General features: G+C 35.6%; 6 protein-coding genes and 1 pseudogene across 8 annotated transcripts; 2 read left to right on the top strand and 5 right to left on the bottom strand.

Moving 5' to 3' along the window:
- The first annotated feature begins 17,912 nt into the window (after positions 1-17,912).
- On the top strand, positions 17,913-20,047 carry LOC145568321 (uncharacterized). Its single transcript, XM_081627751.1, has 3 exons — positions 17,913-18,549; positions 19,066-19,956; positions 20,043-20,047. The coding sequence occupies exons 1-3, from the start codon at positions 17,913-17,915 to the stop codon at positions 20,045-20,047; spliced, it is 1,533 nt and encodes a 510-aa protein (XP_081483877.1).
- A 22,549-nt stretch (positions 20,048-42,596) lies between these two features.
- Positions 42,597-44,726, top strand: LOC145582918 (IRK-interacting protein-like). Its single transcript, XM_081639976.1, has 2 exons — positions 42,597-42,732; positions 42,910-44,726. The coding sequence occupies exons 1-2, from the start codon at positions 42,667-42,669 to the stop codon at positions 44,371-44,373; spliced, it is 1,530 nt and encodes a 509-aa protein (XP_081496102.1). The 5' UTR covers positions 42,597-42,666; the 3' UTR covers positions 44,374-44,726.
- Positions 44,727-51,160: 6,434 nt separating this feature from the next.
- Positions 51,161-51,730, bottom strand: LOC145568299 (uncharacterized). The gene has a single exon (XM_081627735.1). It carries the CDS (start codon positions 51,728-51,730, stop codon positions 51,161-51,163), a length of 570 nt encoding a protein of 189 aa, XP_081483861.1.
- Positions 51,731-55,327: 3,597 nt separating this feature from the next.
- Positions 55,328-59,760, bottom strand: LOC145582910 (deoxyribodipyrimidine photo-lyase-like). Its single transcript, XM_081639965.1, has 9 exons — positions 59,330-59,760; positions 58,398-58,738; positions 57,779-58,019; positions 57,439-57,596; positions 57,329-57,365; positions 57,110-57,168; positions 56,276-56,357; positions 56,118-56,189; positions 55,328-55,996 (listed from the first exon to the last, which is right to left on the bottom strand). Exons 1-9 carry the CDS (start codon positions 59,636-59,638, stop codon positions 55,820-55,822), a joined length of 1,476 nt encoding a protein of 491 aa, XP_081496091.1. The 5' UTR covers positions 59,639-59,760; the 3' UTR covers positions 55,328-55,819.
- Positions 59,761-69,808: 10,048 nt separating this feature from the next.
- LOC145568280 (uncharacterized) lies at positions 69,809-71,863 on the bottom strand. Its single transcript, XM_081627716.1, has 3 exons — positions 71,408-71,863; positions 70,319-71,140; positions 69,809-70,051 (listed from the first exon to the last, which is right to left on the bottom strand). Exons 1-3 carry the CDS (start codon positions 71,861-71,863, stop codon positions 69,809-69,811), a joined length of 1,521 nt encoding a protein of 506 aa, XP_081483842.1.
- Positions 71,864-74,257: 2,394 nt separating this feature from the next.
- LOC145582901 (uncharacterized protein At4g22758-like) lies at positions 74,258-77,049 on the bottom strand. The gene is made up of 3 exons (XM_081639953.1): positions 76,540-77,049; positions 75,248-75,452; positions 74,258-74,921 (listed from the first exon to the last, which is right to left on the bottom strand). The coding sequence occupies exons 1-3, from the start codon at positions 76,882-76,884 to the stop codon at positions 74,638-74,640; spliced, it is 834 nt and encodes a 277-aa protein (XP_081496079.1). The 5' UTR covers positions 76,885-77,049; the 3' UTR covers positions 74,258-74,637.
- A 4,015-nt stretch (positions 77,050-81,064) lies between these two features.
- Positions 81,065-84,097, bottom strand: LOC145582891 (pentatricopeptide repeat-containing protein At4g22760 pseudogene; annotated as a pseudogene). Of its 2 annotated transcripts, none has more exons than XR_014099990.1 (2): positions 83,946-84,097; positions 81,065-83,186 (listed from the first exon to the last, which is right to left on the bottom strand). The product of XR_014099990.1 is annotated as a pentatricopeptide repeat-containing protein At4g22760 pseudogene, transcript variant X1 (transcript). The 2 variants fall into 2 exon arrangements; XR_014099991.1 differs by having other exon boundaries at positions 81,065-83,178.
- Between the last annotated feature and the right edge of the window lie 32,309 nt (positions 84,098-116,406).

Raw genomic sequence — 116,406 nt, 5'->3', positions numbered from 1 at the left:
TATCAGGTTGATCACTTTACGTAATCAAGCCGATTACCTAATCATGTCAAATTGCTTAGAGGGGCTAACTGGCGTACCAAGGAACCCAAAATATGTTGCAGAAAGCTAGCACAACCCCATCAGGTGGCTGGCTGCTTTGGCGTCGTTGAAAAACAATCAGCGCCAGCCTTATGGCATTAGCGCCATGCACTGAAATTGGCGTCTGGCGCCAAGCACGGATTCTTCTTTAAAATCAGTTTTCCGTTTTATTTCTTGCTCTGTTCGTCGCGAAACAGCCCGAGAGAAGTCCGAAAACTTCAATTGATCGTTGCTCATTCGTTTCTCAACCAAATTCGTTCAAATTTGTTGCAAATCAAAGCTCTTCTCATCCATATTCCCGATCTATATAAGTTTTCCTCCAACTCACACCGGTTTTTATGAATTATTGGCATGTTCATTCACGAATTTCATGAAAATTCGAAACTTATAATGCTCAATTTGCTTTGTTTATCAAGTTTTATGCCATGAAATTGCTTGTTTATGTTTGTATATTTCCTTGGGAGTAATTTGAGACTTGTTTGACTCAATTTGGTGAAGAAATGAGCAATCCACCATTGTTGAACCTCCTAAGGTCGTGAAGAACAATACGGCTCGTTCTTGATGTTTTTGCTAGCAATTCTTGTTCAATTTGTCACAATAATCACTATAGTATTGCAAGAAATTGTTTGATTGCTTGAAAAAATGTTGTCATGCTCAATTTGAATTCGTGCTCTGTTTTAGTATTACGTACTCTGTTTTTTTTTTTTTGCGAACATAGTATCATGCGGCTAGGCAAACCTTTAAATACTATAGAACCTTAATTTATGACGATTCTGCACAATGTAGCATGGCTAGACAACGAGGCTCGGGTTCACGATCCCGAAACACTAGATGGGAGCATGAGCCCGTGGAGGACAACACTACACCGTCCACTTCGCTTGGTCGGTTCCCAGAGTGGGATGAGCAGACCTTGTTCTTTGCCCATGTCCACCACATTTCTGAGAGGGTGAGACGGGGAAGCGAGCCTGGGAGGACACGGCATCACGGCTCTGGCTGTGATGGTCTAGGCGATTTGTATAGGATGCATATCGCCAGAGATCGAGAGACGAGACTCCTATGGGAGTCTTGCGGACTGGTTGCCTTGTTTAAGACCTCCGAGGCTATGGTTGCCTCCAGCGGGGGTCACCACGTAGTACGCGCTCTGGTGGAGTTCTTCTGGGACACCACCAACACTTTTCATTTTCCATGGGGTGAGATGATGGTCACTCCTACAGACTTCAACCTCATCACAGGACTGGAGTTCACTTCTGTGCCGCTGCCGTTCGATGGCAGTATCGACGTCTTTTCTCTAGAGGTCGAGGAACTGTTGGGGCCGATTGCTGTTCGGGCCCGAGCCGAGGTCGAGACGACTCAGTTCAGCGCTAGAGGAATTCGCCGCTCGACGCTGGCAGCGGCTCTTGATGACGATGCGACCACCCGAGAGCAACGGGTGCGCATCTTTGTGCTGATGTTGTTGTCAGGGACACTTTCCCCTGACAGGGGTAGTAGGGCATTGCTTTACTACCTCCCTGCTGTTCGCGATCTCCAGCGGATCGAGACTTATGACTGGGCCAGCTTGGCCTACACTGACTTCGTTCGCGCGCTGAGGGACTCGTGTCGCCACCGGTCCTTTAGGACGAACGTTGCTCTGTCTGCTTTCTGGAAAGTCGTAGAGGTAAACATTATTCCCTATAAAGTTTAGCCCTACATGTTAGCTAGCATTTATTCATGCTTTGGCTCTTTTTTTTGTAGATCTGGTTCTATGAGTACTTTCCTTCCATTGCGCCGGCGAGACCATCGCCGAGGGGGTATCCGGTGAGCGCCTCTTGGGGCGGCCACCATGTGGACCTGTCTACTGCACGTGTTCGGATTTGGATCATCTCGGTACGACTTTTAGTGTTTATCTTGCTCTTCTGTGATGTTTTAGACATGTTCTTACCCAATTAGTATTTCTATAGGGACCTGAGGTAGTATACCGACCATGGGGTGGTTGGACAGTCCCTGGATTAGCCGCACAGTACTCTGCTGAGCGCCGCTACTTCCTGGGGACCTATGGAGCGGTTGTGTACTTAGGAGAGAGAGTTGCTAGACAACACTCTTCCGATATTTTTGTTGTTCCTGCTCCTCCACCACGTCACATGTTCGACAAGAGAGAGTTGTTGAGCATGGCTGAGGAGTCTGGTTCCCTCTGGCGGTCCCATGTGATCCTTGGGCGGAGTTATGCTGAGGAGCTACTTCCTTTGTTGGCTCCAGCCCCTGTACCGGCCGAGGATGTGAGGGTAAGATCTTTAACTTTGTTTTTCGCTGAGTAGCCCCCCAAGTAATACCTTGCTGATTTCTTTCTGTTTTATCAGGATGGTCCCACTGAGTTTGTGCCACCCCGTATGTCCATCCACTACCAGGGGATGTACGGGCTGATCGAAGAGATGATTTCTCCGGCTCCTGAGGGCGAGCGCTTCGTGGAGCGGTCGATTCCTCGTCACCAGACCAGGGTAAGTCTAGTTCTAATTCAGAATCTTGTATTCAGTTATCATGCATTTTTACTAACTTAACTTCCCTTGACAGTTCTCACGCGAGGTGGTTTCGGCTATGGCACGATGCATAGATGCCTTCCGGAGCCAACTCGTTCGGATGAGGAATGCGGCTACCTGTCGTCGAGACGATACTGTCCGAGAGGTAACTTTTCTTTACTCATTATTTCTGCACTATGCTTCAGTTTTACCTTGTTTCTGATTTAATTCCTTTTTGCAGGGTCAGCCGATCGCTTCTCACACCCGCACGAGGCCTGAGGGGCGGAGAGAGCCGGCGAGGTCTAGCTCGAGACGTCGTCGCACTTCGTCCGGAGGTAGAGGTGGTCGTTCTGAGGCTGCTCGAGCCGATGTTGCTGAGGGCTCAGGGTCTTCTTCTGAGGGTGCTCCTGCTGCACCGGTAGGAGAGGCTACCTCGGCTTTCAGAGGTGGTGGGATGTACGAGGTTGGCTCGTCATCGCAGCAACCTCCGCGGTCTCAGCCTCAGGTTGACCTTGGCTGGAGCGGTCCTGTTTTGAGTTTCCCTCCTCCTACGGAGGCTGGAGCTGGTGCTGAGGCCGGAGCTGGTGGAGAGGTGACTCCTGGGACGGCGCAGTTTTATGGCATGATGGGCCTACGTCCTCCGGCGCCGTAGTTCATTTCTGTACATGCATTTTATTTTGACTTTTTATAGAACTTTGCCTTTGACTTGTTATTTAGACACTTTGTACTTTATGTTATGTTATTTATCTATTATAATGTTAGTATATGTTAGTGTGTGCAAATGTGGTAACAATTTTGCGCAAAAAAATTCCGTCATTTTTATTATTGATGGAGGGTATTATGCGACTCTCTCCCCCAAAAAGAAAAATAAAAAGGAAAAATAAAGGCTGATATTTGAATTTTAATATAAAATTCAAAAGAAAATAAAAATTAACTAAAAATAATTGCTATATTTAATTAATTAATAAAAGGATAGAAAAATATTTAGAAGAAATTAAAACGGGGCCATAAAGTCATTAACCGACTCCAATTTAATATCAAAACGCAAACTGAGCACACGCGGCTGTCCTGCTGACTTGGCGCCAGCTGGCGCCAGCCTGTGGCGCGTGGCGCCAGGCGCTGTTTCTAGCGTGTGGCGCCAATAGCTGATGGGTGATGCCAATTCCCAGTGTGTGACGCCAATTGACGCTGACTCCGTATTTCATTCAGATTGAAATTCCTCGTAATTTGTGCATAAATAGCCCCCTGCTCAGCCGATTCTTCACAAAAATCGCTTTAGAATATTGGAACATTGATACACATTGTTTTAGAGTAGGGTATGATGAAATTAGCCCTTTGCCAGAGGAATTTGGTGCTATTTTAGGCTTCCCTGCAATAGATCTGGTAGTAATCCCTAGAGTAGATGCATATTACTATAAGGATTTTGAGCGCTTCTTTAACTTGAAGGAAAGGGATTTATCAAAAATAGTAGATGGCAATGTAGTGAACTTAAAAGAATTCGCACGCTATTATTTTGATAAACCGCTTTCTGAATCTTTTCACATATATAGAAGAAGGGCGTTCTTATTCTGCATGCTTAATCAATATTGTCTTAGTAGTGGTAAAATTAACGAGGGTCAATCAATTATAACCACTGTGCTAGAACAAATTGAATCAGGGAGAAATCCAATGCCATTGATAGTTGGAGAGACTATGATTAGTCTAGATGAGTTGAAAGGGGACCCAAAAGCACCTTTTCGCGGTTCTCCAATTTTATTACATGTAGAAAAATAATATTTTTAATTACAGAAATCAAAAAGTATATTTTTGTATTGTAATATTAATTTATTTGCATTGGAATTTTTTTTTTTTACAGATGTGGCTAATGGAGAGGCTAGGATTAATTAGCTCTCCGGACGACATTGAAAATTATACGCCCACTTGCTTTGTGAGGAGAAAGAAGCGCATCCCTAAAATTGGGCGCCATGGGTGGAAGAAAGTCTTTGAATCACGTGATTTTGCTATCAAGTGGGTCGTCCCATGGTGGAAAATAAAAAGGATGGTTGGTGTTAACAAGCAACCTTTCTGTCGTCTTCCAAGCTTGTCTCGCGTGACATATTATTATCCCTGCAGAGTAAAGAGACAATATGACTTGCTTCAAAATATTCCTTCCGGGGATCTTCGTCCTCCCTATGAGTATCCCATATCTCAAGAAGTAGATAAATTTGACACTTACTGGAGCGCTAGACCTTTATGGGAAGTGATTACCCAAAAGGTTCCCCCTTCTTTACCTAATGATGTAAAGAAGTGGTTGCTGAAGAAGTCTTCAATTGATCAAGGTAGAACCGATGTGAAGAATCGTCTAGGTGACAGAGTGACGCCGGCCAAGGAACGCTTAGGTGCAAGAATTGAGTTCAAGACATTTAAAATGCCTAAGAAGAAGAATACTACTAAAGACAAGGGGAAAAGGAAAGCTACAGACAAGAAGGCTTGGGTGGAAAAGAAGCATGGAGTGCTAGTTGAAGGAGAAACAATCTATTCTAAGATTGAATGTAGGTCCTCTAAAGGATGCCTACTAGCTAAAGTAATGGATGAAGAGGAGGAAACGGAAAAGAATTGGAAAAGGGCAAAGAAGGAGAAGAAAGACTATAACATTGCTTAGCTTTAGATTTATTAGATTCTTAATTTTTTATTTAAAGTTAATTTATTTCAGCCTTATTTAAATTCCATTAACAATGTAATTTTATTTCATTAATGAAATTTCAGCTTTCAATTAAATTGTTACTTTAAATTTATTTTATTAAAGCAATGAAAAACCGAAAAAATTAATATTCCAAAAATTCTTCGAGTACGGAAGTCGAAAATTTTCCGAAAAACACCGAAATTTTCCCAGATTTTATTTCCGATCTGGCGCCGGAAATTGCAGATTGGCGCCAGCTAATGAGGTCTAGCGTCAGGCGCTAATACCATCGTCTGGCGCTAACGTCCTATTTCTGGCGCCAGGCTCTGTTCTGCGACGCCAGTAGCTTTTCCGACTTTTGTTGACTTCTAGTTGATTCTGGAATGCAGAGGTGTCGAAAAATAAAGTGGCCGCACCCGTAATGGGTTGCCTACGTATCCTTTCATAAGGAATCAGGCCGAACGTAGCTCTCTTGAGTGTCCTACTCAAGTAATTATGGGTAGTATTTTTTAAGTTGGTCAAGATTGGTCATGTTTGAGAATTCATTGCCATCCATGTCAGTTAATTTTGCTGCACCACCTGACAGGATTGTTTTGACAATGTAGGGGCCAGACCAATTAGGTCTAAACTTTCCCCTTGGATCTAAAACATTTTTCCTTAGCGCTTTTAATACTAGATCTCCTACTCTGATATTTCTTGTCTTGACCTTCTTATTAAAATGTCTAGCCATACGAGTTTGATAGCACTGAGTGTGATGTAGAGCTTCTAGTCGTTTTTCGTCGAGTAGGATCAATTCTTCATATCGTGCCCTAGTCCATTCGACTTCATCGAGTTTACTCTCTAGCGCAATACGTAGAGATGGTATTTCTAGTTCGACAGGTTGTACGACATCCATTCCATACACCAAAGAAAATGGTGTATTTCCTGTTGACGTACGGATTGACGTGCGATAACCCCACAATGCAAAGTGAATCTTGTCAGGCCAATCCTTATAATTTTCCGTCATTTTCTCGATGATAGTCTTTAAATTCTTATTAGCTGCCTCAACTGCTCCGTTTGCTTGAGGTCTATAAGGGGACGAATGATGATGTTGGATACCATATTTATGTAGCAAATCTTCACATTCGGCTTGAAAGTGAGTTCCATTGTCACTTATCATTTCATGTGGGACTCCATATCGACAAATGATATTCCTCTCGATAAAGAGTGCTACATGTTTTGCAGTGAGTTTAGCATATGATTGCGCTTCAACCCACTTCGTAAAGTAATCAATTGCTACTAGAATAAATTCATGGCCTCCTGTCCCTGGAGGAGCGATCTTGCCAATTATGTCAATTCCCCATGTAGAGAATGGCCATGGTGATGTGTAGGTGTAGAGCAAAGATGGAGGAACGTGTTGTAAATTGGCATAAATTTGACACTTAGGGCATCTTTTCACATATTGATGGCAGTCCCTATTCATGGTAGTCCAATAATACCCTTCTCGCATTATTTTCTGGACTAACATTTTTCCATTTACATGAGTTCCACAGATTCCTTCGTGGACCATTCTCATTATTCTTTGTGCGTCCACCTTCCCTACACATAGGAGAGCTCGACCTTTAGGTACCCTTTTATGCAGCTCGTTGTCTATGAGTACATATTGAGAAGCCAAAAGTCTCAAGGCTCGTTTTGTTCTTTTGTCAGCATGAGGGGGGTATTCTCCATTGGTGACATAGTTGAGGATGTCAGTGTACCATGGTTCTTCTTCTTGTACTTCATCTTCGTCTTGGACTGGGTCGTCGTCTTCTATAGCCTGTATATATGCCGGTTTGTGTCTTTTTTCGATAGTTAGAGGCATTTGCTCGATATCCGTGGGAATCCTAACCATTGAGGCTAATCTTGCCAAGGCATCAGCAAATTGATTTTCTTCTCTAGGTAGATATGTGTATTCCACCTTCTCTAACTGATCGGTAAGAGTTTCCAGATAGGTTTGGTAAGGGGCTAGGCTTTCGCTCCTTACTTTCCACCTTTTAGATATTTGATTGATGATTAGAGAGGAATCTCCGAATATCCTTAACTTCTTTAATCCCAATGCCAGAGCTGTTTCAAGGCCTACCACACATGCTTCATATTCAGCAGCATTGTTGGTAACGTCGAAATCGAGTTTTATTGAGATTGGGACATGTTCTTCCTTAGGTGATACTAGTAGCACTCCGACACCACATCCCTTTTGGTTTGAGGCTCCGTCGAAATACAAGGTCCAAGTGTCATCTTCGGTGACCATCAAATCTTCATCTGGAAATTCATTGTCCTGTATTGGTGTCGAGTCTTCTATTGGAAAGTCTGCCAGAAAATCTGACACCACAGATCCTTTAATAGCTTTTTGTGGCATAAACCGCACGTCGAACTGGGCTAAGTTGACTATCCATCTTGAAATACGTCCATTGAGTGTTGATTTCTCAAACAAGTATTTGAGTGGGTCTAATCGAGATACCACGAAAACGGTATGCACCAACATGTAATGTCTCAACTTAGTTGTGGCCCACACCAAAGCGAGGCACAATTTCTCGAGTGGTGTATAGCGTGTTTCGTATTCGAGCATCTTCTTACTTAAGTAATAGATTGCATTCTCTTTGTTTTCTACCTCTTGTGCTAGCATGGCTCCCATTGTCTCCTTGGTAACCGTCAAATATAACCTAAGAGGTATTCCGGGAAGTGCTGGCGCTAATACGGGAGGATTTGCGAGATAGGCTTTGATCCGGTCAAAGGCTTTTTGACACTCGTCATCCCATATTACTGGTACATTCTTCTTGAGCTTTTTGAAGATTAGTTCGCATATCGTCGTTAGTTTTGATATGAACCTACTTATGTATTGCAACCGGCCAATGAATCCTCAAATCTGTTTCTCGGTCTTGGGCGGTGGCATTGACATGATTGCTTTAATCTTGGTTGGGTCTATCTCTATTCCTCTAGAGCTTATGACGTACCCCAAGAGCTTGCCTGAGGTGACTCCAAAAGCACATTTTGATGGATTCAACCTCATATTGTATTTTCTTAGCCTTTCAAAAAATTTCCTTAAGGCTACTTGATGGCCTAGACGGTCCTTTGATTTCACAATCATGTCGTCGACATATACTTCAAATTCTTTGTGCATCATGTCATGGAGCAAGGCAGTTGCTGCACGTTGGTAAGTAGCACCTGCGTTTTTCAACCCAAATGGCATTACCGTGTAACAGTAAGTGACCCATGGTGTGATAAAAGTCGTCTTCTCCATGTCTTCTTCCACCATGAGAATCTGATTGTACCCTGCGTATCCGTCCATGAATGAGAGAAGCGCGTGATTTGCTGTGTTGTCTACCAGAATATCGATGTGTGGCAAAGGGAAGTCGTCCTTTGGACTTGCCTTATTTAGATCTCGATAGTCGACACACATCCTTACCCTTCCGTCTTTCTTTGGAACTGGGACGACGTTGGCGACCCATTCGGGGTATTTGGATACCTTGATGAAACCTGCAGTTATTTGTTTTTGAACTTCTTCTTTTATTTTAAGTGCTACGTCGGGTTTCATTCGACGCAACTTTTGTTTTACAGGTTTCATTCCTGGTATTAATGGTATAGTGTGTTGAGCTATTTCTCTGTTAATGCCTGGCATATCTTCATATGACCAAGCAAATACATCGATAAATTCTTTAAGCAAGTTAATTAAATCGGTTCTTTCTTGTTTATTCAATGTTAGTCCGATTTTAACTTCTCTTTTATGAGTTGAATCATTTGAGATGTCAACTGTTTCAGTCTCTTCAATTACTGGTGTTTTCTTTTCAAGCGTTTCCATTGCTTTAATAAATTCTTTATCTTTTTCATCGTTAGCTAAGCAATGTTCATCATCTTGGGTTAGGGAAGAATACGAGAAGTAAGGAGAATGAGCGATATTATTATACTCTGAGATCATTACATCAAAGAGTGATATGTCTTCAGGGACTGGATCACTAACTATCCTAGGAGAAGAAATAGGAAGGGGAGGCGTTATAGCTAAAGACTTAGAAGATTCTACAGGGAAAGACTCTGACTCTGACTCTGACGATTCTTCAAACATCGGCCCTTGTCCTGTCGTGATTGATATCTTCCTTCCACTCGGAGTGGTCACCTTGATAGTCTTGCGCCACCCTTGCAATAATCCTTCGGCTGGAGTAATTAGCTTTGAAGGGTCGAAATTTTCGCTTTGTAGGACCGTTTGAATGAGTGAGGAGTTATCTTCTTCATAAACTGGCTCATTCTTTTCTCGCCCAAACAGTAATCCCATGACGTTAAAGTCAAAGCATGGGGGTGCTTTTTCTTTATGGACGGGAGTTGGGATTTCGTCAATGAAGTAGCAATCTAAGAAAATCTCGAATCCTGGTCGTCGTATGCCATTTACAACAAATGGTTCGGGAAATTCATGGCATGGATAGTCCTCTCCTTCTTTTATAAACTGTCCATTAAGCGTAAGAGGGTACTGATCCATTGGAATTGCTTTCTTTTGAATGCGAGCGTCCCTACGTGCTTTCAATTTGTCCTGGGCTCGCTTGAGATCTTTCCGAGTCGGTTCGAAACCAAGTCCGAAAGTATCTAGCTTAGGGAAGCCAGGTGACTCTATCGATTTTGCTATCCCCTTCTTCTTTCCTAAGGTCATCCCAGGGAAGTGTCCTTGTTTCTTTAGCATAGTGTTGATAATCATGTTGGAATGGGGGTCGTGGCAAAGAGATGTCCTTTCATCCTCTTGGATTAAGGAGACTTCTTCGTTAAAGCCCCATAGGTCTTCATCATCTTTGTCGTGCTCCACATTGATGATTGGATTCTCTATTGATTTTATTCTCATTGGCGAAGCATCAATGGTGATGGGGATTCCTCCAACTATGGCTTTCACTTGTTGGTGGAGAGATGAAGGGACGGCCTTTAGGTCATGGAGCCAAGGGCGTCCTAACAACAAATTGAATGAGGCTTTGATGTCTACTACTTGAAAAGTAGTAGCATGTTCTATTGCTCCTGCCGTCACATTTAGGGTTATTTTGCCGAGAGCTTGACGTCGAGTATTATCGTAAGCTCTTATTCCTTGTGTGGATGGGGTTAAATCCTCATCCTTTATGCCGAGCATCCTCGCAGTCCTAAGTGGACAGACATTAATAACCGATCCATTGTCTACAAGAGTTATGGGAACATTCATCCTTTTGCAGACTACCGTGAGGTTTAATGCCTTGTAGTGTTTGTCACCTTCCGGGGGTAAATATTTATCAGAGAAGGTGATTAGATTAATCGGACTAGGGAGGTCACTCGTGAGGAAGTTAGCTAGTCCCTCAGGAGTGGTGTCAGAATCTATCCCGATTTTATCCAAAGCATTCATCACAGCTAACCTGTGTTCTCGAGATGTTGCCAGAAGCTTCCATACATTCATCTCAACTTTTTTCTTCTTGAATTGTTTAACGATGTCATTGTCTTTGATGATAGGTATAGGAATTTGTTGTACAGTAGGCATAGGTTGTGTTGAAACGGGAGGTTGTATTCCCCCGGATCTTGTGAGGACGTCTATTGATGAATCTTCTTCAGCCCAAATGTCGTCCATGGTGTATGATACAGAAGGTGAAGGTCCCACTATGTCTTTTAGATAGACATCTTCTTCATCACTGTCCCATACTCCATTAACATTTATGTCCTCTTCTTGTTGAACTTGGACTAATTCTTTTCTATCAATCATTTTCTGCACCAAATCCTTGAACTTGAAGCAGTTTTCTAGGGTGTGTCCTCCTAACTGATGGTATTGACAGTAATATCTATCTGTCCTTTTTAATGATTCAAATGGTCTCGGTTCGAGAGGTTTGACCTTGCCATTCTCGGAGAGCATTTCAAACATTTGTGTATACGGGATCCCAATTGGAGTATAAACTTTATTGCTCTTCTTGGGTCTTTCGGTGACTTGTAAGGGAAAGTGTTTTGCCTCATAAGTCGTTTTTACTGGTGTGAATTCTCTCTTAGATTTTTCATCATATTCCTTGTGAAGTTCATTCAAAATTTTGAGATTTTCATGTAACAGTTGCGATGTCTCCCTCAGATACAGTGTGAGTATTCGTATCTCTACCTCATTTGCTGGTTCTGGAAGATTATCTTCGACATCGAAAAAGGTCTCTTCTTCTTCCTCTTCAACGTTGGTTACTTTGACAGGCTTAATGAGAGATGAGGGGTCAACTTCGCTTTCTTCATCGGAGATAGCCAATGTGTGAGCTAGAGGTGCATTGTCAATACTCGGTTTTTTATTGGCAGGGGGCAACGGCAGCTTGTTACTGTCAATTAAGTCTTGAATAGCTTCCTTAAGCTTCCAACAGCTTTCAGTAGAATGGCCCCTACCTTGGTGATATTTGCAATGTGCATTGGGGTTCCAATTAGGCGACCTCTTCTCGACTGGTGGATCTCCAAATGGTCCAATGGGAGTTATAAAACCTTTTGCATTTAGTCGATCAAATGCGGTGTCATAACTCATGCCAATAGGAGTGAAGTTTCTCCTAAAGGGTTTCTTTTGTCCTTGACTATTCATGGCGAGGACTTCTCCTAGATTAAAGGTGCTAACATTATTTGAGTGGGCGGTTTTGGAAGAAGAAGGATTGTCGTTCTTCTTTCCTTTCCAGCCACTGTTGGAGTTATTGTTGGCAGCTTTAGATTTAGCTAAGTCATCTTCAATATTAATCCCAATATCATAAACAACCTTAAAGGTATGAAGATTATTTTGATATTTGAGATGTTTTGAATATTTTTCTTGGAGGTTTTTAATGAACAGTCTCACGAACTCTTTTTCACTTGGTACCTCAATCATTTTAGCCGAGGTTTCTCTCCACTTGTTAAAGAAAGATGTGAAGCCCTCATTCTCCTTCTGTTTGAGGATTTCGAGTTCTATATGGTCGGTTTCGACTTGAACGTTGCACTTGTACCTATCAACGAAAGCGTTTGCTATGGATTCCCAGGTAGAGGTATTTTCTTTTTCAAGAGAAAAGAACCATTGTTGGCAAACGGTCTCGAGAGATAGCGAGAACAGAGAAGGGAAGACTTTCTTATCGATACCCTTGATACTCATTATTGTTTCAAATGCCCTTAGATGGAAGTAGGGGTTGTCGATTGCCCTAAACTTTGGGATGTCGTTGGCGCTGAACTTCTGCGGAAGAAGATCCTTATCCACCGAGACCCCTTGGGATGTGAGTTCTTAAAACTTGTAGTCGCTGGACAACTTGCTTAGGCTTTCTTGCATGAGGTCCATTTGTTGTTGCTTCGCGGGATCTTCGATCTTAAGTGCGAGAAGTTTCAGTGTCTCAGTTACAGTAGCCAATTGGTTCTTGAGATCGTTAACTTCTTCCTGAGTTGCCATTATAACTCTTGCTTTCCTCTTGCGAGCTATAGGTTTGTCGAAAAGTTGGACTTGTACGAAGAGGTTATCTTTGATTAATCGTCCTTCCTTTCTTGACCACGCGCTGTAAATTAAGCCAATTTGCGTTTTAATTACTTGACTCGAATCAATTTGACTTTATGGCTTTTATAAAAAAAAAAGGTATGCATATTTTTAGGGAGCAATAATGTACATGTGTTTAGGGAACTTAAGTATTATTATTTATTGGAGGATTAATATCCGACTTACCCCCCTAAAAAAAATGACGAAAAATGACGCGCGCACACAAGACTCCCTTAATCATGGTCAAGACATGTGTTTTGGTGTGTGTATTAAGTGTAAGTGACATGCTTGGACTCTTGTGTAAGACCATGGGACTTAGTGCCTAAACTCGAATATTAATTCAATTAAGTATTATTGCCAGAAAAAATTAACCGAATTAAACAGGAAACTGATTAATTAGACATTAGGTGATGACTCGACAAATAATCCGAACTGTCGGCCAAGCGACAGGACTGGCGTCACAATATGGTGCTTGGCGCCAGACTTTTTAGTAAATGTCTGGCGCTACACACCATACAGTGGCGCTACAGCCCAAATTTTGGCACCAATATTGGAGCCTCGGTCTGGGACTGTTTTCAGTATTATTAGTCAACTGGGGTATGCCTAAAGTCGTACTAGGTCAATTCCGATTAAAAGAAGAAAAAACTTTATTGACTCGAATTAATTAATTTAGGCAAAGTTTTTTAAGTCATTAATTATAATCTCAACACAAATCAACAAACGGTTAGGAGGAGCATAGAATATATATGCACAACAAATAATGCACAATTAGTCAAGTAGGCACAACATGATGCAATGAGTTCGCAACCTAACCATGGCTCTAGTTTTCTAAATTTCGGGATATGGTTTAGTCAAATAGGGTCCATGGTTAATTGTCCAGATGCACCGCGTAGAAGCCTAACTGTGAAGGGTTAACGCGTGTGGATAGAACACCGCGAGTTTTTAGAAAAAACTCACTTCCATGGTTTGGTGAATTCAACCTCTCAGATGTACCCTTTGTTGCCAGGAGCGTTCCATCGGGTAGATAGAGCATGAATTCCCATAGGGTTATGTCCATATGTAGAACACATATGGGTTTCAGAAAAGTGAGAAAAAATTCAATAAGGAAGCAGGATCGAGCAAACAATACGAAAAACCGGTCGAAATTAGAACGCATATTTCTGGCTCGGTATTGGGGGAAATTGGCGCCAGCAAACAGAGACTGGCGCCAACTTTTAACTGTAGCGCCTAGCGCCAATACTGGCGTCTGGCGCTACGGCTAAAAGTTTGGCGCCAAGCTCTGGCCCCTGACGCTACTTCTCACATGCCTCAGCAGCTTTCTGTGCTCAATAAAATCATCCAGTTTCGCGCGGTGTTATTTCAGTCCTAGTTGTGAAAGACATTTCTCAAATTTCCTACGTGTAAAATCCTATGTTTTTGACTCATTACGGATGGTCTTTCCAATGAGAACCTTTTTATGCATATGCCACAAGGTTAATCAAAATTACGCACATGAAATACTTAGAACTTTTCGAGTCTCATCCACTCATTCTAAATCATTGCCGAAACAAATTCAGGAATTAAAATAGAAATCCTCCCCAGTGGAGTCGCCAAAAACTGTGGGGAATAGTTTCAAACCTTTAAAATCCCACTAGCTTGAACCCCACTGTGATCATACACTAAAGTACGGTGGCGTCCAAAAGGGAAGAAGATAGAGCAAAAGAGTCGCCAACAAGTTTTTAAGGAACTTGTAAACCGTTCACGAGGTGAAGGTTACACCCCTTAACGATCCAAGAGATAGTCTACTCCATAAGGTCATGAACCAAATAAGGGTTCGGGGATGATGGTACAAATCCAACCTAAAAGAGATTGAACCTGCCCTAATAATAGGCCTCTACTTTATTCTGATCGTATTCATGTGCGCTTTCTGATTAACATACAATCAATAGGATTAACCCTAAACCTGTTTAATCTATGTTGGTTGAATTTAATGCACAAATAAAATTATTATTGGCGATCACTTGAAATTATAATCACAATTAACCTAACAAGATTATTAATTATCTTATTAAGCGTGATTACAAGTATCGAATTCCCTTTAAACATGCAATAAAGGTGATCAAGCAATAAATAAATAAATCATCAAGCAACACAAATAAATAATCAACATCATTAATAACAATAATATCCATCATAATCATAATCATAATCATGTTAAAGCATAGCAAGATCCTAGGCATGATACTAACAAGATTAATAACAAACCCTAGCATGTCACTAAGCATTAAAAATCAAATCTTTAACCCTAGCATGATACTAACATGAATAAATATTAGGAAGAGAATAAAAAGCACCATAGCAATCATATTTAATATTAAAAATACCCTAGACATGATACTAGGAATATCCTAATAACAATATAAACATGATATCTACATCATAATATCAATAAAACCATTAAAGTACTTACTTGGATGCCTCGTACCTCTTTCTAATAACAAAATACACACGTTAGTAACTTCAAGGAAAAATAATAATCCAAGCAATTAAATTAAATAATTGAAAGAGAGATTTGGGACCAAACCCTCAGAAATTAAAACCTTTCACGTCTAGGGCGAAGGCAACTTCGAATATGGCTAGGTGTTTCTAGATCTTGTGAATGCGGAATTTTGTATTAAAAAAAAGCAAAGTTAGAAAAGAAAGATGAAAGTATGCTAAAGAATTAATGAAAGCTTGAGAATGAAAAGAATTGGTGAACGATCGGTGTAGATGATCCATGAAAACGGAGTTTTTGATACGATATTTATAGAGAAAATCATCCAAAAAAGAAAATTTATCAAAACAGAGTCTGAAGACCACAAAAACACATTGGCGCCAGCTCTGGCTCATTGGCGCCAGGACCAGCGGCTAGCGCCAGGCACCAATGCTGGCGTCTGGCGCCAATCCTGGTTCCAGGCGCCAAGGCCTGGGGTTGGACGCCAATTCGGAATTCAACGCGTTTTCGAAAATCTGATAAATTTCCCATACTGGAAGATAAAATAATATAATTTCAGTCGAAAATGCTATTTGATCCAATTAAAACTCTGAAGAATCCTAATTGAATTAAGAATGATAAGAACCTTCTAGAATGTTCTAGAAGACTAAAACCATTCCTAATTTCATTAGAAATGATAAATCATATTAGGCCCTCCCCTAGATCATTGGGCCGTACATAAAGCTCAAACCGGGCCCAGTTTAGTAAATTACCCATAACTTCCTCAATATTCATCGGAATTGGGCTTATAATATATCGTTAGAAAGGTTTTTGCAAGCCCCATCCAAATACACCACTATCGGACCCATATCATGGACCAACCAAACTGGATTGGCTGTTTTCTTAAAATAAAGTTTTCAAAAACAGAGAGAAGAGAAAAGAAATAAAACTTTCCGCAACACTAGACCTTTCCACACTTTCGTTTCATTCGATTATGATTCGACGTGAAAGGCACTCATCAATGGGTTTGGTTTTGGGGAGACACAAATGGGTGTCTACAGGCGCTAAAAGATCCCAAGCCATCAGTGAATTGATTTATTTGCGGAAAAAAAATAAATCCTGACATTTTATTTGTAATTGAAACATTGGTCTCACCTTCTACTAGCAATCGATTGTCTAAAACTTTAGGCTATGAAAACGTCAAATTTGTAGATCCTATTGGCCATTGCGGTGGTATGTGGATATGTTGGAATCAATCTCACATTGATGTTCAAATTGTATCTCTTCAACACAGGATTGCACATTTATTTGTGACAGATATAAAGACTAATACATGCTTTTCTCTTTTTGGTCTTTATGCCCCTGCTCAAGAAGGGGAAAAATTGGAATTTTGGAACAATTTTAGCTCACTAATTCGTAATTATTGTTCTTTCCCTTGGTGTATTATCGGAGATTTTAATGAGTTATTATGTATGGCTGATAAAAGAGGAGGTACTTTTCCTACCTTAAATCGATGTTTGAAATTACAACGTTTTGCTCACTTACATAATGCAATAGATATTCCTCCTAGAGGAACAACCTTCTCATGGAAAAAACAAATAAATAATCATATTATCTATGAACGTTTAGATAGATGTTTAGTAAGTACTTCGTGGTTACAAAATTACCCGTATGCAACTTTATCTTACGAATATTTCTCTTACTCAGATCATAGCCCTATTTGCCTATATGTGGACAATTCTAGTACACATCAGCTATCTTCTTTTCGTTTCCAAAATGCTTGGACGTTGGACCCTGAGGCTAAGAATTTGACTATAAAGAATTGGAAACGAAAATATTCAGGCTCTCGCTTTTACTGCATTATGCAGAAATTATCACGGCTAAAAATTGATTTAAAACATTGGAATTTCCATAAGTATGGGAACATTCAAAATAAATTGACTATTAACCAAGAAAAATTACAAAATGTGGAACTACAACTTCAACAATTTCCCGGAAATCATCATATTGAACAACATCTAAATCGTCTAATTAAACAACGTGAAAAATTACTCCTTTTTGGCCAAAAATACTGGGGTAAATATGCCAGAAAAAATTGGTTAACACAAGGGGATCGAAATACAAGATTTTTTCACGAAACAATGAAAATAAGAAAAGAAAAACTCAAATTTTCAGGCTATGTAATGAACTTGATCAATGGGTTGAGAACCCAACAGATATTACTCGTTTATTTTTTAAGGAATTTTCAAATAGATTCAACTCAGATCATACATGCTCTCGTAATATTTCCATTCCTTGGATACACCCATGTATTACTAGTGAAGACAATCTAACCTTGACACAACCTTTTTTAGATGAAGAAATCAAACAAGTCTTCTTCGATATGTCTCCGTATAAAGCTCCAGGTTCGGATGGTTTTGGGCCTAAATTTTTCCAATATTATTGGCCTATCATTGGAATTGATATTTGTAAAGCAATAAAAGGTTTTTTCATAATGGTAAATTAAGACAACTTAATCATACGATTATTACACTAATTCCAAAAACCGGCAATCCAAATAAGGCACATCAATTTCGCCCTATTAGTCTTTGTACTACACTTTATAAAGCAATAGCTAAACTTCTAGTAAATAGAATTAAACCATTCTTAAAGAAAGTTATAGGACCATATCAAAATGCTTTTGCCCCGGAAAGAGCAATCCAAGATAACGTTTTGTTAGTCCAAGAAATCTTAAATATGTTTAATAAGTCCAAAAATAAGTCAGGATGGTTAGCCTTGAAATTAGATATGGAAAAAGCCTATGATCGGGTTGAATGGGATTTCCTATGGGCTACTTTAAAAGATTTTGGTTTTAATGAAACTTTGATTACATGGATTAAGTCCTGTGTCACTACGGTTTCTTACTCGATTTCTGTAAATAAAAACTCTACAGAATTAATCACTCCTACTCGAGGTCTACGTCAGGGGGATCCTTTATCCCCAGTTCTCTTTGTTATTTGTATGGAAGTTATTGCTCGAAAATTACTTCATCAATCATTAGATAAATCTTCTGGCATTGGTCTCAAAGTTACCCCATCTGCTCCAATCATCCCTTGTTTACTGTTTGCAGACGATAGTTTATTATTTTGTCAGGCCAAATCTAGAGCATGTGCTAATCTTAGGGATATCCTTAATGAATTTTCTTTAATGTCCGGGCAATTGATCAATTTCCATAAGTCCTCTATCGTCTTTTCAAAGCTAGTAAATAACTCTAGAAAAGTTAATTTAGCAAGTTATTTCAATATGACTCCTAAATCGTTCCTTGGCCGTTATTTAGGGGTCCTTTTTAATTCCTCGTCTTTTACTAAACAGAATTTTCATCACCTTTTAGCAAAAGCAGAAAACAAATTGAATAACTGGTCTGTCAGCTCAGTTTCTAAGGCAGGTAAAACTGTTTTAATTCAAAGTCATTTGGAAGCTCTTCCTTCTTATGCTATGACTACTGCGTGTCTTCCTAAAACAATCACTAACTCTTTGGATCAAATTAACCGTAATTTTTTTTGGAAACAATCTCCGGATAAGAATGGCCTCCCCATGATTTCTTGGGACAAAATTTGTCAACCCAAAAGCCAAGGAGGTTTAGGTTTAAGGAAAACGGAAGCAATCAACTCTGCTCTCCTTGCTAAATTAGGTTGGAAATTAATCTCGGATCATAATAATTTATGGGTTCGTACTATTCGGGCTAAATATGTAAAACATAGCTCTTTTTTTTAATGTAAACCCCACGCTAAGGACTCCTGGATTTGGAGAAAACTTTTACAAGTTCGCCCTCTTCTTCTTAAGGGGCTGAGATGGAAAGTTGGATCGGGCTCTAATATTCTTTTTTGGCTAGATAATTGGTGTTCTTCCACGAATTTGATTACTTTATTAGATTTAAATATTTCTGATATTCAAAATCTAGACCTTACGGTTGATCAATTTATTACTGAAGATCATTCTTGGGATATTGCAGCTCTTTTTTTAGTGGTACCTCCTCACATATTTCAAACCATTAAAGGTATTCCTTTTCCAGTTAATGATACTTTTGATGAACCCTGTTGGGGTTTTTCTGGTAATGGAGAGTTTACGGTAAAGTCAGCAACCTGGTTAGCTCATAACTTTAATTCTCCTGCAAAATGGGAATTATTTTGGATTTGGAAACTTGATATTGCTCCAAAACTAAAGATATTTATTTGGCAACTGCTACTTAATGGTCTTCCAACTAGAAATAATTTGATTTACCGTAATTTTAATGTCCCTCATATTTGCCCCTTTTGTAATTCACATGCTGAAACACATGATCATCTGTTTCTAAATTGTCCATTTATTAGACAGTATTGGGATGCAGATATCGTTAGTCATTGGATGGGAACTCATGTTAATACTCCAAATCTCCTTACTCTTTTTCGGGACATTCGTCACAATGTTAACCTTCCTGTAAAAATGATTATTGTTTCTTTATGGAGTATATGGAAAGGTCGTAATGCTCTTATTTTTAATCGTATCCCCTCTACTATTATGAGTATTTATTCTAGAGCTTTCAAAATATTTACAGAATGGAATATTCGTTCTCATCTAGATTATTTTATTGACATTGTTCCCAAGACCCATTCTCCTCTTTACCATAAAACCATCCAAGTAGCTTGGTCCCCTCCTGCCCCTGGTGTTTTCAAAATTAATTTTGATGGTTCTGTTTGTAATAACTTTGGGTCTGCCGGAGTTGTTATTAGAGATTATACAATAAATAATGTTGTTAGTCGTGCTTATAATCTTGGTACCTCGACTCCTATTATTGCAGAAGCTACAGATCTCCGTAACAGTCTTCTCTTAGCTATTGAACATAATATACAAAAACTTTTTATTGAAGGTGATAACCTTTTAGCTATAAATATTTTGCAGGATAAAGCACGTTGTCCTTGTGTAGACACCCATTTGTGTCTCCCCAAAACCAAACCCAGTGATGAGTACCTTTCACGTCGAATCATAATCGAATGAAGTGAAAGTGTGGAAAGGTCTAGCGTTGCGGAAAGTTTTAATTTCTTTTCTCTTCTCTCTGTTTTTGAAAACTTTATTTTAAGAAAACAGCCAATCCAGTTTGATTGGTCCATGATATGGGTCCAATAGTAGTGTAGTTGGATGGGGATTGCAAAGACCTTTCCAACGATATATTATAAGCCCAATTCCGATGAATATTGAGGAAATTATGGCCAAATTACCAAACTGGGCCCAGTTTGAGCTTTATGTACGGCCTAATGATCTTGGGGAGGGCCTAATATGATTTATCATTCTCAATGCAATTAGGAATGGTTTTAGTCTTCTAGAATCTTCTAGAAGGTTCTTTTCATTCCTAATTCAATTAGCATTGATAAGTTGACTTTGTTGTCTTTTCAGAGTTTTAATCAAAATCAAATAGCATTTTCGAAGGAATTATATTATTTTATCCTCCAGTACGGTAAACTTATCGGATTTTCGAAAACGCGTTAAAATCAAGCTTGGCGTCCAACCCCAGGCCTTGGCGCCTGGAACCAGACTTGGCGCCTGGCGCCAGCTAGCCAGGGTTGGCGCCAGCTCTGTTTCCTGAGCATCAGACTCTGTTTTGTTAATTTATCTTTTTTTGGCTGATTTTCTCTATAAATATCGTATTAAAAACTCCGTTTTCATTCATCATCTACATCGATCATCTACATCTATCATTCACCATTCATTCACGAATTCTCCTCATTCACATGTTTTCCTCAACAATTAGTTTTAATTAGCATTCTTTCATTCATCTCCCTCATTCATCTTTCCTCTAAACTTTGGTTTTCTTATACAAAATTCCGCATTCGCAAGATCTAGAAACACCTAGCCATATTCGAAGTTGCCTTCGCCCTAGACGTGAAAGGTTTTAATTTCTGAGGGTTTGGTCCCAAATCTCTCTTTCAATTATTTAATTTAATTGTTTTTATTATTGTTTTCCTTGAAGTTACTAACGTGTGTATTTTGTTATTAGAAAGAGATACGAGGCATCAAAGTAAGTACTTTAATTGGTTTTTATTGATATTATGATGTAGAAATCATGTTTACATTGTTATTATGATATTCCTAGTATCATGTCTAGGGTATTTTTAATATTAAATATGATTCCTGCGATGCTTCCTATGTTCTTCCTAATATTTATTCATGCTAGTATCATGTTAGGGCTAAAGACTTGATTTTTATTGCTTAGTGACATGCTAGGGTTTGTTATTAATCTTGTTAGTATCATGCCTAGGATCTTGCTATTATGCTTTAATATTGATATGAACATGATTATTATTATAATTGTTATAATTGTTAATGATTATGAATATTATTATTATTTTGATGATGATTATTTTATTTATGATGATTATTAATTATTACTCATGATATTGATTATTTATTATGTTGCTTGACATTATTTATTGCTTGATCACCTTTTATGCATGTTAAAGGGAATTGGTACTTGTAATCACGCTTAATAAGATAATTAATAATCTTGTTAGGGTTAATTGTGGTTATAATTCAAGTGATCGCCAATAATAGTTTATTTGTGCATTAATATTCAACCAACATAGATTAAACAGGTTTAGGGTTAATCCTATTGATTGCATGTTAATTAAAAAGCGCACATGAATACGATCAGAATAAAGTAGAGGCCTATTATTGGGGCAGGTTCAATCTCTTTTAGGTTGGATTTGTACCTTCATCCCCGAACCCTTATTTGGTTCATGACCTTATGGAGTTGACGATCTCTTGGATCGTTAAGGGGTGTAACCTTCACCTCGTGAACGGTTTACAAGTTCCTTAAAAACTTGTTGGCGACTCTTTTGCTTTATCTTCTTCCCTTTTGGACGCCATCGTACTTTAGTGTATGATCACAGTGGGGTTCAAGCTAGTGGGATTTAAAGGCTTGAAATTATTCCCTACAGTTTTTGGCGACTCCACTGGGGACGATTTCTATTTTAATTCCTGAATTTGTTTCGGCAATGATTTAAAATGAGTGGATGAGACTCGAAAAGTTCTAAGTATTTCATGTGCGTAATTTTGATTAACATTATTGTCATATGCATAAAAAGGATCTCATTGGAAAGACCATCCGTAATGAGTCAAAAACATAGGATTTTAAACGTAGGAAATTTGAGGAATGTATTTTACAACTAGGACTGAAATAACACCGCGCGAAACTGGAAGATTTTATCGAGCATAGAAAGCTGCTGAGGCATGTGGGAAGTAGCGTCAGGGGCCAGAGCTTGGCGCCACACTTTTAGCCGTAGCGCCAGACGTCAGTATTGGCGCCAGGCGCTACAGTTAAAAGTTGGCGCCAGTCTCTGATTGCTGGCGCCAATTTCCCCTAATACCGAGCCAGAAATATGCGTTCTAATTTCGACTGGTTTTTCGTATTGTTTGCTCGATCCTACTTCCTGATTGAATTTTTTCTCACTTTTCTGAAACCCATATGTGTTCTACATATGGACATCACCCTCTGGGAATTCATGCTCCATCTACCCGATTGAACGCTCCGTGCAACAAAGGGTACATCCGAGATGTTGAATTCACCAAACCATGGAAGCGAGTTTTTTCTAAAGCTCGCGGTGTCCCATCCACTCGCGCCAACCCTTCACGGTTAGGCTTCGGCGCGGTGCATCCGGACAATTAACCATGGACCCTCTTTGACTAAACCTTATCCCGAACTTTAAAGAACTAGAGCCATGGTTAGGTTGCGAACGCATTGCATCATATTGTGCCTACTTGACTAATTGTGCATTATTTGTTATGCATATATATTCTATGTTTCTCTTAACCGTTTGTTGACTTGTGTTGAGATTAAATAAATTAATGACTTAAAGAACTTTGCCTAATTAATTAATTAATCAATTAATTAATTTGAGTCAATAAAGTCTAATTTTTTAATCGGAATTGACCTAGTACGACTTTAGGCATACCCCAGTTGACTAATAACACCGAAAACAGTCCTAGACCGAAGCTCCACTATTGGCGCCAAGGTCTGAGCTGTAGCGCCACACTATGAAGTTTAGCGCCTGGCGACAGCTCTGTTGTCTGGCGCCAAGCTCCATGGTGTGACGCCAGTCCTGTCGCTTGGCCGACAGTTTGGATTATTGGTCGAGTCATCACCTAATGTCTAATTAACCAGTTTGCTAATTAATTCGGTTAATTTTCGCTGTCAATGACACCTTGTTGAGTCATTAATCGAGTCTTGGTCACATAGTCTAGCCACATGGTCATGACACGAGTCTTAACGCACCATCTACACTCACTAGTCTTAGCACACACTTTGAGTACATCACCATGACCATGTCTTAGGTCCATGCATGAGTCGGTCTTTCCGTCATTTGAGTTGGGGGTACCTTCTATTCCTAATCCTTCATATCCCTCCATCTAAATCTTCTTCACATTCTATTCCAATCTTTCTTCACTTCCTCCATCCATTGCATGTTGAATAAAGTTTGAGTCAAATAATTAACAATAAGTATCCCCAAACTCCTTTTCCACAGTACTTGGTCGAGGAGAGAAGGGCGATTAATCAAGGACAACCTCTTTATTCAAGTCTCACTTTTTGATAAACCGATTCGTCAAAAGAGGAAGGCTAAGAAGACAATGGCAACTCAAGAAGAAGTCAATGATCTTAAGAACCAACTGGCTACTGTGACTGAGACACTGAAACTTCTCGCACTTAGGATCGATGATCCCGTGAAGCAACAACAAATGGACCTTATGCAAGAGAGCCTAAGCAAGTTGTCCAGCGATTACAAGTTTCAAGAGCTTACATCACAAGGGGTCTCGGTGGACAAAGATCTTCTTCCGCAGAAGTTCAACGCCAACGACATCCCAAAATTCAGAGCAATTGACAACCCTTACTTTCATTTAAGAGCATTTGAAACAATCATGAGTATCAAGGGTATCGATAAGAAGGTCTTCCCTTCTCTGTTCCCACTATCTCTCGAAACCGTTTGCCAACAATGGTTCTTCTCCCTTGACAAGGAGAAAACCTCCACCTGGGAATCAATAGTAAACGCTTTCGTTGATAGATACAAGTGCAACATTCAAGTTGAAACCGAACATAGACAACTTGAGATGCTAAGACAAAAAGAGAATGAAGGCTTTACTTCTTTATTTAATAAATGGAGGGAAACTTCTGCCAAGATGATTGAGGTCCCCACCGAAAAGGAGTCTGTGAGGATGTTTATCAAGAATCTCCAAGAAAAGTATTCAAAGCACTTAAAATATCAACACAACTTGAATACTTTCAAGGCCGTTTATGACATCGGAATTGAAATCGAAGACGACCTCGCAAAGCAAAAAGCTACTAACAATAGTAACCATGGTGGCTGGAAAGGAAAGAAGAACGACAATCCTTCTTCTTCCGAAAACGCCCACTCTAGTAATAATGTTAGTACCTTTGACAATAATGATGTCTTAGCCATGGACAATCAAGGATCTAAAAGGAAACCCAGGCGAGAGTTTACACCCATTGGAATGACCTACGATGCTGCTTTTGATCGTCTCTATGATCGAGGATTAATCAAACCTATTGGCCCTACCGAGGATCCAACACCAGAAAATTGATCTTCAAGATGGAATCCAAATTCCTATTGCAAGTACCATCGAGGAAACGGTCATACTACTGATGAATGCTACAGGTTTCAAAATCTCATTCAAGACCTCATAGAAGCAAACAAGGTCCCATTTCCTCTAGCAACCGAGAAGACTGGGTGATGATGAAGCGAATGACACAAGACAAGAGGCGAGCTGCAACGACAAGATTTCATGGCCTCTTTTTCTATTTCTTTTTCATTTTTTTCCTTTCCTCAATAAGTCTAGCATAGGCACCTTTTCCTTTCCTTAGATTAATTTCATAGATTCTTTATTTTCTTTTAATAAAATGGGCATTTATTTCCTTGCATATGATCATCGCATTGCATTGCATTAAAAAAAAAAAACAAAAACAAAAAAAAAAAATCCATGTCGAATCAAGCACAAGGTATACCAATGATTTGAGGCACCCCTTGTAGCCACATCATATCTCCTTTCACCTTTCGAATATGCAATCCTCTCTTCATAAACCACTTTGAGCCTCGTCTAACGATAAACCTTTCTTTTTTCAACCTACATCTACCTAACCTTGGGATGGGATGGTGTGCAACTTATGCAATTTTTCAAAGAATAAAAGCTTGAGTACTTCAAAAAATTGAAATAGCAAAAATAAGCAAAAATAAGTAAATAAAAGTGTACAAAAGGGCAAGTGTTCCAATGTCTTTGATATGAAAATTTCTTCGATATGAACACGTCTCAGATTGCGTCTGTTATCGAGTGCTCGGTACCGTGCCTGAGAAACATGAATGCCAAGTGAGTGATAGACCGCATGATCGGGATTGCCCACACTTATAAAAATAAAATAGATGCTAAAGCAAAAGATAAAAAAAAAAAGAGCTAAAAAAGAGTAGAAACTCAAGCATAAAAATATAAAGATTCAAAAGCGAGGTTGCACACCTTGGGGGCTTATCTAGGGTCTTGAGCCTTTTTTATCCCCTTCTTCTTCACCTTTAGCCTAACCACGTTACAAGCCTTAAAAAGACCTTTTTGAGGTATACACACACTTGTGCGAGGTTCGGCTAGAGCTACGTTCGGCCTGATTCCTAACGGATACGTAGGCAACCTTACATCGAGGTGCGGCCGTAATAAAAATGCATTCATATTCACATTCACACACTTACACCATGATCACATCAAGGGATCCCCTGTGCTCATCCCTATTCACTTAGAGCTAGACTTGGGGGCTTGATCCCTATATCATTAGCTTACCTAGCCTAAGAGTCACCACCATTTGACTCTTTTAAAATATTTTCTCCACACACTTAGCTCTTGCGGCCTAACTTTAGTGTCACTTTCACACACTGCACAGATACATGACCAAATATACTTCCCTTAGGAACCCTTTGTCATGGAATCTTAACACAACGCTGAAGCATGCCTTATCATATCAACATCGCTCATCAGTCATAATTGTCGTTACATAGAAGTATGAAGTGCTTAGCCTCCGTGCCTAAGTTACCCAAATACTTTCATCATTGAGTCAACCATTGAGATAGCCTAGGATGAATTAATCCTTGCACCTTGAGAGATAGTGTCAAACAACATTTGACTAAGCTCATTCAACATGCACCTTCACACTTCGATTCTTTTTTCGCGTCTTTCTTTTTCGGGAGAAAGTCGGTACCCTCCACAAAAATGACGGAAAATTTTTGTTTTTTTGCATTTTCGAGTCGCACAATCACAATACAATGCACACACAAGTCATGTACACATTGAGTCATGTCATGTCACATCACCTTGATTTGAGTCTAACACATGTGTCAAACAGTTTGAGTCGAGTCAACCTCGAGTCAGTCAATCAGCGAGTCAAGTTTATACCTTGAGTCGTGTCAAGTCGATAAGTCAAGCAATGATAAGCCTTAGGTCAACCCTAAGATGATTAAAGAATTTGGCAAAGTTCTATAGTCTAAAATAAATACAGGTGCAGCAGAATAGGGAAGACCCTACTCCAATTCTTGGCGCCAGAGATATCTCAGCAACGACAGAGCTCGAAGCCTCTCAGAAAGGTGATTTCGACCTCATACAACAATTTCGGGTTCCTTGGTACGCCATTTAGCCCCTATAAGCAATTTGACATGATTAAGTAGTCAGTTTGATTACAATCGCAATAAGTGATTGACCTGATGAAAGATCGTCTCACTTAGCTTAAGCGCCTAAGTATTGGCTCATTACAAGCACCAATGCATTGGTTCAAAAGCAAGCACTTAAACGACAATGTTTCCAAATATGGATTGTCGCGCATTCTTATTAAACGACAAAGTTTTCCGAAAATTGGATTGTCATCTCTGGCAAAGTTTCCAAGCGTGGATTGTCGTGCTCCTCCTTTGTTTGGCAAGTTTTTTCCAAGTTCAGATTGTCATACATTCGTCAGCTCGTTGGCAAGTTTTCCGAGATTGGATTGTCATACACCCAGTTCCCTATGGCAAAATTTCCCAAAGGATTGTCGTAGGTCTCTACTCATCATAAATTTCGGCAAAAGTTCCTCAACGTGGATTGTCATTCGTTTCAACAAGTGGCAAATTTTCCCGAAGTGGATTGTCGGTCAACTCTTTTTGCAAATGTTCCAAGACGCGGATTGTCAATAGTGGCAATATTTTCCCAAAAGGATTGTCGCATAGCGTTGGCAAATTTCCAAGGTGGATTGCTTTCAAGAGTTATATTCCAAGACATGGATTGTCGATCGTAGCAAAGTTCTTATGAAAGATTGTTACGAAGCATTGGCAACTTTTCCAAAAATTGGATTTTGGCAAAATTTCTGAGGTACGGATTGTCGCTTCATCGTGGCAACATTTCCAAGGATGGATTGTTACGAAGCATTGACAACTATCCCTAAATCGGATTGTCATACATCATACAAGAGTTATGTTGGCAACTATTCCCAAAGAAAAGAGGATTGTCATCACAGCAAAAGCACCGACATACTGGTTCACAAGCAGCAAAGCGCCGACGTACTGGCATAGCAAACATTAAGAAGCAGTGATCTTTTCGAAGACTATCACAGCGGAAAGAGAAGATATCTTCGACGGCATTCCCTAGCTTGCGGAGAGTTGTCACAAACAACTGGAGATAATTTCGGGCGAAGTTATCTTCGATGGTATTCCCTAGGATGTGGAATATTATCAATGCGGATGGAGATTGTTTCAAGAGAAGCAATCTTCGATGGTATTCCCTTGGATATGGAATATTATCAATGCGGAGGAGGATCATTTCAGGCGAAGCAATCTTCCAATTTGGAAGCAGTTACAGGCGTAGCGGTTTTCAAGCGGGATGGCATTCTCTAGCTTGTAGGAGGTCATCAAAACAACAGAAGCGGCAACAATCGGTTACTTTCAGAGACGTGTGCTCGACGGTGCAAGATACGCGTTTCTTAACTCTTTTATCTGTTTAACTAACGCTAGTTTTGCAGGTATCGGCGTTACAAGAGTGATTTAGGATCGCAGAACGTTCTGAATCATTCTCCGTCCCTATCGCTACTTTGACTTTTGTTTTCGAAACTTGCGTTTCTCCAAACTCAGTCAAAGTGGGGGCTTCTGTAGACACCCATTTGTGTCTCCCCAAAACCAAACCCAGTGATGAGTACCTTTCACGTCGAATCATAATCGAATGAAGTGAAAGTGTGGAAAGGTCTAGCGTTGCGGAAAGTTTTAATTTCTTTTCTCTTCTCTCTGTTTTTGAAAACTTTATTTTAAGAAAACAGCCAATCCAGTTTGATTGTTCCATGATATGGGTCCAATAGTAGTGTAGTTGGATGGGGCTTGCAAATACCTTTCCAACGATATATTATAAGCCCAATTCCGATGAATATTGAGGAAATTATGGCCAAATTACCAAACTGGGCCCGGTTTGAGCTTTATGTACGGCCCAATGATCTTGGGGAGGGCCTAATATGATTTATCATTCCTAATGCAATTAGGAATGGTTTTAGTCTTCTAGAATCTTCTAGAAGGTTCTTTTCATTCCTAATTCAATTAGCATTGATAAGTTGACTTTGTTGACTTTTCAGAGTTTTAATCAAAATCAAATAGCATTTTCGAAGGAATTATATTATTTTATCCTCCAGTACGGTAAACTTATCGGATTTTCGAAAACGCGTTAAAATCAAGCTTGGCGTCCAACCCCAGGCCTTGGCGCTTGGAACCAGGCTTGGCGCCTGGCGCTAGTGCTGGTGCCTGGCGCCAGCTAGCCAGGGTTGGCGCCAGCTCTGTTTCCTGAGCGTCAGACTCTGTTTTGTTAATTTATCTTTTTTTGGCTGATTTTCTCTATAAATATCGTATTAAAAACTCCGTTTTCATTCATCATCTACATCGATCATCTACATCTATCATTCACCATTCATTCACGAATTCTCCTCATTCACATGTTTTCCTCAACAATTAGTTTTAATTAGCATTCTTTCATTCATCTCCCTCATTCATCTTTCCTCTAAACTTTGGTTTTCTTATACAAAATTCCGCATTTGCAAGATCTAGAAACACCTAGCCATATTCGAAGTTGCCTTCTCCCTAGACGTGAAAGGTTTTAATTTCTGAGGGTTTGGTCTCAAATCTCTCTTTCAATTATTTAATTTAATTGTTTTGATTATTGTTTTCCTTGAAGTTACTAACGTGTGTATTTTGTTATTAGAAAGAGATACGAGGCATCAAAGTAAGTACTTTAATTGGTTTTTATTGATATTATGATGTAGAAATCATGTTTACATTGTTATTATGATATTCCTAGTATCATGTCTAGGGTATTTTTAATATTAAATATGATTCCTGCGATGCTTCCTATGTTCTTCCTAATATTTATTCATGCTAGTATCATGTTATGGCTAAAGACTTGATTTTTATTGTTTAGTGACATGCTAGGGTTTGTTATTAATCTTGTTAGTATCATGCCTAGGATCTTGCTATTATGCTTTAATATTGATATGAACATGATTATTATTATAATTGTTATAATTGTTAATGATTATTATAATTGTTATAATTCTTAATGATTATTATAATTGTTATAATTGTTAATGATTATGAATATTATTATTATTTTGATGATGATTATTTTATTTATGATGATTATTAATTATTATTCATGATATTGATTGTTTATTATGTTGCTTGACATTATTTATTGCTTGATCACCTTTTATGCATGTTAAAGGGAATTGGTACTTGTAATCACGCTTAATAAGATAATTAATAATCTTGTTAGGGTTAATTGTGGTTATAATTCAAGTGATCGCCAATAATAGTTTATTTGTGCATTAATATTCAACCAACATAGATTAAACAGGTTTAGGGTTAATCCTATTGATTGCATGTTAATTAAAAAGCGCACATGAATACGATCAGAATAAAGTAGAGGCCTATTATTAGGGCAGGTTCAATCTCTTTTAGGTTGGATTTGTACCTTCATCCCCGAACCCTTATTTGGTTCATGACCTTATGGAGTTGACGATCTCTTGGATCGTTAAGGGGTGTAACCTTCACCTCGTGAACGGTTTACAAGTTCCTTAAAAACTTGTTGGCGACTCTTTTGCTCTATCTTCTTCCCTTTTGGACGCCACCGTACTTTAGTGTATGATCACAGTGGGGTTTAAGCTAGTGGGATTTAAAGGCTTGAAATTATTCCCTACACCTTGGAAAATTCATTTGCTAATGAATGACATCAAGAAGTTGTTGGCTCACTTTGAGGTTGTTTCTTCTTGCCATGTGTATCGAGAAGCTAATCGTGCAGCAGATTATGTTGCAACTATAGGCCATCAAATTTTAGGATATGTAAACATTGACCCTAATGTAGATGCTAATTTTTCTTATTTTATTTCTTTAGATAAATTAGGATACAATCTTGAGAGAAGACTTTCCTAACTTTGTATTTTTCTTATCCAAAAAGAATTTGAATATAAAGGTTATTTTTTTCTTTGACAAGAGAACAAGAAAGTAAAAAACAAGAAAAACACGGACATTAAAAACTAAACCAAGCACGTTGCCTAGCTTCCGTAGCCAAGACATGAACCTGAGCCACCTTCTCCCAGGAACCTTCTGAATGTGACAAACCACCAAAGAGGCAATAAGCTCCATAATCTCCTAATAAGTCTAAAGAATAGCAAAATCAACCAAAGTAAGAGGAAGGAGATGATCCAACAAAGGACTGCAGTCAGTGAACAACCTAATTCAAGCATAACCTCGCTGCTTTCGATGACATAATAAAGAGAACAAACAAGCCAACAACTCTGAATGAAAAGCAAAAGTAGACACACACACACACACTTGAGCTCCCCCTCTTACCAGAAGACCAGAATCAGCCTCCAAGAAGACCCAACCCCTACCAGCCGAATGGTCCTTAGAATCCCAAGCATCATCAAATGCAAGGCACACATCCCAACCATCAGTAGCCATACCTCAAAGAACAATTGGAAGCAAAGAGCACGAGAACCCAGGAGTAGTAGGAAGATCAACCTAAATGAAGTCTCGGGCTACAGAACACCGGGCCATCCAACTAGAAGCCAAATCCCAAGCAGTCTGCAGGGAATAAACCGCCGATTAAAGTCGTAGATTGTTCCGAGTAAGCCAAATAGCCCACATCAAACTAAAAAAGACAATCCAACTTCAACTAGGCCTTTACCCTAATAAACCGGGAAATTATCTCAGGGTACCAATCCTCAAAAGATTGAGACCAAGAGATGTCGATCAACAGACCAATTTGAAGGCAGTTTCTCCCATAAACCCCGAGAAAAGGCACAGTCTCGAGTGTGAAGAAGTCTCCAAATCCAAATGACAAAAAGCACAACGAAGATCCATAGGAATACCTTGCAAGCGTAACAACAAAGCTGTAGGTGATGCATTATGAAGTATTTTCCATGTAAACATCTTCTATTTCGGCATTAATTGTGAACCCCAAAGATGCTTCCACCAACTCGGAGGGAGATCCATAGATTGTGAAACCTCATTCAACGTCTAATGAATTAACCAAGCATATGCTGTCTTATTTGAATATGAAGTTAGTTTATATTATTGTACACTTCTTGTAGTTAACTAATTTAACCATGTTATTAGGATTATTCTAATTCACTAATGATACCGCATTTTACCTATTTTCCCAAATGATCTTTTATTATTATTATTATTATTATTATTTTTATTATTTTTACAATGGTTCAAAAGGAGACTAGCTCCCAGCGACTCGACACTACAATGACTCTCTTAACCATACTAATACAAGAACTAAAACGAGAATTGGCAAATATAGTTATTTATTATTAGAGCTGTCAGTTTCTGACCCGAACCGTTAAACCCGACTGTTTCGAACCGATCCGAAAAGGAACTGAACTGTTTAAAACCCGTTTTTTGGAAACCGAAAACTGACCCGACCCAATTTTTTCCAAACCGAAACTGAACTAAATCGAATTTGTGCAAACCGTTACTAACCCGACCCGTTATCAAGCCAAACCGTTACAACCCGAAACTGAAAGCAACCCAAACCGATTACGTTTAAACCCGATAGTAACCCGACCCGTTTTAAATCGAAAACCGTTAAAACCCGATAAAAATTCGATAAACCTATATCGTTCCAACCCGTAACCCGTTGTGACCGAACCGTTTACGACCCGTAGCCCGTTATGACCAAACCGTTTAAAATCCGTAACCCGTTATGACTGAGTCATTTACAACCTGTTACCCAATATGTTTATGATCTAATCTGTTTCAACCCACTACTCGATAAACCCAACTTATTTATGACTTGACTTGATTATAACATGACTCGTTCCTACCCATTTTATGACTAATTCGACTCGATAATCATCCGACTCAATTTTAACCCGATATGATTTGATTAGAAACTCGTTTCAAATTGGGTAAACTCGTTTTCAAACCAACCAAGTTCAATCTAAACCGATTATAACCGAAACGATAATGGTTGGACCCGATTTCACCCGATCTATTTTGAATCGAAACCCATTTTCGAACCGACCTAGTTAAACCCAAACTGATTATGACCCGAACCAATTACGACCCGTCCTGATTAAGACCCGAACTGTTTTTAACCGAAACCCACATTAAATGGGCTAAACCCGTTTTCAAACCGACCCAGTTCAACCCAAATTGATTATGACCCGAACCGACTAGAACCCGACCCGATAAGGACCCGATCCGAGTAGAAACTGCAATTAAAAAAACCAAACCGAACTGACCCAATAATTTTCAAAACCGACCCAAACCGACCCGTTTATTATTTCAATCCGTTATAAACCGACCCGTTATAACCCGAAACTGATAAACCCAACCCAAACCCGAACTGTTTAACCGAATTGACACCCCTATTGATTTTGTTGGAGAGAGTGTTGAAGGGATGCGTGAGTAAGGGAAAAACTTGGGTAAAGTAAGAGGAACGATTTCTTACAATATTGTAGGAACAAAAATATATCCCTCTTGTGCATCAATTTTAAAAATGATTCCCAAAATACTGATTGATGCACAAGAGAGATATATTTTTATTATTGCACCATAGGGGTTAGGTACAAATATATTTGGTAGTGGAAAAAAGTAAGAGAGAGAAGGGTAAAAAATACAAAATTGTCCATGTGACATATTGATAAATTAAAAAGTAAGTGTGTAAAAGCAAGGGTATGTTGGGTATTTGTAGTGTGAACACAAATAATTTTTTCCTAAAGAGAAAATGGTGCAATATTTGTGAAACTTCCTAAAAAGGCAGGTGGTGCAATAATAAAATAACGGAGGAAGTATATATTTCGGTCCGACTGTCCAAATTTTTATTATTATTATTATTATTATTATTATTATTATTATTATTATTATTATTATTATTATTATTATTATTATTATTATTATTATTATTATTTTTATTATTATTATTATTATTATTATTATTATTATTATTATTATTATTTATCTTATAAAGTTGTTTAATAGTTTTAAGAAAATAATACAATATCACGTGTTCCATATAATATATTCATGAGGTAATTAATCGGTTTTAACTTGTTTAAAACGGATAACCCTCAAAGTTTGTATTATTCAAAAATAATTAAAAATTTGACTTATTTTTTGCGGATTGTTCAAAGTTTGTATTATTTTTGATAATTTTTTCAATGAATAATTATTGTGTAGTTTGGTAGTTGCTCACTCGGTGGATCTAATCGTTTATCCTTGAAACGAGGCAAATTTTGGTGTGGAAATGACGCTTGTCCAGCATTACACAATTGCATTACCGTCCACACCTCAATTTGTAGCCCACGTTATAAGACTTCAATGTTAAAAAGCCTTATTTTTTGGTTTGGGCCACTTTTCTTATGTCTTGGTCTTCTCATGAAACTCATGACTTTGTTATTGTTGATGACGATTTTATTTTCCCTTATTTTGGGCTTTTTTTTATTTTTTTTGCTTGACTGCTCATGTAGGTCAAGTCAGTGCATGCAACATGTTTCATTCCTTTTTTTTTTTTTTTTTGTAACTCAAAGGTGAATGATACAGTATTACCGTTCTATAATTAGGGATATCAAACAGCCAAGTCGAGCTGAGTATTAACATGTCTTAGCAATTGATTTAACTGAATGGTGAATGATACAGTATTACCATTCTATAATTAGGGTTATACTTGTGCATAGTACAATTGATTGTACTACATAAATAATCAATAATGATGAATTTATATGCAAGTTAAATTAAATGATCCAAATAAAATTCATTTTAAAGTTTGTGATTTATAAACAAAGTATGTTTAACACAATCTTTAATTGGGCGCCAATGTTACTTTCTAAGGAGTAATTAAGTAATTAACAAGTGTTCGTGATCATACTTGTATGCTTGTTAGAAAATCTCTTTTCAAAATGTCACCAATTATTTTTTTGCTCTTTATCTATATAAAGAATTGCAAAATACTCGTATATACAAACAAAGAAAGAAAATACGAGTAGAAGTAGAAGGGTCATTGACTTATTTCCTGAAAAAAAGAAGGGTGATTGACTTGAACCGAAAAAAAAGTCAACTCTTCAAGTTGTCTAAGAATGATATCACAAATTTGAGCTAGTGAAGTTAAAGACAAAATAGAAAGACTTTAGTTTTGTCCATAAATGTCTTGATAACAAAGAATTGTCGAGAAATACAGATTACAGAGCCAAATTATTCTGTATTCGGTTTCACAAGATGTTAAAATAAGTGTATGGTCTTCTTCTAACTTTCCTATTCTACACAACTCTGCACTCCTGCATTAATAAATGCATTTGAAAATAATTTTATAAATTTTACTCCGTATAATTTTTCATGATTGTAAGAGCAAAATTAAGTTTGTTTAAAAATTAACAAGTCCAATTCAAATAAGAGATCATATACATATAGAGTAAAAGTTAAACTACGGAGTAATAAATAAATTTATATGGATATTAAGTGTAATCCGTCACTTATGAATGAGACAGTTTTTTTAAAAAAAATGATTTGTATATGTATTAAATAATGAATTGAGGTTTTGAAAACGACTTGCCATCAAATTTGTTATTTTTTCGGCAATGATCAAATTTGTCACAATTATGGTTTTTGTTATATTCAGCTAATAAGAATTAGCACTAAATAGCGAAACTAAATTTCATTGAGAACGAAGAAAAAATCAGAGATGGTACGAACAATCAAAATCAATTTTGATTAGTAAATGTCTTTTCTTAATTTCTAATCAATGATATTTCGTTGAAGGGAACAAAACTTCTAAAATATTCCACAACTTATTAACTCGTAGGACTACTTCTAAACAACAAATCGCTTCAAGTATTCTCCCAAATAACCACATGATTTTAAATAATCAGTTGAAGAATAATAACCATAGTTATATACTTCCTCCGTCCCTTTATTATATGCATATTTCTTTCATTTATAATTACTCGCATAATATAATAGAGATAAATAGATGTATAACTAAAGGACAAAGGAAGTACTTATTAGTACAAAAACAATAACCACTTGATTTTCAAATAATTAGTTAAAGAAAACAAAACCTAAAAATCACGAGTTTCTAGCAATAAATCTTATTTTAACACAAGTTGGAATCACATGAATCATTTTCACACGATTATAAGTGTACAAAAGAATAGCTCTTATAAATACACATACATATGCATACTCGTGTAAGGTATAACTTCATTGAAGTTATTATATCAATTTTATGTAGTTAGCTAATTGACCAAACGAGAGAAGTTTCAAGTTTAAAGTATTGAACTATTAATACACCATATTATTATATCATTGCGTGGGGAGATTTAAAAGTGACACCTAAACAGTGAAGATGATTTATCAAAAAAAGATGGAAAGTGATATATGCAATTTAATTTCAAGTGCTGCATGCATATAAGAAATTTAAATAGGCAATACTCGTATTAAGTTAGAGTTCCACAACTAATTAAGCATTGATAACGCCAATCCACACGTAATTTTTTTTTTAAAAAAATCTTAAATTATACCAGATTGGATTGTATGGGAACGCGATTCGATCACGAGTAGAGGGTTACTTGACTCATGCTCGTTGAGTATTGAGTCAATCCGAGTCGATTACACATGAGCTGCTTGTTTAAAGGTTTAGGACTTTAAATCTTTAGAGTATTGATTTAAATTAATTAAGTGTCAAGGTATAAATTTTTGTTTTCAAAGATAGAAGAATAGAAAAATATTTAAGTTCTTGTACACTTATCGAGTTTCGAGCTAATTCGAGCAAGCATGAGCCAACTCAAGTCGAGTTTTGTCCTAGTCGAGTTTGAGCTACTTTGTTCAATTAGCACCCTTGATTGGATTGGAGTACCATTATTTTAGAAGTACATTATTCAAATCAATACTTGTACACGGGTGTAGCACTAAGGGCTAGTTTATGTTCACCTAATTTTCACTTATTTCAGCCTTTCAGGTATAATAAATTCAGATATGTTTACTTAAGTTAAGAAAAGTTCATCCTTCAGATAACTTCAGTTCAAGAAAAATAAGTTCAATTCAGGAAAAATAAGTCCTAATTAATAAATGTTATCCAAGTTCAGTTAAGTTCAAATAACTGAAAATCAGTGAATATATAAAACACGCCTAAGGGTAAGGGATGTCCAGAGTTTTTTTTTTTTCTTTCTTGAAAGGAAGGGATGTATATATAATCGAAAAAACGATAGGTGTAGATGATGGCAATAAATGAGAACCCAACCTAGATGGCTTTCATATATCATTTTCTCATTAATTGTATTCACATGTTTCTTTCATATACTATACTTATCAGACTCTCTCTCCTCCTACTCTTGGGCATGTATAATATGTATGGTAGTTTTGAATGGTTTGGTATGGATGATAGGATTATTAAATATGAGGTAGTTGCGAATTTCAGAATAAGTTAATGAGGATAATATATATACTACACCATTAATGTTTATGACCTATTACTGCGTGCTATATGACCCCCCTTTCCCCATTTTTGTGAGAGTACTCATTTAATGCCTTTGATTGTGGTTCCAATTTTCACACTTCTTTTTTACTCTTATTTATTACATGTACTGAATTACTGAGTTTACTACTTGAAAGCACCACATTCCTCATAACATTGTCTTACGTATGTTAGCTTGCTAGTGGTGAAGTATGTTGTTGCAGTGACTCAGTTCTGCCTTTATCCGGATTCAGTTGTCACGTATGTAGTATGTACTCATATTTATTTTGGGTGGAGGGATTAATTAGGACATGTTGTTCGCAATTGTTAATTATTGATTAACAATAATTCATTTTCCTTAATTATATTGTTTTTATGATTGTACGGAGTACAATTTAACTTAACAATGTACATACTGATAGATATAAAACATATTTCTGGAGGCCCTCAACCATCAGCTTAAGCTTTCGGTTGAGTTGGTCCTTTAACATGGTATCAGAGCTAGCGTGACACAAAGGTCACGGGTTCAAATCTTGGCCTTTCATGTGAGGGGGAGTGATAGAGTATAAAGCATATTCTTGGAACTCAACCATTAGCTTAACCTATGTACTGTTTATACTCCATAATGAAATTTATGGAGCCACAACTATATTATGTAGGTTTTTTTTTTTTTTTTTTTTTTTTTTTTTTTTTTTTTTTTGACTTTAAGGTGCTACAAACTATATTTTATTTTTGGAGCAATTACATGCTAATATATATGCATTTAAAAAAAAAAAAATGTGTTTAGCTTTCAGCAGGTTACCGGTTATTGGGACTACTCTAGGCAAACATACCCAATACTTAGGATTATTAATTACTAAATCTTAGTTGGTATTATTAAAAGTAAATCGCCAATAGATGTGATTATTAAAGTGTATTTTTCCACTTATTTATTGAGCAAGGATTAATTCACTTGGTAAAGTTTTTACCTCAAATTAGACTTTCTAATATTTACTCTGTTAGGTGCTTAGGTCCCGTTCACTTCACCTTATTTTTGCTGAACTAAAATTATTTATACTGAATTGAAATTACTTTTGTTGAACTTAAATTATTTTTACTGAACTGAAATTATTTCTGTTGAACTAAAATTATTTTTACTGGATCTCTATTATATTTCTTCTTTACATTTGCTGAACTGAATTTTTTTTTTTTTTTTTTTTTTTTTTGCTGAACTGAAAACTGAACTTATTTTTACTGAATTGAAATTAATTTTACTGAACTGAAATTAATTTTATTGGATATTATTTTTTTAAGGTGAAGTGAACATGGCCTTATACACAATTATACTCTAATTTAAATACTATTTCAATAAGAGAAAAAAAATATATTTCAATACAATTTTTTTTAATGCATGATCTGTTCACCAGGGTGCACCACCGCGCAGGTAAAGGCTACACATACAATTGTTGTATGTGGTCCCCACATACAACCTAACTTTGTCATGTTTTTATTGGATACAATAATGGGCCCATGTTCCATTAGAATTCAATTTATATTTGATTCCTAATTTTCTCCCCTTTTTTAATGATGTGTCAAATTTCTAGTGATGTTGTATGTAGGGACAACATACAATGATTGTATGTGTATCAACTCTCCCATGCGCATGGTGCACCCGGTTAAATAAAAAAAATGGAAAAACATTCATTTGTTTGAAAAAGAACATTCAGGTGTTTGAAGAAGAACATGTTTTATGTTTGACAAAAAACATGCAATACTAAAGAATATGAAGACATTACAAAAAAAACGTGATAAAAAATTTATTAAAATTTCAATGAAAAATTACACAAAAAATCTTTACCAAAGATAATATAATATTAATTACGATAATAAAAAATAAAGTTAAATATGATAATACATTAGTATGTTCTTTGTCAAACACGATATGTTCTCTGTCAAATATTAGTATGTTCTTTCTGCCTTTCAGATGTACCCCGATGTACTATCCTATTAACAGGTTTAATGAGTGTAAAGATCTCCAAGCAAACACATTTGCAAAAGGTAAGAAAAATGTTCTTTTTTAGGATAAAACCAAAAAAAAGGCTTAGAATTGAAATGATACAATTAATAAATACGAGTAGAATAGTTATGCAATTTTCTTTTTTCTCGGCATCATCTAATATCTTATTCTTACTACCAAAATTCTTTGAAGAGTTTGAACTATTATCACCAACGTTTGAATTATTATTAAAAAAAATAATGGTATAATGAAGTACTAGTACTTTCTAAACGATTTAATAGTAAGAGTCCTTCATAGAAGTATTTGTGTTGTATAATAATTGCAAAAGATACTTCTCGATAAAAAATGGCAGAAATCAGAAATGTACTCTTTGTCAACATTTGAATTGTCAATTTGTGTTTAGGTACAAATAAAACTATAATACTCGGTAATATTTCATTACACTCCCAAAGCTTTATACTCAATAAAGTACTCCAGCAAAATAGATTCATTGGATATTTGTACGGAATTAATAGAACCTACAAATCTACAATTGTTAGCAATTCTATAAACGGAGTACAAATTAGGCAGTAATTAAAAAAGAACATCAAAAACGAAGATAGTGAATCCAAGTCACGGAGTAATAAATTCATACTTTTATTCTAAAATAATGGAGCCATGCATGTATGCATGCATGCCTTTCGCATAGAAATAAAGCCAATGACAAAATTTCTCTCTCATTAGTCAATACTTTACTTAAAGTCCATTTCTCTAGATTTTTCACTTGCCTTTCTAGGAAAGATTCGCCTAATGTATATGCAAAAAGTGTTTGATTAATGTTGGATTATTCAAGATATTATCGAGCAACAGCCAAAACTTGATCTAGTGGAAAAAGTTTTCACTTATTTAGCTTTGCGCCTTTGCATCTTGCAAGTTACAACTATGATGAGTAAGTATATAGAATCAAATTCCTTTAATTCTTTAATTCTTTAAAGATATTTTAAGATGGGGACTATCTTATATATCCTCTTCTCTCACTCCCAAAAGGATTAGCACGTCCGACTAGCTAGGTTGATCAGTGAAGTTTTCGACTCAATAGAGCCTTAGCTTCTCTGCAATTAAAAAAATAAAATAAAATGAGATAGTCCGTATTATTATTGCGTATGAAAAAGGCATGTACGTATATAGGGAGTATGTATTTCCGTTGGTTAAGTTGGTTGATGTAGCTATGGGAATCTAGGACCAGCTAATAGTAAATTTCAGAGACTATTTGGATTTTTTTAGGGCAAGACTTTATTCGTATCACTAAAAGAACCTTAGGTACCGGGTATTAATATTGGACCAAGTAAGTATTGGCATTTGGCAATCATCTGTAATTCTGTAAATCATTTAAGATTTTACGGAGTAAATTCATTAGTTTACGCAATTTTTGGTACTGTAATAACTACTACCTATTAGTACGAGTAATACGTAGTAAATTAATCACGAATATTGGATGTCAGTTATGGTCTTAAATCTACATCAGTGTTTTAGCAATAATAGGCCTAATGAGTAACGGATTAACGGGCCAATAGAATATTATTGCTTCCTCTACTTTCCAAGGTGCATGATTTGCATTGTACTGTATTTCAAAATTTTGATTAGCGAGGAAGACTTTAATTCAGAAATATGTTACAACTTATACAGAAAAAAACCACAAAATTCATGTGTTGCTTGTTTAATGAGTAAAACTATTGATTAGTAAAAAATATAGAAAATTACTACGGAGTAATAAAATTTGCTTGAATTTAACCCTTTTTTTTCCCTTAACTTATTTAAACTTGAACTTATAATTAAAAAAAGATCTTGCTAACGAACAACCCTGGGGCGTTAGATAAGTATTTAAAATATCACCTAAAGTGATATTAATTTGGGAAAGTATGTCAAAATCACGCGTTAACGGTGTAATTAATGTTAATTTTTAATTTGATGTTTCTACTTTTAGCTAGCTTATCCGACGTCAGGAGGGCGTTTGCTAACTTTTGCCTTAAAAAATATTAATTGTGAGTGTCGTAATTATAACTTATTTTAAGTAGAATTTATCTTTAATTATACTTTTATGAACTTATTTAAAGTTAAAACAAGCAAACCACTTGTGTATCAACTTGTTTTCACATTAAAAAAAAACAATGACCTCCTTTATTGGGAGGGAGGGACCGGAGATGCACAAATTCTAATATCCTCGTGCATAGTTGAAGGGAGTACTCTTGTTTGGTAGATGGTCTCTATAGTGTAGTAATTTTCTTCGTAATACGAAGTAATGGAGACGAATGATACTCGGTGGAAGATATTACATAAGTTGTGATGCAATTTATAATTATTTTTTAAACTTATGGTTCTCAGTGATCAATAATATTGATCCAAAGGTAATATAACTATCTTCCAATGTCGTATCTTGATTAAAAGTTTGAAATCACTTCAAATATTGTTACTCCATAGAAGCAATGTTTAGGCACAACAAGTCAAATGTGTCAAATAAAAAGTGTGATACGAAGTACCAAAGTATTGCATAATCCACAATATAGTAGTATATACGTAGTAGTAATATTGATTGTTTTGCTTGTCATATAAAGAGGTACAATCCTTACGAAGAAGTGGAAGGACACATTATATTACTCTGTAGGAATTAGGGATCCAACCTTAAAGATTAATAGTCTCACCTTACTCTCTAGTACCTCATGGCCTCATGGGTCAATACGACAATACTAACTAGTCTCAATACCTATTTTGTTTATTAATGACATATTGTGTCGGGATTCACCTTGCAAGGCTATACCTCCTTGATAATGTCCTACAATGATACCGAGTATGACTATATAAATTTATACGAAATACACACCATGCAGTATTCAATAGAAATAGTTGATAGGAAATTAGGCAAACGATACGTTTTTTATTTTATTTTATTTAGTTCATACTTATAGGTAGTAAGATATTTACCAATTTATTAAGCTGAACTAAACTAAAATGATTGAAATTGAGTTGAACTAAATTGAATGGAGCTAAAATAAATTATTTATGAGAGAAGGAAATTAAAAAGTAAAGTAAATTGAAATTAAGCCGAAGATATACACCTTATTAATAGTGACAAATTAGTAGTGCAATAGTAATGGATTGATCCAATAAAAATGTAAATCCTGTGAGCACTGCAGCAGTACTAAAAAGAGAAAACAGCGCCATGTATAATTGCACAACCTCTCGTGCAACTATCCACAATATAAACCACACTCATAATTGATAATTCATACAGTAAAAACAAACCTTGTTTTGAATTTTTATCTCCACCATCATTACTTCCTGACAATAACTTTTACAGTAGTGCTTCCTCTTCTCCCTTCACATACAACACCAATTTATTTTCATTTATTTTTCTTTTTATTTATTTTGGACCATCCTTTCTTCCAAACCGTACTTAAACATATTAAGAGAGAGAAAAAAAAATACATAAAAACAAATCTACCGTTCTTCTAGTCGTCACTTGGAAATACTACTCTGTACAAACTACAACAAACAATTATGGCTCCTCCTTCTTCTTCCTCTGTCAGCCCTTCTCTTCCTTCTCGCTCACACCTCTTCACTCCTGTAATTTTCCTTTCATTTTGTTGGTTTTAAATTTTAATTAATTTATTTTGTTACGAATACTCGAGATAAATTCTTGGTTCATGTATCCGACCCCATCCAATACGATAACCCTTTTACATTGTTGTTATCATTATCATTTTTGAATTCAATTCTAATTTTTTTTTTTTGGATTTGCAGATACAAGAAGGAAATGAGAGTGAAGAAACAGAAGAACGACATCGTTTTGGATCAGTTACAACACCGAGTAATAACAGTACAATCGCCACCTCATCAGCCGGTACGGACACCGTGTACCACCACAACCCGACCCCACTTCATGAACCCGGGAAAAAACCCGCCGGAAAAAACCGTAAGTTATCGGGAAATTCAAACTCCGCCACTTATTCCGACCGTGCTGTCTCCTGTAACAACTGCCGTCCGACAACCCGCGAGAAAACCTCCGTTGTTGTCGTCCCTGTCGACAACCACCTTAACAAACACTCTCTCTCCTCCTCCTCTGCAACGCCTAGTCCTAATGGTTTGTTCAAGTCTCTCATCGCCGGAATCTCTCGCCGGAGTCCGAAACCGTCACCGTCGCCGGCGCCGGAATATTCGTCGGCGGCGGAGAGGGAGGAGCACTGGAGGATTGCGGTTGCCGAACTTTCTCATAAACTTGTACAAGCTACTAGAAGACGAGATGAAGCGATTCTAGAAGCTTCGAAGCTAAAATATTCCATGGCTGAACTTGAGAAGAAGCTTAATCGGTTAGAAATCTACTGTCATAACCTTAAATCTGGGCTTGAAATTTGTAACCAAACCCAAACCCAGGCCCATGTTCAGGCCCAAAGCCCGGCCCGGTTCTCAAGCCCAAGCCCGGGTGGTTCTTGGAACTTCCCTAGCAATCATAGCAACCATGATCTCATCATCAAGAACTTCCTCGTTGCGGTATCCGATGCGCGATCTTCGATCCGTTTTCTCAGCAAATCGCTCGCTTCACAGCTGAAATTAATGGGGGTTAAGGTGTTCGAGAGGTTAAGTACAATCTTACGATCCTACGATTTCAAGCTTTCGTCGTCATCTTCAAACAGCAATCAATATAAGAGTCTCCAGTTTTACCTTGAGGCTCTACTGAGTGCTTCTTTCTACGAGGATTTCGAGTGTTCCGGGTTCGGGAAGAGCTCCACGGATCGAATCCTGAACCCGATTGATCGGTGTGAGGCTAACTATTCGGCGTATAATGGGTTGAAGGAGCTTGCATGGGAGGAGGTGTTAAATAAAGGGACTAAACATTTTAGTGAGGAGTTTAGTAGATTTTGTGATAGGAAAATGAGTGAGATTGTTAGTATGTTGGGATGGAATAGGGCTTGGCCGGAACCGCTTTTGCAAGCGTTTTTCGGGGCGTCTAAGAGTGTTTGGTTGGTCCATTTGTTGGCGAATTCGGTTCACCCGACGTTAACGATATTCCGGGTCGAAAAAGGGGCTCGATTCGACCCGGTTTATATGGATGATATGGGTGGTGATAAGGCTAAGAAGTTGATACCTACAATGGTTAGGATAATGGTTGCACCAGGGTTCTATGTCAATGATAATGTGGTCAAGTGCAAGGTGATTAGCAGGTATTATAATAGTAATTATAGTGTTTTTAATGGTAATGGTATGTGATTAGTTTATTATCTATGTATGGATTACCAAAAAAATTATTGAAAAAATTAAAAAGGTAGTGTAATAAAGTTTGGTTTTGTTGGTACGTTAGTATTTTATTTGGTTTAGGTAAAAGGGGTATATTCTAATTGACCAAAGGTTTTGAAATAAAAAAAGGGAGTCAAAATGGATGATCCAATATTTTGCTGTTTAGCTTTTGGGTTTTAGTGGGGAGTCAAAGTAAGAATTTGGAGTCATTTTGTTGGGATTTTATAAAAATCTTATGCGATGAAAATGAAAATGAATTGTCCTTTTCAATATTTCACCCCTTTCTATGGTTATGAAATTGAAGATGACTGTTCATACTTGTATAATTTTGAGGATCCTTTTGAAAGAATAATTAGTTTCACCACATTGGTTATCTTATCTATAGTATTTATAAAGTTCTTGTGTCATTTTGTTAGGATATGGAACAATTTATCAGAATGAATTGCCACTTACAAATAAATAAGTTGGTAAAAAAATAAAGTTTCGACTTTTTCGACTAGATATTATAACCTTCTCCACTACAAAAGCTATAAGTTTGAAATTAAAATACTTTGTATAATCGTATTTTGAAATTTTAAAATAGTTTTGAGTTGTTTCTACTCCGTATATTTTTTTATATATTGATGAAACTATATCGTGTCGTGAGATGCAATGCCTGATGTTGTTCTTTCTTTGAGGTGTAACCTTGAATTTAAGGCACACCTACTTCACCGTTTGGAAATAGAAAGTTGTTATGAAGAGGGCACTAGAGCAATTGAAATCAAACAAAAGATGATATAATTACACTGAAGGCACCCAACTATTTTTGTTGGTTGGCATTAATTGGGATCTTCCTCCGTTGCTCCTCCTTCTTTGATCCACATCATCTCAATTAGGTAAATGCCCTTACTAGAATCTACAAAGTATTAAATAACATACACCAAAAGTAAAATCAATTGGTGTCTAAGTAAATCAAACCTTATTAATAACGTATACCATATAGTAATTCTTTCTCTCTCAATTACTCCAACTTGTTAGACAAAAGTAGTAGTTGTAATCGTTGATAGCTAAGTGAGTAGATATTAGATGTAAGGTTAGCTGTAAGATGTCAACCAATAACCGTTTTGTTAAATTCGTTGTTTGGAGTTTGATCGACACAATTAGCAGGTAATTTGGTATAATAGCTTGTAATAATAAGATAATTCAAAGAAAATTTTAGTGCCTTTTGGCAAACACTACTCTAAAAGTTTTTTTTTTTTAATTATATTTTGATGCATCAATTTAACCAATACATTGCCCAAAACACTAAAGGTTATATTACTCCAAAAATTAATATTAAACAAGCCCTAATAGAGATTATATCCACTCTTTTCTTATCGAGTGCATCTTGTGATCTTGTCGCATAGTCCCTATATCTATATGCATTTGTTGCATATATGAGGACAAAAGTGAAAAGCGTATTCAAAATGGTACTTTTTATTGTTTCAGTGGTACATTTTTTGTACTATTATACATGTATATTATACCATTTATGCCTTTGTATTACTATAATATCTCACATTAGTATAATACTTTGATGTACCATTTACATACTTATTTGTACTATTAACATAAAATTTATACCACTACAACATTTAATAGTACTATTTACCTATTAAATGGTATTTTATACTCCCACTACAACTTCAATTTTATTACTACATTGTCATATATGCAATGTTTGGATAGAAGCTATGTGCTAGATCTTAACCTTTCTTACCTATCATAAAACATCAAAGGTTACTTGTATATGACAATATTAAAGTTCCGTCATAATTTGAATACAATGTTAAGGAAATAATACTGTTACAGGTTATGTGCAACGATTAGACATTTTTCCTCTCTGCTTTACGTTAAATTGTTGCACATAACTTATAACGGAGGTAGTATATCTTAGAATTAAAAGTCAAATTTTCTTATATTAAGACAACAAAAATAATAAATAATACAGAGTACTTCATGTAGACTTCGATCTAAGGTCTCAAACATCAAACGACCTGTGATAGTCACCAAGGAAGTCATCGATTTGCCCTTTGGCAGAAGTAAACCAATATAAACGATTATGAATAATAAAAACCCATCATGCTATCGCATTATTTTGTTGGATAGTACAAGATGACGAGAAGTCGATATTGCCATATCGTAGGGAAGCCTCCTTCGCAGCAAACCGTTAGTAAACAATATCAGACACGTAACATTGATAAAGATTGGTAATATCAGAAATTATAATTAATGGGTCCATTCACATAAAATTAGCTGGCTTATCAGTTATATTACTTATATATCATGCCATTCATACATGGTCAACAGATTTGTCATTTGCATAAGTTAGAAAGAAAACAACAATTTTTACTTAAAATAGTCAAACTACATTATGATAATGTAATACCCTAAACAAATGGACTCACGTAGTCACGTGTATACTTTACTGTTGTATAAAGCCCAGTTTCTTTTAGTAGTGGGGCAAAATCATGTCCAATTTATTAGAATGGTCCATTAACTTTCCTTATCTTGGATTCCTGGGGACCTCCCCTCTACTCTTAAGTGTCTGATCTGTAAGTATTAGACCAAAATTGTGAGGGTTAAAGTTTGGTTCCTTCAGCTGCTAATTGAAGGCACAAGTTTTGGCATAATGCCCAAAACAAGCACAATTCTTGCATCGATTCTTCCTCTTTTTGTTTCTTTCCCTCATAAGACTCCTCTCTCTTTTCAAGCTTTCTTTTCTTTGATTTGGGTTTTCCTGGTAGCACTTTGCACTTTGTAACGAACCTTCACACAGAACTGTAAAGTAGCTAGCAAAATGAACAACAAAGAAGAAGGTAGAAGATCTCCATTAACGGTGAGCTCAAATCTTGAATACAGAGAATATTCTAGAGAGAGAAAGGGAATGAACTATTTTAGAGAGAAATAGCTGTAATTGAATGAATTAGGAAGAAGAGTGTACAATGGCTTATAAATGCCCTGTTATTACAATTGATAACAGAATTAAAAGCTTCTAACTACTTTAATCTGACGTGGCATAAGTTTGTTATGCTTATGCTGACGTGGCACAGAGTGTAGATTCACACCCCCCCCCCTCAAGCTTGGGGTGTAACAAACATGCCAAGCTTGGACTTCAGCTCATTGAACTGAGGTGATGGCAGGATCTTGGTCATAATATCAGCTAACTGAGAGGCTGTAGGAAGGTAAGTAAGCTGAATTAGACCCTCAAGCACCTTCTTCCTAGTAAAATGACAGTCAATGTCAATGTGCTTAGTCCTCTCATGGAAGACTGGGTTTCTGGCAATGTGGAGAGCAGACTGGTTGTCACAGTGTAAAGTAATAGGCTGCAAATTACTAACTCCAAGATCACCTAACAGCCCGACCAACCAAGTAACCTCATAAGAAGCAGCTGCCATTTCTCTATATTCAGCCTCAGAAGAAGAAGTTGAAACTGTTTAAGAGCCACATAGTTAAGAGTATGTGTAAGAGCCTGCATATGAGATGTCCTTGGAGCTTGCATAAACTGACTTAAGCAACCAACTGTGAAAGCAAGATCAGGTCTACTGTGTGTGAGAAAGTTTAACTTTCCAACAAGACACATATAGGCCAAAGGGTCAGAGAGAATTTCTCAACTTGAGATGCAGAGGTAAAGGAGTAGCAACAGACTTTAAAGGCTTCAAACCACTATCCTCCAAAAGCTCTCTGGTAAACTTTGCCTGGGATAAAGTAACAGAATTGTTACTATATCCAATTTCCATGCCAAGAAAATAGTTAAGAACACCCAAATCCTTTATGCTGACCTTGTCATGTAAATGCTTCTTCAAAACTGAAATCTGAAGAACATTAGAGCCTGTGATGATAATATCATAAACATAGACTGCAACAATGATGAAATGATGATTGACAAAAAGTGAATAATCATTCTTGGACTGCACATATCCTAGAGCCAACATTTCAGAAGTTAACTTTTCAAACCATTGTCTACTGGCTTGCTTGAGGCCATACAATGATTTTCTGACTCTGCACACTTTATTATCAGGATTAGGCACCCCATCTGGCATCTTCATATATACCTCCTCATATAAATCATCATGCAAGAAGGCATTATTAACATCTAGTTGAAAAATAGTCCAACCTCTATGAACAACCAATGCAATAATTCCTCTGACTATAGCCATTTTAATGACTGGAGAGAAAGTTTATGCAAAATCTATCCCATAGTTCTGATTGAATCCTTTGGCTACTAATTTAGCCTTGAACCTCTCAATGGTGTCATCCTTCTTGAGCTTGATTTTGAAGACTCATTTGCACCCAATGGCCTTCTTTCCATGTGGTAAATCTACCAAGTCCCATGTTCTGTTGTCTAGAAAAGCCTTGATTTCTTTCTTCATTGCTAATTCCCAATTAGGATCACCAGCTGCATCTTTGTAAGTAGAAGGTTCTTTAACAGAAATAGTATTGTCAATTAAGGTTTTGTGAGTAGAAGAAAACTGACAATAGGAAACCAAATTACACCAATGTTCTGTCACAACAGTAACATTGCCACAAAAATAATCACCCATCCACTTGGGTGGTTTCCTAGGTCTCATAGGTAATGGTTCAGAGGTTGGTATGGGAGCAATATGGGAGATATCAACAATAGAAGTGGTAGTTGGGATAGAAGGAGAGGTAGTAGAAGTTTGGGAATGCTGTGTTTGTGGGGTAGAATAAGAGATTGGGCTTTCTGGGATATTGTTTGTGGTTTCTGGGCTATTATTTGTGGTGTAAAAAATTCAGGGATTTCATAATCCAAGAAAGGAGAAAGGTCTGGTGTATGTGAAGGCAAAAAGAAAGGTGTAGGAGAAGATAAAGGTGTGGCAGAAATATGGAATAGGAAATGCTTTTCATGAAAATCAACATCTCTGGAAACAGTGATTTTCCTTGTTGATAGATGAAGGACCTTGTAACCCTTCTAGTGAATAACCAACAAACACACAGGGATCAACTCTTGGTTCCAGTTTGGTCCTATGTTGTCTTGGTGTACTCACAAAGCACAGACACCCAAAAACCCTTAAGTGCTCTGGATTAGGTGATTTTAATTTCCATACAACTTTTCATAAGGTGACAAGTTGTTCAACACTTGAGAAGGCATTCTGTTGATCAAATAAGCAGCACATTGTACACATTCTCCCCAGTAAGAAATTGGAAGCTTAGACTGGAAATAAAGTGCCCTGGTCACTTCAAGGAGATGTTTATGCTTCCTTTCAACCACCCCATTCTGTTGTGGGGGTGTCACTGCAGCTTGTCTGATGTAAAATACCCTTTGAATTGTACAACATTAAAATCTTTCCCTCACACAACTCTTTGGCATTGTCAGATCTAAGAACTTTAATAGTGACTTCAAACTGTTTCTCAACAAAAGTAACAAAGTTAACCAGAATATCAACAACCTCATCTTTATGTTTCATCAAATGTATCCAAACAATCCTTGTTTAATCATCAACAATGGTCAAGAAAAGAGTACAATTATTATGTGTTTTGGACTTGTAAGGACCCCAAATGTCTACATGTATCATTTCAAAGGGAAAAGTAGTTTTAATTGAACTACTAGGAAATGACTTTCTATGTTGTTTAGCTGCAGGACATATACTACAAATTACTTCATTATTCAATCTTTTGCAATCACCTTTATTTTGTATCATGTTCATCTGAAAGGAACATGACCTAATCTAAGATGTAGTAGTTTGGCCTGATCTAAAGTATTTAAACTTACAGAAGCAGAAAAAGAACTGGAAGTAGAACCTGAATTGGAAGAAGCAGAAGCTGCAACACCTTTTAACAGAGAAGCTTCTGCAAAGTAGAGTCCATTCCCAACTTTACCAAGAACAAGTGGTGGTGTCAAAAACTGTTGATCCTGGACAATACACTTGTCAGTAGAGAACTCCACTGTACATTTCCCATCTTGATATAACTTGTGCACAGAAATGAGGTTGAACTGAAAACTTAGAACATACAACACATTTTGTAATATGAGATTATTACTAAGTGTGATTGTTCCTATATGGGTCACTTGTACTCTTGAACCATTAGGAATTGTTATATAGTTGTTCTGATCTTGTGTCACATGGTAAATATCAAACATCTCCAGCTTATGGCACATGTGATCACAAGCTCCACTATCTACTATCCAGCCAGAACTATAAGCAGAAGATAGAAGGCAGTAGTTACCTGCAAACAAAGCACTACCATCTCCATTGTCATCCGTCTTTTGCTTATTCAGGAGGGACCTCATCTGAGTTAACTCTTCTAGAGTGAAACTTGCAGCCAAGTTTCTAAGACCTGTTTGATCAGAACAATCAACATCATCCACACTAAAATTACCCTCAACACAATTAGCAAACTTCTTAGCACCAGAATAAGACTGATTTCCCTTATATCCTGGAGGATACCCTTTCAGCTTGTAGCATCTCTCCATGCTATGACTAGGCATTTGATCTGACAATGGTCACAGTAGTAGTTGATGGCCCTTTTTCCTTGAACAAATTTATTAGAATTATTCTGATTGTAACCTCTTCCATAAGAACCAGAATTTCTGTAACTCTGATTACCTCTATCATCAAATCTTCTTTTGTCTGCTGCAAAAGTTACTGATTCAATGAATTTGTCTTCAGACTTGCTTAAGGCTTTGTGTCTCTCTTCCTGTAAGACCATCCTATAAGCCTGTGCCAAAGTTGGCAAGCTTGGCATCATGAGAACATTAGATCTCACATTGGCATATTTATTAGTGAGTTTCATCATCCTGCTGCATCTTGACATACTTCTGAGTTAAAGCACAATGACAGTTGGTGCAAGAACAATAAGGTAAAGGGCGCAGATTATCTAATTCATCCCAAAGCTTCTTAAGATGGTTATAGTATTCAGAATTAGACATATCATCCTGTTCAACCTTTGAAATTTCCTGTTGTAAAGCATACAATTGAGCAGAAGAGGCATGACCAAAACGTTCTTCAAGATCCAACCAAATTTCCCTAGCTGTCTCAACAAACAAAATACTACCAGCTATTTGTGGATCAAGAACAGCAATTATCCAACCAATTACCATACTATTGCACCTATTCCAAGCTTTCAATGTAACAACATCAGTAGGTTTAGGCAAGGTACCATCAACAAAACCCATTTTATTTTTCCCAGTCAAACCAATTACCATCGACCTTCTCCAATTTCCATAACCATTTCCATCAAACACACAAGATACAAGTTTCATTCCAGTAAAATCAGAAGGATGAAGATAATAAGGACTTGCAGGATCTTGATTGAGATCTAAAAAACGGTCTATGTTTGAACTTCCCATCTCAATTTAGGTCAAAATAATCCCAAAAGAAAATTGATTCACAAATTCGACAATTAGCACCAAGAAATTGAACAACCAGAGAAATTCAAGCTAAGAATCAACTAGAAATAGCAACAACACAACAACAATTGCTCAAGAAATAACAAGGTAAGAATTGTATTACCAACAATCCGCCATTAAAATTGCACGAAACAGCTTCAAGCACGAACTTCCAGATTCCTTCACCCGCTCTGATACCATGTAACGAACCTTCACACAGAACTGTAAAGTAGCTAGCAAAATGAACAGCAAAGAAGAAGGTAGAAGATCTCCATTAATGGTGAGCTCAAATCTTGAATACAGAGAATATTCTAGAGAGAGAAAGGCAATGAACTATTTTAGAGAGAGACAACTGTAATTGAATGAATTAGGAAGAAGAGTGTACAATGGCTTATAAATGCCCTGTTATTACAATTGGTAACAGAATTAAAAGCTTCTAACTACTTTTATCTGACGTGGCATAAGTTTGTTATGCTTATGCTGACGTAGCACAAAATGTAGATTCACACACTTTAAAGGCTGGTGGCATAAACTCTCTAAGTTTATTTGAGTTTCTTTTATTTGACATCATATATGACATATTAATTTTTAATTATCTATGACATCCATGTTTATAGATTAGTGATTATATGATATGATGTTTATAATAGTTTTGAGCCCAGATAATGCATCGGGTTATTATTAAATATTAGGATAAGCTTTTTGACTACTTATTAAATTTTCAACGCATATCATTGATAATATAATCACTTTTGATGTAATATATTTTTGACGTAAAAGAGAATATCGATGATTAAAATTGGAACAATATTCATGTTTGGTTAGAAGTATTAGAGACTAGAGACGAGGGTATGTAGAAAATTAAAGAGGATAATTTATCCAAACAAGAGAAAGTGGATCCCTGAACTTCTTCCAATCCACCCTTTTCTCTCCAAAATTAAACATTAGAAGACACCATAAGTATATAGGTTAAGAAGATACATACAAGATGTTGATTGTTTCATATACGAAATTGGAAGAAATAATGTTCGTTGTGTGTGAGTATAACTATTAAAGTTCGAGAACTAAGCAGTAATCAAGAAAAACAAATCATTGAGAGCTAGCTTGAAAAAGATTGTTGCTATGAATTGCCTTTATTTATAAGTAGAAGCTAAGATGAACAATGAGCAAGATTTAGTTCATTAGTTGGTTAATTGCCCTTTTTCCCAAACATAAGACCACTAGTAAAACTCAAAACAAAGATAGGCATATATATAATACTTGCTTTATACCTCACTTTGATGATAGAATACAAGTATGTATGTATGTATTCCCTAGATCATGTTGATACACAAACACTTCAATATGACAGGACTTAGAACATCCAGGAAGCTCGAACAAATACTCGTATAATTCTGACTCGAGTTAAAGAGCCTCAAAATTACTTGTACAATCAGGAACCTTAACAAGAAGTTTTTCCAGAGCACTAGTGTACCTCAACAAGTACATTACAAACTCCATCGTCTCATAATCTTCGACTTCCTTAAAGCCAATTTCCATCCTTTATAGATATTGTAACGAACTTGGAGGTACAACATACTCGTACATAGCAATCTCATTAACCACTTCCTCCTCTTCATCTTCCTCCTCTTCCTTAAACTCCTCTTCCTCAAACCTCGTACTCATCTCAATGGATAGAAACTCTATCTTTGGTGTGCAATTTAGCAGACATAGCAATGCTTTCCAACAAGAATGATTTGTTTCTGAAAATACAAGGCTTGATAGGTTATGAAACACGGGCAATTGACCATCATCATCATCATCCAGAGCACTATTAAGAGCGTCAATCACATTAGAGCGTAGCTTAAGCGTCCTAATATTACAAATTGCTCGAAAGAGGTGTAAGTTAATTTGATTCCTCCAAGAACCTAACTCGGCTTCAATTAACCCACTTAGTTCATTGACAAACCTAAACTTCATATCAGTCACATCACTAGCACCAAAGAATTTCAAATTAGGAGCATCAACATCGACGAGGATCCTCTTGTTGTAATCACCTCCCGAGATCCGGGCAAGAATATAAAGTGACTCTAGATTTGGAGACGATATCACAATTGGTAACTTATCATCTTCAAATATCCAATTTTTATACATAGATATACAAAACTAGCTTGTGGTCCCGTGCAATGCACGAATTTACCAAAATTTATAAATATTTTTATTTCAACAACTTTTATATGATTTTTTTTATAATAAGTATGAAAAAATTCGATAGGAAAACTTTTGTATACACCCGATTTTCAGTAATTTACTGTACATCGGGTACACTTTTGTCAGAATTAGTGTCACTTTTGTCAAATTTAGTGTCACTTTTATCAAATTTATCAATGAAGCATAAATAACTCATATATATCAGGGTAACTTTTATACGTTTTAGTGTAACTTTTGCACATTTTATTGTCACTTTATAACGGTTGTTCAGTAATTTACTGAACATCCGTTTTATTTAAAAGTTTGTGAATTGGATATTATGCTAATTATATTAAAAATTATGCATATCTTTTTAAATAATATTATTTTGCTTAAATTTTCTATAAGTTGTCAAAAATGTTTTATTGAATTTTCGACGGAAAGATTGCGTTTAAGTAGGAAAGAAAATATTATAGTGTAATAAAATTGCCTAAGATAATTTGAAAAAAAAAAAGAAAAAAAAAATGGAGGGAAATTATTTAACCAGATTTTGCCACGTGTCATTTTTTATTTGCCTTTAGTATATAGTTATTGATTATTGATGATTATTGATTGATTGATTAAAATATACATAAAGATAAGCAAAAAGAAATTTAATTGGAATACTAATCAATTGTTTAACCAAATTTGTAACAAAATATACCTAGCACAAAAGTTTTAACAAAATTATCTACTAAGACCAAAGTATGAAATTTACGTACTTGTATAATATAAATTTGTAAGTTAGGTCCCATGCAATGTATGGAATTTGCTATGTTTTGGATAGAGCTGATCAACAAAGCCCGGCCCGCTAGCCAGACCCGATTCGGCCCGAAAATAGGGCGGGTTTGGGCAAGCATAAAAATGTATTTTTAGTTAAAAAGCCCGAATCCGGCCCGGAAAGCCCGTTTTGGCCCGAAAAGCCTGCTACTTTTTTACGGGTTTGGGCACGAGAAATTGTGTTAAGGCCTGGCCCGACCCGATTTTTTATCACCTCTAGTTTTGGAGTATGCGTTTTACAATAGTTTTTATATAAAAACAGAGTGCATTACTGCATTACTCCGAATTAAACTAATCAATACAACTTAAATTATGTCAAATAAAAGTATGTTCTTTTCACCTAATTTTCACTTATTTCAGATCTAATAAGTTCAGATAAGTTAAGTTCAGGAAAAATAATTAAAATAAGTTAAGTTTAGGAAAAATAAGTACTAATAAAGGTTACCTAAGTTCAAATTACAACTAAAATAAGTTTTAATAAGTTCAGATAAGTTCAAATAAGTGAAAATCAGGTAAATAGAACGCACCCTAATTCTTGACTTCATCTATACCTAAGTTCATAATGTGAGGAACAAACTGAGGTTACATAGTTACATCACTAGGAATACAGGTCGATTATCCATAAAACATTCAATTGTTCCCTCAAAAAGAAGCTAATTCTCGAAAATTGAAAATATTTATCCTATTGTGAATTGAAGCTACCTATTTGAACTTAATAAACCCAGAACTTTGTTTACAATAGAAATAACAAGCCAATAATCTATGGTGAAATGCCTTTTTGGCCTATAATTTTGGTAAACTTATCTCACAAATTCTAGATTTTATCAGCTTTCTTACAAATTACTCAGTCAACAATCATCGAACAATAATTATATGGCAAACTATAGACAAAAGAGTTTACCATTTGTACCCTGGCGTATAGATCATCCCAAGCGAACAACTAACTAGCTAAAGAGTTATGGCTATGTCCTAAACACCTAATTAGACTACTACAATAAAGAAGATAAGCCACACCTTGATCCTTGTCCCTCGATCACCTTCACGCCTGAGTTCCATGGCGTCTCAGCAACGAGGTTCTTTCTCTTTCCCTGATGAGATCTCACCCTCGGCCTTTCTTTTTTTGGTCTCAACAACTAACTTCTTCACATATGCAATATATCCATCAACGTTGAATTTTCTTTTGCAGCCAGCATAGTTCATATAACGGACTTTACCAAATACTGGGCGTTCTCGCCACCCCTAGAAAAGCCATCCAAGTACATTACTTTCAGTATGAAAGCAGGCAGTACTTAATACTAAAGAAGATTAACAAATAAAAAACCATATGTAGTCATATATATACTTCAGTAAGAAGCAAAACCTGGTCATGCACTCCACAAATAGACCACATGCAGCCGACGTATCCACTCGGGTCTCTACCATCCAACTCATACTGCATACACACAACAAATAACTGAGAAACAAATTTCAATGATAATCTCTCATTTCAAAAATTGACAGTAAATTACAAAGAGTTACCTTGTCATTCAAGTAGATAGCTATTGCAAGGGCTTCTTCAGGCCCACTTGTCCACTCAAGAATTTTCTTTGCCCAATACATGCTGCACATCAATTCAGTCACAAACAATCATATTACTAAGTGAAACACACAGTATAGAGGAAGAAAAAGATACAAGAATTTTCGGTCTTCAACAAGATGAGCAATAAGAACACAACTAATGAGCATTCATAATTGAATCAGAACACAACTGATGTTGGTCACTGATGATGGGAGGTAATATGAACAGCTGAACTGTTACTGAAAATCTGAAATTTAATTCCTAGATGTACAATGGAGGCCATACCCACCAAGCTCTATGCTTTTTGTATGCATCAATCTCAATTTGACTATAACCTCCCCTAACCCCCTCTAAAAAAAGCACACGCATAAACACACAAATGCCAGGTGAAACCTGCATCAAAATAATTCCATTTGAATCACACTGCTGAAAGGCTTGTGAAACCATCTTCTAATAAAGCTAAACTACATTGCCAAATAACCATACAATTTCTAAATTAAGGACTAAAAAGTCATTACTTGTCAGCCACACTCAGGTGCAACAAAAAGTCATAAGCCACTAACAGAAAGTAATACTGTTTCCTCACATTTATCCAGCATAGACAAGCATGCTAGAGTCCAACACAGTTACAAAGTAGTTAATAGAAAATCTATGATGCATGCTTTGTAATTCAAACATATAGACTGGCAAGCAATGAAGATGAAGTTACAAAGTGTTACAAAGTAGCGCAAGGTGTGTATGAAGTACATAGATTGAACAGATAGTTGGAAATCCACTAGTTCAGAGTTACTTGCCGCATAAATCCATGCATCTTGCCAAAATGAACCATCTCCAACTGAGAAGCATTCCACAGCTGAAAATATAACAATCAATGTCAAACTTCAAAAAATCAAAATGAGGAAGCAAATGAAGAAGCTTGCATCTTCTCTAATATACAGGGTAGAGCTGTAGAGGTATATGACAGACAAGAAAGATAAAACTCTTGCATACTTATTTTAGACAATAAATGTTACCTGATCAGCAGTTTGTGCCTTCTCCAATTGCTCTCTCCTACAGTTCTACCAATCAGTTTAAAACTGGCCAATCAACAAGCATTAGCTAAAAGCAGGTTTTTATTACTTACGTGTACAAGTGTTCCCTTTTATCAGAAGCATGATCCATCAATGTCTTACGTGCCCACTCCCATGCCCCCATGATTGAGTCATAATTAGGTTGATAATAGCAGAAGTTATCAGCAAGTTCTCTACGCACAATTAATTCTTCCAAAAATGCATCAACTGCCTTCAAAATCAGAAACAATAAGCGAACATATAGTACTAAACTTCATAATTCCAAAAACAAGAAACACGAAACATTCTGACAAAAATCTAGACAACAGATGCCCTTTAAATCTCCCCTACTCCTTACTAAAACGAAGCTACTCATCCAGCTTAACTACTAAACTCAAGATTTAAGGGACAAACCTCAGGAGCAACTTTCCGGACATTACGTGCCTCAAAAGCACAGCGTTGAGCTGATATTTGGCCGAAATGCAAGTATGGAGAGAGGCCAGATAGGGCTTTTGGTTTTAACGGGATATTCCTTTCAGTTGCATAGTTCTTCAATCTCTTTGTTAAGAACCCATTCTGGCTTCCCTTCAAGACTTCAAGTGCAGCAGTTTCACCAGGTTCACACCAATCAACTTCTGGCACTCCTGCTCCCTTCCTAACCAGAACAATCAAAGTTTTAATTCTAAATCATAGAGAATAAAAGCTTGTGACTAAACTTATCAGCCAGAGGAACAACCATACCTTATAATCTCATCTCACTAGTTCAGATTTAGTTTTAAATTTCATAGCCATCCCAAGTGTACAATTTAATACATCACAAACGCTATGTTCATGCAGCTGACCCTACTTATGAGATTAAGGCTTTGATTGATTGATTGAAAACACGCTATATATGTTAAAATTTAACACTCCCCCCACCTTCCCCAATCCCCAAAGACCCCAAATAGATATAAAATTTGAAAGTGCAATAAAAACACAATTAATGTATGAAACCAGTTACATAACTGCAAACTTATAATCGACAAGTTCTTACTTGAGACGGTCTTCAATGAGCTGATCCCATTGTATGACAGGAGGTAAAGAATCCCACTTCCTGCTAGGAGGTTGAAGAATGGGATAATCAATCAAATAAGTAGGCAACAATTTGTTTATTTTAGTCCTAATAGTCCTGGCACCATACTCCAACTTGCTTGATGCTTCCCAAATCGGCACCACATTGTGAGCATCCACTTCATGTATAGATACCGAATCATCCACTCTCTTACAAAGTTCTTCTTTGAATCCTCGAATTTCCCTCAAGGGTGTGAAGTCAGTAACCAGCAGAGAAGCCCCACATTCTACCAAAAATTTAGGAATAGTCTCTACAACTTCTCCCTGTATGTGAAGGAAACATATCAATCAATTTTTGTGAAACATGATCAACCTAATAAAATTGTTGGAAATGTACATTGTAAATGCTTATTGTCCAATGTAGGAAGTTTAATTAAGCCACTATACATTCTTTCGGTGCATAATGCTCATTGTGCACTCGTGTCTATGATCTAATTTACGGAGAGCAAACCCACTTCTACTTATACGCAAACATGCTACATTGCTACTTGTACACTTCTACACATGGAATGCAAATCGCATCCTTATTCAATTAAACTAGCCCAAAAGTGCCACTGGCATGTACCAATTCTCTTTTATCAATCACAATTCACATAAATTAGCAAATCGAGCAACATTGCTTCTACGTATTAAATTTACCATTTAAAAAAAAGGCAAATTTTCAAATACATTCCTTAAGTACTTTAACATAACAATGTCCTCTCTCCTAAATTCCTAATATTTATTCGCGAATTCTTGTATCAGACGATCAAACTAGGTATTAGTTACACAAAAAACATTAAAATTAACAACCCAAAAAAAAAAAAAAAAAAACAATCATAAAATAAGAGAAAGAGAGAGAGAAAAAGGGGTTACTTGAAAAAGAAAGAAAGGGATAGAAAGGGAATCAAGCAGAGAAGATTGCAAAAGCTTCAACCCTCTTAACATAAACCCTAAATGTCTAGCATTTGCACCCTTAAACCCATCAAATAGATTAAATGCAACTGCAATTGGAGCATTCCTCTTGTTTGCTTCATCAATGGCGTGGATTAATGCCCAGTTATCTCTAACCCTTTGATCTCTGAACATCCAGTATACAACTGCCCCATTCGGGTTTGAGCCCGGTTTTATGACCCGGATTCTTCCGGGTTGGACCGTTGTTGTTGGGCCCGGCATTGAGGTCATTGGGTTGAGTTTTGGCCGGAGAATTGTGGGGTCAGGGGAAGGGGAAGAGAGAGAAAGAGGGTTGTGTGTGATTTTGGTGACGGTTGAGAAAAGGGAAGACGAAATGGAGGGAAATTTTTGGGGGGATTTTTGTGGATTTGGAGTTGTGTACGTGGACGTTGTTGGTCTTGACACGATATACTAACTACGCTTGACTATTTTTTAATGACCTACTCGTACATTGCTTGTAAGCTGTATCTTGTATAGTTGTATGATATGGTCGTATTGTGCACTTGAGGTCTGGACCTTTTTAATGACCTACTTGTATATGAGTAAGTATTACCCACTACCATGGTATGGGTAATACTACCCAATACCAGAATTTTTTTTTCTTTTTTCTTTTTTTTTTTCCCTTTCCTCTTCATCTTCTTCCTTCCTTAAACCCTTTTCCCCACCTCCATGGATAGCTCCCATTGCCGGCCAAACCTCCGCCCACCGCACCTTCACCTCCGACAACAAGAAGCCCACCCCACCGGCTACTACCTTGGTCGAAATCCAAAAACATGCAACTACCTCCATCAAAAATCACCGGAAACCACCCAAAAAAACATAACCCAAAAAAAGAGACACAAACTTATGGCTCTAGCCATTAAAAACGGTGAGTTCTATGCTAGAAATCTCTGAGATCGGTCGAAATTGACGCCGGTAGTTTTTTGTCGGTGCTCAGTTATTATTAATTTCTATACTGTTATTATTGGTTTGTATACTGTTATTATTGGTTTTTATACTGTTATTCATAATTTATATTCTGTTATTGAGAGGAGAGAGACTGCATTTTTACAACATGGGTAAGTTTTACGTGAAATTACATTTTTGCCCCTGGTATGGGCCCAACGAGCCCATACCTGGTAGTGGTCTATCACTACTCCTTGTATATCGCTTGTAAGTTGTATGGTATGCTCGTATGGTGCACTTAAGGTCTGGACCGTGCAAATGTCACATCTCACAGTCACACGACTCAAACCATCAAGTCGGTGGATCACGGGTGCATTTTACAAATAATAATATATCGACGTATAAGGTGCACACATTAATGATTATAGAGCTACGTAGGATTTAATTATTTCAGTGCGCCACGTAGGGTAGTATATTTTAGTAGTAGCCAATTAAATACAAGATTAGTAATTTCTATTAGAATTAAATAATTTAACTTAACACGTAAGCAAAATTGGCGAATGAGATTATCCAGTGTAAATTAATTAAATATAAAATATTATCTTTTGATATCAGGAATTTTATCTAAATATATAACAAATTTTAGCAAATATATATATATATATATATAATTATTTTTAAAAAATTCAAACAAACCGTGCATCGCACGGGCTTCATCTAGTGACTAACTAATCAAGCACCTCTGACACTTTTTGGCCTTTCTATAGACCATTTCATGGCTTGTTGGCCTTTCCATGGACCATTTCATGGCTTGGCAAATTTAAATACCAAACATATCAAGCAATAAGGTATTATATGTTTGTATTCACGTGATTTTCACTTATCTGAATTATCTTATTTTACATAAGTATGAACTTATTTGAATTTAGCTACACTTATCAATTTACTTGCTTCGTTTTTTTAACTGTTACACTTTCCTATTTTAAAAATTGTTAATTAGTTGCAACACTTTCCATTTTTGACCTCTCTCTCTCTCTCTCTCTCTTAAAAAATTGCAGAAGATACCGTGAAAATAAAAGTGTAGCAACCTTAACAATCGGAAGAAGTATAAAATATTATTAAAACTTATTGTAGCTGTAATCTAAACTTAACTCATGCTTCAAAGGTAACACTTTAACTTATGCAATTGATTTGACATTAGTTTAAGGAGATCAAAGCGAGATTTCCATTTAAAGCCAATTGCCAATAGGAGGAATAGCCTACTTGGATTATAAACTGCAATTCCTTTGCTTTCTTTTTAATGTGGATTAAACAATCCTCACACTTATACCTAACAATCTCCCCTAAAGTATGAGCCTATACATGCCCTTGAACATAATCACACCAAGACTTTACAAAGCCTACTTACAACGTATAAGGAAAGGTGACACTCACAAACGGGCGTTATCAAGATAAGGCTTGGCCTAACACAAATGGTGCCTCTATTAAATGGTAGGACCAAACATAGCTCTGATGCCCGTTCGTTATAACATATAAGGAAGAAACAAGATAGAAGAAGTCCAAAAGCCCACAAACCAAAGCCTACAAAAATAAGGTTCCATTTTAAAATCAATTGATTATAATAGAAAGAGTAGTCCTCTTCTTGGTTTGTAAACTGAAAGTTTTTTACTTTGTTTTTGAGTGTAGGATAAACCATAATCACAATCATTACACCTAACAATGAGAGTGAAGGATAACTCAAGTGGTTAGAGGCTTACAGCTTTTTTATTTATTTTTTTTTTAAGAGATTTTGGGATCGATTATTAGGCCACCCCGCCCTTGTGGCTTTCTAAACGGCAAAAAACAATTACACCTAACAACACATGTCATTAGATTGTACACGAGACTACATATATTTACTATGCGTCATGATCTCAACATTGAATCCATCCCATAATCAAATGAAAAAAAAATACAATAATCTATGTACAATTATTCTAATTATACGAACACATGTTTAAATAGAGTTGAGTTTTTTTTTTTTTAATCTTTCTACTATTAATTTATGACCATAAATTTCAAGTTTAATAGGTTGGACCAAAATCTTATGTAGACATGAAGGACATGGACATTGATATGAATTTTGATGGATATAACCTTCAATCGCAGTTGAAAGGTTTGGAATCTTGAGTCTCGGTCAAGAAACGCTAAGCAACACGAGCTTAAAACCTAAACTAGGCCAAGAATACACAAGCACAAGCTTACGTAAAACTTTATAAATTTCAAATCAATCAATCATACTTTTCGTTAAACACCATCACGTATTTATAAGCTAAATAATTAGCCTAAAAATCGGTAAAACAAATTCTAATCTAACTAGGAAACTAACTCTAACTTGTAAAGATAATATTTTGCAAATATGATCTTTAAAGTTAAGCTTATCTTATACTAACCGAATTAAACTAACAAAAATATCCTAATAAATTCGGTCATCTAATAATAAACTAAAAATAACAATAAAAATAATTATAATAACAATATTGATGCCTTGGAACCGCATCATACTCCCCCTCTTGAAAAAAACTTGTCCCAAGTTTTAGCAAATCATGGAACCAAGATATCATCCAAATTAATCGAACATGAGCTAAAAGAATATGTCTCCATCCAACCACGTCATGCTTATATTTTACACCAATGAATGCACCACAAACTTCAATTGAATGCTCCAAAATTTTAATTGATGACACACCTTTGTCAATGCAATCAATATAATGGAAATAATACGTGAAAATATTTGTATCCCAATTATCACCATAAAAGGAAGTTGTAGAAATTTGACTTTTTGCTACCAACTTAGATAGTTCAAATGTAACCTCCTCGTCAACAAAACTAGACAAATATACACTTTTGTGCTCCATAATGTCTTTTTCTTCTACTAGTTGTTCATGAGATTGCTCTAAAATTGGATTTGTAAGATTATCACTCTGTAAAGATACAATCTTTTCCTCGTATATAGCCTCAACAATTGGTTGCTCTAGTTTCTCTTTCTCATAAGACATATCTTGTACACCACATCTCACGTCACGAATTTGAAAACGAGCATCAATTCTATCCAAACATTCATTCATTTTCTTGATTTCCATCATAAATGCTTCAAACCAACTTTTATTTTCCATGTTTATGTGGATGAGAAAACACACAAAACCAGTCCAGAAATTGACCGAAAGTACGAGGACCAAAACCCAATGAAAACACCTCGAAAAATTCTGAAATTTTGGATACTGCTAGCCCTATCTGTCTAAAATACTCGACCAAAAATTCAGAAAAAAATTCCCAGCCAAGAAATCGCAGTTTATTTTTTTCTCAACAATGGCAGATTAATTTGATTTTTGACCAGGTGTAAAGAACGAACCCAGTTGAATAGCTATGCTTCTCGAAAAGTTCTCAAATTTTTCAGGTGAAAACTAGTCAAAAAATTAACCAATTTGAAAAAAAGAATAACCTCAAAATCTTTAGAAACGAAGGAGAACCAAGTCGATCAATATGACATTCGAAACTGAGTTTTTTGACACAAATTGTCAAACTCGTCCCTTGTCAAACAGTAGCCACACCAATTTGATATGAATTTTGATGGATATAACCTTCAATCGCAGTTGAAAGGTTTGGAATCTTGAGTCTCGGTCAAGAAACGCTAAGCAACACGAGCTTAACACCTAAACTAGGCCAAGAATACACAAGCACAAGCTTACGTAAAACTTTATAAATTTCAAATCAATCAATCATACTTTTCGTTAAACACCATCACGTATTTATAAGCTAAATAATTAGCCTAAAAATCGGTAAAACAAATTCTAATCTAACTAGGAAACTAACTCTAACTTGTAAAGATAATATTTTGCAAATATGATCTTTAAAGTTAAGCTTATCTTATACTAACCGAATGAGCGCACCCCCATTAATCCCCCCGATAAACAAACTGAATATATCCCAAGACACAAACAATAAAATAAGAATAAAAAGTTAAAAACTGAATAGAATAATAATTTGTTTGGAAATGTAGCAGTAACCGTGGGTCCCTCTGTCAGCTAACGATGTTAAGTTTGCCGTTTCCTTCCACTAATCATGGTTACTTGGTTAGTAGTTTGTCTGAACTTGTGTTCTTCACTTCTATTCCATTGACATAATCATTGGAGCATTCAACAATGGCGATTCTTCTTCAAGTTTGAACCAAAAACCACCACAACCATCACCATCTTCCTCTTTCATCTCCTTCCTCCTTGACTCCTTCAATCCACAATCGAAATTCCACCAACATCTTCATCTTCTTCTTGCAAATCGACCACCGTACCGACACCGACGTTGATGGCGGCTTCGTCGCCAAATTAAAACGAAAACCCTAAGAGAAATGGAGTAATTTAGGGCATGGTGAACCCCAAAGGGTAAGTCCTTACTCCCTCTGCCATTGAAGCTACGAGATTTCCATTTTCCACCATTGAAGCTCGTGGAAGCTTAGTTTTGCAGAAAACAGGAAAAATGATGTGGTGGTGGTCAGTTACAAACTTACAATAGTTAACTCACGAACATAATTCTCCATTGGGAAGGTGTGAACTCACAAACCTACCTAAGGTTAACCAACCCATAGTTACCAACCATTAATTGACTTCAAGTAATAGTTAATTGAAAAATACAATTATACCCTCTCATTTAAGTGGTAAAATTACGAAATTAACCCGGGATAAACGCATCTTGTTTATCTAGGGGATAAACTTGAATTTCCTCCTAACCGAATTAAACTAACAAAAATATCCTAATAAATTCGGTCATCTAATAATAAACTAAAAATAACAATAAAAATAATTATAATAACAATATTGATGCCTTGGAACCGCATCAGACATGAACCCCAAAAAATATCTAGATTTTTAATTACTCATTTCAAAGATCTATTCTATTTTACTTACTAATACAATATTTGTGAAAATTTGATGTCTTCTCTAACACAATTATTGTTAGAAATTGTAATATTGAGAAGGTATGGATCAACTCTATTTAATTAGATTTGTTTTTAGCATGGTCGTGCTAAATGTTATGATAATAAATCACGGATCAATAAGACTTTAATTTAATTTTGTTTTGTTTTTGATAAATTAGAGGAATAGAAAATAATGGAGTAGAATTGCTTGCCTTCTCATTGATCATAATCGGGAATATATAGAGTTACAAAGATATCGGGAATTAACTAAATTATAGAAGATAAATATAAGGAAAGATAAATATAAGGAAATATTCTATCAAATCTCCTAATATACGATAATATCTGAATAATTATCTCAATACCCCCCCTCAAGTTGGAGCATGGGGATAAAAAATGTCCAACTTGGAGAGAAGAAAATCAAATTGTGCTTTCCCGAGTGCCTTTGTAAAAATGTCAGCAAGTTGTGAAGAGGTCGAAACATGAGATGTAGATAACCATCCATCAGTAATAGCATCACGAACAAAGTGACAATCGATCTCAATGTGCTTTGTTCGTTCATGGAAAACTGGATTCTTTGCAATGTGCAAAGCTGCTTCATTATCACAGAACAACTTAATTGCTTTTGGATGTTGAACCCCAAGACTTAACAACAAGCCTTTCACCCACTTTAATTCTTTCGAACATGAAGACATGGACCGATACTCGGCCTCCGAAAAAGAGAAAGAAACAGTTGGTTGCTTCTTTGTTTTCCATGAAATAGGAGATTTTCCAAGAAAAACTAGCCAACCAGATAAAGATCGACGAGTCAGAGGACAAGCAGCCCAATCAGAATCACACCAACCCTGCAGAGTCAAGTCACAATCAGAGCTTAATAAAATACCTTGTCCGGGAGTCCCTTTCAAATATCGAACCACCCTCATTGCTGCATCTCAGTGTTCACTACGTCGTGGCTGCTGCATAAACTGAGACAGAATATGTACAGAATATGCCAAATCAGGGCGCGTGACAGTGAGATAAATCAAACGACTAATGAGTCGTCTGTAAGCCTTCGGATCGGAAAGAAAATTTCCTGTTGCCAAACCTAGTTTGTGGTTTTGCTCCATGGGAAAACCACTAGGCTTTGAGCCTAATAAACCTGTCTCAGAAATAATATCCAGAGTATATTTGCGCTGACATAAAAACAAACCTGCAGAGCTACGAGCCACTTCGATTCCCAAAAAATATTTTAAAGGACCTAAATCCTTCATATTAAAACAGTCACACAAATAGGCCTTAAAAACAGACAATGCAACGGAATCATTCCCAGAAATAATCAAGTCATCAACATAAACCAAAACTGTAATCTGAGCATCACGAGTAGTATAAGTGAATAGGGAGTAATCAGAGTACGACTGTTTGAAGCCGTACTGTTTTAAGGCCGAAGTTAGCTTAGCAAACCAACATCGAGGTGCTTGCTTCAAACCATAGAGTGACTTCCTCAATCTGCAAACCAATGAAGGATCCGAACACTGAAAACCAGGAGGCAATTTCATATAGACTTCTTTATCTAAGTCATCATGAAGGAATGCATTGTGGACATCCATTTGATGAATATCCCAATTCTTAGCGACTGCAATAGTAAGAACAGTGCGAACTGTTGTCAGTTTAGCAACCGGAGCAAATGTCTCATCATAATCTACACCTGCTTTCTGATGATTACCAAATACCACCAAACGAGATTTGAGGCGCTCGACCTCTCCATTGGAAAGAAACTTGGTCTTGTAGACCCATTGACTCCCTAGAGCCTTTTTACCCCGAGGAAGAGTCTCCAAAGTCCATGTACCGTTGTTCTCTAAGGCCCGAATTTCTTCATTCATTGACTTTCGCCATCCTTCAAATTGCATAGCTTCTTTAAAACTTGTCGGATCTTTGGTTTGAACAACCGCTGAAATAAACTTTCGATAACTCATAGAAAAATTGTCACAATGTATATAATGTGCTAAGGGATACGGATCGGAGTACCTGTAGACTGATTGGAAGACGGAGACGGACTATTGGCAAAAACCGAGTGAGTGACATAATCTTGGAGCAAAACAGACGGGTACTTTTCCCGAAATCCGCGCCCCAAATCTGGTTGCTGGGGTACGGGAGTGCGTGTGGTATCGGTGTGCTGCTGTGGCTGTGGCTCTGTGCTGCCGCTGCTGTGGTCTGCCGAGGCTTCAAGGCCCGCAGCCTGCTGTGATGCGTGGGCAGCTGCTGGCTCTAGCTGCTGCTGTGATGCTTGTGCATCATGGCCAGCTGCTGGATGCTGCTGTGATGCGCCACTGGCAGAGAATTCCGCACCCTCCCTACGGCCAACACCATCATGCCGCAAGGGAGGTGCGGTGTGGGCTGCATTGGGATCATCATACACTTCTTCGTCCACAAAAATTTCCGCAAAATCACTATGAACATTATCCGACATATCATGCATACTCACATCAACATTAGGAATGGCAACGGATCGGATTCGGGTCGGATGTGGCTAAATCCGAATCCGATCCGTTTAGTAAACGGACCCTGGACTTGGATCCGAATCCGAGTCCGAATCCGAAAAATCCGAGTCCAAATCCGATCCGACTCGTAATTTTCGGATCCGAATCCGGTCCGTTTATTCGGACCTCCGAAATGGTCCGAATATTTTTTTTTATTTTTTGTAATGTCATATACCTATAATTGCTTGTATTGTCATACCAATTAAAATATAAACATAACATATTTAAATTATAAACTAAGTTACATAACAAAATTTTGCTACAAAACAAGCAAATAATTGTCTCAAGTTATAAAGCATATGCTTATACTCTCGGATTCGGATTCGGACTCGGATCGGACTCCGTCGGACTTTGCGTAGGGTCCAAGTCCGATCCACCTCCTATTCGGATTCGGATCTATTTTATCGGATTCGGATTCGGACTAATTTTAAACGGATTCGAATCGGATTTTTTCCTTCGGATTGGATCGGATTCGAATCGAACTCGGATTAAATTGCCATCCCTAATCAACATTAATGTCATCCGGGCACCCAAACGGAAATACATCACTACAAAAAAAAAATCAATATAGCATCAACTAAAATTTGTTGCTATTCACCAAAAATCTGTTGCCAACTCTATTTAACAACGGGTTGGAAACAAAAATTTGTTGTTGCTAAAAGACTTGTTGCCATGGGATTTTGGAAACCAATTGCAAAGCAATTTTGTTGCAATATTGCATCAATTAAAATATAGTTTCCATGATTGTTGCTGTTTTTGGTGCATTCGTTGCCAACTTTGGCAACAAATTACCATTGGTTGTTGCTAAAATTAGCAACAAATTATTAATGTTAGTTCCTAAAATAGTAACAAATTATTAATGTTGGTTCGTAAAAATAGCAACAAATTATTAAAGTTGGTTCATAAAAATAGCTACAAATCATTAATATTGGTTGCTATAAACACTACGAGACAAAAACCCAATCCCTATTAGCAATTCGGTTCAACTCGATCTCGGCCTTTACCAATTTGAAATCTCACTCAGGTTAGGTCAACTCAGCCCGACTTTGCATGTAAGGCTCTTTGAATCCCCAGTCTCAAGAATCGCATTTGGTAGGAGTCGAACTTGCGACCTCAAAGTCAGATGGTGAATCTCTTACCAACTATACCAAGTACTATTTGTTTACTTCTATGCATATAATTTATAATAAGTGAACAAAATATTAGAGACGAAATTGAAAAATTTGTCTCCAAATTAGGGACAAAATCAAAATCCGTCTCTAAATTAGAGACGAAATTGAAATCCGTCTCTATTTGATGTCATTTTAGCAACAAATAATTTTATACATTACAGCAAAAAGTGGCTTACATATAAATTAACAACAATAAATAACACAACTCGTTTCTAATGGCAACAAACAAAATAATGCGTTATCAATTAGCAACAATAATTTAGAAGACTTGTTTCTAATGGAAACAATTCAAAAATTCATTGTATATGTTTGTTTCTAAATCAATACAAATAAAATATTTGTTGTCATAGTTTGTTACTTTTTGGCAACAAGAGAAAAATATGATGCCGTCTAGTAACAACTAGTAAGAAAATTTGTTTTAAAAAGCAACAAATCAAAAATATGTAGCCATTGTTTATTAAAAACTAAAGCATAAAATGTCGCTTTTAATTAGGCAATGAAAAAATTTAGATTCGTTGCTATTTAGCAACATTTTAAAAATTTGTTGCCAAACTTAGTTGCTAAAAAGCTTTTATTTTTGTAGTGCATCTTCCACAAATTTAACATCACGAGACACAAAAAATTCTCTAGTTTCAAGATCATACAACCTCCACCCCTTCTTCCCAAACGGATACCCCAAAAATACACACTTTCTACTTCTACTAGCAAATTTATCCCCCTTCGTCTTTTGATTATGAGCAAAACACAGGCATCCAAAGGTTCGAATAGCATCAAAGGAAGGTGATTTATTAAAGAGAATTTCGAATGGGGTTTTGTTTTGAAGTAGAGGTGTTGGAGTACGGTTGATTAAATGGGCAGCGGCCAACACACATTCACCCTAAAAGAAAATAGGCAATTTCGCTTGAAATCTCAAGGCTCTCCCAACATTTAGAATATGTTTGTGTTTTCGTTCTACTCTCCCATTTTGTTGAGGAGTTCCCACACATGAGGTTTGAAAAAGAATGCCAGTAGCAATGAAAAAATCAATCAAGCAATTAAATTCGGTTCCATTATCACTCTGAACAATTTTAATTGTTTGACTAAATTGCCTCTCAACCATAGCAACAAAAGACATAAACATCTTAAACACCCCAGTTTTATCAATCAACAAATAAATCCACACAGCTCTAGAATAATCATCAACAATAGTTAAAAAATAACGAGCTCCACACGACGAAGCATGTCGATATGGACCCCATAAATCACAATGTATTTTCTCAAAAATTCTAGAAGATTTATTGTCACTCAAGGGAAATTTGTCTCTAGGTTGTTTATCACGAAAACACACTTCACAACCTTTATTTAAACTACTTTTATTATTGCTAATATGCGGAAGCAACTTAACTACATTTTCTGAAGGATGCCCCATTCTTCTATGCCAAAGCTCCAAATCTGACGAGGCTTCAACCACAGACACACGTTGCACCACATTCGGTTTGCCAAAGAAATAATAAAGTCCGTCTCGCCTAATTCCCGTTCCAATCAGCTGCTTCAGTCGCTCCTGTATAGCACACATATATGAGTTAAATTGGACAACAACATTCAATTGATCACTGAGTTGAGTAACAGAAAGTAAATTGCAATTAAGATGCGGCACATAAAGAACTCCGGTAATAGTTATTTGATCGGATAATTTAACCGATCCTTCCAAAGTAGCAAGCACACTTTCACCGTTCGGCAAACCAACGGGGCATTGTATATAACGAGTGTCAAATAACCAAGATTGATTACCGGTAACGTGATGAGTAGCTCCGGTATCAATAATCCAACAAGAATCATCGGACTTACCATGAAGACTATTTTCAGGAATATTTGTGTTACCAATAAATCCCGAAAGCGCCTTCCATTGCTCCGTTGTGAAGGTCGTACCTAAGGAAGATGACTCGCCCTCAACTGTAGCAGCATTGGCACGCACACCTCTGCCTTGACCTGCTGCCTTATCACGCTGCCCAGGCAGCCAACCAGCAGGGTACTCGTGTACCTCGTAGCATCGTCTCGGGTCATGGCCCTTCTTATTGTAGTGAGGGGAGGGTGTCTTGAACCAGCAATTGGAGAAGTCGTGCACTGGCTTCTTGCAATGAGTGCATACCCGATCAGGCAAGCCGCGCCCACCACCAGTATTAGCCCAGATAGCAAATCCGACAGCCTCTGTGGATTTCGGGTCGGATTCCTATCGAGCAGTACGCGCGCGCTCGTCTTGTACCACAAGCTGGTATGCTCTATCGAGGCTCGGCAATGGATCCAGCGATAAAATATTAGTACGGAGAGAAGAGTAAAAGTCAGAGTATAATCCCATCAAAAAATCGTGAAGCCGAGATTGTTTTCTCCTCTGTTCCTGAAGCTGCCCTGTTGTACAAGAAGCATAACACGCACAAGAGATCAATGGTTCATGGTGGTCAAGTTCTTGCCAAATTGAATGTAATTTGCCGTATTATACAGAAACCGGCATTGATTTTGTCTGCTCACACTTGGCGAGCGAAGATCGGAGTTGCTGGATGCGTGGACCATTGGTCTGTGCGAATCTCTTCTTGAGGTGATCCCAAAAAGGCTTAACCTCTCTGAATTTCGAAAGAGAAGCTTTCACTTCCGGAGCTATGGTGTTCGAAAGCCATGAAATTAACATGGCGTTAATTGCAGTCAAATCAGACTTTGTACAGGGAGATTGGGGTTCATTAATTGTTCCATCCAAGAATTCAAACTTCCGGCGAGCCTCTAAGGCAGTCTGAATGTCAGCCGCCCATTCATCGTAATTATCGCCTTTGAGACGTGTGGGTGTAATGTAGTCCCCGGGCCGATCTTGTGGTCCGAGATAGTATGGAGAATTAGGTTCAATTTTAGAAGGAGGTGGTGGTGGTGGTGGTGGTGGTGGTGGCGGAGTGTCGTCACCGGCCATGATTAATCAAGAGAAAAAAAAAAATCAACCTGGTCTTGATACCATGATAAATTAGAGGAATAGAAAATAATGGAGTAGAATTGCTTGCCTTCTCATTGATCATAATCAGGAATATATAGAGTTACAAAGATATCGGGAATTAACTAAATTATAGAAGATAAATATAAGGAAAGATAAATATAAGGAAATATTCTATCAAATCTCCTAATATACGATAATATCTGAATAATTATCTCAATAGTTTTCCTTATCAAAAGACATTTACCATAATTCTTACTGTAATATTATGATTATCAAGTACAAATGTTAGTTTCATTTAAAAAAAAAGAAAAATGGAAAAACAGAGAGAATAATACTTGTATATTGTCACATTTTTGAAAATTATAAGTCTTTGTGAAGATTAAAAAAATAAAAAAAATTACACCGCCAATCTATTTAAAGTGTTTAAGAGATATGAGGGTAAATTATAAAATTTTCATATATGCCGAGGACAAAATATGAGTCATAAACATAAGAATTGTGTGTTCAACAAAAATCAAGAGAACCATTTACTTGTTATTTATTAATTTAGTTCAACTTAGATAATCAATATACCTATACGTAATTAGCTCAAATGTCCATGAAGGGTCATCTACTCATTCCTGATATTTTGTTCCATACGTTAATGTGTCTACTGGAGGCTGGTAGAACCAAGTACCTCTCTTCTAAATGATCACTAAATTTATTTATCATTTATTTTTTATAAAAAAATTTATAAAATAGATGATGAATATTATGTTGTTGTATCGAAACATCTTGTGACAAATCATACGTCACAAGAAAGAAAACGGATGAAGAGAAGGTATGAAAATGATATACTTTTTGTTTTGGCAATTGGTAAATTTGATTAAATCTTGTGTTTTTGGATCTTTCTACTTGAGTGTCATGCTACGTATGGTGCAACTTTTACTTTTACGAGTATGAACAAAATATTTCATTGAAAGGGGTGGGGGTGTTGACACTGTTCACTACACTATTAACCACTTTGAAACAAAATTTGAGGCTGTAAACTTGTAAGTTGTAATATATTCTTTGGCCGACATTAAATGATAATGTTAAGAAAAAACATGTTTCACAATGTCAATTTATTTTAAGGTATGTAATGCTCCATAATCTTTTATGGTTGAGTTTCTTAATATGATACATACCGAAAGTAATATCTGGCGTGACATAATTCATACAAATACAACTTGCTTCAAGGGAGTTATTGAGTTCTTATCCTTAATTTCAAGAGATTAGACAATTTACGGAATAACAATTGCTTCGTAATATCATGTTAGGAAATTAGTGTGTAATTGTGTTTGATTAACGCGGAACAAGTCAATGAAATTAAGAATGAGAAAAACAATAAAGAAGATAACAAAAAACACAAGGATTTACGTGGTTCGGTCAAAATAGACCTACATCCACGGGTGGGGGATTCGAGAGCTTCTTCACTATAATGGAGAAAGAAACAAGAGAATAATACAAGGAGTCTTAAATCTAATGGCTCGAAAGGTATGATCTAATTGATCAACTAAAGGGTCCTTTTATAACACAAGGAAACCCTAATAAAACCCTAAGATTGTTCCCCAAGTATACTCAAATAGCCGTCATAGAAAAGATATAATTTTAGGAAATATTCCATAAATTATCCTAAAATAACCTAACTATCGAGCTATAGCTCGGCAGCTAGCTCATGCCTGCCGCAAGTCCTCATAGGGCTGAGCTATAGCTCACTCGCATAGAGCTATAGCTCGCAGCCTCGTTGCAAATTTCCAACTTCGTCAGGTTTTTGTAAAACGGTCATAACTTTCTCGTTTCTTATCGGAATTGGGCATATGACCTATCGTTGAAAAGCTCTTGAACCAAGCTATCACCTCCAACTTGAATCACCTCAAAATCAGTTGTAGTTTGAGAGATATAATCGTTCAAATTCAGCCCTACTAGATTTCGAGTCACAATTTAACATATCAAATTGCAAATTCTACGCACGCAGATCGATGGTACATACGGAGTACCACAGAGTATGAAGTACAAAGTATATAAAATAGTACTTCTAATATACTTGTGTATATACTTCATTGAAGGAAATAAAATAATTAAAAAAAAAAAAACAACTAAGGGTCTGTTTTTATAGACTGAACTCAGCTGAACTGAATTGAAATGAATATTTTATAAGTAAAGAAAATTAGGAGCTGAGCTGAACTGAAAATAAATGTATGAGAACAAGCTCTAAGTACAGACAAATTACACACATATTTTTTTTCTTCCATTTTTCATATTTATGATGTTATATACTTATATACAGAGTTTTGTCCATAACAATTTCAACAGTATGAATGTAATGCAAATCACAATACTCATTTTCATATGTAAATCATCAAATGAGCTGCAGCATATATTCAAACACTCTTCTAGCACTCCAACTTTTACAAAGTACATCTGCAACTATCCACATTTCTTGTATTCACAATTGCTCTTTTTTTGCTGCATCCTGACGGTTTTCCCTCGGATACAATTGAATGATCAAGCCAAATAACTTTGCGCGATTAAAAAAATAATCTGATCCACTGAAGCAGTATTCCATGATGACTGATGAGTGTTGCCAATGTGCTATAAGCTGTATATTCCCTTACTAAAATGCGGGAGAATCAAAAGCATATATACATATATCTCCACCGTACCCTCTAAGCACTTATCTTTACTTATACTGTGCTTCATACGATTTTCATGACTTGTTTCAGGTACTTAGATTATTTCGAATCTAGGCAACCCAATACCTTGAGCAACCTAAGCAATCTTCGCTCAAATTTGTTCATTCTTTGTGCAATAAAGGGTGGGAAGCCCCCCATAGGCGGTCCTAGTTGTTTAGTCGGAGAAAGCATGCTTCTGTTGCCATCGTCATACTGCATAGCTGAATTACTAAGAGTTGTAGCTGCAACTTCTGCAAGAGTTCCTTCACGGCACTTCTTGTCGTTCTTTCGAAGATAAAAGGTTCTGCTTCCTGCATCCCCAATTGCATCTGATCTTTCCAAACCTATAACCAATATATCACTTAATCATGAGAAAATAGTGATTTAGTCTTTTAAGCCTAGTGCAAAAGTTGGCAGTACAAATACTGCTGAATTCAATTTTCTCGGTTCAAAATGTTCAAATGATAATTATTTGTCAGACTAATACGAAAAAAGTTAGACAGCAAACCAAGTATGCGAGTACAAGACAGTTTACTATTGAAAACCAGCAACCATCAGACGCGAACCTCTAGCTATGGTATTCGTAAGCAGTAGCAGAGCATATTATAAGAGCAGTAACAAGTTTTGCAAAGTATATTAATGAAGTATAAGAAATCAAAAGGGGACTTACATTGAAGACTGAAGTAGGAAACATGCAAATCAAAGGAAACAGAATCCTTATCAAGACGAGGAGTTCGGCCTTCTTCTCCATATTTTTGAACAACCAGGTTGATAGTATCCTCCACACTAGTCCCCAATTTAATCAGGGTCCTAATCGGTCCTGGACTCCCTTCCACGGTCACTGTAATCAACACCTTCGCATCTTTCTCATACCCCTACACAACCACAACACCCAATTTTGATTTCTCTTAAAAATTACGCGCATTCACAACATCAGAACATTTAGTTTCATTGTTTGCATACTCAAAGAATACAAGGATGAATACATATTGCAACTGTAACATTTAAGACACGCTCACAAGACTGATTTCAATTTCAGTCTTTATCAACTGTTTCGTATGCTCACCAGTCACCCATCAATATATTATTATCTATTCACCAAACTAATTACTTGTATTTAGAATCCAAATATAAGTTACTTGAAACGTCAATCAGTCGATACAATACTAGTTGTCAGTTTAATATACCAATTATACAATTTGTCATTAGTATGTATTTAAGTATTTGTATAGTTGCTTAATTAACAAGCATACGACGCACACTGTTCATTAAGAGATAGAATATGGAGTACAAGTTCTTATGAGTACAAAGTACATGATTAACATGTTAAAATTATAGATAGAGGTGAAGTGCTCTAGTACACAATGTAAAAAGAACCAAAAAAAAAAAAAAGACAAATTCTTCAACCAAAAAGAAAGGAGAATTCTTCATCTCTAAGTAAACATGCTTAGCCTAACAAAGAGCTCCAACAATTGTAAATATGAAATCAAAACTTGGTAATTTCGCAAGTATCCTTCACGGGTACGTCTTCTAAAAAAACGTGCATGTCAACAAACTACCATAATTTGGTAAAGTCTAGAGGTAGAATTCAATCAAATTAGAATCAAATTCCGTCAATATCCCTAAATCATAACCATTGAAAAGTAAGTTCTAAATTTAAGTGGTACAAATTTCATAAAAATTGGTAGGTTACAAATTTGTAATAAAAACACACAATTTCAAGAAATGGAAAGTCAAAGCAACTCTACTCCTTTTTCTTTTTGATCAAATTCCTTTTTTCCCATTTGCCAAACTCAAATTCTAAACACATTGATTTTCATAATTACTCCTTAGTTAAGCAATTTCTTCAAAAAAAATAAAAAATAAAACAATTAAATTTCCCAAAAAAATAAAAATGAATGCATTAAATTTCAAACGATAAAAAAATTAGAAAAACAGAGAAAACAAAGCAGGTGTACATACCACATTAATTCGGTACAAAGGAGAGTCGATTGCGTCAGAAGTACCAGACAATACATCATCCAAAGTATGAAACCGTGTCAACCACCCACTTTCGCCGGAATCAAAACTCCGGCAATCATCAACACCATTATCACCGTCACCAACACCCTGAAATATCAGAGGTTCCGAATAACATTTACTCATTACTTTCTTAGGCTTAGGGGATTGCCTTGATGGTTTCGGCTTCTTCGGCGACGACGATGACGACGACGACGGAGACGAAAGTAGCCTTTGAGGGATACGGAGATCGCGGCCCGATGGAGGGCCGCGATTACGAAGATCATTAGTGGTTGTATCGGGTGACATGATAATGAAAGAAAAGATTAAGGGGTAACAAAGTTGGACTTTGGAGAAGAAAGGAGGAGGAAGTTGCTTAAGTTGACAGTTTAGTTGGTTTTTTTGGGTTGTGATTTATATTGGGGATTGAGGAGAGAGAAAATGGTGTGAAAAATGGTGGGTAAAAAGGGCAAAAATCTAATGGTTTGGATTGCTTGGTAATGGGGTTATGTTTCCACAAAAATAAGCTCTGTTTTTCCTAGAAGGCATAAATGGTCTTACTTCCTCTTATATTACGCTTCTCAAGTTATTGCTTTACTCAACTTATAAACATGGATAAGAATACTGTACATTAATTGTGGTGTCTGCCCTTGAAAAAAAGGGCGGCGTGTGCAATTTCCGGTCTATCTCGTTGTAATTTTACAAGTCTATGTTCTTTTGTGCTTCTGAGCAGGGTCAAAATCAATAGAATATAGCAGATTGAAGCAGATCAGAGCAGATTAAGTATTATTTTTTAGTACATCAGAGCAGCTCTAAAAAAGGAGCCCAAGTCTATCAATTTTATCTGAATTTATTAATCTTTAATTGTGTTTTTCTTGAAATATACGAAGTATAAAAATAAGTTGATCAAATATGTGAATTTTTCATTGACCAAAAAGAAAAAGTCTGTGATTTTATTTTAAATCACTTATGATTTTATGCTTTCTAACATTCACTTTTAGGGCTTATGCTTTTTCATATTCGCCTGGCTCTGATACCATGTCAGGAATTTATTTTATGTTGTGTTTATTACTGTAGAGAAGAGTGTATATAAAAAAATAAATTGGGCCTATAAACACACATAGCCCAAAGAGCTAACTATACATTACACTACTAAATACATTATATAGCCTAACATAGTGTTTTTTATATTGGAAACAAATTCGATTAAACCATTACTGTTACAAGTGTTAGGTTAGAGGACTTGGATAACAATAATCATTATCTAAGGGTAATGGTTTACACTTATTTGTTACCTCTCTAAAACGTAAGACAACAATTACCTTTACTTTCCTCAAACAAAAACCTCTTTAATTACATTCCATGTGAGTAAACTGAATAGAATAATGATACAGGTTAAGCATAAACATAGAAAATTAATATTATAGACAAATATTTAACTTTATATTATTGAGTATATGTGTCATAATATGAGGATGGCATGTAAAAAAAAATGGTAAGAACAGCGCAACTTTTAACGGAGGAAATTTCGTGGAGAATAAGAACACAAATACGTAGTATATTTTAGTGGCACGATGTGTTTAGAAGAATATGGTGTAAGGACAAATTGTTGGGCAACCGAAATCTTTAGCGTTGAAACGATGATCCCAAAAGAAACTTGGGATGCTACGACTTGTAAATAATGTGTAGATTTGTTTGAAAAATCAATTTGCCTCCCTAAAAGCAACCATTCTACCCTAAAGATTGCACCAAATCCATGAATTTGTGTACCATAAAAATAAGACTTTGCTCTTACCGATAAGAGTGAAAAATAAACATACTTGATACGTAATAGGTAATATTAAAGCCTTATATACTTTGTATAAAAGGTTAGAGTCATTTGGATGAATTATGAGTCCATTTCTTGCGTATATAGAAGTACATGAAAATAATTTTACGGAGTATTTCTTTGTTTAGTTCTATCTAGTGCTACACGTTTTTGCATATCCATTTTTAACCTCCTATTATATCCAAATTAACTTTACCCTATTAACATAGTCAATTCTCTTCTATTTTTAACTTCAATGTCCACAATTTCAACTTTCCTTCAAATAGTAGCATTATTGATTTATCTCTTAAAGTAATTTCAAACATTCATCTCAACAAACGCATCTTTGCTACATAGTCTACATTCGTTTTTTTTTTTTTTTTTTACTAAATACCCAACTAAATAGTGTAAAATGTCGGATTCAATTAAAGTATACACATTTACACAAAATTAGGCAAGGAAATTAGATTAGTTAACAATACTAACCAACAAAAAACATTAATAAATAATTTAATTTTAACTGTGGTGAATGATAAAATCCGTCCAAATCCACTTGGTGGATGAAAACATCAGCTAAATCAACTCAGTCTGAGTCACCCTCCAATCATCTAATAACCCACCACTCAAAACACCTTTGAATTATACAAGTAGATATTTGTACCAATTACAAGCAAGGACTTCATGAATCATGATCATTCCTGTGATTGTAATTTATAAACTTTTATTTGTAAAAGACAATTATTTAAACATGGCATAACGCCAATTTCTGCAGTGCCGTAAAAGACAGTTTAACTAGGCGATACAAATCAGTTATGCATGTGACAAGAACATACAACCAGGTGCTGGACTTGTGTAACTTCTGCGTAATTTCCTCACTTTTTTTTTTTTTTTTTTTTAATACTACCTCCGTTTCTATTTAGTTGACGCGTTTGATTTAGGTACATATATTAAAGAGATGAGAGAGAGTGTAAGAGAATGAAAAAACAAATGAGGTAGCTTGTAAATGCAAGGTAAAAAAGTTACCCCAAAAGGAAACGTGTCAACTACAAAAAAAACTTTCTAAAAAGGAATACGTGCCAATTAAAAAGAAATGGAGGTAGTAGCAAGGACTAGGAGAACAACTCCAATGACACTTCAACCTTCACGGTTCGTTTGATTTACTATTTACGGGCCATATACTTGAGAGTAGACAGGAAAAGTAATAAAATCTCCACCACAAGCGCCCTCGCTTGACAAGAATCCAACCCCAAACTTATGGTGTGAGCCTTACCAAAAGTTTGTTTGGTTGAGACAGAAGTGCACGTGAATATATGATACTTCATATATATTACAGTAGAAAATTTCAGAGTTGTTTGGTTGATAGAAAGAGGAAGTGTGACCTTTGTTCGAGTAGCTATTGTGGTTTTCCACTAATTTGTGTTCTAATCGACCAATCAGTTAACCACCTTCAACCCTAGCTCAGCCTCAACCCTCAGCCTCATCATGTAATAGTACAGGCCACAATCGATTTTTGTAAACAAAGAAGTAAATTAACTTCAGTAAGGTTTATTTTTCTCCCTACTACACATCAAAATAATTCATTATGAAACTATGGTCAAAGTTAGTATATTTTGACATTTATTAATTCATTACGAAACTAGGGAAAGAGACGAAGGGGTTATTAACTATGTTACATGGACTCTTCATTTCACCTCAAGTACCCATGCCGGATCCTTGACACACGATGAGTATGACACTTGGACACTTCACTTTTAATTCAAAATCATGCATTTTTTTTTTCACAAAATAGCCAAGTAAGACACTTAGACACATACCTGTGTCAAAAATAGGTATCCGAGTACATGTAACATAGGTTATTAACTTAATCTAAACTAACCAAGACTATTTTTAAAGTTTCCCCATCCAAATCTGTTTTCCCCAAACCTTAAAGAAGAATTCAAGATGTAGACAACTCCATAGATCTCATGAGTCATTATAATATAGGCCAAATGACAAGTCTCTCTCAAATCTTATCATCGAAAGCAACAATTAAACATCAGCAAAGTGGCAAGGGGGAGAAATTTATCATTGAGTAATCTCTCAATGATAACACCACGTAATAGCAAAGACATATATATATATTCGTTATTTGCATTTAAGTATTTACAACCTTTCACATACACTAGAAGTTGTGATGTGAGCAAGTATATACACCGCCACGATTATAAAATCTATTTTCCAGAAAGTTTTAATGAAGACTGTACCAGGAAAACAAAATCTGCAGCCTAGTTGAAAACACTATTTCTGTTTCATTATAATACAAAACAGACTGCCAATTGCGATGCAGTTAGGTATACTAATCAGTAATCACTATCTAATGACAGATATCTACCACTTACTGAGAATCAGAGACAGTAATGAATTTGGCTAGTCATGTAACAAATGAATGCGCTATCAATTTTGCAAAATAGTGTTCGTATATGGGGTATGGGACCTCTAGGTGCCATAAAGGAGGACAATAGTTGCATCACTAATCGGCCCAATCGAGGTTCCATATCCGTCCTAAAACCAATTGGCAATGGCAGGAGTAATTATTAGGCTTAAAAGGTGATTTTTTTTTTTTTTTTGTCTCCTCTCCAAATTACAGAAGTTCACAACACAAAGATGGGGGTCAACAGTACTCAATATGTGTCATGAAATAACGTAACACATTAGGAATACTAATCAAGTCTCAAATTGTGCTTTAAGATGTTACATACCTGAAGAATACTCCACTGTCAGGAAAACTGCATAAGAATGTTCCTCATTGCGAAAATTAGATAACAATTTCATACTTTGAAGGAAGATGCTAATTTATAGCCAACTAGAACCAGGAATTCTTGGTGACCCTATACGCTTCAAATTCTTCTTCATTTTATTAACATCATCCCACCTATCATTCAATGCATAAACATTGGCAAGAAGCGAGGTATAGCCAGCTTTATCGGATTCTAAATTGAAGCAGTGTTGTGCTGCAATCTCTGCAAGCTCAACATTGTTGTGTAATCTGCAAGCAAGAAGTAAGGCCCCCCAAACTCCAGAATGAGGTGGAATTGGCATGCTCTTGATTAGTTCATACGCTTCTTTTAACCTTCCAGCCCTTCCCAGGAGGTCAACCATGATTCCATAATGATCAGCCGAAGGAATCACACTGAACTTACTCATCAAATTAAAGCACTGATAGCCTTCTTCAATGAGACCAGCGTGGTTATAAGCAGTCAAAATCCCTGTAAACGTGACTGAATTTGGTGTAATATTGACATCTAACATCTCTTCAAATAATCTAATAGCATCATGAGACTTGCCATTTATCCCACATCCTACTATCATAGCAGTATAAGCAACTAGGTCTTTCTTAGCAAGGCCATGAAATAACTCATAAGCTTTGTCAATACTTCCGCACTTGGCATACAAGTCTACAAGTGCTGTAGCCAGATGATCATCCACTTCAATGCCGAGTCTTCTCATATATGACTCTATCCAAGAACCATAATTCAAATTCCCTAACTGTGAACAAGCGGATATAACACTAGCCAAAGTCATCTTGTCAGGTTGATCAATCAACTTTCTCTCTAGGATGTCATTGAACAAATGGATTGCTTCCTTTGGTCGGCTATTTTGTGCGTAACAAGCAATCATGGAATTGAATGAAATGACATCTTTCTTTGGCATATTGTTAAAAAGGTCCTGAGCAGCATCAACATCCCCACATTTTGAGTAACCAGAAATGATACTTACCCAAGAAATATTGTTTCTTCGAGGCATATCATCAAAAAACCTCCGTGCCATATCCATCTTCCCACATTCCACATACCCACTGATCATAGCATTCCAGGAGGCTAAATTTCTATCAGGCATCTGCTGGAATAAGATATATGCCCTGTCCATCTCACCTGCTCTTGCATAGCCTGAAAGCATCGAGTTCCAGGAAACAATATCTTTGAAAGGCATTTTATCAAACAACTGTTCTGCTATCGACAGGTCAGATTTCAAATACCCTGCTAACAGCGAATTCCAAGAAACCACATTCTTCTGGTCTATCTCATCAAAGACCTTCTTGGCGGCCTTCATATCACCCAATTTAGCATAAAAGTCCAGAAGAGCTGTTTGCACATAGACACTCTGAAGGATTTCATATTTGTGAATCTGTGCATGAATGCATATGCCTCCAACCTCATAAGGAATTCGAGCACATGATCTCAAAGAAGATGAAGTTGAATATGTACTAGGATGCAATCCCAACTTTTGCATTTGAACATGAAGGAAGAATGCCTCTTTGAATTGCCCATGTTGAGCCAAAGAACGTATAACACAAGACCAAGAAAAGCAATCAGGATGTTGCAGTTGGTGGAGGATGGTTTGGACATAATGAACAATAGCTGGAGTAAAATTAAGGAGAGATGTAGCTAGTCGGCAAACCAATTCATTCTCAAGATCACAAAGACTGTTGACAACAAGCTGAGCGTGGATTTGCTTTGTGTGGTTCACTGTCAAACACTTGTTCAATAATGTACTGACTTGGGAGAGAGGCATACAGACAGTATCCGTAAACAACAAATTCTTAATAATGAATCCAACCTCTGAATTTACATCATCAAAAATCTAGGCCAACCCAATTCCATTCCCGTATAAAACCAAATATTTATGCCTATATTCCGAATGTAAAAAGGGAACCTTGCACGATCCTGCAGACCTGCACTAGGGCGCCTCTTAAACTTGCTAATTCCATTTTCCCCTATCTGGTGACATTGAGACTACCGGAAGATACACAACCCCGCCTTAAATACTCCAACAGACCACAAGATTGACAAGAAAGAAACAACACAAATCAATACAAGATGTAAGAGAAATCAAAAGTTTCGGAATAAGTGCCAATTTCATGTCTTCAATAACAATACACTTGCACAGAATCCATCCAACTTAACCTAGTATTTACTTTTAATCAACCTAAAACAAAAAAGACCTTGGAAAAAAAAATTCAGCAGAAGTTCCAATAATCGATTTTTTTTTTCAAAACAGAAATCTACTGCCATGATTTCTGTCAACCATCTTGCATCAGAAGATTCAGAACTACATGGACCAATAATTATCACACATTAAAGTCATGAAAATAGCCAAATTCAGAACCCAAAATAAATCATTTGAAAAAAAAAAGAAGTTAAACAAGGCATATATGGGTATACAGGGTTACCAAAACAGACATTTGAATTAACTTAACACACAAATATGAATTTATCAGCAATATGAAAAATATAATTCTCTCACAAAAACATAATTAACTCTTCATTAATTCAACAAAATGCCAAATTTCAATTACAACTCAAAGATTCTAGATTGCATATTTCAATTCCTAAACTATCTTTCCAATGACTATGTAACAGAAATCAATCAAGCAACAAATTATCTAAATACATTAATTTTCCAAAATCAAACATGGTTAACTACAATAACAAAGTCATAGTAAAGTTTCAAGCTTTCACCAAAAAAAAAATGTATAATAACTAAAGTTTCGAGTTAAATTAAAGCAATTAAACAGAAAATTTACCAGAAATCAGCATGATAAACCTCTGATATGGCTGTTGCTGGAGGTTGAAACGGCGGAGAAACACTCTGGCATGGTTTTCCACTTTTTCTTGATAAGCAACTACGGAGTTTCGGAAATAAATGGGCTTCATATATTTGGGCCGAGATCCATTATTCACAATATGAGATATAAGGCCCAATCTTTAGCCCATCAATTTAATACTAAAGCCCTTTTTTATTAGGTAGTTTTGCTTGACGCATTGGGCCATCTCATGCCGAACCTAAATCCATTTATTTGAAAATAATTTTTTATGAAACGAAGTAAGCTATAAATTACTCCCTCTGTCATACAAAAATTCCTACTTTGATCTCCAAGAAACATGATTTTGTTAAGTTTAAGTTTTAAAAAAACAAAGTTGTGAGAATTGTTTATTGTTTTTCAATTGGGGTGGGACCATAGCAACAAGAGAGTAAAGAGAAGATAATGAAAACCATAATATTAAAATATTAGATGAGCTCAAATAAAGGGGGAAACCAAAATATTTTTTTCGTGGGATGAACATTTAGAGAGAAACAAGTTTTTTTTTTTTTTTTTTTTGGGGCGAATATAGGGTATTGTGGTTGGATTTACTATCATGTCACTTATTCATGTGAATGATGAAGAAAAGTTAGGAAGGACCACTTCTATAAAATTTTGGTAAATGTTATTAAGTGAGATCTACACCATGATTTTTTGAATGAAAGTTTGTGGGAGAAAAAAAGTGATCTTGACCAAGTGTAAAAGTTATTAAGTGAGATCTTTAGGAAAGACAAGGTTTCAAATAGAGTTTTGAAGCAATCTTTAGGTGTTAGGGTTCTTAAGTATGAAGATCTTGTAAAAGAAAAGGGTCTAGCTTTTGAGAAACTACTCAATTAGTAGTCTTTTTAAATGGCATGTAGTCATATCATTGATTTAAGATAGGAAGAATCATGCACGCTTTTAAGTTGGAATTGCACTAAACATCAAAAAACATAGGAAGAAGAAATTTTCTGAGAAGTAATAGATTTTTTATTTGTTTGTGATTGTGTATAAAACTAATTTAAAGCTACAATAATTAGCTTAAGTTTTTGTTTGAGTTGGTCTTTTAACATGATACGTAATCACCAAGAGTCAACGTGACAAGAAGATCCCAAATTCAAATCTCATTCATTAACTTGCTTAAAGAGCCATAATGACGGGTGATGAGAATCGATCCCGAAATCTCCTAGAATTGGAAAGGAAGATTTAATCACTTGAGCTATTATTCATTCCCCAATCACTCTAAAATTAAAAGTATATATGAATATAGCATTCTATACATGTAACCAAATTCATCCCTTTTTATGTTAAAAATCAATCTAATATTTGCGAAGTCTTTTAGGTTGTAAAGTAGGTTAAGGATCAAACTCCATATAAACCCCGGCCCACAAGGCCACAATGAGTAGGGATATACTTGAAAGCAAGCATATTTCCTTTTTTCATCAAAACTAAACTTGAATTTAGGATTATCTTATACGAAGTAGTATTGAGTCTTTGACTTGAACCAAAATCAAGCTAACTTAAATCGACCAAAAAAATTAATGTGATTTAACAACCACTTACCACTTTTAATTAAAAAATTATATATTGATTCAACAGCAGCTAATTTATGAGAGCTAACATAATTATTAGACAATTAGCTAATACAACTAGAAAATTATTTGCATGTGTAGCTAATAAGACAACTGGGAGCTTATTAAAACAATTGTTTGTAGCCTGTTTCATAGAGTGGCTAGTTTTGTATCCAAAGCTACGTGCTACCTGTTACATAATTCAATATTCATACATGATCCTTTATCATTGGATCATTAGTTCATTACAACAACCGTGGTATGATGTATCATATTGTTAAGTTTATATATAGTTAGACTCTCTTGTAATATAGGTTCGTGTTAACTTATTAATATTACACCAGTTACATGCTCGCTGCTAGATAGTAATTAAACACAAACATATACTCCCTCCGTTAATTATGTGCAACAAACTAATGGAGCTAGTAAAATGAATCCATTGCCTCCATAAGCAGTTTGTTTTGACCTTCTTTCTAAGGAAGGGGGTCAAGTAATCACGATCACTTTATTTTTTTAAGCATCTTTACATTGATTGGCATTCTTAGAAACAGTAACTCCCCCCTTTATCCGGAGCATGCATTTGTAAAAAAGCCAATTTGGCTAATGAAAAAAGGTTTTAAAAGCAGTCAATCTCATCATAAGGAAATCTAAGTGACACTTCAACCACTAAGTCGTACTATTTGCTAAGCTATGTAAGGCATGAAAATGATAGATATGTTTATGCTATAAAAAGTCTACATTCCAAATGATTTATAGGCATATTCCTCATGATAGCAACAGTTTCATGTTTATCCGCATTCAAGAAATATTAAACGCGAGAAAGCCACTTAGTTGTATGGTGTGTCAGACTATCAATTAATTCGACAAGATGATGCAAGTTTAAAATATAGGAAAAATTAATGAGAATAATCATTCTTTTTCTTTCTCGTAGATATATACATACTTGTATGGAGTAAATTACAAACATCCTAATTTTAATTTCTAAGACCATAATATCAATACTCGGTCTTTAAAAATTTGGCTCTATTTGCTAAGATTATCTAGCATGGGCCAAAGTAATAGTAATGGTGATCACTCTTGCATAGAAAGTGATCAAAAGATAGATACACAAGAAAATAACGGCCCACCTATTATTACATATAGATTCGTATCTTTTCATCACTTTTACCCTTGCACTTACCTCATTTTGTTTAGTTTTTCGTTCTTGTAGATCCATCCAAAGATATGCATGATCCATGTTTTTGTATTTTTTTGTCGTTACTTAAAGAACACTAGTAAGAGGAGTGAGTCAGATCATCAAACTCTTGATAAGTTGTACATGTATCTTCTCTATTTACCTAGGAATTATGTTGCAAGTCGCGTAAAAAGGATTAGCAGAAATTACAATGATAATTGCAAACCTTAACAAGTTGATATTATAAAAAATACATTGAATTGAAATTAATAAGATTTCACTTAACTATCTGTTACCTTATATATCAATCACTATAGATAGTCAAACAAAAATATGTGAGACAATATGCATATTAATATATTATTGCAAGTAAAATGGAGCAAATGAAATATCTTGAAACATACTAGAAATGTGTAGGATACAATAATATTGTACCATTGTAACACTTATTGACTTATATATTGTGGGGGTAAATAAACTGTAAAAAGCTTACCAAAGTATTATTAGAGCTTATAAAAGGTGTAACAAATAATGCTTTTCCATAGATTTGCAAAGCTCATGCGCTCCAGCCTTCTCCACTTGAAATAAGGTGGGGGTCAATTGTCGAAGTTGAAATGTGCTATACAAATTGTTCACTCCTCATCATGCCTTGAAGTTTTTATGGATACATATGATCATTGGCCCCTTAAAATGAAGTGAGTAGTTTTGAAACATATATCGCCCACATTTTATGTGGCAAATGGAGTTATGATGGTTTTGAAGATGGGGGTCGATTTTTATGACCATGCATGAAATGTCAAATAAATACTTGTATAATTTATTTACGTCGTATAGGTAATTTTTTAAGACATAGAACAAAATTATACATAGATGTCGGTTGACATTTCATGCACCTTATTAATTAATGGTTCCGCCGTTAAATTGGCCACACACCTCCAAACACGACTCGAGAATTAAATCATGTTCTTTTTTTTTTTTTTTGTCTATCCTCTTGTTCTCTCATAAAATTTTGTGAAGCTAAGCTCAATTGTAGGTTTTTTGTAAAACAAAATTCATTCATTAACCAACTGATTAATCAATTAAAATTTATAATATCATTCCATGTAGAATAGGGTTACAACTCATCCTTAATTCTTTTAATATGGGATTTTTTCTCTAGCTATATATTACTTTACTTTTCTCTATTTTTTTTAGTATCCTGACCTTTCTATTTGGTTCATGGTAGGTGTTGTTTAATTTAAAAGGGATTCAAAATGGTTTGAGTACATATACGATAACTATAATTATTTTTATTTTGATGATAATATGACATAAATTGTATATTCTTCATGCAATATAGCAACTTATTACAAAATTCATTCAAAGATTTAGATGCATGGGAGGTATTTTTTTCAAAAAAAGAAAAAAAAAAAAAAAAAAAAAAAAAGATGGGAGATGGATGTATACTTATGATATTGTTCATCCACTACAACTTTTTTCTTCAAAAAAAATAAATTAAAAAGTTGTTTATTTGACTCGTGAAATCTATATTTAGCTGACTCCCCAAAGTTAAATAAAACTTAAAAGTGCAATGTTCTGGTCAACTGAGTGCATGCTTTGGCCTTTTTATAGATCTCCAAACACTTTCTGTTATACGAAATACTAATTTAGATAATTATCATTCAAATCTCTTACAAGATTGCTTATATTACCAAGTTTGGCATGAGGTATGAAAGCGTCATATTATTATATTAATTTAATACAATATATGTGATCAAATTAAAGTACTACCTTTATTTTTATTTTTTTTAAAAGTAACTTTAATTTTTAACCGTAATAAAGGAATTTTTTTATTTATCACAAATTACTCTTTGTTGCAACTAAAAATTAATAAAGGTTGTATTTATATTTTTATATTATATGTACATATGATTTTCTATGATTCATTACGCTACGTATAACTTTTATTTGCAATTCTTGGTTTGCTCAGTAGTCTCACTTAATACTTGTTCAATAAATATCACATATTGGCTACAGCCCCGTTCCTAGAAATTTATGGGCCCTAGGTATAATATAAGAAAAGGGCCCCTTACGTAAACAAATTTTTTTTACACGCAATAGCTTTAAATATAAGACAATAAAAATAACTTAAATTATTTGAATAATAAGTCTCCATACACAATACTGGAGTAATAACTTTGCATAATATTTCGGTAATTGAATAAATATGAAACGGTGTAATTGAAAAGATTAATATTTTGAAACAGATACTCATAAAATCGGAAGATTAGAAGAAGAAGAAGAGGTTATATTGCATAATTATCTCCACCTAATTGACATCTAAGTAATTTAATATTAATTGCTAACTAAATGCATTTATTATCTTTTTAAAAAGTAGCTTATTTTTTAACGAGTAAAAACTACAATTAAGACAGGTTAAATTCTACAGCTATGCAAATTGATTTTTTTTAATTTTTGGGCCCCTTTCTGACGTGGACCCTAGGCGGTCGCACTCGAGGCCTACCCCTCCGGGCCGGCCCTGATTGGCTAGCGTACTAATTAGTTGATAAAGTGTTGGTAAGGTACATCTATGACCAAGATCAAATTAGATCAAATCTGCCCTAAATTAGGATCATATACAACTATTATCCACATATTAAATGATTACAAAAACCTTGATTTTAAATTTCTCAGAAGTTACTAATCATTCTTGAGTTATTCAGATCGAGATTATAAGACATTATAATTTAGTATGTTTTATTAATTATGCTGTCATATATATGTTGATATGTTGTTTCAATCCCTTTATTTTTCATGGTAATTAAAAGACATCACCATCTTATGAAAATTAGATGTATGTGTTACTTTAAAATGGCACATGATATTGATAAACCGACAAAGGTAGAACCATTTTCATCATAACTCATGATGTTTAAATTGAGGGATTCAAATTAAATCAAAATCCCTAACATATGCACTGTCCATTAGACCATTAATAGGGCTTACTTAATAAAATTCAGGAGCTAGTCATCATCGTTACTCTTTAATAGTGATTGTAATTATCAATGGCTAATAATAATGATATGATTTCACAATGTTATTAGTCAAAAGAAACTGCGTTATTTATAATTAGTACTGTAAAGATTTTCATGACATCAGTTTTTTTGGATCAATTCAAAATGCATGTCTTACCGTTTTGCCTTGCACGTCATATTTTTTGTGTGGCCATGCTACCATGCAATACTAGTGGATTCATAGTCAATGGATCCTTATTTTGTAAGCTTTCTTCTACCGTTTTCAGCACATGATTTGGCATTGCAGCTAACAATGTGGTTGGGCCGACAGGCACTCCCACCTTTTAAATAGACATGAAATCAAGTCCTTGTTTAAAAAAAAAAAAAAAAAAAAAAAAAACCCGAAAATGATAATATAGGGAGAAAGGACATTATTTTTTTTATTTGATTTGTAGGTAGATCAAGATAAATGCAACCATTACAATTTCTTGTAAGGTAATAAAAGCGTAAAGGCTACCCATACACTAGGTGTATGTGGCCATGTGGGCCATATATACACTTGGAGTGTGTCAACCTATGATAGGTGGTTAATTTGGGGCCCAAAATAAAACTTTCAGATTATTTTTTCAAATTTAAATGAAAATTTTAGTTTGAATTTCAAATTCTATTTCTATTTTCAAGATATAATTAACGGTTCCAAATTCTCAACTACCCCCTTCTCTTTCATCTCATTTTTTTCTGTAATTTTTTTTGCTTCCATTTTTGTTCTCACTTCTCTCTCTTCTGTTCATCATGTTCTACTTAGTTTCTATTTTTTTAAACAGAATTTTTATGTAATTGCTTAACGAAATCTATTTTCAAGTTTGCTTCAATAAAATAAATTGAGTTTTTTTTTTGAAACAAATCAATTCATTAATAAAAAGCAATCCGGCATCTACAAATGAAATCTAAATTAACAAATACATAAAATTGAATCAAATTAGGTTTTCCTTCGTCAGAGCTACGATCGTTGAAAAGATCTTGCACTGTGTTACATCTCTCGCACACATCGGTGGAATATACAGCCTTTTCGGAGAGACGGTCTAACGATTTGTTGTAACCGTAAGGATGATTCTCATCTGATTCGCCTGAACGCATTTGAAAATTTGACAACCGTTGCTATCCCGAACAAATCTTTACCAAAGAACAAATTGAGTTTAGAAATGCTTAAACAAACTAATCTATTTTACAGATTTCTTTATGTTCTTGTTTAACATGTAAATTATTTATTATATACTTTCTCCATCTTTTGCTTAAATTTTTTTTTTACAAAGATTCTGTTGAATATGCAATGTTTTGACCAACAAAATTGTTTTATAAAATTTTCTTTTGTTTAGATTTGTACAAATCTTATGTTCGAAACTAAAAAAATAAAAATTGTAATCCCCCGTATTTTTAAATATATTATAAATGAAATTATATTTTATTTATAATATTTACTTGTATTTTTCCAGAATTTAATTTCAAAAGTTTTAATTTTTAATTTGGGTCGAAAATTATTTTGGTACAAATTTTTATACATACCTTCATTTTATAATTTATGTCCAAACAAACAAAGTCAAACTCATTATCTTACTTGCTTAATTGGCCCATTAATTTTATGAGGCACAATCTTACTACTTACCCTACACCACTCTCTCTCCTATAAATACCCCATAAATCCCCAAAATTTTCCCCACACAAAAGGTTAGTCTAATTTTCTTTCTCCTTTATTTTATTTCTTTTATTTTTATTTTTATTTTTCTTTTCCTTTTCTTTTTCTTTTTCTCTTTTTTTTTTCTCTTTTTTTTTTCTTTCTTTTTCTTTCTTTCATTTTTCTCCTTCTTACGTGAGTTTTCACTCACCATGCTGCCCAACCACCGCTGCCCACCGGACTCCGGCGCCGCCCCCCTGATCGCCGGCGAACTGACCACCAGCCCAGCCGCCCACCGTGGCTGGCCTACCTCTTCTTCTTTCCTCCCTTGTTTCATCTACTTTGTATAATTTTAAAGTATTAGTTTTGGATTTTGATTTTGTGGTATAAAGATTATATTTTTAATATCAAATTAATGTTTTTGATTGTTTAAACTTATAATTTCATATTATAAGTGTTGTTTTAATTTTCAGATTTTATGAATTATAAACCTAGGGTTTTAATTTGTTTAAATTAGGATTTTAAGGTTCTTATGACTAATTAAATTGGGGCTTTTGTTCCTATTGTATTTCTAATAATTAATTAAGCATAAAAACATGTTTTTAATGAAGTTTTAAGGACTTTTAATCAAATTTATATTGCTGGAAATTTGTTTAAGTGTTAATTTGTGATTATTGGTTGTTTTCTAGGAGGTAATTATTTTCTAGGAGATTTTTAAGTGATTAAAAGTGGCACAAAGGATTGTTTATACGAGGTACGTACATGTCTACTTCGTTGTAAGTAGTATCATGTTTATTAGGTACCAAAAGGAAAGAACTTAGTTTCATGATTAGAGAACACTTGGATGAAAATTGTTTGGTTATACATTTAATTAATTCATGTGCTTATGTTTATGAGACATGTTTTGGTGAATTGATTATGTTTATATGGAATTATGGATGCAAACATATTGAATTATATTGGATTAATTGTTTGTATGGAATGTTGATATAAGCATAATTTTATTGGATTGGTTTGTTAACCACATTTGAATTATTAAAGGATTGGAATTGAATGGTTTAAGTAAAATGAATTTATTAATTATTCCACAAGGTTGTTATTTATTTTATTTATTACTCAATCATGACTTGTTAGTATGTTGAGTAAAGGTGGATTAAGCCGAATGGCTAGGTGAGTTAACTATTAAAGAGATACAGGATATAATTTGCAATATAATTTGTTACCTTAATTAGTGGAGTAAATATTGTACATGATCTTTTATTTTTAGTTAGTTTTTGCTAGGTTTTCTCTCGGTTTGATTGTATATATATATGCTGTGTTGTATAATGTAACTGGTATGATTTTGGAGGAATAAAAACACAAAACCCAGCCGCCAATTAATCATCACAAATTCTTTGAAGTTCTTCATGGTATCAGAGCAGGAGTGTTAAACCTGTGAGATTACCCAAACAATTCGACATGTCTGAGATAACCAAGACAGATTCAACAGACCCTCAAACCTATTATAATGACCCTCTATATGTTGCACCAAACGAAGCGACAAACGTGCAGTTGACTCCAACAGTGTTCGATGGAAACAACTACATGACATGGAGCAGACATATGAAATTAGCCCTAGGAGCCAAAAACAAATTGGGGCTAATAGATGGCACACAAAAAGAACCAGAGAAAGGAGCAAAAGATTATGGAAGATGGCAACGTGCAGATCATTATGTTAAATGTTGGATTTTTAGATCCATGAAGGAGGACATTGCCAACGACTTTTGTCTCGCAATAACTGTCAAGCAATTATGGGACGAAATAGCGGAGATGTATGCACAGTCGAGTGCACCGCTGCTTTTTCAATTGAAAAGAGATCTTGCATATTTGGAGCAAGGAGAATTAGGAGTTGCTGAGTATTATAGCAAGATGAAGAAGAAATGGGACGAAATCCAACAATTGGAAGGAATTCCAAAATGCACTTGTGGAGTTATGGGTAAGTGCACCTGTGGAATTTATCAAAGGTTGATGGAACGTGAAGAAAAATCAAGAATAATTGATTTCTTGATGAAGCTGAACAATAATTTTAAAGAGATAAGGAGTCAAATTCTAGCAATGGATCCATTTCCAACTATGCACAAGATTTTCCAACTCGTGCATCAAGCTGAACGAGAAAAGAAGGTTACTGGAGGATTTCCAGGTAGCCTTGATTCAACTGCATTTGCTGTGCAAAGGAGTAAGCCAATGCAGCCAGAAAGTCACAGAAGAGACTTCAAGAAAGAAAAGGCCGAAAAGGTGAAGCTTCTTTGTGAGTATTGTGGAAAGAAAGGCCATAATCTCGAGACCGGTTGTTTCGAAGTCATTGGATATCCAGAATGGTGGAAAGGAAGCAAAGGAAAGGCAAAGATTGCAGCCCATGTCGAGAAGAAGGAAGAGAATATTCAAGATAGCCCTCTTGATGATTCTGAAGAGGGTAACTTGCAGCTTAATAGTCATCTAGTCAATGCCGTGGAAAAGCAAATGATGAAGATGATGGGGAAGCAAGGCACAAGCAGTAATGAAGGAGCAGAAGGTGCACACACAATAAATTTCGCAGGTAAATTGCATGCTTCTAGTGTTAGTGTTTATAATAGAACTTTTGAGGGATGGATTGTAGATTCCGGAGCCTCGGACCACATGGCAGGGAGATTAAGCATGTTTAGTACTTCGAAAACTCTTGCGAAATCTTTGCAAATTAAATTGCCTGATGGGACCATAAAAAAGGGTGGATAAAATTGGGACAGTGTGCATTAATGAGGATTTGGTTTTGGTGAATGTTCTATATGTTCCTGATTTTAAACATAATTTGATGTCCGTGAGTAAGCTTATAGCAGATCAGGGCATGTGTGTATATTTTCATGATGATGGCTGTGAATTACAGGACCTAATTTCTAAGAGAGTGGTGGCACGAGCTACTAAGAGGGAAGGAGTATATTTTCTTGATCATGGAGATAGAGGAAGCAGGAAGCAAGAGAAGAAAGATATTAATTTGATTAGTTGTAATGTTAAAACTCAGAATAAAAACACTGCTGTGACAGTTGATTTGATGCATGCTAGACTAGGGCATGGTTCTTTGTCTAAGATGAAACATTTAAATTTTTGCAATTGTGGGAATGTTAAAGCTTTCTTTTGTGACACTTGCTCTTCTGCTAAACATCATCGTCTCCCTTTTATTTTGAGTACAAGTATGGCAAATGAAAATTTTGAATTAATTCATATTGATTTGTGGGGGCCTTATCGAGTGGCAAATGTAACTGGTGATCATTATTTTTTGACTATCGTTGATGATTATAGTAGAGCCACTTGGACAACCTTGTTAAATGATAAAACAAGGGTGAAGCATATTGTTGAGTATTTCCTGGCTTATGTCACAAATCATTTTAATAAAAATGTTAAAATGGTACGAAGTGACAATGGTACGGAAATTGTTCAGGATTATTGTGCAGATTTGTTTGGGAGGAAAGGAATTGTGCATCAGAAAAGTGTGGTAGGTGTGCCTCAACAAAATGTAAGGGTGGAACGGAAACACAGAACTTTGCTTGAGACTGCTCGGGCATTAAGAATTCATGCAGGATTACCTAAGTATCTCTGGGGAGAATGTTTGTTGGCTGCTACTCACTTGATTAATTTGTTGCCAAGTGCAGTAATTGGATGGAAGACTCCTTATGAGAGACTTATGGGAAAGAAACCTTCATATGATTACTTGCGTACCATTGGATGTCTTTGTTATGCAAGTAAAGGTTTGAAGAAGGGTGATAAGTTTGATGAAAGAGGAGCTCGGTGTGTCTTTGTTGGATACCCACTTGGCCAAAAGGGATATAAGGTTTATGATTTGCAGGAAAAGAAACTTTTCATTAGTAGGGATGTGGTAATCAAGGAGAATGTGTTTCCATTCTTGAATATGGATAATTATGAAGATCGCTTAAAATCTCATATGAATGAGTTACCTCTAACTGAACATGAAATTTTTGTGTCTGATGATTTGTACGATGTGAAGATGCTGATGGTGACATTCAATATGGTGTCACGAAGCACGATGCCTTGCCAATTGAGGTGAGCACTACAGATTTTAATAATGATGTTGATGCAGGTACTGATGTTGGTGAGAACAGTGCCTTGGATCGTGGGATTATCACTAATAATCATGATGTTCCTGCCATAAATGAGGCAAAGACAATAAAGGTTGATGGAATTCCAGAAGGCCCACATGGTGTATTTAATGCACCACAGCAAACCCCAGTTCGCAGGTCAATGAGGGAGACCAAGATCCCTCACAAATTTCAAGATTTTGAAGTTGACATTCCAGGCAAAGGCGCAGAAAATCATGATGATATGTCTCCAGCTTTTAACAGCATTCAAGTGCAAGGCTCGGAATTTTATTCTCCAGCTTACATAATCTCTTTCAATAATGTGATGAAAGTCCAAGAACCTGCTCATTTCAATCAAGCCATTCAAGATGAAGGGTGGCAAAAGGCTATGCAATCTGAGCTCGAGGCATTGGAAGCGAATGGCACGTGGGATTTTGTTAAACTCACAGGAGGCAAGAAGGCCCTTGACACCAAATGGGTGTATAAAGTCAAGTACAAACAAGATGGCACTGTGGAGCGATTAAAAGCTCGATTGGTAGCACGAGGGGATCGTCAAGTCAAGAACAAGGATTACAAGCACACTTTTTCTCCAGTTGCAAAGTTCTCAACGGTTCGTATTTTACTTGCACTTGCAGCCATGAAAGATTGGAAATTGCACCAACTTGACATTAATAATGCATTCTTACATGGGTATTTGGATGAGGAAGTTTATCTTAAACCTCCACAAGGTTATGATAAAGTACCTGAAGGTTATGTATGCAAATTGAAACGTAGCCTTTATGGACTCAAACAGGCTTCCAGATAGTGGAATCAAGAATTACGGCAATTTTTTATTGCTAAAGGCTTCAAACAGTGCATGAGGGACTATTCCCTTTTTTGTCGAATTCATAATGGCAAATACACCATTGTTCTGGTGTACGTTGATGATCTTTTGATTATAGGTGATGATGTTGAGTACGTGGAACTTTTGAAGAAGAGTCTTGATGAGAAATTTACTATCAAGGACCTTGGAGAGATGCGCTATTTTCTTGGTCTTGAAGTATTTCGAAATCATGAGGGTATCTTGCTCAATCAGAGAAAGTATATCCTTGACATCCTTGATCATACAGGTATGTCACATGCCAAAGCAATGAGGTGCCCTTTTCCCAAGCATCTTAAGTTGGATAATCGACAAGGAGATTTATTGGCTGAACCAGAACAATACAGGCGTTTAATTGGGAGGCTATTGTATCTGAATTTGACACGTCCTGATATTTCTTATTCAGTGCAACAGCTTAGCCAATTCATGAGTGCACCTCGTGACACTCACTGGAATGCAGCTCTTCATTTGGTTCGTTATTTGAAGGGTACATGTGACCTTGGCCTCTTTTATCCACGCGTTGGAGAGCTCCAACTCACAGCCTACTCCGATGCTGATTGGGGTGCATGTAGTTTCACAGGGCGGTCTCTTACTGGATGGTGCGTTTTCTTGGTTAATTCCTTAGTAACATGGAAAACAAAGAAACAGAAGACCGTCTCCAAGTCCTCTGCTGAGTCTGAATTGAGAAGCATGTCACATACATCTAGTGAGGTGGTTTGGGTGGATGGAATCCTGGAAGAATTGTGTCTTAATACACCTAAGCCAATCCCTTTATATGGGGACAATAAAGCTGCTCAGTATATTGCTCATGATCCAGTTCTTCACGATCGAACTAAGCATTTGAAGCTTGATGATTTTTATGTTCGAGAGCTAGTGGAATGTGGCTTTCTTCGCACTGATTATATGCGATCCTCACTATTGTTGGCTGATCTCATGACGAAGTCTTTGTCTGAACAACAGCACCTCTATTTGATGTCCAAGTTGGGACTTGTTCCTCACTCCCAAGTCCAACTTGAAGGGGGGGTAAAGAGATACAGGATATAATTTGCAATATAATTTGTTACCTTAATTAGTGGAGTAAATATTGTACATGATCTTTTATTTTTAGTTAGTTTTTGCTAGGTTTTCTCTCGGTTTGATTGTATATATATATGCTGTGTTGTATAATGTAACTGGTATGATTTTGGAGGAATAAAAACACAAAACCCAGCCGCCAATTAATCATCACAAATTCTTTGAAGTTCTTCAACTATGTTCAACAATTTTAGATAATTTGGAAGTTTAATGGAATTAAAGGTCAACTTGTGATGTGATCACCATTGTCCTATATAAGATTAAAAGTGAATTGATGAATGATTGTTATGTATGGTCTTCTTGAATGAGTCGGCTATTAATTAAAATTGTAGTCACGTAAAGTGAAACATGAATGAGCAATAAAACTCTGGAAAGCGTGCACTTCTAGAGTTTTGACAATTATGGGTTGGGGTACACGGTGGTAGCTTAGCCTGTGGCTTTTCGAGGCTTGTTTGATCAACATGTCCTCTTTTCTTTGGTATTTACATGTTTATTTTATAATGAAAGTTAGATGGGATCCTAGACTAACTTTGTGAGAATGGAATCGCGCCCATTCTTGCATCGCGCTAAACTTTTATTTTAAATGGTCATTTGGGACCAAAATGATTTGGTGGATTGGACAACCTCGTCTATTGCTTACTCCAAATTAAATTAATTAAATTAAATATAAAGAGTCGAGTGTTTAGAATTTGTTAGAAAGTATGTTGAGTCAATTGAATTGTTTAAGTGTGGAGGCTTGATTAATGAATTCGTGTTGTAATTTATTTATTTTGATTAATTGAGCATGCTAGTTTATGTGCGTTGTAGCTTGTATGTACTAAGTTTGCCGATTGCGTGCTTTTGTGTGTTTTCTTTGGTCATGGCCTTTGCCTTTCAATGACCCTGTTATGATCCAATTATTACACTTGTATTATTGGGGAGCAGAATTGCACATGTTAGCTTGATGATGTGAAGTTCGGGGATTTGACATACGCATTTGGGATTGGTGTGATTGAGAGTATTCGTTCTTTGTGCTGAACTTATTTATGTTTTACTACTTTAATTATGTTTTGGGATTTTGATTATTGGTTTGGTTTTAAATAAGGGCCTTTATGGTTCTAATTTGTAAGCTTTGACTTATTTGTTTTCTAAATTATATTATTTTAAGATTTAAGTTGGATTTCTGCTGCAATACTTTGATAAAGCCTTAATGTTTTAACACGTGGCGGTAACATGCGAATGGTTCTCCTCTTTTTTTTATTTAAAGTAAGTGGTTTGGAAAAGGGAGAATTATTGGGGTGTTACAAGAATAATTTAATTTTTCTAGACTGTCTTAATTTTTTGCTTTCATGTTGTTGATTTCTAATAAGGTTTTTTTTTTTTAATGTTTTGTTTTTCATTAAGCAATTTGTTTTTAGAAAAATAGAAATATATTGTCATCCTAACAATATAAATTAAAATCGATTATAATTTTTCAATAATGTTGTATTATGAAATTGAATTATCGTTAATTCCGATGCTCTTCATATTTCCCAGATTGTAAAACATGAAAGTTTTATAGTTCTTCAAAATTAGATTATTGAATACTTGATTCTTCACAAAGACAACACATGAAGCTCCTTGATTTATAATAATAATAGATTAGTATGAAATTAAACTTCTAGTTTAGAGTTAAACATCAAGCTTTTTAATCCATGAAACGTTTAAGTCTATTATTATATGATAATTAAAATTGAAATTAAAACATAAACTGGGCAATAAATTTCAAGTATATTATTAACGAAACGATTGTAAATTTGTGTTTTTTTAGTAACAATATTTATTTGAATAGTATTCGAACTTATATTATAGTTTGCAAATAAGAGCGATGTATACTACGAAGTATAATTATTTGGGGCATCAATTTGTTAACATGGTGAATATCCCGCAATCTTAGTTACAACTGCAACATTCAAAATGAGTTTCATGTATTCAAGTCTCGAGTTCGAATCTTATATATTTACAAGTGCCACTTTATTAATTTGTTTAGTAATAGTATATATTTGAATAGTATTCCCTTTATTTGTTTAGTAACTATAGACATTATGCAATTGACACAATAGGAGAATATATAGGCGTAATTATAAAACGAAGATAAGGGTATGTTCTGTTCACCTTATTTTCACCTATTTCAGGTGTAATAAGTTCAGATAAGTTCATATAAATTCATATCAGATTTGATAAGTTCTAATAAGGGTTACCCAAGTACAAATTACAACTAAAATAAGTTTTAATAAGGTTCAGGTAAGTTAAGATAAGTTCAGATCAGTGAAAATCAGGTGAATAGAGCACACCCTCAGTTAGAGAGCTTTTATATAAAAAATAAAGTATAAAAAATATAAGTTTTATTGTGAATATGTTATTTGAAACTTTCAATTTATTTGTATTTTATTTCACATAATGCCATATTTAATTTATTAGTAACATATATCTATTTTATGAATTTGATATTTTATTATTTTTAACCCTTCACTATTTGATTTTAATCCTTCATTATTAGTACGTAAAAAAACAATTCAAAATTAATAATTGGCTTGGTGTGCCTTATATATTAATCAATTATACTACCTCAGATTTTTTTTTTTTTTTTTTTTTTTTTAGTTTCAACTTTGGGGTATTATTTGAGAGATATAAATATTCCAAAGTTGCAACCAAAAAAAAATCGGATGTAATATTATATTTTAATGATGGAATGAGACCATTACTAGTAGCTGATGTAAAAAAAAAAAATAGTAATATTTCTCGTTACTAAAAGTAAACAAAGTATTGAAAATTAGAAGTTTTATTATAAATATGATTTAAAACTTTTACTTTTATTTTTTTTTTGAGGAAATTTAAAACTTTTACTTAATTCGCATTTGTATTATATCTTTTGAAAAAAAGGATGATAAAACGAAAATTAGTTAGAGATTTTTTTACATAAAACAAAGTATAAAAATATAAGTTTTATTGTGAATGTGTTATTTAATTGGTGCTTGAAGCAATATTGAGTATTTCAGCGGCTACTTCTTACTTTGAAAATATTTAGTTTTGCATAATTCAACTTTGGAATTGATCGAATAATTAGTTTTTATATATTACAAGATTAATTAAAGTGTCTAATAATAATCTATTATCTAATATTAACATTAAGGAATGAGATCATACTAGCAATGCTAACAAAGATATATAGTTTGAAAATATTTAGTTTTGCATATATAATTTAACTTTTTGGTAAAACAATTTATCCAATAATTAGTTTTATATATTACAAGATTAATTAAAGTGTCTAATAATAATCAATTATCTAATGTCAATATTAAAGAATACAGTCATGTTAGTAATGCTAACAAAGATGTAAAAAGAAGGATTATAGAGCAAAGATTAGTTAGAAATTTTCCCACAAGAAGTAACAAAGTATAATATTTTTTTTTGTTACATTTTTATTTTAAACATGTTACAAACTTTAAATTCTTTTTTTATTTATTCGTAACCGATTACTATATTTTATGTATACTCCAATAGTTATTATTTTAACCCTCTACTATTTAATTTTAACCATTTACTTTCTTTCAAAAAAAATAAAAAAATAAATAGCCCTTTACTATTTGATTTTAGCCCTCCAACTTATAAGAGTTATTCCTTACTTTGTATATATATTTTTGCATAAATAAATTATTTTGTTACTAATTTAATTTGGTGGTTAGTCACTTAGTTACACACTTTGTTACTAATTTAGATACAATAAATACTTCGGAGTCGGGGAAAAACTTGCGTGAACCTAGTTCATTCACAATATTATTGTGGACTTGAGAGATCAATGTCTTTACATTTAAATTGTAAGGAAAAAATAGTTTAGGATACATAAATAATGGTTTTGTCACTACTTTTTTTTTTTTTTTTTTTTTTTTTTTTTGAGGGATTGTTACTACATTAATATCAAGCTTATTAATATATTATAAACTTAAAAAGGTAATACAACCAACTAAAACTTAGAACGTGTCCTTGTCATGATACTAAAATAATTTGTTCGTTACTAACTTAACATTAATCTTATTAAAACCAACTAGAACTCAATACACGTTCTTATCAAGTTTCTCTGTCATCAAATAATGTTTTGTATAATTCCAGAAGTTTGTCAAAAATAAATTAGTAGATTCAAATAACAAAACAAAACTAATAAATTAAGTGGAATATATATTTAACGATTATAGTTGAACGAATTAGAGGTTACCACACATTGGTGATAAGTAACAATTCAAGTTATAAACTGTTGAATGTTTTCTTTAGAAATGAACAAATGGGACTGAAAATTAGTTTAATTCGGGTATGGAGTGTATTAGTTTAATATGAGTATGAAGTACTCAAAATACTATCGATCTTTAGAACATTTTTTTTTTAAAAAAAAAAAGAAAAAAAAAACACAAAAACAATGCCAGAAAATTTCTCCCTATTAATGGCTTCCATGTTGAAGTTTTCTTCTCCGGCCAATTATATTAATACATGGAATAGCCTTTTGGTTTTCAAATGAAAAGAAATGGGTTAAAAAAATAGGTGTATGTGTATCACTTCTCGTAATAAAAGATACAATGTACGAGTATATATGTTAGCAGTATGCACTCATCTTCACCCTAGATAGGGATTATGGTTCAACTTTCAAGTAGATTTAGGATAGTAATTTAGGTTTTTTTTTTTTTTTTTGGTAGGTAGAGATATATAAGGAGTCTATAAGACTATGTTTAGTTCATCTTAATTATTTCAAATACGATCAAATTAAATCAAATAAATTCAAATCAGATTAAAAATTAATCTTATCCTATCAAGTCATACCTTGTATGTGAATTGGGCTAATTAAGAGGAGAATAATACTCACAAAATTACAAAAGTGATCTTCAATAATAAGACGGCTTTACACAAATATTTCTTTATTGTAACGTTTTTTCTCTTATTTGAACTTGTCTTCCAATTTTACACGTATTGCAAAACAATCCCAAGTGATTGGAGGAAATAAAGTTTTGATTTTTGCCTTTCCACATATTCTCCCGTCTCTTGTCTCTCCTTAAAAGCAGGAAAGTAGGCGTGCCTCTTAGATTTTACTTGTAATTGTTTTTTAGGCATCTAATTAAAGATGATTGGAAGCTGACTTGAGAAAATGAGATGTTGGATAATCATCATATAATATACAAACAAACAAACACACAAATTATCCAATGATTTTAGGCCTGATTTCGTTGGATACTCTTTATTTTTATTTTTCTGCTTTTTATTAATTGGATCCCAATGTTAATGCAACTTTATTGTAAGCACTCTCCTCTTAATAAAAGTGTAATTGAGTGATTTATCAAGTTTACTTTTATTATTATTTGTGAAAGCATTCCAAAATTATGTGGACAATGATGTAAAAGGCAATAACCAAGAATGCTACTCGTACTACTCTAAGCACGATTATGCCCTAATGAGGCGAATCAAGAAATAAATTCCTCACGCATGCTTATAAAATCTACTGTTGTACGGTTTTTGTAAGGCCTTTTGTTAATTATTAAGTTTGTGCAATATCATGACTTGTGTATTCCATTTAGGGTTAAAGAATAGGTGTGCAATGACAAATTTTCAATGCACTTATACATAATATATATATGTGTGTTAAATGCAGGTTTGGGCCGAATCTGTCAATAAGAGTCCTTAAAGAGAGAGTCCATTTTACAGGTCAAAGGAAGTCTCATCCCAAAACCATATAGCAATAGGAGGACTAGTCTCGCCTTATAAAGTGCAACTTTCTCTTCATTTTTCAATGGTGAGACACTTATATACATGTAAATGTGTTGTTTGAGAAGTTAATACTTCAACAATACGTGTTAGTAAAGAGTTTGACAACATACTAATTAACTACTTTATACGCGTGTTATCATCTTAATACTTCTTCTCATACCTATGACATATGAGAATATCATTTTTGTTTGCACCAAAAAAAAAAAAAAAACAAAAAAAAAAGAATATCATTTTCGTGCAATATAGAACGTTCACACCATACTCGTTGAGCCTTCGTTTGGACTCCCTACATGAAGTCACATGATTCCTGCTTGGGGTTGTGACAATTTTTCATGTTAAGCTTCTAGCTCAAAATAATTATTCAATTTAAATTATTTAATTTCTATCTCGCAGTATTCAAATCAAAGGGTCATCCCTACTTACATTGATATTGAACTATGCAGTGCAATATATTAGTAAGTTCCATCATAAAACCAATCGATTAAAAACCTTTAATTTACTCACTATGTTGAATCTATATGTGGATCTAGTTTCGTTTGAAGTTGACTTGTGCTAAGTCCATTACGTACAGTTTATAATACAATCAACCATGCTTATTGTCAGATAATATAAACTCCTTCATTAGAGTGATTTCCATTGATCAATATTTATAGGGTTACAATGAGAAACCTAATCATATTAGGTAACTATAAGATATGTACAGATATCAAAGATAATCTTATACAAAATATATCCTAAACCTAGGATGAGAATATTCTATGGATATTCTCTATCACACCCCCGCAGTCAGAGCGGGAGAAAATCGGATGCTCAGACTGGATCTGAATCACGCATCGAACGGTAAGGATAGTATAGTAACCCATGATCAAAAGAGAAGTAGTAGACGTGTGCTAGTGATGACGATGAGAAGCAACAACCACGACCTACGTATAGTAGAGATATGCGCTTTTAGGCCGAAGGAGAAGAGTCACGCATATACTTGGGCCAAGTTGCAGATCCAGAGAAGAATAAGTTAAGGGATCAAACCATCATCGGAGAGAAGACACTACACTACTACGTGAAATCACTGTTGAAGAAAAACAAATAAAATTGCGCAAGAAAAGATTAAATCCCACCGCTTGAAATTAATCAATTCTCAAAAGAGAAACCAGGTAGCAAGAATTAATACTCCACAAAGATTCCAAGTGCTGCAACAATAAAAGGAGCTAACTTGATAGCAAAAGAGATGTGCAAAAGTTGACCTTATTGTGATATACCACCACCAAAATAAAATCTATGTGATTATGTGTAAAAAAAAAAACCAATAAGGCAATGTAAGAATCATTGTTGGTCATGGGGAGGTGGAAATAGAGTGCGGCACATGGAGTAGGTTGGCAGATGTGGTTACTGCCAGTAGTGGGAGGCGGTAGTGTATGCGATTGCCAACAACAACGATGGAGGAGGCTTTCGCGATTGCTACGTAGGAGGCGCAAGGTTACATAAAGATTCTAAAAAAAAACTTTGAGAAAAGAAAAAAAATCTATATGTGTGTTTGCAGAAGCATAAAAAACTTTGTATATCCCGCCGGTGGGTTTAATTTTCTAACCCACCGGCAGGGTGAGAATTTTTGTATATGATCCCAAGATCTAACCTAAGCTGTGATACAATGAGAAACCTAATCATATTAGGTAACTCCTTCATTAGAGTGATTTCCATTAGAGTGATTTCCATTGATCAATATTTATAGGGTTACAATGAGAAACCTAATCATATTAGGTAACTATAAGATATGTACAGATATCAAAGATAATCTTATACAAAATATATCCTAAACCTAGGATGAGAATATTCTATGGATATTCTCTATCATGATTTGAGGAAACCAACTATGAAAATGAAACTTATTGGTACAATAGATGAACGAACGTGTATTCACATTTTTACATTAGTATAGACAATTACAATGCAAACACCGCACATACATGTTTTAGAAAGTGATCATGTGCTACATATAATAAAAAACATATACTACCTTTGTTAAATGTTATGTGCGAGTATGAGGTATTATTTGTGAGATATTAAATATTTTAAAGTTGCACATAACATTTAACGGAGGTAGTAGTTATGATTTCCTGAATAGTGTAACCCTTATACTTCGTATTATCCATATAACAAGCCATATATATTAGGTCAAATGACGAATTAAGTGTAAAGTTTATGATATATACTTCGTAATAGATAATACACAATATCAGTGCATCCATTTTTTTTTTAATCATCTCATGACCATAATAGTTACGAGTATATAGTAAGGGCTTGTTCTGATTAACTGAGCTGAGCTGAACTGAACTGAACTAAACCGAACTGAACTTATTGGATATGAACTAAACTGAACTGAACTTATTAGAGATGAACTGAACTGAACTGAACTAAACTAAACTAAACTAAACTAAATATTATATGAGAGAAGGAAAATAAGAGCTGAACTGGACTGAACTTATTGGAGCTGAACTGAATTGAAAATTAGCTGAAGAGAATAGGCCCTAAAGTGTTCTCGATTTTTTTTTTTTTTTTTTAATACAGATGTTGTTAATTAGTTAAAAGTTCATAACTTTTATGATAAGAATTTTTAAAATCAAGAAGTACAAGAGTCTTTCCGCACCTTGGACCCCAAAATTTGGTTCAAGTGCAATATGGAACTCTTGAAATGATGAATCTCAACTACTACTAGACCACGAGTGTAAAGGCTTTCAATTTATGAATTATAAGATGATTAATGGTTTGAAGCCAATTAGGTGATGCGGCAATTAACTAGCATCGTTAACCCTTGACTAATTTGAACTGTTAATTACATAATTAGTGGCAAATTTAGACAATATAGTACAACTCAAGCTTGGCTAGATTTACAAAAAAGAATTCTTATTTTAGTTCAATTATCATACTACTCTTAATATTATATGGACAAAAAATAATCTATGTCTAGATGTGGCTCAACATACAAAGTAACAGACATTTGGAGTTTGGATTGGAATTAAATATTTTTACGCAAAGAGATTAAGGGACACTTTGGCTAAAAGCCTTTTAGACTATGCACTAATAAAGCAGTATAGGTGTCACGTGACGGTAAGTGACAACATAACAATTTCTGGTGCACAAGTAACCATATTGTTTGAGTTTGATGATAAAAAAAACAATGCAAATATTATTTCATTTCACCGATCGGAAATTAATAATCTTATCTTTATTTTTTCTGCTCAAAACAATCTCAACTTTTTGAAGTCCCAAAATAATTCCACCTATGACCCTCATTTGCTTAAAATGAGCCTTTTAGCGATATGTGAAATTGGTAACTTGTTTTAGAAGGTGACTTGCCACATGTCACCTTCTGGTTGGTACAATTTTGCCAAAACAATAATCTACATCGGCGACAACCCAAACCTCGTCGTCAACACCCCCTGCCCCTTTGTTGACTGCCGAAAACCAATGTAGTCGTCGCAGTCGACCACCAGCAACGCGCTAAACTCTGAAACACCCCAGCCCTAGCCTCGATTTGGTTTGGGTTTCGGTTTTTGGGTGCGAGTTTGGGTGGGTTCAGATGAGGGTAAGGGTGAGAGGGGGGAGGCCAAGGGGTTCCGAGCTGTCGACAGCTTTGGTAGGGGGGAGATCAGGGGGTTCCGGCGAGTTCTGGCTATCGGCGGCTTTGGTAGGGGGGATCAGAGTGTTCCGGCGAGTTTAGGATTGTACTATCGACGACTTTGGTAGGGGGAGGTTAGGGGGTTCCAACGGGTTCTGGTCTATTAGTGGCTTTGGTGGTGGGGGGGGGGGGGAGGTAAGGGGTTCCGACGGGTTCTGGGTTGTCGGCGTCTTTAGTAGAGGAAGGTTAGTGGTGGTCGTATGTGGTTAGTGGTGCTGGGGTTGAGGTTAGTGGTGCTGGGGTGGTTGAGGTTAGGAGAGAGAAAGAAGGTGGTGGGGTTAGGTTGTGGTGTGGTGGTGGTGGTTATGGTGGGAGATGAGAGATTGAAAAAAAAAAAAAAAAAAATTAAAGTAAAAATAAAAAATTAACATGTTAAACTAGTTGTAGGTTAAAAAGGCTCATTTTGAATAGACGAGGGTCAAAGGTGGGATTATTTTGGGAATCCGAAAAGCTGAGATTGTTTTGAGCAGAATAGTCAAAGATGAGATTATTAATTTCCAATTTTCCAATAAAATATTCCATGATGGACTTGATGTATATTACTCCGTATTATTATAAGGTGAAAATAGATCAAATAAAGTTACTTACGTACATTAATTAGGTTCATGAAGAAATGTTAATTATATACGTAATTGGATCGGGTATATTTCAAATTTGAATCATGTTAAACAAAATTGTGTTCAAACTAGTCAAATTCTAAATCTGATAATTTAGGAAAATTAATACTCCTTCCGTTACAAATTACTCGCAACAAGGGAATATTTTATGTCTCACAAATAATACCCCTTGTTGTGAGTAATTCGTAACGGAGGAAGTAATTATTTACCACTCTTAAAAAACCACTTTTTAATTTAATTAAGACCTATTTTTTTATATTATTATTATTACTACTTCGATCCCAAGATCTCTTGGAATCGGGAAGGAAGCTCTAACCACTTGAGCTATCATCACTCTCATTATTATTACTACTTTAAAATATCACCTTTTAATTTTTTTTGATAAAAATCTGATACCATTGCTTGAGTCCAGCCATTTTTCGGGGGGGGGGGGGAGGACCCTTTTATTTTCCTTCCATTATTATTATTCTGACTTGAAGGTCTGCGAGGGAAATTAAAACCAATGGCGCCAAAAATCGATTCTTAATTTTTTTTTTTCGTGGGACAACCGATTTTTGGCATCGGTTGGGCTGATTTTGGGAGCCGACAGGGTAGGTTGCCCCTATATATAAACAACTTTTTCGCAGATGAGGAGGAGGTTGTAGGATGCTGGTGAAGGGGAGGTTGTGGGTCACTGATGAGTGATGACGGGAAGGAGGGAGGTGGTTGCAAGGTGGTGGTGAAGTAGTAAGGTGTTATAATTGTCCATTCACACCAAATGTTAGCGATAGTTATAAATATTATTGGTTGTGCAGTGTTTAGCGATTTACTTTTATAGTTATTACTAACGTGAAATTGAAGTTATTCATTTTTTCAAAAAGGAAAAATTAGAAATAATAATCCCAAATTTGTCGGATTTTGTTTCAATAATCCCAACTATGGATTATTTTGAAATAATCCGAACTTTGGGGGTTGTTAATTTTCTTCAATCCCAAAAGCCGGTGACCGGTTGAATGGGTTACTTTTTTTTTTTTTTTAAAGTGACACGTGTCACAAGTTAATTCGCTAAAAAATTATATAAAAAAAAAAGCAGAAAACTCTTGACGTCGGCCACCACCAAGGAATCCGGAAAACCTCCCAATGACACTGGTCGGCCGCCCAAATGCGCCGGGTTTCCCCCGGAAAACCACTCCCATTGTCGCCAATCCATTCTCCTCCTCCCGCCGGCTAATTGCCCCCAGCCACGAAACCCCTTTTGCATTTTCTCTCTCCTCTCAATTGCCCCAACCACAAATTTGACCACCTGTACGCCGACCGATCGCAAATCTTCCCTAAAACCTCTCCCCTACTCCCGAAAACACCTAAACCACCTGTGAAACTCCGTTTTTGTGGTTGATGGCTGCGATTTTGGGGTTTTGTCACTTTCGTGGCTGCGACATTGGGGTTTCGTGGCTGACATTTAGGGGTTTTGGTGGCTGCGTGGAGGAACGGGAGGGGGTTTCGGGGAAGGAGAAACCAGCGACGCAAGAGGTGTAGGAAACGCGACGGTCTGGCCAAGGGAGGGGCGGTGGGCTTGGTTGTGATGGTGGACGTTTGGGTTGATCAGTGGGGGAAGCTAGCTGTGTTTTTTTAAAAAAAAAATTAATTTCTTTTGGACCAATTAGGACTTGACACGTGTCAAGTAACCTGATACAACAGGTCATTGACTTTTGTTGATCGGTTAGGGACTGAAGAAAATCAACAACCCCCAAAGTTCGGATTATTTCAGAATAATCCAAAGTTGGGATTATTGAAACGAAATTCGGCAAAGTTGGGATTATTATTTCTAATTTTTCCTTTCAAAAAAAAAAAAAAAAAAAACTCAAAATTGTGCAAAATACAAACGGGAAGATCTTAAAAAAAAAAAAAAAAAAAATCAATAAATGTGTTAATTAAATTGAAAGTATCTTTTTACTATGATATATTACTACGTAGTAACAAGTACTCCCTTTGTTTTTTTTTTTTGGCTATTGTCTAGAGTTTGTCATAATTTCAAAGCAATCCTTTAACAATTTTCACCATTACAGTATATATATACATAAGATTGAAAAAAAAAATATCATCCTTTGATATCTTAATATAGATTCGTCTTAATAATTATTTTCAAATACTATGGAGAACAACTGCTTTTTGAAATCTTTTAATTATTATATTATTTTGCTCACTAATTTAGATGAGAGAGAATTATGATGATGTGATTAAGTGTAAAAAAATGAATAAAGTAAAATAGAATATAATGGTATGTGTAAGGGAAAAAAAAATGAGTAGAAAAGTGTTAATATTACAGGGTATGGAACAAGAGGAGTAAAAGAAAAACATTATTGCAATTATAAGAAACTAATACATGAATTTTTTTTTAACCTTTAGAAATAGAAGAAAGCAATGAAATTGTACTATAACGTACTTTCATAATTTTTTAAAAACACATACTTCCTCTGTTAATTGTTATTGCAACAATGGGGTTGCGCGCGTACTCCAATGCAAAATTTTGAAGAGTTGTTAATTGTTTTCTAAAGCCATGTGATTAAGAATAAAAAGGAGGGAAGGTGTGTGGGCCAACATGTCTTTTTAAAAAATATTTTCAATCTGAATTATGGATGGGTATACTTTTCCCTCCCAAAATCTTCACCAAAATTCAAATTTTCAAGTTTTAGCTCTAAATTTAAAATTTCCATTTCCAAGTTTTTTCCATCATGCTAAAAACCCAATGCAAAGGAGGGTATACATATTACTACAGACCATAAACAATTTCACAAATTTAAAAGTACAAACCAAGATCTATCACTAACCAAATTACATCCTAATTTAAACCACAAAAGTTAGCACTAATTATATCCTAATGTTATCTTAAAATCCCAAAACAACCATCTTAAGTCCTGCAATCAGTGTTAAGTTAGTGATAGCATCTTCAACAGCATTTGTACATGATTCGGTTCAACTTGAGTTGTCCAAAAAATCACCACCTCCACTTCACCACCTTCATGATCTGAAAATTCACGAGGGATAAAATAATATGGTAGTTTTTTTTAACAAGATTATTATGGAATTGAGAAATTACTAATGGAAGAAGAGATGAATGCATTTTCATATTCAAGCTCAAGTGGAGAATCGTCATATGAAGAAGACACAAAGCAAATTAACATGCAAACAACTAAGACAACACACATGGCAAAACACCAAATTATGGCTAAAAAAACCTCACTATTGAGCAAAAGAGAAAAATTGTGGATGCTATTCTGTTAACAATGACAGATGGTGAATTGCCAAGGGGATTTCTCACTTAACAAGCCAAGAAATTTAATGTTCACATGTCAACATTATCAAGATTATTCAATAACATAAAGCAATAAATGAGTGAGGGGAATGTAATTGATGTCAGGTCAAAAAAAATTGGGCAGATATGGTCCAAAACTCAGAAAATATTCAAATGAGTGGTTGATGTCAGTCCCACTATACAAAAGAACCACATAAAGAAGCTATGCATCAGCTTTGAAGATATCTCATGTCACATTACATAATTTAAAGAAAACAGGAAGGCTTAGAACACACACGAGTAGCAACCATACAACCCTCACCTCTAACCACAAAATTGCAAGGATTAAGTGGGCTTTAGCTCACATTAATCCCATACTTGTAGATTCAGACCCTACATTTGTTGATATGAAACATATTATTCATATTGATGAGAAATGGTTCTACTTGAGCCCAGAGGAAAGGAAGTTTTATCTCCTTTCTAAGGGGAAAATCCATACGTGTGCATGTAGTCTAAAAGATTCAAGGTTAAGGCTATATTTATGGGGATGATAGGGAATCCCCTATATAATACACCAAGGCAGCTAGTTCATTCAGGGAAGTATGATATTTTCCTTTTTGTGTACACCACAAGGGCAAAGAAAAAGAGCAAAAACAGGAAAGTTGGAACTCTGAAAACAAAAGTTGTTCAGAGTGTCAACAAAGAAGCCATAAGGAAAATGTTACCGGAACATATCATTCCAACTATACAGTCCTAATGGCCTACTTGTCTACCAAAAAATGTGATAATTTAATGGGATAATGTTAAGCCCCATCAGATCCCTAGGGATCATGAGTTCATTGCAGCATGTCAAGCAAATGGATTCAACATACAATTAGTATACCAACCAGCACATAGTCCATATCTAAATGTCTTAGACTTAGGGTTGTTCAAGGTGATTTAGTCTTTACAATACCAGTCATTCCCAAATACTCTTGATGACCTTATTGAGAAGTAAAAGAAGCATATTGGGAGTTTGATCCAACCTTAAACAAGTACACATGGCTAAGTCTCCAGGCAATCATGATTGAAATTTTGGAGAAGGATGGAGGTAATAAATTCAACCCTCCTCACATGGCCAAAAAGAAGTTAGACAGGTTGGGAATTCTCCTTGAATATTTGGATGTACCAAAGGCACTCATTCAACATGTTGTGAAATATCTAAACACAATATTCATTCCAACATCACTAAGCTAAGTGGAGGACACATGAATGGAGGTGGATGATGACTAATCAAAGTATGGGTGAATGCACTATCAACATATGGACTTCCACACATAACCAGTGAAGAAAAAAGCAAGTCAGTCATGATAACATCTTAGTTTTTGCCTATGTCTTAGTAGTGTATTTTGGTGGGTATTTTTTTAAAAAAATTCTTATAAACTTGTTATGTGTATTTTGGTTAACATTAAAAGTATGTAGTGAGGCAGTCCTGTATTAGATTGTATGTGCTAGCCTATACTTTGGCATGTATATTTTATGTTATGTAATGTATGAGAAGTTATGACATTCCAATGATGAAATGAAAGAAGATAGACTTTTGACCTCATAATTTCAAATGTCAAGGTACTTGTATTACTCCATCAGAAAGAGTGTTTTTTCACAAAAATAGGCCAAGTTGTTACCTCAACAACAATTCATTTCTGAATATGTTAGAGCAAATCAAACAATAGTCATTCCTATACAAATGAGTCCCTTCATCATTTGGAGTGTGTCTAGGATTAAATTATTTAGGGAAATTCTCAATGGTACTCTTAAGGTTCTTTATTTTCTCAATGGTAAACACCAAAAAAAAAAACAAATTATCAATGGTAATCTATAGTTTGTGAAACTAATTCAGTGGTAACACTAGTTAAGCATTTTAAGAAATATTAACCATGGTTAATATTTTAAAAGGGAGGGAAAAGAGATTTGTCTAAAATACCCTTATTTTTTCAAAAAAAAAAAAAAACCACCTACTTCTTCCCTCTCCCCCAACCTAGCCCAGGCTGCCTAGTCCCTCCCGACCCCAACACCGGTGTCGATCCGACCGTTCATTTCCTCTCTCTCTTTTGTGGCACCGCTGCCTCTATCACCACCTTGACCACCACTCCATAAAACCCTAAGAAACGTTGAATTGATACAGATGTTGCAACAATTCCGCGCGAGCCTTGGTGGTCAACAGGCGAACAAATCTCGGAGGAAATAGCAAGCTCATCGCAAGATCAATTGAATGCGGGAAAACCCTAGCGTAACAGCTGTTGGAAACCGCCATTAAAGGAATTTGATGGTTTTTGAGGGTTTTTCTCTCTCCTCGATATTTTTGTTGGTGGTTTAGTTTGGTTTGGGCGAGTTGGGATTCAGGGGAAAGAGAGGGAATCGAGGGAAGGAGATGGTGGATGTGATGGGAATCGGTGGAAGGAGATGGTGGATGGGTTGGGAATCGGTTGAAGGAGATGGTGGCTGTGTTGATTGGGAATCGGGAAGGAGAAGTGAGGGAATCGCGCGGGGAAGGGAGGGAGAAGTTCGTCGGCGTCATGGGAAGGGAAGGTGAGGGTCGCCGGCGCCAGGGAAAGGGATAGAGAGGGTGTCCGGCCGCCGCTGGAAGGGAGGGTTGGCTGGCAGTGGGTTGGGGTTGGGATGGCTAGTGTTTTTTATTTTTTTAATTTTATTTAATTAATAGGGTTATTATATTAGTCATTATGCCTTAAGATAACTAGGGTTAGGATAAAAAATATGGATTAATGTCATTAATGTTACCACTGAAATAGTTTTAATAATTGTAGATTACCATTGATAATTTGTTTTTTTAGTGTTTACCATTGAGAAAATAAAGAACCATAAGAGTACCATTGAGAATTTCCCAATTATTTACATGAGGGAATTATTTCACATAAGGCACAAAACAGTCACATATGGGACTCATTCAAAATACTATAGGTGAAATATTTAGGCTAACACATAGGGGACTCAGTTATCTCTACTAATGTCACTGAGAACATATTCATATAGGGCATCTTTTCCATCCAACACTGTCATTAAGTTGACAGAAGTTACAAACAATATCATCATCCATCAATTACATTCCCCAACAGCACACGTAAATAAAAAGTAGTCACAGGCAATCAGTCAAAACAAATAACTAGTGCACTTCCAAACATGCCAGATATTTAACTCAAAAAAGGACTCATTAAAGCAGCTCATAACCACAATAAAAAATGAGCATAAATTTAGGGTTAGATTGTAGTTATGCTGCTTAATCAATTGTCAAGGAACATTTCTGGATGGAACTCCTTCATATAAGGAAGATAATTTTCATCAAAATTGTCCATATCAAAAGGGTACCCAGATTGAACCCTTTTGTGTCCAGCCAGAGCAAGGGTGCTCTGGCTCTGCTGCTTACCATGAGCAGATTTTGCAGCCTCAAGGTCGATTTTTACAGCAACATCAAGGGAATCAGGTGCCTTCCTTTTCAAATCTGGATGGAGGGGATGAATTATAGTCTGGACAACAAGTTGTTTTCCTATATCTGGCTCAGGAACGTTCTCCCTACAACTTTCTTGCTCAATTCTGTCTTACCATAGGACTTCTCCTCATTTGAGATGTACTCAGCGATTTTAGCACCACCCCCACCTTTTTAAAATCTTGTCCAAAGCAAAGATCATTGACGAACTGGTTTCATTTTACCAGTTCATCGCTCGCACTTGTAGTGTTGGAACCCTGGAGGTGGAAGATCGTTCTCCTTCTTCTTCACACCTAGATTCTCATACGAGAAGAGATTAGATGGTTTTTAATTTGGGAAACTCATATTTTTGGGAGGAAATTATTCAGATCTGAGAAACAACAAGGTCGAAATTTGGAGAAGAGAGAGAAAATAAGTTGAGGTGGGATGCAAAAACGTCTGGAATGGGTGAGGAGTGGGGGTTTTATTGACGATCTAGGTTAGGGTTTGAAGCCATGGAGCAGGGGCGAAGCCACTCTATGGTAACGGGGTGCAAATGAACCCACTTAGCTTCTTAAAATTGGTTGAATGTAAGGAAAGTATTTATACAAAATTAATAAATTTCTCCAAGAACGAGTGGATTGACCTAACATACTAGCCTAACTATGTACTACCTCCGTTTCTTATTATGTGCAACAAAGGGATATTATTTGTGAGACATATATAAAATATTCATTTGTTGCACATAATAAGAAACGGAGGTGTATAAAAATTACTTTTCAATATAAAATAACAAAAGTTTAAAAGATAATTATATTAAATTACTAGTATAATTTGTTAATTTTATAGCCTTTTATTTCAAAGGTGAAAAAAAATATATTAGAGTACATAAAATATTGGTTGCAAATGCCTAGAACATAGAGGGAATACATAGTATTCTATATTATTAGTGCAATATAAAGTATATTGTAGAGTTTTTCTAACTTCTTTTTTTGTTACGAATCATTCGTTCAATTCTAAAATATACATGCAAAATTTATATAATTTTGATTTATTATTATTTTATAAAAAAATTAAAAATTATGTAACCAACTCAATCAAAACCTTAATATAATGGTTGAAGCTCAAAATTATATTTTATATTCTATATATTACATAGTAACAAAATAAATAGAATATAATGTAAAAAATATATGGTAAAATTTAAAGCGTAAAAGATATTTAGAAACAAAGGATGTGTTAGTGGACTAACTCAATTAAAAGCTCGCTTAAGCTGATTGTTGAGGCCCAGGAATATGTTTTATACTCTATCACGCCCCCTCACACGAGAGCTCGTTTGGGCTAGAAGTCACTACTAGAAAACGGCTTAATACCGACGATATTTTTACGACGGACCTATTTTTCCGTCGCAAACTTTAATTTCAGCGACGGAATTAAGTTTGTTGCTAAAATGCGTCGGAAAATATGATTTGCGACGGAAATTCCCTCGCTAAATTTGCGACGGAATTTATTTCTGCCGGAAAATTATATTTCCGAAGGAAAATTCCGTAGCAAAATTATTTGCGACGGAATTTTCCGTCGAAAAAAATTTACCGACAGAAATAAATTCCGTCGCAAAAATTTGAACTAGAAATTAGGTTTGTAAACCAGAAAGAACCAGGAAAAAAACGGGGGAAGAGAGAGAAAGAAAGAAAGAAAGGGAGAAAGAGAGAGAAAGAAAGAGAAAGAGGAAGAGGAGAGGAGAACGCCGCCGCCTGAGTGCGCCTCCGCCACCGCGACCACCGGATCCCGCTACCGCTGTTCTCCCCGACGGTAAGCCGCTGTTAGGTTTTTTTTATTTTTTTTTAAATTCGCAAAAGGCCACCACTAACCACCGGGGCTTGTGAACAGCCACCACCGGCTTGTAGCAGCCGCTGTCACACCTATCCCGTCGGCGGCATTCCAAGAATTCCGGCTGCAGCGCCGGTGAGGTATTTTTATAATTTTTTTATTTTTATGTTTTATTTTTTATTTTTTTGATTTAACCCTAACCACCACCAACACCCCTTTTTTTCAGGGTCCTCCACCGCCCTTGCTCCTACCAGAACCACCACCACCTTCATCCTCCCGCCGGTAAATTATTGAACATAATTTTACCTTTTTTTTCATTTTTTAAAAATAAAAATTGACATTTTACACCTTAAATAATG

The sequence above is a fragment of the Chenopodium album genome, chromosome 2 (genome assembly GCF_948465745.1).
Source record: "Chenopodium album chromosome 2, dcCheAlbu1.1, whole genome shotgun sequence".
NCBI classification, from domain to species: domain Eukaryota; kingdom Viridiplantae; phylum Streptophyta; class Magnoliopsida; order Caryophyllales; family Amaranthaceae; genus Chenopodium; species Chenopodium album.
Note: the sequence above shows the minus strand (reverse complement) of the source record. Positions and strands in the feature narration are given on the sequence as shown.

Excerpts from the sequence above, each read along its gene's own strand:
- LOC145582918 (XM_081639976.1), top strand. The coding sequence starts at position 42,667 with ATGGCTCCTCCTTCTTCTTCCTCTGTCAGCCCTTCTCTTCCTTCTCGC. Across the intron at positions 42,733-42,909 it reads GCTCACACCTCTTCACTCCT|ATACAAGAAGGAAATGAGAG; the intron begins GTAATTTTCCTT and ends TTGGATTTGCAG.
- LOC145568321 (XM_081627751.1), top strand. The coding sequence starts at position 17,913 with ATGGAAAAAGCCTATGATCGGGTTGAATGGGATTTCCTATGGGCTACT. Across the intron at positions 18,550-19,065 it reads CAGCTCAGTTTCTAAGGCAG|ACCTTACGGTTGATCAATTT; the intron begins GTAAAACTGTTT and ends TTCAAAATCTAG.
- LOC145582910 (XM_081639965.1), bottom strand. The coding sequence starts at position 59,638 with ATGACCTCAATGCCGGGCCCAACAACAACGGTCCAACCCGGAAGAATC. Across the intron at positions 58,739-59,329 it reads TCCCTTTCTTTCTTTTTCAA|GGAGAAGTTGTAGAGACTAT; the intron begins GTAACCCCTTTT and ends CTTCACATACAG. Across the intron at positions 56,190-56,275 it reads CTATCTACTTGAATGACAAG|TATGAGTTGGATGGTAGAGA; the intron begins GTAACTCTTTGT and ends GTGTGTATGCAG.
- LOC145568299 (XM_081627735.1), bottom strand. The coding sequence starts at position 51,730 with ATGGGAAGTTCAAACATAGACCGTTTTTTAGATCTCAATCAAGATCCT.
- LOC145568280 (XM_081627716.1), bottom strand. The coding sequence starts at position 71,863 with ATGGCCGGTGACGACACTCCGCCACCACCACCACCACCACCACCACCA. Across the intron at positions 71,141-71,407 it reads CAAAATCAATGCCGGTTTCT|GAATCCGACCCGAAATCCAC; the intron begins GTATAATACGGC and ends ACTGCTCGATAG. Across the intron at positions 70,052-70,318 it reads TGGGGCATCCTTCAGAAAAT|ATGTTTATGTCTTTTGTTGC; the intron begins GTAGTTAAGTTG and ends GGGGTGTTTAAG.
- LOC145582901 (XM_081639953.1), bottom strand. The coding sequence starts at position 76,884 with ATGTCACCCGATACAACCACTAATGATCTTCGTAATCGCGGCCCTCCA. Across the intron at positions 75,453-76,539 it reads CTTTGTACCGAATTAATGTG|GGGTATGAGAAAGATGCGAA; the intron begins GTATGTACACCT and ends GTGGTTGTGTAG. Across the intron at positions 74,922-75,247 it reads TTCCTACTTCAGTCTTCAAT|GTTTGGAAAGATCAGATGCA; the intron begins GTAAGTCCCCTT and ends TATTGGTTATAG.